The following is a 144,179-nucleotide window of genomic DNA, read 5'->3' as shown; positions in this document are numbered from 1 at the left end:
GTGAACTCAAAAATGTACGCCCTTAGAAAGCCTGAAGGCGGTGCTTGGTTTTCGGGGCCCCGTACGCGGCTAGGCTCCCAAAAAGTCCCACATATGTGGTATCCCCGTACTCAGGAGAAGCAGCAGAATTTATTTTGGGGTGTCATTTCACATACGCCCATAGCATGTGTGAGCAATATATCATTTAGTGACAACTTTGTGTAAAAAAAAAAAAAAAATTTTTTTTTTGTCATTATTCAATCGCTTGAGGCAAAAAAATAAAATATTCAATGGGCTCAACATGCCTCTTATCAATTTCCTTAGGGGGTCTACTTTCCAAAATGGGGTCATTTGGGGGGGTTTTGTACTGCCCTGCCATTTTAGCACCTCAAGAAATGAGATAGGCAGTCGTAAACTAAAAGCTGCGTAAATTCCAGAAAACGTACCTTAGTTTGTAGATGTGACAACTTTTGCGCAAACCAATAAATATACAATTATTGACTTTTTTTTTACCAAAGACATGTGGCTGAATACATTTTGGCCTAAATGTATGACTAAAATTGAGTTTATTGGATTTTTCTAATAACAAAAAGTAGAAAATATCATTTTTTTTCAAAATTTGCGGTCTTTTTACGTTTATATCGCAAAAAATAAAAATCGCAGAGGCAATCAAATACCATCAAAAGAAAGCTCTATTTGTGGGAAGAAAAGGACGCAAATTTTGTTTGGGTACAACATTGCATGACCGCGCAATTACCAGTTAAAGCAGCGCAGTGCCAAAGTGTAAAAAGACCTCTGGTCATTTACCAGCAAAATGGTCCGGTCTGAAAGTGGTTAAAGGAGCCTCACACCATTTTTGTTTGATTGATCCCTCATTTAGGTTAAAAAGCCTGGGTTTCCCCTTTAGAAGTCTTGCCAGAATTAAAAACTCTTGCTTATCCTTTCATGTCATGTTTAAGTGGTACTCCATTGTACATACGTGTATATAGTATACTGTTTATTGCCAATTTGTCTTAACTAGTATTATTTGAAGAGGAATTCTTCTACTGAGCTAGGACTGTTATCCAAAACTCAGTTGACCTATTATATCCTCTGTGCAACAGGATCTTCTCTGAGTTATTCCAGTAAACGTTAATAGAATATAAACTCACCGAATTGTTTGACTTATTACTTTAAGGTGGTAAAGATGTCTGAACCTAGAGTGTCAGGTGGGTTGGAATGTTCCGGTCATGGTGGTGCAGATGAGCAAGTAAATCCAAGCAGTCCCCAAGGGGGCTGTGCTACACAAACATTTCCTGTAATACATGCATATAAAGCAGTACATTGTATTTTTTCAAGTAATTCCAGTCATGGCTGAGAAACATTTCCTGTAATAAAGCAGTATTAAACAAAGCCCTCCAGCGGCACACTTTCACGGCTGTAGAGGCTTTCATCTTCACCTGGTCTTCCTCCTGGATTCACGCAGTGCAGCTGCTTGACTGGCCAAGCCACGATTTCGGCCGTGGCACACAGCTCTGAGCCTAGGTTCAGACTAGTGTGATGCAGGAACCAGTGCGATTACAGTGGCGGTTCCCACATCGCTTCTCTACTGCAGACAGTTCACATTGCCCTCTGCAAACCGCTGTGGGTGTCAATACATTGTTAATAACACCCCCAGAACGGTTCACAGATTGCAGTGTGAACTGTGAATTTGTACAGGAATCAGATCGCATAGGTGAGAACATCCATGTGATCCGATTCCATTGTTGGGGGAAAACAAGTCCCTGCACCTTTTTCTGTGTGAATCCAATGCAAGTTCAGCCATACAACTGTATGGCTGAACTCGCATTGCTCAGACATTGCATGTAATCAGCACCTTCGGTGCAGGTGCGAATCACATGCAATGTCTGAGATTGCACTAGTCTGAACCTAGCTTCAGAGAGCATCGCCAATGACATCACCAGCTGTTAAGGAGACACAGAATATCTCCTTAATGGTGAACATTTAGGAGATATTAATTTTACCTACAGGTAAGCTTTATTAAAAGCTTACCTGTAAGTGAAAATAAATAAAAAGGAGTTTACTACTACCTTAAATACACACAAAATTTTATATTGTACTTTATTTCAGGCGATTCAATTCATGGCTGTGGAAGACAAAAGTCTTTATGTTTTCGGCAAAATCTGCTTGCAAGGCATTTTTTATTAACCACCTCAATACTGGGTACTTTCACCCCTTCCTTCCCAGACCAATTTTCAGCTTTCAGTGCTCTCGCACTTTAAATGATAAGTCTTGCTACACTTTATCCAAATAAAATTGTTATCATTTTGTTCACACAAATAAAGCTTTCTTTTGGTGGTATTTTATTCACCACTGGGTTTTTTTTTTATTTTTTGCGATATAAGCGAAAAAAAATAGCAAAAATTTTGAAAATAAATAAATTCTTCCCGTTTTAAAAGAAATCCAATAAAATCTAATGTCGTCATAAATTTAGGCCAGAATGTATTCTGCTACATGTCTTTGGTAAAGCAAAATCCCGATAAGTGTATGATAATTGGTTTGTGTGAAAGTTATAGAGTCTACAAGCTATGCTACATATCATTGAAAATTGATCAATCCTGATGTAATGACAGCTCTCATTTATTTTATTTTTTTTGCAAACGTTTTTATTAGGGTATTTGAGCAAGTACAAAATATAAATACGCAGAGAGGGTAAAAGGTACATTCAAGAACCAAGATGTGATTGTACAAGAATACAACTCTCAATGTGTTTTCAAACATGAAAAAAATAAAAAATAAATAACCAAATACAAAATGAAGAAATTTATAATTAAAGTAACAGCTTTGCGTCTGCAAGATTAAGACCATTGGTGAGTTATGTTCAAAGCAAAAAGTTCTATATGCCGGAACATTATACCTGGTAAGCCGACCAATTAATCCATTTGCAGTCAAAAATGTGCATGAAATCCATGAGAGCCTGTCTCATTTCTTGAGGCCCTAAAATGTCAGGACAGTACAGATACCCCCGAAAATGACCCCTTTTTGTAAAGATGACAGTTCAAGGTATTTAGTAAGTGGCATAATGAGATTTTTGAAGTTACAATTTTTTACCCACAATAGTTTGGAGAATGAAGAATTTTTTAATTTATTTTCTTCCACAAAATTGTCATATTAATAAGTTATTTCTCACACATGGCTCCTCCCAAAAGGGCTCTTATTTTATAAGAGATACATTGATGATATTGTGTTATTGTGGGAGAGCTCTAAAGATAGTTTAGATTAAAGTGGATTTAAACCCAATGTCACCCTTTCTAAACTACTGCCATAGGGGTTTTCTAGAAGGATATACATGCCTCCTGCATATATCCCTACCTGTCAAATATCTCCCCTCTGTCTGTATGAGAACCAAAAAACTGCAGATTCTGTGGGTGGGTCTGTTTGGAGCTCGGTGCGTGGAGTCATGATGCCCACCTCTACACTCCCCTTGTAAATATGCATTTTTCCTGTGTATTTCTTGCACTGAACTTCTGCTATGATCTCTAACATCCAGTGAAAAGACAGGAAAGTAACCACATGACTTCAGCATGCCAAATTATGCTGGGGCAGGGAACATCCAATCCTGGCAGAGCGGCAGAAGAAGGAGTGGGAGGGAATTAAATAATGCATGTCTCTTAGCCCTTGTACACACGGTCAGACATTCTGACAACCAAATCCGTTGGATTTTGTCCGAAACTGTTGCATACACACGGTCGGACAAAGTTGTCGGAAAATCCGATTGTACATAACGTGATGACGTTATTTCGTTACGACGGGAGTACGTTCAGGCTAGTAGCCAATAGCTTTGGTCTAGGAATTTGATCTGAGCATGCGTGGCACTTTGTCCGTCGGAGTAGGCTACACATGATCGGAGTATGTCCGATCGGAGCATTTTGTCGGAAAAGTTTACCGGCAAGTTGGAAAAGTTGGTCCGTCGGATATTCAGACGGAAACAGTCCGATGGAGACCACACACAGTCGGAATATCTGACAAAAAGGTCCGATAGGAAACATTCCGTCGGAATCTCCGACCGTGTGTACAAGGGCTTAGGCTAGTGCACAAGATATGTAAATCACCTGTCACTCACAGCAAGGGGGAGGATTTGACAAAGTTTTTCTCTGTTTATCAAGATTTATCTCACTGAACAATAAAAGGGGATTGCTCAGAGCTGGATTAACTCTTTGTGGCAAGACTGGGCTCAAATGATAGGAAATCTTATACTCTACATTATGACATCAAATGTTGGGTTTACATCCACTTTAATTTATAGGGCTGCTAAATACTAATGTATATGGTTTGAAAGTCAAAGCAGAATGCCACATAAAAACAGTTAACTATCTGGATTTGGTACTTAGAAATAAACAAAAAACAACAACTAAAATGTTTGATTTTTAAAGAAACAGATACATACCCATTTAGAGTTGCCATCACCCACAATGGCTTAGGGGGATATATCGAAAAGCCAGTTATATGCACAGATTTTAATACCGAATCAGACATTATCACAACTAGGTTTAGGGAAAAAGTATATAATCCCAAGGAACTAGAATGCTGCACAAATAAAGTATCTCCCATGGATAGAGACTCACTTTTAACCAATGCTCAACCAAGAAAATATAAGGGTGAATTAGCCTTCGTCACAGGTTTTCATAGACAGTATAAAGAGGTTGAAAATATTCAAACACTGGCCAATCCTCCTTAAGGATAAAGACCTTGGGTCCCTCCTCCCAACAAAACCTAAATATATTATTTATTCATATATAGGAGGGCTCTGGGCTTGAGAAATAAGATAGCACTAGATGCAAAGCTATTAAAAGAAAAAGTAAAAAGATAGACGGGTTTTATTCTGTAGTAAATCAACAACATAAAATGAAGTCCTTAATCACTTTTGATTCTGAATACGCGACATACGTGTTGGAATGCCCCTGCCCTAAGCAATATGTGGGCAGAACCACACTTAAAGTGGTTGTAAACCCTTACAAACCACTTTGACCTACAGGTAAGCCTAGATAAAGGCTTACCTGTAGGTCCAAGAAATATCTCCTAAACCTACATGTTTAGGAGATATTTACAAAAAGACAGGCACCACTGTCTACGGCGCATGTGCCGTAGACTGCAGCGCTCAGGCGTACTGAGCATGCCGCAGATCACGGCAATATGCCGCTCGTGTCGGCTCCCGTGCACATGCGCGGGAGTGACGTCATTGCGGCTCTGGTGAATCACAGCGCCGGAGCAGCGAGACCCGGAAGTCACTCCGGGATAGAGCTAGTATGCTATGCTCGATATGCCTTTGCCTTGCAGGTTGCATTTAAAAAAAGAAAAAAGTGCCTTTACTTCCTCTTTAAACCAAGTAACAGGATCAATGATCACATTACTAATATTATCAAAGGATTCACCAAACAGCATATCAAAAAACATTTTAGAATATTTCACAATAGAGACCCAAGGTTGTTAAACTTCTATGGGATAGACAAGTTATCCAAACATTGGAGAGGCACGCATCTCAAACAAGCGGTCTCCAAGAATGAAACTCAGTGGTTATACCTACTGGGTACTATGCAACCAGCTGGTATGAACATTGAGTTGGATTTAAACAGTTTTTTTGACTCATGAGTAAAATCAATATCTGTCAATTATAGGACAATTTTCCATAAACCAAAAAACCCTTTTCCTTATTCCTCACTTTTATTTTTTCATTTCAAATTTGGATATTATTTTTGGGGTTTGAGTGATTGGTCTGTGCACATTAATTGGCCCCATATTATAACATTCAAAATATATATATTTTTTTATTAATATTTTTGTATGAATTTTTATCAGAATTATTGTACTAATAATATTGTATCTGCCCTAATTCTCATCTCTGGTTAAGTAAAGCAGTATATATTGTCAGTTTTGTATGCACAAATATTCTTGTGTCTGCTGAATTCACAAGTTTGGGCATTGGTGGGGGGGAATCGCCTGCTGCTGTAATAGCGAGTAAGGCATAATATATTGCAATCAATGGAGAGCCAGGTAATCACATTGCCATAGCTGAGGGTGGAGATGCGAAGCTCCACCAATCATTGCCACTTCCTAGCCATATAGAGCGTGCATGCTCAGTGATTGGCACGCTTCCTGACAATGTATTAATTATGAAATATATACATCGAGGTGCTTTCGGTGACGTCACTTCCGGATCTCAGCTACCGGTTTCTCATCGCGAGTGGAATGCATGCCAGCACAGGACGTGAGACCAGCGGCAAGAGGTTTCCTCATACAGTTTGGAAGGCTATCTTCAGTGCTAGGTTAGGCACCCACAAATGTAAGCAGACACATTTTATGTACATGCAGTTTACATAAAAATAAAATGCAGTATTGCGCTATGTAGGGTCCTTTGTCTTTCCACATGGGAACATTGGTGTAGAGGAGGTCCTACTACTGAAGATCCATCTGATAACCTAGGGTATCCAATTCAAGGCTTTCCTAAAAGCACATTAGACCTTTTTTTAATTAAAAAGGTCACAACCATCTGGTGAGCAGTTCTTAATTCGGAGAATATTGAGTGGTCCCCAAGACAAACGGTGAAGGAATTCCTTTTTGTTTTGGGTTTGGGTCTATCAATCAAGATACAGCGTTAAATATCATGGACGTTATATAGTTTCATCAAATTTTATTAATGAACTTTTGATCTTTTTTTTTTTTTACTACTTCTAGGCTTACTTTAATCCTTGTTGCAAAGTTTATTTGTTGCACTTTTATGCACATGTCCACTTTGATTCCATGTCATAAGGTTATATAAGGGTTTTATCAGTTTTTCACTCCCTATCACCTCTCTTTTATTCAATTGCACAGTGATTTGTTCAATGTTTTGGGGAGCAGCTTTTTGTAGTAATTTATTATTGTGTGGCGCAAGGATCCCCTTTCTTTCAGTGTTTGTAACTTTTAATTTTTTTCCACAAGTTTTTGGAAAATGTGGAAACAAAATGAAAATGTAATTTTTTTACATGAAGGTGTCCATTTATAAAAATATACTTCTAACACACAGCATGTACATAGCAAAAATTATGCCCCAAAATACATTCTGCTACTCCTCCTGAGTTTGGCGATACCACATATGTGATACACTTACCCCGCCTGACTACAAACAGAGGCCCAACATGCAGGGAGCGCAATCAGGCTAAAGGCATAAATTACACATTTAATTTCCTATCACATTTTTGAAGGCCCTGGAGCACCAGGACAGTGGAATTATATGTGTGCAGATGATCATGGACAGATGTGCGCAGATGATTATGGACAGATGTGCGCATGTGCTCACAGACAGATGTTTACTGGGACAAATGTGGGACAGATATGTGACAGGTGTTGGTGTTTTTCACTGTTTGGGGACACTAGCTGGTGATCAGTGTATAAAAAGCTGTAAAAAAAAAAAAAACACACACTGATCCTCAGCCTGCAGATCTGCTCTCCTTCTCCTCGCTGACCTGTGTAAAGAGAAGCAGAGGCAATCGCCTGGCAACAGCTCTCAGTTTACACTACACGACAGCTGTGATTGGACAAAGCCATTGTGTGTTTAAGAGAACCAATCACAGAGCCCTCAGGCACATCGGGACCACGCCGCTGCGTGGGCACGCGGTCGAGCATTCCTGATTTTTGTGGCATCTCCCCAGGCTGTGTTTACATCACATGATGGCTGTGATTGGACAAAATCATCATGTGATCAGGAGGGCAAATCACAGAGCCCTGCCGATTCGAGATGCAGCATGTCCTGTTGACACGCGTGCATCAGGATTGCGCAGTTGCGTGGGCGCACGACCACACAATCCCACTTCTTCTGAAGGACGTTCAGGAACGTAAAACCTGTAAAACCTGTATTGCAGGCCTTCCCTGCTGCTGCTCCAGTCTGTGTAGGCACCCACCTTGAATATTACCTCTATAAGAGGTATGACTAGTTCCGCTCCGCTCAAGTGATTTGGGGGTGATCCAGTTCAATGCAGAGGGATTCTCAACCAGTTTGGGCTATATTTTGAGATGCTGCCCCAGGCATTCCCCACCGACAGAAGCAAAGTAGGCTTCATGATTTCTTTGCTTTCTGATAGAGCCTTGGCCTGGGCAAACCCTCTATGGGAGATGCAAAGACCCATTGTCCTGAGTTTGTGGCTTCCTTTAAAAGAGTATTTGACGTTCCCACACGCTCCACTTCTGCAGCCAGAGTAAGCCCTTGTACACACGATCAGTGATTCCGACGGAATGTGTCCGATCGGAGCGTTTTGTCGGATATTCCGACTGTGTGTGGTCTGCATCGGACTGTTTCAGTCGGAATATCCGTCGGACCAAATTTTTCAACTTGCTGGAAATATTTTCAGACAAAATGCTCCGATCGGACATACTCCGATCATGTGTAGAGAATTCCGATTGGACAAAGTGCCACGCATGCTCAGATCAAATTCCTACATCAAAGCTATTGGCTACTAGCCTGAACGTAGTCCCATCGTAATGAAATTACGTCATCACGTTCTGAAAGATCGGATTTTCCGACAACTTTGTCCGACCGTGTGTATGCAACAGTTTCAGACAAGATCCGTCGGACAAAATCCAACGGCAAAAATCAGACGGATTTAGTTGTCGGAATCTCCGACCGTGTCTATAAGGGCTAAGAGAATTGTTGCCAATTACACCACTGAATTCTGTACTCTGGCAGCAGAGGTCACTTGTAACAATGACGCCCTCGTGGCTGCTTTTTCTCATGGTCTCTCAGATGACATCAAAGATGAGATAACAGCTTGAGACATACCTACAGATCTGGAGAAGATGATCACATTTGCAATGCTCATTGACTCCAGACTCAGAGAGAGACGTTCCTTTAACCACATAAGCCCCGGACCATTTTGCTGGGCAAAGACCATACAACTTTTTCGATTCGGCGCTGCGTCACTTTACCTGACAATTATGCGGTCGTGCGATGTGGCTCCCAAACCAAATTGATGCCCTTTTTTCCCCACAAATAGATTTTTTTTGGGAAAAACAAAACAAAAAAAACGCAATAAGCAATTATTGATTGGTTTGCGCAAAAGTTGTAGCGTTTACAAAATAGGGGATAGTTTTATGCCATTTTTATAATTTTTTTTTTTTACTATGAATGGCGGCGATCAGTGATTTTTATTGGGACTGCAACATTATGGCAGACACATCGGACATTTTTTACATTTTTGTTAAGTGTGTCCTAGTGGCGTGTTGCTAACTGTGCGGGGCGTGGCTGTGTTTTACACATCACCGATCTCTGCTCCAATCACAGGGAGCAGAGATCAGTGTCACTGTTGCTAGGCAGAACAGGGAGATGCTTGTTTACTTCAGCTTCTCCCCGTTCTTCCTCCCCGTGAGACGATTGCGGGTATCCCCGCGGCGATCGAGTCCGCAGGACCCGCGATTGGACTCACGAAGGTCCCGACCGGCGTGCACGTGATGGCACAGCAGCAATGTTAAAGGAACATACCTGTAAGCCTATTTGCCTGTCCATGCCATTCTGCCGACGTACATCGGCGTAAGCCGGTCGGGAAGTGGTTAAGGAGCACTTGCAGAAGCCTCCTGGACATTTGGCTCTGCAGTGCCACCCTTGCCTCCCTCGCCTCCCATGCCCGGGACAGAGTCTGCCAGTGAAGTAGAACCCATGCAGTTGGGCTTCACACATCTCTCTGCGGAGGAGAGGGCCTTTAGGAGGAGGGAGAGATTGTACCTTTATTGTAGCCAGGCAGGTCACACCTTTTGAAGTCTTTTCCTACTTATCTGGGAAACGCTTGCTCCTGAGGTAGGGGACAGACCTTAGGTGGCGTTGTTACGTTCCCAGTTATCCTGAAGGAGAAGCCTCTAGTTCCGGTTACCCTTTCTTGGTCTGAGTCATCCATCGATACACAGGCTCTAATCAACTCTGGGGCTGCAGGCCAGTTCATAGATAGTGCCTTTGTGTCTAGGCACTCAATTCCATTGCAGCTTTGTGCTACTCCACTTGCCATTGAGACTAATGATGGGAGACCTCTACAGCTTGCCCATGTGACTCATGAGACGGCTCCATTGACCATGGCCGTAGGGGCTCATCACCATGAGATAATCCAATTTCAAGTCATTTCCTCACCTCGTTACCCAGTGGTTATTGGTTATCCTTGGTTACAGAGGCACAGCCCCTCTTTTGATTGGCTTTGTGCTGAAGTTCTTTCCTGGTCGCCACAATGCAGTAAAACATGTTTTCAAAAGGTGGCTAGAGGTCTTGTGCACCTCTTCACTCGCCTCCTTGCCAGAGGAGTAACGCAATTTTAGCAATGCCTTTGACAAATGTCAGGCCAGTAGTTTGCCTACACACCAGTGGAATGATTGTTCAGTTTATTTTCAACCTGGTGCCATGCCCCCTCGTGGCCAGGTGTATCCTTTTGTCTGTCTCTGAGGATAAAGCCATGGAAGACTATGTTCGACCCTGCACTTTCGAGGGTTCGTCCTCAAATCCTCATCTCCTGCTGGTTTCTTCCTTGTGAAAAAGAAGAGGGGTGAACTGAGACCTTATATTGATTATACAGGTCTCAATCTCATCATGATTAAGAACGCTTATCCAATTCCATTGATTATGGAATTATTTGTCCGCCTCAAGGGAGCAACGGTTTTCACAAAGCTCAATCTAAGAGGAGCATACAATCTCGTGAGGATCAAGAAGGGCGACGAATGGAAAACTGCATTTAATACCAGGACAGGACATTACCAATACCTTGTAATGCAGTTTGGTCTTTGCAACGTTTCTGCAGTTTTTCAGGAATAAATTCAAGATGTCCTCCGAGATATGTTGCAGCAATGTGTAGTGGTTTATCTTGATCTTGATCTTATCTTGATGATATTCTCATATATTCTAAATCCCTAGAGAGCCCCTACCCAGATGTCTCCCGTGTACTACAGAGGCTAAGAGATAATAGCCTGTATTGTAAGTTGGAGAAGTGCACGTTCCATTGTGAACAGGTTACATGCTGGGTTATGCAATTTTGGTTTTTCAACGGACCCAGAGAAACTATCTGCAGTTCTACAGTGGCCTTGACCCATACGTCTGTTCGCTACAACATTTTCTTGGCTTTGCAAATTATCAGAAATTAATTTGTAAATTCTCGTCTCTGGTCAAACCCCTGACTGATATGACCGGAAAGGACAGTACCCCACAGAATTGATCTCCGGATTCCATTAAAGCAGTGGTTCATAACCTTCTAGTGCCGTGACTCCTTGATAAAATTTCCCAAGCTGTGGGGGCCCCTAACATTAAAATTATTTTCGTAGAGTGGGTTGTCAGCACCCACAGCAAGACAAGTAATTTGCGCCCCTAACTCGCAGACATGTAGTGCCCCTGAGTCCTTTTAATGGCAACTATAATCACAGGTAGTGTTACACACTGTGTCTCTGGCTTCACTGTGTCTCCAACTTTGTGGTGTCTCATAGCAGTGACACCTATGCTGAAATCAGGAGATCCAATATATTCATCTGCTGACCCAGCCCATAGATCAGTTGGTACTTCCTTAGCTTCCTTTACCAGACCAAGCTGACTAGTAAAAGTAGCAGTAAGATGAGTGAGGCAATTTAACACTGACAGGGGTACTTACAATGATTAGCTTTAATTTAATTATGTAAAATCTTTATCCCAAAAGGAAAAAAAAACTTGTTGTAACTGCTTAAAAAAAGGCAACTGGATAATTTATTATTTAAAGTGATTGTGAAGGTCAATTTTTTTTTTTTTTTTTTAAACAAACATGTCTATACTTTCCTTCTCTGTGCAATGGATTTGCACAGGGTGGCCAGGAACCTACTTTTTTCGGGTCCCCCGCCAACACTCTTGGCACTCCTGGCCCCTCACTCCCTCTGTCTACTGCCCCCATGGGAAGCCATTTCCAATGGGGGAACTGGTGCATGCTGACATCTGAGCCATGCTACTCCGTCCATCGTCACAGACAGCAGGACTCGGCCACACCTCCCTGCTCCCTCGTCACTGGCTTTGATTGACAACATTGGGAGCCAATGGCTCCCGGTGCCCCAGCAAAGCCAGCGAGACCAGGAACTGAGGGGGGAGAAGAGTTGCAGACAAACAAAGGCTCGGGTAAGTAAAGGGGGGTGCTGACACCCAAACTTTTTTTCCCTTATGCAAGGAATGCATTAACCCTTCCCGGCCGCCTCACACAGATATACTGTGGCAGAAGGGCACGTACAGGCAGATTAATGTACCTGTACGTTGCCCTATAAGAGGAGGCTTGTGGCCCTGCGCCGCCGGCGATGTCCTCAGGCATACCCGCGATCGTCTCATGGTGAAGAAGAACGGGGAGATGCTGATGTAAACGATCTCCATACCACTGTTCCAAAGTTTACTTTCTCTGTCTTACTCAGCTAATGTGACCTCAGTGCTAACTGAGGAGCTGGGGAGGAACAAACAAGGATGCTGTACAGGTGCCCGACCTCCTCATCAACCAATAATGTCATTGGTTAAGCTGCTGACAGATTGAAGGTTGTAATGGTGCACAATGGAAATCGGTGGCTTTGTGTAAATAAAAAGGTTTCATCCACCTGCTGGCTTATATTTTATTTTCGGGCAATTTTTAGGCAGAAATCTGAAGGCACCCTGGTTGAAAAAGGCTATTCTATACTACTATATACAGTTTTTCACAATGCACTTTACATCTAGCTGTTGTACCTAATTATTCCCCTATCATCTAACAAGACAGCAAAGGAGAAAAGGGTTCCACACACCTAAACCGGTACGGTTTTCTTCTTTTCTAGCTTTCCTTTTTTCAGCTGGCCGTCCCACTTATCCTTCAGCCATCAGTCACCGCTTATACAGGACCCTCAATCCCTTTGGTTAAGTTCGCAGGCTTCACAAAAAACAAATAAAAAAATATTGCATTCCTATGAGGATTTCTTTGAATAGTTTCAGCCCCGCACACTCATGCTCTCAAGGACCATAGCCAGAGAAGAAAGGGGCTCCTCAGGAGAGCGCAGCCACAGGCACTGCTCCCATTCCAAAAGAAAAATTAAAATGCCTCCTCTTCTCCTGAGCAATATCAGCACCTTAATAAAAAGATCTGCTGGGCCTGTGGTGCAGTTCCTATGCCCAAACAAGTGTGCAAAGGCTGCCTGGAAGAATTTGCAGGGGACAAAGAGCAGGAGACCGCCCAAGTCTCATCCTTGCTGGAAAAGGCGGTGTGAGACTCCATCTCAGAGATCACTTCCGTTATTCTGGTCAGACAACCTGTTAGTGACACTAGTCAGGAAGCCCTGCAGGAGGATCAGCCAGGGACTTCAGTAGGTAGTGCTCCTCCATTCAGTGATGTTTCACATCCGGCAGAGGACAGCAGCTCCTCTTCATAGCGTGATCCAGAGCAACTTGTATTTAGCTTTTCCTTGGTAGATCCATATTTTAAAACGATTAAGCAGGCCATTGCATGGGAGGACGAGGATGCTCCCAAAAAGGCAAAATCCTATTTTCCTGTTCTCCAAAAGTGCCAACCCTTATTTCTTTTCATGGAGGAAATTAAGGATGACATGAGACAGAAATGGCAGAAGACTGAGCAAAGATTCTCATTTAATAGACTGCACAAGTTATTTCCCCTACAAGAGGCAAATATGGCCTCACTTGACTCCCTCCGGCTGTGGATGCAGCAGTGGGCCAGTTAGTCAAAAGACACGCTCCCAATGAAAGATTCAGCCTCATTAGGGACGCAATAAATAGGCTCTCTTCAGGTCCAGATTTATTCTTCTATCAAGCTGCTGGAGCAGCCTGTCCAGCTGTAGCCCTCACCTCGTTGGCTAGTGCCCTGAAGGTCTGGACCCAGAACAGAGTCAGCAGTGAAAGAACGGGTACCTAAAGCAGCTATTGTTCGGGCTCTAGAGCAGTGGCTCTCAACTCATGTCCTCAGGACCCACTAACAGGCCAGATTTTAAGTATTACTTTAGGGAGATGCAGACTAGAATATTGCAATCACTGAGCAGCAAATTATATCAGCTGTGTTGTTTTTTAGTTATCTTGCAAACCTGGACTGTTAGTGGGTCCTGAGGACAGAAGTTAAGAACCACTGCTCTAGAGCAGTGGTTCTGAACTCCAGTCCTCAAGTACCCCCAACAGGTCATGTTTTTAGGCTTTCCATTATTTTGCACCAGATATTTGATTAGTTTCACTGCCTTCGTAATTACCACAGCCGTTTCATCTGAGGGTAATCCTGAAAACATGACTCATTGATGTACTTGAGGACTGTAGTTGAGAAACGCTGCTCTAGAGGAACTGAACGTGTCATCATTTTTCATTGAGGAGGCAGCGATTGACACAATCAAGTGTTTTGCCAGAGCTGCATTTAGTCACGGCTAAGAGGGCTATATCATTAAAGCCTTGGGTGGCAGACGCATCTTCAAAACAAAATTGGTATCCCCGAATACTTGATGGGGTGAACTCCGTCCCCGGGCGTGGTGGGGGCACCCTGTAGCTCAAGTCATAAAACTGTTTTAAGGAAACAGGCTATGGTGACAAGCCCAACACGGGTGTTCCACCGCATAATAGTTTTAGTAATATCCCTGGGATTTAAAACGCATAAAGGAAGATATCAAATAAATTTTCATCCAGCCTCAGCGAATGAGGTGGTGGACTATCTGTGATTGTAAATCATGTTACTTGTTATACAAAAACTATAGACTTAAATTCAATGCCATGATCTTTACTTTGTATTGTTGAAAACTTGAATAAAAATCATTGAAAACAAAACAAAATTGGTGCAAGATAGCATTTGATGGGAAGTTCCTATTTGGCAGTAAGATGGAGATGGCCATCTCAAGAGTGTTAGAGGGCAGGTCTGGTCTGCTTCCACAAGACAGGTAGCAGGAGGTCAAAATATTTTCCCAGCAGATTTCTTTCCTCCAGGTCCAGGGAGCCCAAAACTAGTAGGCAAGCCAGAGACTCAGGTGACAGATAGATAGATTAGGTGACAGATAGAAGGTTACTCAGGTAACCACCTTCAGGGCGCACAAGTAAAAAACCATCAATGTTGTGCAGGAGCCTCGCAAGTCTCTTTGATGGTTTGTAGCATCAGATATTCGCAGTAGGGTCCAGGTTGGCACATTTTGCAGCAGAAAATTGAACAGACCTATGGGTGAAGTAAATGGTAAGCAAAGGCTATTTCTGGCAGTTTCGCAGCACCCCTCCTCCGAATCATTTCTTCCCCACCAAGATCCAGAAGGCAGGTGTTCGGATACAATATATACACACACTCCAAACCCAGCAGGCCGTGGTACAAGTTCCATCTCCAGAAAGATGCACAGAGTTTTATTCCAACCTGTTCATGGTCTGGAAGAAGGATGGAGGCTGGCATCCAGTAATAGACCTGAAAAGGCTAAACCAATTTATCCTTCTGGAAAAATTCAAAATAGAGTCCATCCACACAATCATTCAAGCAGTGCAATCGGGCAACTGGATCCTTTCATCGGATCTGTAAGTTCCCTACCTTCATGTCCCAATCTTGCCCTGTTTTCAGGGGTATCTGAGGTTTGCGGTTGGTCACACCCATCTGCAGTTCACCAGCCTTCCCTTCTCTCTCTATGCACATCTCCAAGGACATACACAAAAGGTCCTCCTGTTAGCCAGGGACTGTGACACAGATTCGTATCCATACCTTAATTTGGTTGGATCATCAACTTCAAGAAGAGCCAACTTGCTCCTACCTAGCAGTTGGTATACCTGGGGGCACTTTTCAACACTGCCAACGCTTCTGTCTCAACTCCGCTAGCAAAGGCGTTGATTTTTATAAAAGTGATCTGTCAGTGTCCCAGCCTGTTGGGCACCATGTCTTCTTGCATTCCAATGCTCCCTTGGGCACATGCAGCAGTTCCAGCTAGGGTTTCTAGCATAGTGGGGAAAGCAGAACCTAGCACAACTATTAACAGTGTCACTCAGTATGAAGAGGAGCCTGCAAGATTGAGGGCAAGCCAGTCACTATGCAGTTGCACAACAGGACAGCAGTTGCCTACAGTGCCTTGCGAAAGTATTCAGCCCCCTTGAACTTTTCAACCTTTTGTCACATTTTAGGCTTCAAACATAAAGATATAAAATTTTAATTTTTTGTGAAGAATCACCAACAAGTGGGACACAATTGTGAAGTGGAACGAAATCTATTGGATAATTTAAACTTTTTTAGCAAATAAAAAACTGAAAAGTGGTGCGTGCAAAATTATTCGGCCCCTTTACTTTCAGTGTAGCAAACTCACTCCAGAAGTTCAGCGAGGATCTCTGAATGATCCAATGTTGTCCTAAATGACTGATGGTGATAAATAGAATCCACCTGTGTGTAATCAAGTCTCTGTATAAATGCACCTGCTCTGTGATAGTCTCAGGATTCTGTTGAAAGCGCAGAGAGCATCATGAAGACCAAGGAACACACCAGGCAGGTCCGTAATACTGTTGTGGAGAAGTTTAAAGCCGGATTTGGATACAAAAAGATTTCCCAAGCTTTAAACATCCCAAGGAGCACTGTGCAAGCGATCATTTTGAAATGGAAGGCGTATCAGACCACTGCAAATCTACCAAGACCTGGCCGTCCCTCTAAACTTTCAGCTCAGACAAGGAGAAGACTGATCAGAGATGCAGCCAAGAGGCCCATTATCACTCTGGATGAACTGCAGAGAACTACAGCTGAGGTGGGAGAGTCTGTCCATAGGACAACAATCAGTCGTACACTGCACAAATCTGGCCTTTATGGAAGAGTGGCAAGAAGAAAGCCATTTCTCAAAGATATCCATAAAAAGTCTCGTCTAAAGTTTGCCACAAGCCACCTGGGAGACACACCAAACATGTGGAAGAAGGTGCTCTGGTCAGATGAAACCAAAATCGAACTTTTTGCCCACAATGCAAAACGATATGTTTGGTGTAAAAGCAACACAGCTCATCACCCTCAACACACCATCCCCACTGTCAAACATGGTGGTGGCAGCATCATGGTTTGGGCCTGCTTTTCTTCAGCAGGGACAGGGAAGATGGTTAAAATTGAGGGGAAGATGGATGCAGCCAAATACAGGACCATTATGGATGAAAACCTGTTGTAGTCTGCAAAAGACCTGAAACTGGGACGGAGATTTATCTTCCAACAAGACAATGATCCCAAACATACAGCAAAATCTACAAAGGAATGGTTCACAAATAAACGTATCCAGGTGTTAGAATGGCCAAGTCAAAGTCCAGACCTGAATCCAATCGAGAATCTGTGGAAAGAGCTGAAAACTGCTGTTCACAAACGCTCTCCATCCAACCTCACTGAGCTCGAGCTGTTTTGCAAGTAAGAATGGGCAAGAATTTCAGTCTCTCGATGTGCAAAACTGATAGAGACATACCCCAAGCGACTTGCAGCTGTAATCGCAGCAAAAGGTGGCCCTACAAAGTATTAACGCAAGGGGGCCGAATAATTTTGCACGCCCCACTTTTCATTTTTTTATTAGTTAAAAAAGTTTCAAAAATCCAATAGATTTCGTTCCACTTCACAATTGTGTCCCACTTGTTGGTGATTCTTCACAAAAAATAAAAATTTTATATCTTTATGTTTGAAGCCTGAAATGTGGCAAAAGGTTGAAAAGTTCAAGGGGGCCGAATACTTTCGCAAGGCACTGTATATACACAACACCAGGTGGGAACCCACAGCAGCATCTTACTAAATGAGGTGGACACTATTATGGCCTGGGCAGGAGGTCACGTTCAAGTTTGAGGGCAGTTTATCTCCCTGGGAGATTGACCATGTAGGCAGACTGTCTCTCTCGAAACGTTTCCAAAATCATGAGTGGGCTTTACACCCTCGAGTCTTTTCCCAACTTCCCATCCCCCAGCAATTGCAAACTCCAGAGGACAGGGATGCTCTAGTTGTACCTTGGAATTGTGCCCTAGCCTACACCTTTCACCCAACATCTCTAATGAGATTCTTGAAAGAGAACATAATGGTAATAGCGATCCTTCAATTTTGGCCACGGAGGCCCTGGCGGTCCACTTTTTTTTCTTTTTTAATTCAGCATTAAATTGTATTTAAAGCGGATCTTCAGTAATTTTTTAATCTTTCCATCTATTAAATCCTCTGCCCTTGTTTTAACTTTAATTTGGATAGTAAAACATTTTTTTCTGGCAGTAAATACCTTATACAGCCCACTTCCTGTTTCTTGTCTGGAAAAAAGCCTAGGCTTATGACATCATGCACCGCTCTCTCACTCGTGAGAGCTTGGCAGGAAGGGAGGGGAAATGAGTCATAAGAAGGCCAATGAGAGCTGCAGATGTGCCTTTGTGTGCAGGGGAAATCCAGGAAGTGAACAGGCAGCAGCTTCAGCTGCCCACAGTTAAAATGATTGCAGCCAGACTCAGTAGATGGAGATTTCTGCAGCATATTTGGCAAGTACAGAATCGCAGTATATATAGATCAACATGCAAAGTGGTTGGAGGGAAGCTTTCTTCTTGCTGTCTAGCTGCCGTCATTATACTGCGGCAGGTTGGCACGGCTGAACGAATCGGCATAGGTGTACGTTGGCTGCTTTAGGAGCTATAGGCAACGTGACGCAGGAGCAAATGCGCATAGCCGTGATGCCTGCTGGTGACCCGTGATCGCTTCTCAGAGAGCCAGAGCAGGGATCTGTTAATGTAAACAGACAGATCCCCGTTCTGTTAGGGAAGTAGAAAGATCTGCTGTTCCTAGTGATCAGGAACAGTGAACTCTCTACTCCCAGTCATTCCCATCCCCTTACGGTTAGAAACACCTCCCTAGGGAACGCTTAACCCCTTGATCACCCCCTAGTGTTAACACCTTCCCTGCCAGTGACATTTATACAGTAATCAGTGGCTATTTTTAGCTCTGATCGCTGTATAAATGTCAATGGTCCCAAAAAAAGTGTCAAAAGTGTCCGTTTTGTCCACCGCAATGTTGCAGTCCCGCAAAACATTGTTGATCACCACCATTACTAGTAAAAAAAAAAAATAATAATTCATAAAAATGTCATAAATATATCCCCTGTTTTGTAGACGCTATAACTTTTGTGCAAACCAGTCAATATACGTTTTTTTTATTTTTTTTTGCCAAAAATATATAGAATACATATTGGCTTAAACTAATGAAGAAATTTGTTTTTGTTTTCATTTTTTGAGGATATTTATTTTAGCAAAAAGTAGTATTGTGTTTTTTTTTTTAAATAGTCACTATTTTTTGTTTATAGGGCCAAAGATAAAAACTGCAGGAGGTTATCAAATACTACCAAAAGAAAGCTCTATTTGTGGGGGGGGGGGGGGGAAGGACATCTATTTTGTTTGGGTACAACGTTGCTCCACTGCGCAATTTTAAGATGAAGCGATGCAGTGTGGTATCGCAAAAAATGTCCTGGTCAGGAAGTGGGTAAATTCTTCTGGGACTGAAGCGGTTAAAGTGACAAACATTTGCATTTGGTGCAAAATAACATTTTCTATAAGACTGCAAAGTTGCAAAACATTAAAAATTTCAAAAGTGTCCACAATTTTTGCCACCACTGTACATAGTCTCCATGTTGGCGAATATCAAAGTTTACAGCTAGGATCGCACTTTACAGAGGGGACTTGCAGGGCAGTGCCGCTTCCACTTTACACAAAAATTTTTTTGAGTTTATTTTTTATTTTTTTTGCTAGCTAGCTGTGTGCCGAGCAGTGTTAATTTTGGCAGCAAATTTAATTTTAGTCTTAGCCTTAGGACTAAAATGGCATTTTAGTCTTAGTCCCATTTTAGTTTTCTGCAATTGTTTTAGTTTTAGTCATATTTATGCAAAAGGATTTAGGTAGATGAGGTATGATCAAAGGATAAACTGGTACCACATCCCAAATTGTGATTTTCTAAAGATGCGGGAAAGATGTAAACAGGGGACTGGAGGGTAACCAACCCCCGGGACTTTTTAGACGGTACCCAATATTATAACAAAGAGTAAAATCAATATAATTTTATTGAAAATACAAATAAAAACATTTCCGGAAAAAGGAATTATATGAGAATAATCAAGTCCTTCGATACAAAAGACTGACATAGAGTTTATACAAAAATGTACATGTTACCAAAATTTGCACAATATATATGCTGCATTTTTTTCTACTACATGTTTCGCTCTTCTGAGCTTCCTCAGGATAAAGCAGCTTGTACAGTTGCACAGAGAAACCCGTGGGTCTTTTTTGTTCGTGCTTATTCAAAAAGTTATATAAAATCAGAATGTTGATTGAGTGGAGAAAATCACAGTGTAAAAAACTGTGTGCAAGTGGAGGCGCCCCTGAGGAGCCACAGTGTTCCCCGGCAGTCTGAAAGACGTTGGAAGAGGTAAATCTATGTTGAGCCAATTATTTAGATGTAGAAAACACCAAGTTCCAAAAGTGGCCCACGTATTGTCAGAAAGTATTGTACATATTGCAGCCCATGCAGAAGACGTTTGCCTAAAGGGACAAATACTGTTGAACTTCCAAAAGTCCAAACACCATCATAGGTCCTTCTCCCTCAATTGCCTTTAGTCATATTTAGTCGACTATATCTCCAGTACAGGGATGTCCAAACTTTTTTCAAAGAGGGCCAGATTTGATGAACTGAACATGCGCGAGGGCCGACCATTTTGCCTGACATTCTTTGAACCATTAAAATTCGGTCTAAGTGTGTCCATCCGAGCACTAATACACTTCCCCACAAGAATTATCTTGATTTGTGGCTGTGTGTGGTGAATAGATGAGCTCAAGTGTATTATTTGGATACACCATATTTATTGACGTATAACACGCACCTTCACTTTAAGAAAACTTCAGGAAAAAAAAACTTAACATTTTAAATAAAGAACTGTGAAGCAAAACAAGGATCAGTGTCTATCTGCAGACCCACAATTGCTAGGAATGCAGCGCTCACCATTGCTAGGAATGCAGCGGCCACCATTGCCAGGGATGCACCCACCATTGCCAGGGAATTCACCCACCATTGCCGGGAATTCACTCACCATTGCCGGGAATTCACTCACCATTGCAGGGAATGCTGCCACCATTGCCAGGAATGCAGCCACCATTGCCAGGGATTCACCCACCATTGCCAGGGATTCACTCACCATTGCCGGGAATGCAGCCACCATTACCGGGAATGCAGCCACCATTGCCAGGAATGCAGCCACCATTGCCAGGAATGCAGCCACCATTGCCAGAGAATTCACTCACCATTGCCGGGAATGCAGCCACCATTGCCGGGAATGCAGCCACCATTGCCAGGGATTCACCCGCCATTGCCAGGGATTCACTCACCATTGCCGGGAATGCAGCCACCATTGCCGGGAATGCAGCCACCATTGCCAGGAATGCAGCCACCATTGCCAGGAATGCAGCCACCATTGCCGGGAATGCAGCCACCATTGCCGGGAATGCAGCCACCATTGCCGGGAATGCAGCCACCATTGCCGGGAATGCAGCCACCATTGCCAGGAATGCACCCACCATTGCCAGGAATGCACCCACCATTGCCAGGGATTCACCCGCCATTGCCAGGGATTCACTCACCATTGCCGGGAATGCAGCCACCATTGCCAGGAATGCAGGCACCATTGCCAGGAATGCACCCACCATTGATAGGAATGCACCCACCATTGCCAGGAATGCACCCACCATTGCCAGGGATTCACCCGCCAATGCCAGGAATTCACTCACCATTGCCGGGAATGCTGCCACCAATGCCGGGAATGCTGCCACCATTGCCGGGAATGCTGCCACCATTGCCAGGAATGCATCCACCAATGCCAGAAATGCAGCCACCATTGCTAGCAATGCAGCCACCATTGCCAGGAATTTCACCCACCATTGCCAGGAATTTCACCCACCATTGCCAGGAATGCAGCCACCATTGCCAGGAATTTCACCCACCATTGCCAGGAATTTCACCCACCATTGCCAGGAATGCAGCCACCATTGCTAGTAATTCACTCACCATTGCCAGGAATGCAGTTCCACAATTGCAATTGCCAGGAATGCAGCCACCATTACCATCAGTGCAGCCATGGAGGGCAGGACGAGCTCCAAAGACATCTTACAGGAGAATCTCCTGTTTACACAATGGCCTCTTTAAGAGAAAGTCCCGCCTCCTTTGATGGACAGCACAGTCGTCCAATGGCAGAGACGGGACTTCCTATTACAGCTGCCGTGTAAACAGGAAGTTCTCCTCCTGTGTGCACGGCACTCGTCCCGCCTCCTCCCTCCGAGGCAGCTGGACTATACATCTTTTGTGGCCCCGGCGCTGGGAGATCGCCGGGGGCCACAAAAGATATATATGCTTAAACAACCAGGCGGGCCGTTCAAAACCGGACCGCGGGCCGCAATTGGCCCGCGGGCCGGACTTTGGACATGCCTGCTCCAGTACATTTTAGTCGACTAAAATCTCCAGTACATTTTAGTCAACTAAAACTCATTTTAGCCGTCTTAAGTCGAATAGGTTTAATTAAATTGTAATGCATTAGTTAACATTTCTTTACAATTTCCAAACTCATATACTGCTGGAGTATAAAATCTCATATTATTATATAAAGGTATTGAGGTATGAACATGCAGGCCAGTGTTAATTTTTTAGTCAAATTTCAATTTAGTTTCAGTCTTAGTCTTTTGACTAAAATGCCATTTTAATTTTAGTCCCATTTTAGTCATCTCAATTGTTTTAGTTTTAGTCGACTAAAAATAGTATTCATAAAATGGTTTAGGGTCCTTTCACACGGGGCGGATCAGTTCTGATCCGCCCCGTGGATGTCCGTTTGCTCAGCGGGGATCACTCCGCCGATCCCCGCTGAGCAGGGAGATGACAGGTCTGTCTCCGCACACTGTGCAGGGACGGACCTGTCACAGCGCCGCTCTCCCCTATGGGAGATCGGATGACGACGGACCGCAGTGCCCGTCGTCATCCGATCCGATCCGCAGACGGATGGAAAAATAGCTTTTTCCTCCGTCACACTTTTTCGGATCGGAGCGGGTCGGATGTCAGCGGACATGTCACCGCTGACATCCGACGCTCCATAGACCTCTATGGAGCACCCGTTCAGGTCCGCCTGAAAAACTGACAGGCGGGCCTGAACGGGACGTTAGTGTGAAAGGGGCCTTAGTCATTTTGGTCAACGAAATTAACACTGGTGTTGAGAAAGCTTTTTGTTAGAGAAGAAGGTTCAGCTTAAACTAATTTCACTCCCATAAAAAATACCAACAAACTATTAAAAGCCATCTTAGATATCCTATGGATTGGGAAAGAACAGTCCATGACAGAATGCATACTTTTAGGGCCTGAAGTGTCAGAAGGGGAGTACATTTTATCAGATCATAAAAAGTAATCTTAGCTGAATTGGGCTGACCTGGAGAAACGTAAAAAAAAACTTTCCAGATAGCCTTAAGCCTAGCCCACACCACTAACAGCTAAGGTCAAAGCCGCTGTACTAACAATCCGATGTTAGTACAGCAATCTACCCCGCTGCGCTATTGTGTTCTTTTGTGTAGAGCGGAAAACCTGCTCTAGCTACTATGTGTGTCTCAAGCTGTAGCTCTTTGGCTACAACAATTTTGTTCATCCTTGTAATTAGGAACACATTTTGGAATCCTTACCCATTTTGCCAAAATCAGTTCCTTGCAGATGTTTTGAGAGAATCTGTACAATTTTCTGCTTGTACAACAATATTAAATAAACCGCGGCCAAAAGAGTGCTCTAGTTCAAAACATGGTTGCGGGTATAGCATTAAAGTACAGACTGTGTGGGATACTGCTACAGATCTGTACTAGAGATAGTTCTAGACAGGTCGGCAAACCAAAAAGTGTTCTTTGACCCTAACAAGTTACAGATGAATAATCATTTTCACACTCAATGTTTAAAAAAAAAAAAAAAAAAAGCAAGAAACACGTAAGGGTAGGGGGGGGTAAGGGAATTACAGTTTAAATTTTCCCTCAAAATTTCAATGACTGAGGGCATTTTTTCCACAATAGATGAATGGCCATTTTCCACAATGGCCATTCATCCACAACTTAAAACAGTCAGGGTATCAGTTTTTAAGCAAAATTCTCATTGGTTCGGAAACCCTTAAAAACAAGGTATTAAGATGCATATGATTCTGGATCAATATTACCATTTAATGTGAACAAATATATTCTAAATATATAAACTCGCGCTAATGGTGTAACATATGACAATAAAAAGAAAATAAGGTGCAGCTGCTGTACACAAGTTGCTTTTCACTTGACAAAATACAATAAGATATATAGTACAGCGCTAGCAAACACAACATAAATGAATATAATAATAAATAATAAAAAGTGAATGTCCATATAAAGTGATTGATGTGCTCCAATTAAAAAAAGTGCAAAGTGCTCCAGAACTTTCAAGGTGTGCCAAAACCCCCCCTCCTCACCGGATAGAATGGACCCCCAGCTTTGCAGTCTAGGAGTCGCTTCAGGCTCATCAATGGTGGCCAGGGATGGCAGCCATTACAGAGTAGATCTACAAGGTAGATCTCCCTTGTTATGGATACTCAACCAAAATAGGGGTACCCAAAATGAAAGGAAGGGACTATAGTGAAGTACTGTTTTGGCAAAGAATTTATTGCATATAAAAATTGAAGACTTACAAGAAGCAAGATAAAATCAGGCATAAAAATCAGGAAGCTGTGAGTACAAACATGTTGTTCAAGGCGTGCGTTCCACCGATAACTGGAAGCGACATCAGAACTAGGATCCAGAAATTATATCTACACATTTCACCCTCCCACAGGGCATCATCAAGGACCTCATTTTTGGTTAGCCAAGCCATCTTTAAATATAGAGTGGGAGACACCTCCCTCCTCATGCACCAATCCAATTTCTATTGTGGCTATTTTGTTGGTAGGACAAAAATGTCACCTCCATGGTCAGAGCAATAGCCATGGACGGAACTTGACTGCCATATTATTGGTTGGATAAAATCTGGTAGAATTACTATAAAACTGCAAAATTTATGTCAATCCATGTTCTATCGCAATAGAACAGGGGTGCCCAACCAATGGCCTGGGGGCCACATGTGGCCCGTGACCTCCTGCTCTGTGATGGAATAGAATACTGTTATTGATAGTAAGTTTATCACTAAAATCACAGTGTATATATGGGCATATCTGCTCTGCAGTGGTTACTGGACTGCTTTCAAACTGATCCGCAGGTGCAGAGCAGTGCACCTGGGGGTTGCCTGCACCCGTGGGCTGCTATGCACCCGCTCCGCTCATTGTGGCCCGAGACCAGTTACCAAGTCGATTAGGTGGCCCTCACTCTTCAAAAGGTTGGGCACTCCTGCAATATAACATGAAACAAATACCTCTACAAAAAATTCATAAGTCTAAAAATGACATGTTAATAATAAATCATAAAAATATTCAATTACTAAAGTGAACAAAAAAAACTAACAATGAAAATGTAAAAGATAAAAACATAAATAAAAATAAGAATATTAAGACAAGAAAAAAAAAATTTAAAATAGAAATAGAAATGAAAATGAAAAATGAGATTAAAAAAAATAAAAATAAAAAAAAAAATGAAAGAAAAAAGAATGAAGAGAAATAACATAAAAATAAAAAAAATAAGTGAATAAAGAACTAAATACATGAAGAAGAAAAAAAAATATATATATATATATATATATATATATATAATGAATAATACATAAAAAGTATATCAAAAATAAACCTAAGAAAAAAAATATAGTAAACACCATAAGTTCAATATTGAGAACAATAAAATGTTTTTCTCATTCGTTCATTGACGGACACAGCTCCTTTAATTCTTGACCTTAGGGTTATCATGCCACCTAAAGGAGAGGACTAGGCAGAACATGTACCACATGTAAAAACAGCAAGACTGCACAGCACCGCCCAAGGGGGCGGTCCCTCTGGCTGTAACCCCCTCACCCCGCTTCCTGCAGCTCAGTTTTTTTCTGCCTAGTGTAGGAGAAGGACTTGGCTCCCTGAGGGGACCATTGGTCCTGGGATATTTTAAATTTTTTCTAAAATTTTTGATCCTGTGATCGACAATTAACAGCCAGCTGGGAGATAGGCTGGATAATATAGATCCTTGTAGTCTACCCAGCCTGGCCATCGAGCGTGAGAAGACCCTAGCTACGCACTGGGTCGGCCATGACATGCCCCTTCTGCTCCAGGGGCAGCCGGTGAGCTATATGCTCCGGGCACACATATGACTGGGCTACTGCTGTCCGTGTCACAGTGTGCCGTGGCCAACAGCCACCCCGTACTGCTCAGGTGATGGGTCTGTGGTGGAATGCGTGCAGCAATCCTGACAGGAAGGGTAAGTACTGCTCTCCCTGCCTTGGCAGGATAAAGCAACTGGGCATTCCCCGGGAGGTCGACTAGGGGGTCTCTCACTCTCCCTTTCCTCTCTCCGTATCCCTCATTCCCTCCTCCCCCTGCTGGGGCCGCTGTGTGACTGGGCATAAGGTGCGGTGTATGTACCTAGTCCAGGGGTCCTCCGGGGGGGCTTTGGCGGGGGCTGCGCTGTCTGTTAGGGTCCGTTTTTACTTTTCTGTCCCTTTTTTCTTCGCTATGAGGTGCCTGAGAAAAAACTTACCTCAGGAAAGGCCGCAACCATTTTCCTGAAGCCGCTCAGTCTGTGAGCAGCTAGGAGAGTGAGATTTGTGTACCTTGCCTTAAGTCTCTAAGTTGTGGCAGGCGAGTGAGGGTCAGCATGGCATCAGAAGCTGGCACTTCTTCCCCAGACATCCTTGCTATTGCAACCAGCTCACCTGCAAAATATGCGGTGCCTATGAATGCTTTGTTGCCATTCCTGGAAACCTTTGTTGCCAGGGTGGAAGCGGCATGTGGGCGCAAGGGGTGTAAAAATGCCCCCTGCCCCCCATTTTCTGGGGAGAGCTCTGATTCAGACTCGGGTCCTGCGATGACTGGTGGCCCCTGTTCTGACGTGTCAGAGGATGCGGACCAGGACAGTTCAGACAGTGAAAATGACTCTGTGTCCCGGTTAGCGCAGAAAAGAGCTCTAGTAGGAGCACTTATCACTGTGGTGCTTGATACCCTGAAGATACAGGATGCAGCAGGAACCTCTGCTGAGGTAGCGGCCCCTTTTGGGTCCCGTAAACCAGCCTGCATGCCTAAGGTGTTTCCATATTTGACTTATTTTGATAAGCTCATCTACAAGGAATGGGGACGTCCACAGCGGACCATGCATCTAAAAAAGCACTGGCGGATTTGCCTTTCCAAGGTAAGAGGCTTTTTGGAGCTTTGCTGGATGACATTAAAAATGTTACCGGTGGGAAGAGCACATTGCTCCCAAAGTCCAGAAAGGGTAAGGAGCCACGCCGTAGACAATGGCCCTCTTTTTGTACTCAAAAACTGCTTTTTTGCCCGCCCGGGTCGGCAAGTAAACGTTCCCAGTCCAACAAGGCTCCTGCTGAAGGACAAAAGCGTCCCTGGTTTTGCAAGCCAAACAAGTCTGCAAGCAAAAATGTTACCGTGTGAAGGTTTGCCCCCGTCCGACTCTCGGTGGGGGGGTTGCCTTTGGGAGTTTGCAGCTCGGTGGACCTCTCTACTGCCCGACCAATGGGTCTGTGAACTGGTTTCATCGGGATACAAGATAGAGTTTCTTTCTTGTCCACCAAACAGATTTTTTTATCCTCCAACCTACTTCCGGCTCGTTGGGAAGCCCTGTTTGGGGCAGTACAGGCCTCCTACTGCATGGGGTTATAGTACCTGTACCGACGCTGGAAAGGTTTCAGGGATTCTACCCCAGTCTGTTGTCCCCAAAAAGGAAGGGGTAAGTCCAATCCTGGACTTGGAAGCCCTCAACAGCTTTGTGAAAGTGCAAAGGTTCAGGATGGAATCAGTTCGCTCTGTGGTCGCTGCACTCCATCAGGGGGACTATCTTGAGTCCCTGGATATCCAGGACGCGTACTTACATGTACCTATATGCCTCAGGCATCAGAGGTTTCTGCGATTTACAGTCGTGGAAGAGCACTACCAGTTTGTGGCTCTCCCTTTTGGCCTGGTGTCAGCACCCCGAGTCTTTACCAAAGTGTTAGCTCCAATTCTGGCACTGTTAAGGCAACGTGGGATCGCAATCGTGGGTTACCTAAATGACCTCCTTCTGAGAGCAGCTTCCACCTCAGAATTAAGGGAGGATGTTGCGATCACCATGCAGACTCTCCGGGAGTTTGGGATACTTCATTCTGCTTTACCGTCGCTGGTTTTAACGGCCTGGCTTTTGAAAACCAGGTACTAAGGGGCCGAGGTCTGTCGGACTTTCCACTATGCTGAGGGCACGGATGTCATCCTCTCAGAGGATTTACCATTGTGGAAGGCTTACATCTTCATGTGTGAGGAAATGGGGTGGCGTCTGAGCACACTCAGTTTCCAGGATCCTGCTATTTTTTTACAGCGAGGAGTGGATCAGAAACTTGCCTTAAGCACCATCAAGGGACAAATAATCAGCCTTGGCTGTCTTTTTCCAACATCCATTGGCGACTCACTCATTGGTGAGTAATTTTGTTCAAGGGGCTCAAAACGTAGTCCCACCAGTTCGACCACCGCTACCTCTGTGGGATCTGAATCTGGTGCTATTGGCGCTTCAGAAACCGCCGTTTGAGAACATTAGGGAGATTCCCTTGTTAGCTCTTTCTCAGAAAGTGGTCATTCTAGTGGCTATTACATCTGCCAGGAGGGTTTCGGAGTTGGCAGCCTTGTCACCTTCGGATGCTTGCTTTGGCCGCAAGGTTTTGCAGGCGGCTGTGTAAGGTTGCAATTTACACTTTCTTTAAGTTACAAGTTTGCTGTAAACGCATCTTTTGATGCATAAGTTGACCGCTGGTTTTGATAGCGGCCGGTTAAGATGGCAACTCCTCTGTTGAGGTTTTCCTTTTGTTGTAGGCAAAGTTATGTTTTGCTGTTTCCACCTCTCTTTTTTTGACACTGCTTGGGGACATCCCTAAGGTCACGAATTAAAGGAGCTGTGTTCGTCAATGAATGAAAGAGAAAATTGGATTTTTGTACTCCCCGCAAAATCCTTTCTCTGAAGTTCACTGACGGACACAGCACCCACCCCTCCTATTTCTGTTTGTACTGCTTTTTGACAAACTGAGCTGCAGGAAGCAGGGTGAGGGGTTATAGCCAGAGGGACCGCCCCCTGGGCAGTGCTATGTAGTCTTGCTGTTTTTACATGTGTTATATGTTCTGCCTAGTCCTCCCCTGAAGGTGGCATGATAACACTAAGATCAAGAATTAAAGGAGCTGTGCCCATCAATGAACTTCAGAGAAAAGGATTTTACGGCGAGTACAAAAATCCAATTTTTATCCAATTGGTAAACATTTTAAGTCCAATTCGATGTTTAACCCCAATGGACTCATCGTTCTGAGCTGATAGATCCACTGGGTTTCAGTGCAAAAAATGGCCTTCTTTAGGTTACCACCTCTCCAATGACCTTCAATTTTGTCTATGCCACAAAAAGTCAAGCAACTAGGATCTTTTCCATGGAAGAAGCTAAAGTGGTTAGACAAGCTGTGATGCTTGAAACCCTTCTTTATCCTATTTACATGTTCACAGAGTCTCACTCCCAATGATCTGGTGGTCCTGCCCATATACTGAAGTCCACAGGGATAGGACAGGAGATACGTGACGGGTGTGGTGCCACACATGATGAACTTCCTGATTTTAATGGACTCACAAGAGGAGTGGGCCGTGAAATGGATGGTGTTCCTCACCCTGTGTTTGGAAGTCCTACACATTACACACCTCCCACAGCTAAAAAAAAGCCCACTTGGTCGTAAAAGGTGCATGTTTTCTTGGGGGGGGGGGGGGGGATCAATAACATTGGGTGCTAGTTTTAAACAGAGTAGGGGGTTTAGTATAAATAAACTGTGGTATACTTGGTAATGTTTTCACTATCAGTATCCTTTAGCAGTAAATGCCAATGTCTGCAAATGATTTTTTCTACTTGTTTGTATTAGCGAGTAAAGCCAGTCATGAAATCGCCTCGGTTATTGGTGGAACTCATGCCTTGAACAGCGTGTTTGTACTCACAGCTTCTGGATTTTTATGCCTGATTTTATCTTGCTTCTTGTAAGTATTCAATTTTTATGCGCAATAAATTCTTTGTCAAAACGGTACATCACTATAGTCTTTTCCTTTCATTTTGGGTACCCTTATTTTGGTTGAGTATCCATAACAAGGGAAATCTACCTGATGATCTGATGTTAAAGTCGGCATCCCTGGCCACCATTAATAAACCTGAATCGACCCCCAGAGTGCAAAGCTGGGGGTCCATTCTATCCAGTGAGTGGGGACACAGGAGGGTGCGTATTTTGGCACACTTTGAAAGTTATGGAGTACTTTGCATTTTTTTGAATTGGAGCACATCAGTCACTTTATATGGACATTCACTTTTTATTTTACTCATTTATGTTCTGTTTGCTGGCGCTGTAGTATATATCTTATTGTATTTTGTCAAGGGAATAGCACCTTGTGTACAGCAGCTGCACTTGATATCTTATTTCTTTTTATTGTCATGTTTTTTATACCTTTGGCGCAAGTTTATATATTTAGAATATATTTGTGCACATTTTTTCTCATTTGAGTGCACTCAGCATCTATGGAAATATTTAATTTTGTCACGAATAGAGTGATCACCGCTGATAAAAAAAATTTTTAAGCACCAATAGCAGCTCAGATCTGATTGATTTTAAGGTCCTCAAAAATGCTTTAGATAAACAAATCAGAACCTGATGGGATGTGTTCACCCTGACTAAATATATCAAGGATGGTATCACCCCCAAGAGATTAAGATGGGACTTAGCTCCTAATGATGGTATGATTAGTAATGAATTAGAGGAAGAATTTTTTTTCTTCTTTTAAACTTACTGAAAGGAGGAACTTTTGATTTCATGGAAAGAAAAGAAACTTAAAACATTAGAAGCTAATATTAATGCCGTGAGAGCTAAACTAGTACCCTTGGAAGGATAGACAGAATTTAAAAGAAAAGATGAAATATTTACAGGATTTTGTTGGAAAAGTTGATATAGAAACGCAAAAGAAAAAATGAAAAAATATGTGGACGGATACTAATGATTATAAAGACAATAAGGTATACAAATGGCAGGATGCCCTGGTAACTGAAGAGGTTACTTCTCTGACTTGGGTAGAGGACAGAGACCCCATCCCAATCCCACCTTATCCCCAATGGACCAAGACCACAATTATCCCAGCAGGGTAATTATAATGGTAGGCCCTAGGGTGAATCCAACATACATACAGTATAATAATAGGTATGAACCCCTACATCAGGATCATTATGGTGACAACACAGGTTGGGGTAGTCCAAGGTGGGCCCCACACCAATTCAGAGGAGGTCCACCCTTCAGAGCACAGAGAGAACACCCTGGTACTAATTATAGAGGAGATTTTCAGAAAAGGAGTTATGGGGGCACCCCACAGAGCGGGAGGGGAGCTCCTTATCCCAGAGGGAGAGGCCAACTTCCCCAGGCAAACAGAGAGGGGATTGGAGACCCTGGTATCCCATGGCACCCCCAGAATGTATGGAGGAGAGCCAGGCACAGAAATTCTAGAGGCTGTAGAGGAATTAACAGAAAAAAGAAAGAGACCTAATGCAGGGCATCTTTAACCCAAGTGACGCCACCTTTATGATAGACTAATTAAAAGTTTTAGAATTGGGCCTTAAACATGCCCCCAAATAAAGGTCTTAATAAATTTGATATCTTTATCGATTTTCAAACATTTATGAGGAAAATAAACATTAAGAAACATTTTAGTGGGGGGCGTGTCCAAGATGGCGTTGTGAGCAGTCGCATTCTCCACAAGCTCCGCTGGCTTTCTTCCAGTTACCTGCTTCCATGGCACAAATCTTTCTGATCTTCCGCCTAGGAACAACTGGATGCGGCGGCGGACCCCTCGCACACAGTCCGGTAAGGGAAAGAGGATAAAATTCCCCCCGAAGGCGGAGGAATCACTGACACCCCCCGGCCTGCACGTGGAGACATGCGCCAAATGCAGCTCACACATGGCCTCTCAGACTCTCCCTGTGGAACCCCCTAACTCCAGGCCACCCTGGCTGGAAGAGGTAATGGCGGCTATAGCTACGTGTCAAGCGTCACTCACCGCCAAGATAAAGGAGGTACAACTTGATGTAGGCCTCTTACGCCAGGACATTGACAAACTCCGCTCCAGAGTTAAGGAAACGGAGCAACGGATAGGGCTGGTGGAAGACGAGTATTTGGCGTCCCTCCTCACCCTCCACACTAAAGTGAAGACCCTGGAATTTAGAGTGGAAGACGCCAAAAACAGAAACAGGAGGAATAACCTCCGGATCATTAACTTCCCGGAGGGAGCTGAAGGAGGGGACCTGATGGCCTTTGTTGAATCCATGCTTCTCCCCCCACTACACTGCAGAGAGGGCGCATCGGGTCCCGCCGAAGCCAGGCCCCCCGGGAGGCCCCTCCCGAGGCCCTTCATCCTTCGCTTGCTCAACTTCCGCGACAGAGATGAGGTCCTCCGTGCTTCCAGGTTGCAGGGGGATCCCCGCTACCAAAATGCTAAATTAATGATCTTCCCAGACTATTCTGTTGAGACCCAAAGGCTACGAAAATCTTTCAACAAGGTCAAGGGGGCACTCAGGGCCCACAACATTAAGTACAGTGTGCTGTTCCTGGGCCGGCTTAGAGTCCAAGATGGAGAAACATCACGATTCTTCCACACACCTAAGGAAGCCTCCGCCTGGCTGGACTCTCTGCCACCACACCGCTAAATACACAAACTGTGAGTATATCACCTAATGTTTGACTGGGGGACACCCCGCTCGCAGCGGGTTGGACTAGTTCTGTTGATATGATGCCTTCCTCTCCCCTACTGCAGCAATATTCCCCCCTGAGGTACCTTCCTCCTTGGAGCACTTCTGGCACTGGACGTGACAATAGCCCTGGGAATGGTCTGCACTGCCACACCAAGCCCTTGGCCCATCTCCGGACACCCAGTTGGGCTGTGACATGCATTCTTTGCTGCAAGTTCTTTTTTATTTCCCTCGAGGAGGGATTAATCATATACTTTTTGTTTCATGGTTGTAACACAAGCTTTTTGCCTCTGATGAGATCAGGAGATCAACTTAACACTCATCCCTCCATTTGTTTTATACCCAACAAGCTAGGCGCTTTGCTTATGCATGCCTGATGGATGATACTATTACTGCACTGGGGCTTGTGGTCATTCTGTCATGTTGACTGGACCTCCGTATATACCACAGGCCCCACGAGCCCCTAGGACCCAGCGGAGGAGAACATGGTGGGGAGCTGACGCGCTCAATTGGATACCCCCCTTTGCAGCCAGTGTGCTGATTTGGGACTGGGGAATGGAAGATCGTCCCAGTTTTGGGGGACTGAGTAGGGTGGGGGGAGGGGTTCATTGCCCCTTGTGGGCTGTTCTGATTATGTTTATTTTTTTTTCTTTACTTTCAAGTTTAGATGTTTTATTGAGTATTTGCTGTATAGATCACTCTGTGAACTTGCCCTACCTGAGGTGCAGGGGTTCGCAAATGGCCCGCCTGGGGCCCAAGCATCAAGTCCAGCAAGGTCGTACCTACTCCATCCTAAATTTGCCATACAACTTAGCCAGTATGTCGTCCCTTAACATCATCTCCTGGAACACCAGGGGCCTCAACTCTCAGGTTAAGAGGTCACTGGTCTTCCAATTTAAAAGCATAATCCCCACATCTGTATACTCCAAGAAACCCACTTAGTGGTAAGTAGGACTCTGGCACTTAAAAAACCTTGTGTAGGTAGCCAGTATCATTTCACCTTCGCCAGAGGTGTGAGTATCCTAGTCAATAAAGGCCCATACACACGATCTGACTTTTTGACAACAAACATGCAAATTAGCTGTTTTGAGGCAACATCCGACCAAGTGTACGCTCCATCGGACAAACTTTTTCGGTTTTCATCAGACTTTTGTTGGCTGTGAGAATGGACAAACTTTTTGACAACATGAGTCCGATGGAGCAAAGTCCGATCGTGTGTACACAAAACCATCAGACTTTTGTACAAACACGCATGCTCAGAACCAATGCAAAAGATCAGACAACAATACAGAAGTTGACCAAAGGGTGGCGCTGGAGTAATTGAACGTCCTCTTTTGAAGGGTTGTCGGTACGTTGAAATGTCACTACGTTTGTGTTTGTTGCCTAAAAATTCTGATCGTGTGTATGCAATACAAACTTACGGCCAATGCCCTTTGTACAAAAGTCCACGGGAAAGTTTGTACAAAGTCCGATCGTGTGTATGAGGCTTTTGAACAAAGTTACAGCTAAATTGGCGGAGTTTGCCTATGCCCACATGATACTGCTGGGTGATTTCAATATGGCCCCTGAACTGGGTATTGACAGACTGGCGGGTGTGGGCCCCACTTGCCCTGGGTTGAAAGCTTGGGCTAAAACTTATGGCCTGACTGACGTCTGGAGGTGGATACACCCTGTGGCGTGGGCCTACACTTGTCACTCTGCATCACATGGTTCCTTTTCTCGTATAGATTTAATTTATGCCTCACAATCAGTCTTGTCCAGGGTTGGAGACGTCAGGATACTCCCTAGAGGGATATCAGATCATACCCCCCTGTTGGTGACCAGAGTTCCTCGGCCAGGCTTTGGATTTCGGCCCAGGACATAGACTCCCAGTTTAATAAGGTGATGGAGGGCTACTGGGCAGACAACCAGGGTCATGCAACGCCCATGGAAGTATGGGACGCATTTAAGGCATTTACAAGGGGACAATACCAATCCATTATAGCTAGGAGAGAAGCGATCTGCCTTGAATAAGGCGGAAACTGTAGCTACCACTCAGGAAGTACTCTACATCAGGACACGGGACCCCCAGCAATACATCACACTACAAACCCTGACCAGAGAGATTCTTTTTCTTCGCACTTCCCTGACTCAAAAAAAGTTACTTGCACAATCCAAATGCATATTTGAACAGGGGGAGAGGTAAGGCAAACTTCTTGCTTGGCTCTCCAGGGAGCAATCAGGGGGGACCAGTGTTTCTCATATCCTTAGCTCTAGTGGGGACCTCCTTTATACGCAGGAAGAAATCAATTTGTCACCTATTACCAAACACTTTACACATCATAGGTGTAATTTAGAGATGACAAATTGACAACCTACCTGCACGAGGTGGACGTTCCTGTACTGACTGACACGTATAGGGAGAGATTTGACAGGCCCATTACCCTGGAGGAGACACTTAGGGCACTTAAATCTATGCAGCCGGGCAAGACTCCTGGACCTGACGGGATACCTGTAGAGCTATATAAACAATACCCGGACGTACTGGCCACTAGACTCCACAAAATGCTGATGGCGGCGGAAGACAAACATCCACTCCCGCACTCTATGAGGGAAGCAGTCATAATTGTAATCCTGAAACCGAGTAAAGATCCGTCTTTGTGCCCCTCCTATAGACCAAGCTCGTTGCTAAATGTTGACGCTAAATATTGTCAAATAGGCTAAATACAGTGATTACTGAGCTAGTGCACCCCAACCAAACGGGATTTATGCCCGGTAGAGGCGCTGATATAAATCTCAAGAGACTGTTTACCCACATGGCCAGAGCGGCACCGGAGGGCGAAGGACTGGTGGCCTCCTTAGATGCCGAAAAGGCCTTTGATTTCGTTGAGTGGAGATACCTCTGGGCCGTTCTGGCTAAATTTGGGTTTGGTCCAAAATTAATTGCGTGGTTAAGCTGCTGTACACCGCTCCCCAGGCTAGGGTTTATACCAATGCCTGTCTCTCAGAACCATTCCCACTGACTCAGAGCACGAGACAGGAATGCACCCTGTCTCCAGGCCTGTTCGCCCTAGCCATAGAACCTTTGGCTGCCCTCATTAGAGCGGATCCCAAGGTGCAGGGGATACAAGTTGGGACTATTCACAAAAAAATTTCCCTAGATGCTGACGACACCCCTACTCAGCCGATTCGTCCTCATCCCTTCGGAGGGTTCTGGCCCTAATTAATCACTTCAGCAAATTTTCAGGAATTCGTATCAACTGGGATAAGTCTGAATTGTTTTCACTCCATCCCTCTACACCCAAACCTAACTCCCAGACGCAGCTTAAATGGGTGGAGGAAATTAAATACCCTGGGATAAAAATTACTGCAGACTTGAGAGACTATGGGCCCAAAATATCCAACCCCTTGGCGCTCTCTGCCCCGACACCAGTAGGAAGGGTTAACCTACTGAAAATGGTCTTCCTGCCCAAGTTTCTGTATTTCTTCAGGAACACCCCAATACACATTCCAAGAGCCTTCCTCAGGAGACTGGAGGGGCAGCTGGACTCCTTTGTCTAGGCTGGGAGGCCTCCTAGAATAGCGAAGCAGATACTACACCTCTCCCTCTCCAGCGGTGGTTTGGTACTCCCTAATTTTCAAATGTATTACTGGTCAGCCATCCTGGTCACCGTACAGTGGTGGTTCTCCCAGCCCAGACAGAACCCAGCAGTCACACTGGAGGCATCTGTGCTAGGGTCGTATGCCACATTCAGGGGCGGACAGGCTGATCTCGCTGTTAAAACCCCTATAAAAGCTTGGCAGGAAGCTAGGGTGATAGATGCAAAACCCTTCCACATATCCCCCCACACACCCTTATGTGGAAATCCTCTCCTGACTCATCTTAACTCCTTGCCAGACCCCTCAGTATGGGCTGGCAAGAGGATAACGACTCTTAAACACATAGTTAGGGAGGGAGACCTCATGTCCTTCCAGGACATGAAATCCCTATACTCGATACCGGCAAAGTGTACATTCCGATACTGGCTGATCCGACACGCCTTTAAGGTCCAATTTGTAGAGAAAGTTACATTAGAGTCAGACTCAGTGGAGCGACTTTTGACTTCTAGCACAATTGGACGACCTCTGACAGTAGCTTGTGATAACAAGCTGACCCGATCCCAGGACAAATGGAAAACTGATATACACATTCTAGATGATAAGTCGGAGGAGTGTGTCTCCACATACATCCCGTCACTGATAGCGGCAAGAGACAGATTCAAAAAATTCTTACACAGGGCCCACTTCACCCCACAAAGACTAGACCGGATATTTCCGCAAAGAGACCCTCTCTGCCCCAGATGTAGGCAAGAAGTTGGCTCCTTCTGGTACCTGGTCTGGTGATGCCCCAAGATTCAACCCTACTGTAAACAAATAGCTGATATCTTGAGCGATGTGTCTGGAATTCAAGTCCCACCGGACCCCCTGACCCTTATCCTGAGTCATCTGGAGGAGGTTCAGGGAGACAGATAGATATACCAAGCTGCTCTTGACATTCTCCCTGTTCTATGCCAGAAGAGAAATTCTCCTTCAATGGAAGGCAATGGACCCACCCAAGAATCCTGGGCTCTTTCTATAAACACGTTGCTACCCCTTTACAGGCTTACCTATGAAAGCAGACAATGCCCTGCAAAGTTCGATAAAGTGAGGTCGGGGTGGATTGATGCCAACAGTTGAGTATACTTGGAGAATTCGGGAATTACTCCCAGAATTGCACTGACGGCATCGACTTTACAACCCCCATCTGGCTTACCCTTCAATTATCCAAATTTGAAAATTAGGTACACAACATGTAAACTAACACGCTTAATGTCAACCCTGGCTGATGATAGAGAATGACCAGCTCTGTAACTGTGGGAATTGGATGTACGAATGTAGAATTGTAGAAATGTGTTGAACTTTAATGCGACTACTGTACATGTTTGAAGAGACTTCTATCCAAGTGATTTTGTAAACCTGTTTTGTCTTTCAATAAAACATCTGTTAAAAAAAAAAAAAAAAAAGAAACATTTTAGTAAGGTAATACATCAAACAGGGCAGGAAGTTCCCTAGTATGATCACACTAATTTAAGAAATAATTTGGTGTTTAATCCAAGAAATCCAAATAATAATTTTCCTGAGGTTTTTAAAACTTTAGTGCAACAAAATTTAGATAATTTACAAATTAAACTGAGTAGACAGAAAATGAAAGAGAGGGGCATTAAATCTTCAGAAAAAATCTGAGTTATTAGATGGGCCGATAAAGGAGGGGGATTGGTTATTCTCAATAAATCGGACTATTTAGCAGAATTAAACAGACTTGTCAATGATGCTGAAACATATGATAAATTGAAAGGTAATCCTACTAATACATTTAAAGCTAAGTTGAGACATCTGGTCATAAATGCTCAAGATGAAGGTATTGTCACCAAAAAGGAAGCCAGATATCTTGTGCCCGATGCTCCGAGGGTGCCAGTTATCTATCATTTACCCAAGGTCCATAAGAACCCATGCATACCCCCGGGTAGACCCATTGTGAGTGGGGTGGAATCCTTGTTTGCCAGAATGGGTGAATATTTGGACCGGTTCTTACAGCCTTTGGCACAGAATTGTCCAGCTTACCTAAAAGATAGCAAAAATCTTATGTAATTATTGCAGCAGGTAGAGGTCAATGAGGGATACCTATTGGCCAGTATTGATGTTAATTCTTTATATACCAATATTCAACAGCAACATGCCATTGAAGCGGTTATGTGGACCCTGAATAGCACTAAAGTGAAGAACAAAGAAAGATGTTCTGGTGCATGCTTTAGATCTGGCTATGACTTTTTTTGGCATGATAAGCACCGTTTTAGGTAAAAGAAAGTGGTAGCCATGGGGGCTAAGTATGCGCCCTCGGTGTTTAACCTATTTATGAGCCACTGGGAGAAGGATGCCATTTTTAGTGGAGATATACCCCAGTTTAAATTATACACATGATATATAGGTATTAGTATCATCTGGGCAGGCACACAGGATTCATTGTTACAGTTTTAGGAAACAATTGGTGACTATAGATATGGAATTTGCTTTACAGCAATATTTGACCATCAAAGTATTAATTTTCTAGATCTAGTAATTTTTAAGGATGATTATCAACTGTCCACCAAAACCTACTTGTAGGAAGTGGACAGAAATGTTTATATTCCATTGGGCAGCTGCCATCATCGAAGATGGCTAAGTGCAATTCCTAAAAGCAAATCCATGAGAGTCGAGCGCAATTGTGTTCGAATAGAAGATTTTGATACACAGGCTAGGGTTTTATTCATTAGATTTATAAAAAAAAAAAGGCTATACCTCCAAAGAGCTTAATAAAACTGTCGATGTTAAGAAATTTGAACAGCGAAAAAAAATATGGCCTGATATAGTATAATATAATTAAAGGTTTGGGACGTGTGTCGGGGGGGGGGGGGGGGGGTATTGGGCCTTTTCGGGTGCCTGCTCCGACCTCCCTTTCCCCCCTTGGTCTTTTTCCTTGGGGGGGTGGGACGGGGGGGCGGTTCAGAATTCCACCCTAAGGGGTGAGGTACACATCTAGGAAGGGTTTTTTTCTTGATACCCTGGATGGTGTACAAAGGCCTAAGCGTGGCCGGGGGGGGAATAAAATTATCCTACAGCCTGGAACCTCGAGAATAGGTTCTCCCAACTTGGGTTTGATTAAATCAGCGGCGGATCCAGGGGCGGCAACGGGGCAATTGCCCCCTCCGAGAATATGGCCAGCGGGTGCCAGCTCGACCAGTTCCTCGGGTGCCAGCGCGGCCGGTTCCGCGGGTGACTGCTCTGAGTGATCAGGTGAGGGGGGGCAGCTGGGCGGCTTAGGAGGGCTGCTGGCCAATCAGGAAGCCAGCGGGCAGGGGAGCAGGGAGATGACATCATCTCTCACTGCCCTGCATCCCTCCAGTTCTGCCCTCACTGTGCGGGAAGCTGTGTGAAGCAGAGAGATTACATCATCTCTCTGCTGCCTATCTTCACTCTGGACTCAACAAAAGAACACCTTAGCAGAAAAGTGACACAGTAGGTGACAATCCGCAATGTGTGGCAGGCTATGTGGCAAGTGACAATCAGCAATGTGTGGCAGGTGACGTGGCAAGTGACAATCCGCAATGTGTGGCAGGCTACGTGGCAAGTGACAATCAGCAATGTGTGGCAGGTGACGTGGCAAGTGGCAATACGCAATGTGTGGCAGGTGACGTGGCAAGTAACAATCCGCATTTGGTGACAAGTGACGTGGCAAGTGACAATCTGCATTTGGTGGCAGGCGACATGGCGAAAGACACCTTTAGGGCTCCCATTGATTCTGCATTATGGTGAGTTGAACCATTGAATTTTATATTACAATGTATTAATAGAAATAATGTGCTTCAATTATCCTGACACCATAACAGCCATGGTGCCGTAATGATTGAAGTGCCAATACCAGCCATTTCCCATATAAATTGCCCCCCAAATAAACATATTTTATAGAAGTGCCCCTCCCAAGACTAGACTCTGGATCCGCCCCTGGATTAAATGGGAAAGATAATAGAGTGCTTTGTTTTTAAAGTATGTCCACAGTTAACTGCTTGATGTATAACGTTAGAGGCCTAAATATATTAGCAAAATGGTTTAAAGTATTGAAAGAGATGGAACAGTATGATGCTGGGATTGTTTTTTTGCAGGAAACTCACCTATCCTATGAAAGCAAGATTAGATTATATTCCTTGAGGTACCCGGAATGGTACTATGGTGATTCAATGTCATGTAAATAAAAGGGGGTGGCTATTGGTATAGGAAGGGAGGTTCACTTTACTCTGGAGGACAGGGTCTGGGATCCGGAGGGAAGGTTCCTCTTCCTAAAGGTAAAGTTATGGGGGATAAAGTATACGCTAGTTAAAATATATAGCCCTAATAGAGGTCCAACGATTTTTTTTAAGTAAACTCTTAAAAAACTATGGGAGTTTAAGAGTGGGCTGGTGATCATCGCTAGAGATTTAAAATTTTGTATGAACTCGACAGTACGTTCCATGCACAGGGGATAGGGAAAATACAGCTGAGAACAATAAAGGATCAGCTGCATCAGTTCCAGCTGATTGATGTTTGGAGAACGCAGCACCCAAAGAGACAGGATTTTACGTATTTTTCCCCTGTGCATGGGACATACACCAGGATCGATTACTGGTTGGTGGAACATAGGGCACTGGATTGTGTGATATACACAAACATAGAAATTAGAACATTGTCAGATCATGCTCCAGTGATAATGAAAATCAAGGTTCCGGGGCTGCGGAAACCATCTTTCTCCTGGAAACTGAATAAGGAATTATTAGATGAAGAGGGGGAAGAAATAATAAGACAGGAGTTGGAGCTATTTTTCCCCATTAATGAAACTGGAGATACTGCAGAGATTACTATTTGGGAGGCCCATAAGGCCTATATTAGAGGAATGTATATCTCATTAGGAGCAAAGAGAAAGAAAGAAACAACAAGAGTAGATTATTAAGGGAGGAAATTTACAGATTGGAACAATCCCATAAAGAAGAATATAGCAAGACAGGAAGACAAGAATTAAACCTACAGCATAAATTAATAACTAAAAGAGAGGAGTTAAAGGAATTAATGGAAAAAGAAATGAGGATGACATATAACAGGATCACGAAACAGAGATATCAATGGGGGAATAAAAACAGTAAGTGCTTATCTAGGATACAGAGGAAAAAAGATCTATAAACTACTGTATATTGAGAAAATACTAAATAGGAATGGGGAGCCGGTATATAAAACTAAGGATATAGCAGGAGTTTTCAGGGAATATTATATTATGAGCAGTTATATTCAGTAAAGGGTGCATGGACAGGACAACAAGAGATTAATAGGAAAGAAAAAAATAAATAATATATACTTCAAGCAAAAGTCCCCAGATTATCAGAGGAGTTAGTGCAGGAATTGGAGAATCCAATAACAGTACAAGAAGTAGATCAGGTAATAAAAGGAGGCCATGGGAGGGAAGAGTCCTGGGCCTGACGGCTTCATTTTTGAATATTTTAAAAAATTCTGAGAAATATTAGCCACAAAACTCAGGGCTTATTATAATGGGCTGGGAACTAAATTTGGATTGAGCAAGGAAGCATCGACAGCTAAAATTACTACTGTTTTGAAAGAAGAAAAAGAATACAATTTGTTCAAATTATAGACCGATTTCATTATTAAACATAGATACTAAGCTGTTTGCTAAAGTGTTGGCCACCAGGATAAAAAAGTTGATGTCGAGCCTAGTTCCCCCAGATCAAGTGGGATTCATGGTGGGGAGAGAAGGTAAAGATAACTGAGTAAGAACGATATTACTACTCCAGAAAATGCGTGAGAGTGGAATCCCCAGTCTACTCTTATCGACTGATGCTGAAAAGGCTTTCGACTGAGTAGACTGGGGATTCATGATGGGTACTCTGGCAGGAACGGGTTTCAGCCCCAGAATCATGAGTTGGATAGAAGAACTCTATAGCAGCCTAATGGCAGCTGTAAGAGTTAATGGAATACTATCCACCCCTTTTGGATGTACAATGGGACCAGACAGGGGTGTCCGTTGTCTCCTTTATTATTTGTGTTGGCATTGGAAACACTCTTGGAGACAATAAGAAGAAACCTCGATATGGGGGGGTAGGAGTCGGGGAAGAGACACACAAGTTGGCAGCATTTGCGGGTGATGTGCTGTTCTATGTCTCCAACCCCCAAATCTCCATGTCAAATTTGGTAAAGGTTATTAAGAAATATGGGGAGCTGTCCAATTTCAAAATTAACCCTGGTAAATCTGAAATATTACATGTAAAATGTCAATCAAAAAGAAGCAGAGTATCCAGAAGGAATTTCCCTTCCTCTGGAAGACGGAAATTAAGTATTTAGGGATAAAATTGACATCATCAATAGAAAAAAAATCTACCATGCTAATTATATCCCTTTCCTGGAAGCGTTAAAAGAAGAAATAAGGAGGATCATAATTAAAACCCTATCCTGGATGGGAAGGATAAAAGCTTTAAAAATTATTATACTGTCCAAAATATTGTATAAATTCCAGATGATCCCGATTTATATCCCCCCAGCATACTTTAGAATTATTAAGAATTTAACCACAAAATGCATCTGGCAGAATAAGAAACCAAGAATACCTTTAAGGATCCTGCAGCAGGAAAAAGAGCAGGGAGGACTAAGTGTACCAGACTTTAAAAAATATTACGAAGCAGTAGCATTAACACGGGTAGTAGAATGGACAAAATTAGAGAGTAAAAAAAAGATGGGTAGAAATAGAGCAAAGAATGGCAGGCACAAACTTGGGGAAGAATATCTGGACACCACCACAATATAGATCATTGGGAGGTACAACACTCACAAAGAATGGGTTTAGAGTTTGGGAGGGGGTACACAAATACAATAAGTGGAAATAGAACTCCCCATTAATATATATAAAAGAAAAATGATCTCGTTCCACCAGGAAAAAGCACTTTGGAAGGGAAGGGGATAAAAAAAAGAAAATATCCAACTGAGACATAATAAAAGGGGGGAAAATTAAAACATTAGAAACACTAAAGAAAAAGATTTGATAGACTTAAAATTAATGGCGGTACCTCCAGCTTAGACATTTTGCTCAGCATTACCTCGACCACTGAGAGATGGAGAAAAACTGACAGCATTTGAGCTGATGTGAGAGGAAATCCGCTCGGTCAGTGATCTCACATATATACAAGATACTGAGAGGGGAGGGTGAGTTGGAGGTGCCAACATATTAAAAAATGGGAAAAAGAAATAGGCCCACGAGGTGAGAAACAGAATTTAGAGAATATGTTAAAGTTGGTACATAGGTCTACAATAAATATTAGGATGATGGAAACAAATTTCAAATGCTTAGCAAGGGTGGTATAGGACTCCTGATATAGTAGCAAAATACCAAATAGGCCAATCTGGGGGAATGTTGGAGAGGCTGTGGACAATTGGTGAACATGGTACACATATGGTGGAATTGCTCAAAGATTAAAAACTACTGGAGAGAAATAATAAGATACATAAAGGTAATAACTAAAGTCCAGATACCCGAGAATCCTTGGACCTGCCTTTTCCATGGTATAGACACTCCAATAAAAGAATATAGAAACTCCCTCATAATTAATTTGCTGAATGCAGCCAAAAGCCTGATCCCGAAAAAGTGGAGGGAAGTAGAAGCCCCTAAAGTAAGGCTAGGAAAAATAGAGGAGATATACAGAATGGAAGGACTTAGAGTAGATGAAGAGGGTGGAAGTAGGGTATCCCAGAGGAAGTGGGAGAGATGGAAGACATTTAAGTTAACAAAGAAATATAGTGAGGTATACGGGATTTAGGAGGGGGAGGGGCTCCCCTCTGTCCCGCCCACACATATTGTGGTGTGGGTGAGAGGCCCGGCAGGGGATGATTTGGGGGGAGGGAGGAAAGGGCAAAAAATTGGAAGTATGTATAGTAAAGAATCAGGATGGTAGGTCTGATGCGGACGAGGGATCGGATGGGGTGAGAAAGAATTTTTCCTAAGGACATCTGCTATTTATTAAATATGTGATATTATTGTTTCCTTTTTATGGCCTGTTTGTAATAAAATATTCTGAAAAATGAAATAAAGAAAGAATATATAAAAAAAAAAAAAAAAAAAAAAGAAGAAATATGAACAGCAAGGATCTGTTTAAGGAGAAACAAGCCAGTGAGAGGAACTTTGGAGTCGCTTTCATGACAGGCTTTATTTGCGATTGATCCCTCCAAGAAAATATGCACCTTTTTGGACTTCTAAACACAGGGTAAGGAAGACCACACATTTCATGGCCCACACCTCTGGCGAGTTCTTTAAAAAATCAGGAAGTTCATCACATGTGGCACCACACATGTCACATATCTCCTGTCCTGTCCATGTGGACTCCAGTACTTGGGCAGGACCACCAGACCGTTGGGAGTGAGACTCCGTGAACATGGAAATAGGATAAAGGGTTTCAAGCATCACAGCTTGTCTAACCACTATAGACTCCTTCATGGAAAAGATCCTAGTTGCTTGACTTTTTGTGGCATAGACAAAATTAAAAGGTCATTGAAGAGGTGGTAACCTCAAGAGGGCCATTTCTCGCAATGAAACACAGTGGATCCATCAGCTCAGAACGATGAGTCCATTGGGGTTAAACATCGAATTGGACTTAAATTGTTTTTTTATCCAATTGATAAACATTTTATTGTTCTCAATATTAAGCTTATTGTGTTTATTATATTTTTTCTATTATATGTTTATTTTTGACATTCATTTAATTATATTTTTATGTAGTATTCATTATATTTTGTCTTTATTCAAGTATTTAGTTCTTTAATCACTTATATAGTTTTATTTTTCTCTTATTTGCATTTTAATATATATATATATATATATATATATATATATATATATATATATATATATATATATATACACACACACACACATACACATATATATGTATATATATATATATATATATATATATATATATATATATATATATATATATATATATACATATATACACACACACATCCGCAACATCTCCAGAATTCGAACCCTTCCTGACTAATGACACCACAAAGCAACTCGTTCTCTCCTTGATTATTTCCCGCCTTGACTACTGCAACTCTCTCCTTAATGGCCTACCCTCCCTTCAGTCTATTATGAATGCTGCTGCTAGACTAATACACCTCACTAATCGTTCCATGACTGCTGCCCCTCTCTGCCAATCCCTTCACTGGCTTCCCCTACCCCACCGTGTAAAATTAAAAATGCTAACCATAACATACAAAGCCATCCACAACATCGCCCCCATCTACATCACCAACCTCATCGGCAGATATCGCCCAAATGTAAAGCGATGTGTAAACTGTTGGTGCTATATAAATCGTGAATAATAATAATAATACATATTATATATATATATATACACACCATATTTTTTGCTCCATAAGACGCACCTGACCATAAGATGCACCTAGGTTTTAGAGGTTGAAAACAAGAAAAAAAAATATTCTGAACCAAATGGTGTACTAAAATATTTTCCAGTGCCCATGAAATGCAGTGACCATTATCATAGAAAATGCAGAGTGACCATTACCATGGAAAGTATTGGCAGGGTATTGCAGAGTATTGGCAGGGCATGGATGGCTGTGACTGCACTTGTCACAGAGCAGCACTGTGGGCACTACAGATGCAGCCCACAGCGCTGCTGCCATCCGATCTCTCCCCTCTGTGTACAGATCTCTACACAGAGGGGAGAGAGGAACCGGCGTCATCATGACGCCGGTTTGTTTATAAGCGATCGCTCCATCATTTGACAGAGCGAGCAGATTGCAAACGGCCAGGGGGGACCAAGATGGCCCCCGCTCCGGAGCTAGGCCGAAGCCGCGGTGGTGCCAATCGTATATTTGCACCATAAGATGCAGGTACATTTTCCCCCATATTTCTGGAGGAAAAAAAGTGCGTCTTATGGTCCGAAAAATACATATACATATATACACATACACACACATACTTTTATTTTTTTCATTCACTTTAGTTATTTGAATATTTTTATGATTTATTATTGAGGCTGGGTTCACACTGCAGCGGTTTATGAGAACGGATGTGATTCGCACCGCACTGCAGTGCAAATCACATCCGATCTCTGTGCGATGTGAGTTCAGCCATACAGATAGTATGGCTGAATTCGCATCGCACACGGCACAAACTCGCACATGACTCTTTTTTTGGTCCACAGCAGAATCGGATCGCATGGGTGTTCACACCATGCGATCCGATTCCTGTCCGAGTTTGCAGATTGCACTGCGATATGCAAACCGATCTGGGGGTGTCATTAACGTTTCACTGACACTCCCAGCAGTTCGCATAGGGCAGCGTGAACTGCCGCCGGGAGGTATGTGATGCAATGTGAACCTAGCCTAAAATGTAATTTTTAGAATTATGAAATTTTTGTAGAGGTATTCGTTTCATGTTCTATTACGATAGAACCTGGATTGTTGTCAATTTCGCAGTTTTATAGTAAATATAACAAATTTTATCTAACTAAAAGATTGGAGGTCAAGTTTTGTCCATGGCTATTGCGCTGACCATGGAGGCGACATTTTTGTCCTGCCAACAAAACGGCCGCAATAGAAATTTGATTGGTGCATGAGAAGGGAGGTGTCCCCCCCCTCTGTATTTAAAGCTTAGCTAACCGGAAATTAGGTCCTTGATGACGCCCTGTGGGAGGGTGAAACTCGTAGACATAATTTCCGGTTCTTAGTTCTTCTGACATCACTTCTATTTAACAGTGGAATGAACGGTGTTCTTGCTTCTTGTAAGTATTAAATTTTTATGCGCAATAAATTTGCCAAAACGCCACTATAGTCCCTTCCTTTCATTTTGGTTGAGTATCCATAACAAGGGAAATCTACCTGATGATCTGATGTTAAAGCCGCCATCCCTGGCCACCATTAATAAGCCTGAAGCAACCCCTAGACTGCAAAGATGGGGGTCCATTCTATCCGATGAGTGGAGACACAGGAGGGGGTGTTTTGGCACACATTGAAAGTTCTGGAGCACCTTGCACTTTTTTGGATTGGAGTGCATCAGTCACTTTATATGGATAATAATTTATTATATTCATTTATGTTGCGTTTGCTGGCGCTGTAGTATATATCTTATACTATTAAGATTTACTCTTTCCCAATGTGTATATGGCCACTACAGACCTCAAGGATTCTTATTTCCATATTTGAATAGCAGTTTGTGTCCCTGTATTTCTGCCTCTAATTGGTCCCAGAGATTTTCACTTACCTGTCTGAGACACCATGAGGTTGGAGTGGTCGCCTGCTAGAGAACCTGTAACTTAATCAACTACAAAATATATATACGCCTCATGAGACCCCAACGCAGACAGTAATCTTTCTTTCTGAGGACATAGTAGACTCTTTAGCTCTCAGCATGTTTCTCTAGCAGCCGGCCTTGCTGTTTTTTTTTTTTTTTTTGGTACAAAAGACCCCCAGAGTACTTTCTGCCATCAGTCTGGGAAGGGAGCCAGAAATCTTTGGGAGGTGACAGTTCAAGCTAAAAATCACTACGTTGGTGGTTGTAGACTGAGACTTTCTCTGGGAAGTACCTTTGGAATGAACTAAATCCAACATGGATAATCAGATGTCAGCGCCTGGGCATCACACTAAAATCTATGCTAGTAGTTGAGGTTATATTATGGCACAAAAGAATCTCATATCAATATCAGCAGAGCAGCTTAAAACGAAACGCTAAAAACGCCATAGAAAATTTCCTTAATAGAAAGAACTGAAGCACTCAGTTAAACATTAGACATGATTACAGTCAGATTGGGAGTCCGGAATGTGGACCTATTCAAAAAGCACCCATAAACTGGAAAATTTCTTCTGTTGGAAAATGACAGAGACTGGCATTGGAATAATTTGCATATGTATGGTTTTTACTCGTGGGTTAGGAGATTCCTCTATTTCAATTAGTCCAGAGAATGACCAAAAGTACTTGATTTGAGACTTTGTACAGACAGATTCTGCCATTCTCAACTAATCTTCTACAGAAGGGCCCTGCAGTACATCCCTAAGTGCAGGCCCTGCCTTAGAACATGCTCTTTGAAAGGGAAATAAGGAAACAAAAAGAGCAGTCAGAAAGTCATAACTACTTGGTTAGCCAGCAGGAAAGAAGTCAATCTGGCAAGTTATGGAATAATTTGAAGATATTCCTCCTTGCTGTAGGAAAATGGGTGACATAATCGTGGATATCAGAAATGTGTGGCGCTAAGGGTAATTATTACCGTAACATTACTGGTTTCAATGCTGGAATGACTTCCAATTATGTGAGTGCATAGTGATTTAATATATTGGATTTTTAGTACTACACTATGGTGGTTTTCCAGCTGTAAAGTTAGCGTATGGACCTTGTAAAGAGAAATATAACTCTTTTGGTTGGAGTGAGACACAGTGGGGACAACAACTATTTGATACACTGCAAATTTTGCAGGTTTTCCTACTTACAAAGCATCTAGAGATCTAATTTTTATCATGGGTACTGTTCAACTGTGAGAGACGGAATCTTAAAAAATAAAATAAAAAAATAATCCAGAAAAATCACGATTTTTAAATAAATTTATTTGCAGTTTATTGCATGACATAAGTATTTGATCAACTACCGGCCAGTAAGAATTTCGGCACTAACAGACCTCTTATTTCTTCTTTAACCACTTCAAAACAGGGCACTTTCACCCCCTTCCTTCCCAGCCCAATTTTCAGCTTTCATCGCTCTAGTGCTTTCAATGACAATTGCGCGGTCATGCTACACTTTACCCAAATGAAATTTTTATCATTTTGTTCGCACAAATAGAGCTTTATTTTCGTGGTATTTATTCACGACTCCGTTTTTTATTTTTTGCGATATAAGCGCAAAAAAAGTGGAAATTTGGGGAAAAAAAAAAAACGATATTTTCTTTTTTCCATTTTAAAAGAAATCCAATAAAATCAAATTTTTTCAAATTTAAGCCAAAATGTATTCTGCTACATGTTTTTGGTAAAAAAGAATTCCGTTAAGTGTATAATAATTGGCTTGTGTGATCACGGACATATGTACGCAAATGATCATGTATATGTGTGTGCAGATAATCATTGGGACATGTGATCTTAGTGGGACATATGTGGGGGATCCTGCGCGATCCCGCTCCTTCTGAAGGACGTTCCTGAACGTCCTATCAGAAGTAGACGGCTCCCATCCGGCCGTATATGTGCATTGGGCGGGTGGGAAGTGGTTAACCACCTCAATAAAGTGCACTTATAGCCCTTCCTTACTAGATCAAATTTTCAGCTTTCAGCGGGCACAGTTTGAATGACAATTACTCAGTCATGCAACACTGTACCCATATGAAACTTGCATCCATTTTTTCCACACAAAATAGAGCTTTCTTTTAGTGGTGTTTAATCACTAGTGGGTTTTTTATTTTTTGTGCTATAAATAAAATAAAACGTAAATTTCGTGAAAAAAAAAATCATTTTTCTTTGTTTCGGTCATAAAATTTTTGCTAATTAGTCATTTTTCTTCATAAATTTTGGCCAAAATTTATACTGTTACATATCTTTGGTAAAAATAACCCAAAATTGGTATATTATTTTGTCTTTGTGAAAGTTATAGTGTCTACAAACTATGGTGCCAATCACTAAAAATGTATCTGATCAGGCCTTCAGTACATCAGGTGTATCTCATTTCTTGAGACACTAACAAGTCAGGAAAATACAAATACCCCTTTTTAGAAAGTAGACATTCTAAGGTATTAAGTAGGTAGCATGGTGAGTTTTTTTTAAGTTGTCATTTTTTCCCACAATTCTTTGCAAAATTAAGATTTTTTTTTTCATTTTTTTACAAAATTGTCATATTATCAGGTTATTTCTCACACACAGCATATGCACACAACAAATTACACCCCAAAATACATTCTGCTACTCTTCCCGAGTATGGCGATACTACATGTGAGACTTTTACACAGCCTGGCCACATACAGAGCACCAACATTGAAGTGGCACTTTCAGACGTTCTACGAGCAAAAATTACACATCTCATTTCACAACCACCTTACACTTTTGAAGGCCCTGGAGTACCAGGACAATGGAATTGTCCACAAATGGCCCCATTTTGGAAAGCAAACACCCCAATGTATAATCTATGAGGCATAATGAGTCTTTTGAAAGGTTCATTTTTTTCCAGAAGTTTTTGGAAAATGTGGAAAAAAAAAATGAAAAAGCTTTTTTTTTTTTTTTTACACAAAGTTGTCAATTTATAAGATATTTCTAACACATAGCATGTATATAGCAAAAATTGCACCCCAAAACACATTCTGCTATCCCTCCCGAGTATGGCGATACCACATGTGTAGGACTTTAACACAGCCTGGTCACATAGAGAGGCCGAACATTGAAGTAGTACCTTCAGGCGTTCTAGGAGCATAAATGACATCTCATTTCATTCCTACCCATCACAGTTTTGAAGGTCCTGGAGGACCAGGACAGTGGAATTACCCACAGAATGACCCCATTTTGGAAAGAAAACACCCCAATGTATATTCTATGAGGCATGGGCTGCAAATAGGTACTCTGATGGGCTGCAGATAAGTACTTGGGTACTCTGAAGGGCAGCGACAGGTACTCGGGTACTCTGACAGGTACTCATATGGACTACGACAGGTACTCAGATGGACTGACAGCTACTCAGGTACTCAGATGAACTGTGACAGGTATTCAGGTACTCAGATGAACTGTGACAGATACTCGGATGGACTGTGAGTGATGGGTGGTGACAGATCCTCTTTATTGGGGGGGGTCAATCCATGTGATTGGTGTACAGTGTAAGCGGTAACAAAATAGCACCGCAATCTCCTTACCGGGGTTTACTGACATTTAGTGATCGGCTGTGAAACGATCACAGCCGATCACGTGGGTAAACAGCAGGCCAATGGCTGTTTACCAGCGTCGGCGACGAGCAGTGTTCCTGGGAACACACAGTCACCGTTGCACACGCACTGTGATCGGCCGTGACTTTATCACGGCCGATCACGTGGTAAACAGCCATATCCAATGGCTGTTCACCCCCCTCAGTGGCAAGCGGTGTCTCCGTCACCGAAGGAACAGGGATGCGCGCATTCCCTGTTTAAATGGGAGGGCGTCGTATGATGGCCTCCCACCACAAGAGCCGCGCCGCCTGGCCGTCATTTGCCAGCAGGCGGTCGGCAAGCAGTTAAGAAGCCCTCCTGTTCTCTATTCATTACCTGTATTAACTGCATCTGCTTGCACTCGTTACTTGTATAAAAGACACCTGTCCACACACTCAAACAGACTCCAACCTCACCACAATGGCCAAGACCAGAGAGTTGTGCAAGGACATCAGGGATAAAATTGTAGACCTGCACAAGGCTACAGGACAATAGGCAAGCTTGGTGAGAAAGCAAATGTTGGTGCAATTATTCAAAAATGGATGACAGAATCTCCCTCAGTCTGGGGCTCCGTGCAAGATGTCACCTCGTGGGGCAACAATCTTCATGAGGAAGGTGAGGGATCAGCTCAGAACTATATGGCAGGACCTGGTCAATGACCTGAAGAGAGCTGGGATCAGTCTTAAAGAAAACCATTAGTAACAAACTATGCCATCATGGATTAAAATCCTGCAGTGTGCGCAAGGTCCTCCTGCTCAAGCCAGCGCATGTCCAGGCCCATCTGAAGTTTGCCAATCACCATCTGGATGATCCAGATGGAGGAATGGGAGAAGGTCATATGGTCTGATGAGACAAAAATAGAGCTTTTTGGTCTAAATTACACTTGCATTGCTTGGAGGAAAAAGCATAAGTACAACCCCAACCGTGAAGCATGGAGGGGGGAAACATCCTCCTTCGGGGCTGTTTTTCTGGAAAGGGGACAGGAAGACTGCACCGTATTGAGGAGAGGATGGATGGAGCCATGTAACAAAATCTTGGCCAACAACCTCCTTCCCTCAGTAAGAGCATTGAAGATGGATCATAGCTGGGTCTTTCAGCATGACAATGACCCAAAACACACAGCCAGGGCAATTAAGGAGTGGCTCCGTAAGAAGCCTCTCAAGGTCCTGAAGTAGCCTAGCCAATCTCCAGACCTGAAACCAATAAAACATCTTTAGAGGGAGCTGAAAGTCTGTATTGCCTAGTGACAGCCCCGAAACCTGCAGGATCTGGAGAAGGTCTGTATAGAGGAGTGGACCAAAATCCCTGCTGCAGTGTGTGCAAACCTGGGCAAGAACTACTGGAATCGTATGATCTCTAATTGCAAACAAAGGGTTCTGTACCAAATATTAAGTTCTGCTTTTCTGATGTATCAAATACTTATGTCATGCACTAAAATGCAAATCAACTACTTAAAAAATCTTAGCAATGTGAATTTTCTGGATTTTTGTTTTAGATTCCATCTCTCACAGTAAAAATTACCGCTACATACTTTGTAAGGAGGAAAAGCTGCAAAATCAGCAGTGTATCAAATAGACTGCCCACTGTAGTTACATCTGTTGAAGAGACCTGAAGTTTGCGGATGACCCTCAGACTTAGAACTATGTGCATGTGACCTGTATTACATACAGTATATAGGTCCCATGCTTAAAGTGAGGGCATATTCACAACAGAGGTAGAACATGTTTGCTTGCAGCACTTGTTGTGTGATCACAAAACTGGACATTATTTTTACATGATTGTGAAGGACTTCTAATACTGTAGTAGTTATACTTTTTTAATGTATCACTGTTCTTTTAAGTAGCACTGTTGTTGGTGTTAAATAGTGTAACACTAATATCAGTATATTTTGTATAAGCATATTTTGAAGAAGTGCAACAAAAGTATTATAAAAGGCATCTTAGTTTGATGTAGGAACACACAGTGGTTGTAAGCGGCTTGTTTGTGTTATTTTGAGAACAGGTATTTGTAGATAATTTTTTCTCTGGCAGTGCAGGAGTTATTATTTGTACAACCAATATTGCACACTAAAAACCAACCAAAAACTCTGCACAACAGGTTAGTTTCAACCTTATTCAATGACAACATTTTTAGGTGCAGTAACTAATAGCAACCAATCAGAATTCCATCTGCTGAAGTGAAGTCACTGCAAGATGAAGAAAAGAAAAAAAAGTGTGGGATGACAAATAAAACAAACATACACACCCACTAAATGGCTGCAGCATTGGCCTGATGCTGCAGTTGTCCTGCGCCAGCTCAACCCCGAGAAAAAGATCAAAGACCGCTTATCACTCATATTCGCTCTGTCATTTGCAGGATCCCTGCAGAGCCTATACTGGCCCGTGTCGTAAGCCAAATTGTAGCCAGCTGTCGGCTGAATCTGGGTTGGCCATACATCTCAAAGTCTAATTGGTTGCTATAGATTACTACTTAAGAATTAGATCTCTTTATGAATCAGTCTGCATATTTCACATGGTTCTGTCAAGTTGTTTAATAAACACACAAAGTTGTATGTTTTTTTTTCCTTTTTAGTACTGTAAGATGGTAAACTTATAAACTATATTAGCAAAAATATTGTGACACCTGCCTTCTCACACACACAAACTTTAATGGCATCCCAGTCTTCGTCCGTAGGGTTGAATAAGATTATGGAGTGTATCCATGGGAATGTTTGACCATTCTTACAGAAGTGCATTTGTATGCTCAGGCACTGGACGAGAAGGCCTGGCTCGCAGTCTCTGCCCTAAATCATCCCAGGGGGAGTGTGCAACTTTATCTCTCCACACCATTTTCTGAGCGCTCAGGCAAGCTTTATACATTTCTGGACTTTGAATGGATGTAGAGAAGAGAATATTGCAGATAAAGCGATGAAACTTATGGAAGAGGATTGGTTTAATCTCCGTAGCATCTGAGGACAGTCACGTCAGTGGGTATATTTAAGGGTCTACAACTACTTTAATGGTTCGGTTTTCATACTTTTTTTTTTTGAAGGTATGTTGCCATCACATCGCAATTATTTGTTGACTCTTACAGCTTCTACTTCCTTTGGGAACAGTATATTTGCTTACTGCTGATGTTCTGAATGTTACAATGATAACGTTAACTAAAATATATTAAACCTAAACTCAGCCTGGAAGAAATGTATGCATTATATAAAAAAAATTTACAATCATACACGTTAACTGTGTATGATGCAAAGTATCCCAACTGAGGACATAACTGCCATTCACTTGATCTGTATTAAAATAATAAATTAAATATGGTAGAAAAAGAAGCCGGCACCCATGGGTATTATTTACTCTTAAATACCCAGATCCTGTGTCCTGGAAATCAACATCTAACATGCCATGGCATGGTTGAAACAGATACCGCTGTTCAATAAGTGGACCAAGGTTATATCCAAAGCTACAAGGGAAGTGTTCCAGTGGCCATATTCCTAAGGTCATCAAACCGTTCTCTTTAGATTGATGTCAATGATGTTCATTAGGAGAATACAGGGTTTGATGGATAAGTTCACGGACAGCAGAAGTATCACTTGCATCTGAAACATAAAACCACATTATTAAACTGTATTTGAATCCAATATTCTTCTGGTCATGGCATCCTTTTGTACATATTTTTCAACTTATTTATTTATTTAGGAGCATATTGTTAATTTAATGTATACTTAGTAAAGTACCACATTGTCTTAGCAACAGCACTAAAGCAAAACTTCTTTGATAAAGTTAAACGAGACTGGGAAGGGGGCATAATCGGCATCAGATACCACCTTCTTAATGTCTGTCCTGCTGTGCACCCACTTTCCGGCCGAAGTCCAGGAAAATATAAACATTAATGCAGCTCTGTATTTATTATTAAATAATTGAAAGTTATTACATGGATTTATTTTAGGTGGGACCAGACTCAAAGTGAACAATTTCTAGGAAGATTTTGAGTGAGATACAGTGATGTCACTACTGTGCTGCTCTCTCTTCGCCTTGGAGGCATTGACATAAGGAACCCAAACCCTGCTTCTACCAATATGGCTGCCTCCAAATAGAGATACAGCGCAGGACAAGGTATGGGAAGTTAGTAAATGGGAAAGGTCAGCTACAGAGAGCCTGCAGGTAATTATGCTGACTATTCATTTGCCCTCAGGCTACCATTTTTTTGGCAAAATTTAGTTCCATATTAAATACAAGTAGTTCCACTTCCCGACCGGTGCAAAACGATGTAAATCAGCAGAATGGCACGGACAGGCAAATTGGCATACAGGTACGTCCATTTGCAATTTCCGCCGTGCCATCGCGTGCGCGCCGGTTGGGACCCCTGTGAGTTCGGTCGTGAGTCCCATGGACTCAATCGCTGCAGGGATACCCGCGATCGTCTCACGGGGAGGCTGGACGGGGAGATGTGGAAGTAAACAGCATCTCCCCGTTCTGCCTAGCAACAAGTGACACTAATCTCTGCTCCCTGTGATTGGAGCAGAGATCAGTGTTCACTAACACACAGCCCCCCACAGGTGGTAACAAGCCCCTAGGACACACTTAATCCCTACACTGCCACCCCCCCCCCTCCCCGGGTTAACGCTTAACCCCTTCACTGCCAGTGTAATTTACACAGGAATCAGTGCATTTGTATAGCACCGATTGCTGTATAAACGACAATGGTCCCAAAAATGTGTCAAAAATGTCTGATGTGTCCGCCGTAATGTTGCAGTCAAAATAAAAATTGCTGATCGCCGCCATTACTAGTAAAAAAAAAAAAAAATTAATTAATAAAAAGGCCATAAAACTATACCCTATTTTGTAAACGCTTTAAAGTTTGCGCAAACCAAATCAATCAATCATTTATTGCGTTTTTTTTTTTTACCAAAAATATGTAAAAGAATACTTATCGGCCTAAACTGAGGAAAAATAAATGTTTTTTTATATATTTTTGGGGGATATTTGTTATAGCAGAAAGTAAAAAATAATGCGTTTTTTTCAAAACTGTCGCTCTTTTTTGTTTATAGTGCAAAAAATAAAAAATAAACGCAGGGGTGATCAAATACCACCAAAAGAAAGCTATATTTGTGGGGAAAAAAGGACGTCAATCTTGTTTGGGAGCCACATTGCACGACCGCGCAATTCTCAGTTAACGCGACGCAGTGCCGAATCGCAAAAAGTGGTCTGGTCTTAAGCCAGCAAAATGGTCCGGTCTGAAAGTGGTTAAATACCTAAATATAACTTGGTAGTCTCTTGTAGTCATAATGTAGCGCTAACAACACTATATTCGTGTCGTAAGATAAAGTGAATATGACGTAAAAAAATATTAGTGACTAAATACCCAAATTATTATTATTATACAGGATTTATATAGCACCAACAGTTTGCGCAGCGCTTTACAATATGAGGACAGACAGTACACTTACAATACAAATCAATAAGGAGGGACCAGAGGGCCCTGCTCTTTAGAGCTTACAATCTATAAAGAAGAAGTCCAAGAATTGTCCATCAAAATAATAGAAGGACCCGCCACATAAACCACTCAGCCTCCAGGTGGGTAACTTCATTAGATGTATGGACTTCTTTAATTTGATAGTATCAGAAGAAGAATATAGGTGGATACTCTTACCAGAGTTGGTGGATCTGCGTGTCATCAACACCAGATCATATGGGCATATAAGGCTCTTAGTGAAGAGAAGACTGAACTGGATCCTGGATAATCCTCCAACATTTCAGGCCACACGATGATGTCCTCAGAAAACCTCTGGATGGTGAAACCCAAGACAGGAAGGAGGTACCAATAGGGGATGTGCCACCCAAAAGGTGGTTGTTAATCGCCGGGAGCAGGTGGTATGCAAGACCAAAAACACACACAGGCTCCAAATGGTATAGATTGAGAGTTAAAAAATGGCCATTTATTTCCATAAAGAAAACAAGATCAGGTCTGGTGTCACCGGTAACACACCTCCATCCCTGTAATATGCAAAAAAAAAAAAAAAAAAGAGACTTTCGCCCTGGGACTTTTTTTGTTATTATTTCCATAAAAAGCGATCCAAACTAATAAAATAAAAGTGATCACAAAATTTGTCAAAAAGCAATATGGGGAGCAAAGAGACCAGGCCCTACACGTTTAGTCTAAATGGACTTCAACCGGTAGAATTCCATTTGGACAAAACGCTTAGGGCCTGGTCTCTTTGCTCCCCATGTTGCTTTAACAAATTTTGTGATCACTTTTATTTTATTAGTTTGGATCGCTTTTTATGGAAATAAATAGCCATTTTTTTATCTCTCGATCTATACCATTTGGAGCCTGTTTGTGCTTTTTGTCTTACATGCCACCTGCTCCCAGCGATTAACAACCACCTTTGGGTGGCACATCCCCTGTTGGTACCTCCTTCCTGTCTTGGGTTTCACCATCCAGAGCCTTACATGCCCATATGATCTGGTGTTGATGACACGCAGATCCACCGACTCTGGTAAGAGTATCCATCTATATTATTCTTCTGATACTATCAAATTAAAGAAGTCCATATATCTGCTGAACTTACCCCCCTGGAGGCTGAGTGGTTTATGTGGCGGGTCCTTCTATTATTTTGATGGACAATTCTTGGACTTATTCTTTATATGTGCATTTAGTCACTAATCATTTTTTTACTTCATAGTCACTTTATCTTATGACACGAATATAGGGTTTTGTGTTATTAGCGCTACATTTTCACTAACCGTCTTTATATGAATATTTGTCAAACTCGTACGTAGCAGCCTTCTTGTTTTTATTTTTTCACAGATTAGCGCAGTATTATTCTCTTTTCTTGTAGTCATAGTATAGGAGAGCCAAGACACAAAGAGGGAAAAGCAGCGCAATGAGTGCTGTCCAGGACATGCATGTGTAGTAGAGAAGGGAAAGAGGAAAAAAAAATAAAAAAAATAAAAAAAAAATAAAACAGGCTTCCTGCATTGCCAGACATTGCTGTGTGGCAGAGCTATGCGAGACATAGGCCTGGATTGACAGGAAAAAAACAAAACAAAAAACCCACAAACAATGGGAAGGGGAAAGCCTCAATTATATATATTTAGTTTTATTTATTTTTGTGTGTTTAGCCGTTTGCCTTGAGTTCAGCTTTTTTATTACTCTGTTCTCAACAGGGGGCACATCTACTAGTAGACCAAAGGCACATTAAAGAGGGATTCCACCTACAAAAAAAATATTAAAAGCCAGCAGCTATAAATACTACAGCTGCTGACTTAATAAATGGACACTCACCTGTCCCGGGTTCCAGCGATGCCGGCAGCCGAGGCCGATCGATCGCTCGGCTCTCGGCTGCTGCCGCCACCATTCTAGATGAGGGAATCAGGAAGTGAAGTGAATCGGCTTCACTTCCCGGTTCCCTACTGCGCATGCGCGAGTCGCGCAGCGCAATAGGAATTGTCCGCGCTGCCTCTGAGACCTGTGTGTGTCCCAGCAGACAGCGCGACAGGACAGGAAATGGCGTAGACTCCCATGGGAGTCTATGCCCGGAAGTGGGTGTAAATACCTGTCTTTGACAGGTATCTCCACCCCCCCTCCCCCCTGAAAGGTGCCAATTGTGACACCGGAGGGGGGGGGAGGGTTCCAATCAGCGGAAGTTCCACTTTAGGGTGGAACCCCGCTTTAAGTACAACTTTACCCATTTATCTAGAAGATTAAAGCAGGAAACACTTACCCACATGCAATTCTTTAAGAACTGAAGCAAATTCATAATTGTCTTCCAAAACACGCGAGATATTGGAAGATTCTATTCTCTCCAGCATCACGGACCAATATACATAGATTTTTTGGTTAAAACCCACATAAACCAGGCAGGGGCTATTCTGACCTCCCCTGCACGCATACAGTCCTGGAAAAAAAAAAAAAAAAGCATGGAAGCATAAATCACATAAAAATATGGAATGAAAAATCTGCACAGACTTATCATACCATATACAGACTGTCAATTACCAGCACAGAAGGCGCTAACGTTCTCCTCAACCTGGAACCGCAGTACAGTGCGATTGTGATCAATAATATAGGTTTGTCCATCCCAAGCACAAGCAACAACTTCCTCTTGGCCATTTCCCTACAAAAAAGAAAAAAAGAATAATCACACACTCTGAGCACCAATGGACACAGGTCATATTATCCTTTTAAAATCGGAAGAAAAATAAGAAAACAAAAAACACTTTGGGACGAACGGTATATCCCAGCAGTGTGTACAAGAAGCCTTGCTGCATGTGTGTATAATATATATATATATATATATATATATATATATATATATATATATATATATATATATATATATATATATATATATATATATATATATATATATATATACACACACACACACACACACACATATCCGGTTCCCGACCAGCGCACATCGATGTACGTCGGCAGAATGGCACGGGCAGGCATAGTGACGTACAGGTACGTCCAACCTTTAATGCCGCGCCGCCAGCGGCGCACTCGCGTGCTGGTCGGGACCCCCGTTAGTCCGGTCGCGGGAACTCGCAAACTCGATCGCCGCGGGCATACCTGCGATCGTCTCACAGGGCGGCTGAACGAGGAAATGCCGTTGTAAACAGCATTTCCCCGTTCTGCCTAGCAACTAGTGACGCTGATCTCTGCTCCATGTGATTGGAGCAGAGATCAGTGTTCACTAAATAAAAGCCCAGCCCCCCACAGTTATTAACACACCCCTAAGAACACTTAACCCCTACACTGCCACCCACTGGTTAACCCCTTCACTGCCAGTGTCATTTACACAGGAATCACTGCATTTATATAGCAGTGATTGCTGTATAAGTGACAAAGGTCCCAAAAATGTATCAAAAATGTTCAATGTGTCCGCCATAATGTCGCAGTCACAATAACTAGTCACCAGTCGCAGTCATCATTACTAGTAAAAAAATCGGAGTTACGTACCGGTAACATCCTTTTCCGGGAGTCTTTCAGGACAGCCACCTTTGAGAGACACTGGCTCCTCCCCTCTTAGGAAACACCGCCTTCAATTTCACAATTTAAGCCTCCTCCTCTATCCGTCCCTCAGTTCTTCCAGAGTACCTCCGGCCAACTAGGGAGACACAAGAACACGTCAAAACAAACAATCAAACTTTTAATCTTACCTGACGGTCTCATGTGATGAGTTCCCGAAGATCTCCAAAAACCTGGGTGGGAACCGGTGCTGTCCTGAAAGACTCCCGGAAAAGGATGTTACCGGTACGCAAGTTTTTCCCAAGTTCGTCTTTCAGGACAGCCACCTTTGAGAGGATAAGCGAGTACCTTGTCTTAGGGTGGGACCACTGCTTGCAGCACTTTATCACCAAAGGCTTGGTCTTTGGCTGACAGAAGATGCAATCTATAGTGCTTCACGAACGTAGAAAAACTGAACCACGTTGCGGCTCTACAGATCTGTTCAGGAGACGCACCAGCCCACTTTGCCTGCGAAGTTGCCACTGCCCTGGTTGAGTGTGCTCTAATTCCAACTGGAGGCTCTAACACCCCAACCACGTAAGTCTGCCCAATGGCTGACCTTAACCATCTGGCTATCGTACGTCTAAAGGCTTTGGAACCCTTCCTAGCCCCTGAAAATAACACTAAAAGTGAATCAGACTTCCTGAACTGACTTGTGCAATCTAAATAATGAAGGACACATCTTCTAACGTCCAATTTATTAAGATGTGTTCCTGTTCTCTCACTGGCTTTGAATGAAAAATAGGCAGCATAATCTCTTGGACTCTCTGAGGATTAGAGGCTACCTTAGGTAAAAAGGCCAGATCTGTCTTAAAAACTGAATGGTCCGGAAAAGGAGTGCCCTAACAGAAAGGGCTTCGAGTTTACTCACTTTCCTTGCCGTAGTGATCGCCACAAAAAAAACAAACACAGTTTTGAGAGTGATCAACCATAACGAGCAAGATTCCAATGGCTCAAAAGGTTCTTTTGTGAGAACCTGTAAGGCTACAAGGCTGTGCACATTGAAGGAGTTCTCTGAGCACCAGCTATTGAACCGCCTCCATACCTTCAAGAAAATGGTCTGAGTTTCTATTTACCTGCAATTCAGAAGAGTGGCTACTAAACAGTCTGAGACCCCTTTGCCCTTCGGCAATTCCTCCTCAGTAGCCAAGCTGCAAGGATCCACCTGGGGACAGCAGATTGGACCCTGGGAAAGGAGACACTCCTAGACCGGGAAAACCCGGGGGGGTTCCACAGACAGGCCCTTCAGAATGGAGAACCACGGCCTCCTGGGCCAATGAGGTGCGATTAGAAAAAGGTAGTAATCTCCACCTGAAACTTCCTTGACCCTGCAGGAATCAGAACGTGTGGGGGGGGGGGGGGGGGGAAGCATAGCACCTAGAGAAACCCTAACTCTGTGCTTTAGTGCGTCTGCTCCCGACCTCCCATCTCCCCTGTTCATGGAACAGGAGATGGCTTCTTTTGAGTTTTCCCTTGAGGCAAAAGAGGTCTATCGAAGGAATCCCCCACCTTTGGGTGATCTTTTCGAAAAACCTCCTGCTTGAGAACCTGGTTGCTTTCTTCCCGTGTTCTCCTGCTGAGGAAATCTAATACCAGAATTTGCTCTCCTTTCAAACGGATCACTGGAAGGACAGGAATTTAACATTCGGCCCATCTGAGGATGGCTTTCGCTAGGGCCCATAAGGATCTGCTCCAGGAGCCCCCGTCTTGTTGACGTAAGCCACTGCCAAGGGATTGTCTCCATGACTCTTACATGAAGTCTCCAGAGCACTCTCTGAAAGGTCCTGAGAACCAGATCTACTGCTCTCAACTCCCTCCAATTTGAGGATCTCTTATACTCCTTCCTCTCCCAAGTACCCTGTACCAAACGGGAGTCTAGGTGTGTACCCCAACCTAAGCCGTTCGTATCGGTTGTAACCACCCTGGATATTGGCAAAATCCATTCTAGGCCTTGTGACAAACGTGCTCCCTTTCCCAAAGGGACCTCTTTACCTGAGTTGGAACCAAAACCAAAGAGTCCCAAGACCCCTGACTGTGGTCCCAAACCTTCAAGATGAATAGTTTGCAGAGGACGGTAACGTGACCCCGTCCACTGAACTGCTGGGAGCGTGGATGTCAGAAAGCTCAACCTGCCCTTCCTCATTGAGTTCTGACGGTTGCCCTGGAGAAACAACAGTGCTTTGTCTACCTTCTGGATTTTCTCCAAGGAGGGAAGACCTTTGTTCTGTTGAGCCCAGCACCTACCCCAGGAAGGTGACCCCTTGGGAAGGAATTTAAGTTGGGTTTCTCTAGGTTCAGAGGCCAACCCAGGCTCACTAACAGGTCTTTTGTTACCTGTGGATCCTAAATCAACTGCGCCAGAGAAGGGACAAAACAGGAGAAGATCGTCAAGATACACGATCACCGAGGCTCCCCTGAGACGCAGGAAAGCCAGAACCTCTACCATCACTTTGGTGAAGATACGAGGGGGAAGGGGATAGCCCAAAAGGCAAGTGCTTTGAACTGAAGGTGTAGCACCCCTACAGAGGTTATCACTGCCAGCCTGAGAAAACGCTGGTGGCTCTCTGCGATGGGAATATGCAGGTATGCATCCTTATAATCGATGCCCTGAAACAGTTTTGGTGGAAGAGGTGCCCTCACCCAGTGACCAAAACCAACCAAAGCCTTCTGTAGGTGACTAAGACACACAGACGCTTCAGGTTCAGGATGAGCCTGAACTTTTCCGAAGGCTTGTGAACCACAAAAATGTGAGAATAGAAGCCTTGCCTGTCTATCCTGCTGGGACCTGTATTACCACCTCCTGTTCCTCTAACTCCTGGAGAGGAAAGAAGGGCACATTTTGGCAGCTCAGTGACAAGGAGTCTCAAAAGGGGGGAGCTCTGAAAACTCCAAACGGTAACCTCCTCTGATGATCCCCAACACAAACTGATTGGAGGTGATCATCTCCCACCGGGGGAGGAAGGCCCTTTTTTTTTATTTTTTTCTCTGCTCCCCATATTTCCTCTTAAGGGAAAAGGCCTTTTTCTTATCAGCCGTGCGATCTAGCACTGCTTCAAGACCTGGCCCAAACAGCAGGTCTCCTGTAAAAAGGATTCCACAGAGCTTTGCTTTGGACGCCTTGTCCCCCTGCCATGTCTTCAGCCTTAAGGCCCTCCAGGCTGAGTTGGTCAGAGCCGAAGACCTTGCATACATTCGCCTGGATTGAGCCGAAGCATCCGCAGTGTATGCTAACTCCTTAAGCAGCATGGGAAAGGAGGATAGAAAAGTCTCCTCTGCCGTCATTGCTTCATGCATTAATCTGGATAAGCCAACACTTGATATTACAAGCCAACACTTGATATTACGAGCCACCACTGTGGCTGCTATGGCAGGCTTAAAGATTTTCTTGAGAAATCCCATGCATCCTTCAGAAGTGAATCCATCCTTCAAACCATAGGGTCTGAAAGTATCCCCATGTCCCCAAGGACAGGTCAGTATGCCTGCACATCTGAAAAAAGGCAGCATCTAACCTGGGAGATTTTATTCCAGACAAGAGCTTCCTCTTCCGCCCAAGGAAACCTTTGTTTTAATGCACCAGAAAAGAAAGGTTTTCTTTCGGGACCCTGCCATTCCTGATGGCATCGATCAAGACGTCATGAATCGGGAACACGCGCTTCCCCCAGGCCCTAGTACATCTGATCGTGGGGTGACAATGCCTTCTTTTTCTCTTGTATACCTAAAGTGGTATGAATAGCTCCCAAGAGGTTATCCACTTCATCCAGGGGAAGTTTATACCGTGAGGTTCTTTTGGGTTCCCCATCCAAGCCCTCACCATCAGATTCCCCTTGGGAGTCTGAGACGGCACTGTCAAATTCTTCCTCAACTTCCTCTCTGGAACCCTCTAGATTCTCCCTTAACCTGCAGGAGGAACATCCATCGGGTTAGGTGGAACACTCTGCTGTGCTGGTGAAAGAGTGCTCTGGAGCTGAGGCCACTGGAACCTTCACAGAAACCACCAGATCTGCACCCTGTTCTGCTGCCTGCTCCCTGATGGCGCCCAAACAGGGACCTGAACCCTGGACCCTCAGGTAAAAGGTCTGATGCTCTACCGACTGAGCTATCCGGGGCTTCAATACACTCCTTACAAAGTGCCTTGAACCAGGAATTCCCCAAAGAGGCTCTATATGAAGGACACTCCTTCCTAGAACCAAGGGGGGACTTGCTCATGTCTTTCTGAGACATAGAAATAAAAGAGAGGGCAGCATAAAATTTAAAAGGAAAAGAAACACCAGCACTACTTAAGAGGACCACCGGGAGTGCCCCCCCCTAGGATCAATCTCCACCTGGATCCCAGACGCACTGCCCTTCCCCCCCCGACCACCTAGGGGGAAAAAACACCAGTGGAGCTACTGGTTATAAAGTAAGGGAACACCTCCCCAGGGTTTTCCTTACCTTTGAGTGGCTGGTGCCGTTAACTCCAGGAGCTCCTGAAGCCACTGCTTCGGACATTCTCCTGTTGAGGAAGAGTGGCACGAACATGCCTCCAACAGCTGCCTGTACAACTTAGAAAGAGGCTGCACCAGCCGAACGCTTGGTCCTCCTTCCGACCGCGTCCGGAACCGGAAGACGCGGGTCCAACGAAGATGTCCGCCCCCACCAGAACTGACGTCACCCGTCATCTGGTCCGGCCTCCAGCTCCAAGCCGACTGCAAACACAGGGGGACCTAGGACGTCCTGTTGCAGCGCCCCACTGGGCGAAACGAAGGGATGGACCTCCCTAAAACTTCCTGCTTTCCCCAAGCGAAGTTTAGAGTGCGTGTAAAAAAGGTCAGTACAAGAGTTCAGCTCCCCAGCCGACCGGACTGCCTATCCCGTTGAAGCACCCTCCTGGGCGAACGAACGGATGACCCTCTAAAAACGTCCTGCGTTCCTCAAGCGAAGTTTAGAGTGTATGGTCAGTACGAAAATTCAGCTCCCCAGCTGACCGGACTGCCGAAAGTAGACTGATAGACGATCGGACTGCCGAGTGGGGCCAGAGCTCTGCTCGGATAGCTTCAGTTTCGCCAACTGATTCAGCTAAGGTTCCTTAGCGGTGTCTCCCCACCGGAGGAAACACCATAACTGAGGGACGGAGAGAGGAGGAGGCTTAAATTGTGAAATTGAAGGCGGTGTTTCCTAAGAGGGGAGGAGCCAGTGTCTCTCAAAGGTGGCTGTCCTGAAAGACGAACTTGGGAAAAATTATTAATAAAAATGCCATAAAACTATCCCCTATTTTGTAAACGCTATAACTTTTGCACAAACCAATCAATCGTTTATTGCGATTTTTTTTTTTTTACCAAAAATGTGTAGAAGAATACGTATTGGCCTAAACTGAGGGGGAAAAAAATGTTTTTTTATATATTTTTGGGGGATATTATAGCAAAAAGTATCTATTTTTGTTTATAGCGCAAAAAATAAAAACCGCAGGGGTGATCAAATAACACCAAAAGAAAGCTCTATTTGTGGGGGAAAAAAAAAACAAAAAAAAAACAAAAACGTAAATTTTGTTTGGGAGCCACGTTGCATGACCGCGCAATTGTCATTAAAAGCAACGCAGTGCCGAATCGCAAAAAGTGGTCTGGTCTTTGAACAGCAAAATGGTCCGGGGCTGAAGTGGGGATAGAGATATTATATATTACATACATACACACACACACACATCATGCCTTTATTTTACTGTGTACAATTATCTGTTACATTTCACAATGCTACATCTATGCAGTAAAGATATCATGTGCCAATTCTTCTAAATAAAAGAATTAAAAAAACAAAAACACTTAACACCCTTCACAACAGTTCCCACCAATGCTGCTATTTAAAAAAAAAAAAAAAAAAAAAAAAAAAAATCTTTAAAAGATTTTTAAAGACAAAGTAGCTAACAGGATAAAGAGCACATAGGAGAAGTTGTGGTGCCATCACCTTACCGTAACATCTAGTTTCTCCAGAGCAAATAACTGGTGATCAACCTGAACTGACCACAAAAGCCTATCAGAACCCTGCATGAGTTTCAAAGTGCCTGAAAAAGAGATACAAAAATATATAAAAGGCGTAAGCACACAATGCACGTACATTTACTACTATATAACAAGTAAAAATAGTAGTTGGCTTTAGATATACAGTGGATATAAAAAGTCTACACACCCCGGTTAAAATATCAGGTTTCTTTGACATATAAACTATACAACTCAAATAAAAAACAAACTGAAATCTTTTAGGTGGACGGAAGTAAAAAAAAAAGAACTAAAATAATGTGGTTGCATAAGTGTGCAAACCCCTAAAACTGATACTCTGTTGAAGCACCTTTTGATTTTATTACAGAACTCAGTACTTTTGGGTGAGTCTATCAGTATGGCACACCTTGACTTGGCAATATTTTCCCACTCTTTGCAAAAACAGATTGCAAGGGCATTTCCTGTACACATCCCTCTTCAGATTGCCCCACGGATTTTCAATCGGATTGAAGTCTGGGCAATTCCAGAACGTTAACATTCTTCTGGTGAAACCATTCCTTTGTTGATTTGGATGTATGCTTGAGACTTCATACTGAAAGATCAAGTTCATCTTCATGTTAAGCTTTCTAGCAGAAGCCTGAAGATTTTGTTCCACTATTGACTGGTATTTGGAACTGTGCACAATTCCCTCTACCTTGACTAAGACCCCTGTTCCAAGAAAAACAGCTCCAAAGCATGATGCTGCCACCGCCATGCTTCACTGTGGGTATGGTGTTCTTTTTGGTGACGTGGAGTGTTTTTGCTCCAAACATATCTTTTTGAATTATGGCTAAAAGGTTCAACCTTGGTTTCATCAGACCAGAACACATTTTCCCCACATGCTTTTGGGAGACTTTAGATGTGTTTTTCCAAATTTAGCCAGGCTTGGATGTTTTTCTTGGAAAAAAAAAAAAAAAAGAAATAAATGGCTTTCATCTTGCCACTCTACCCCATAGCCCAGACATGAAAAATAAGGGAGATTGTTGCCACATGTACCACACACCCAGTACATGCCAGATATTCCTGCAGCTCCTTTAATGTTCCTGTAGGCCTCTTGGCAGCCTCGCTGACCATTTTTCTTCTCATCTTTTTATCAATTTTGGAGGGACATCCAGTTCTTAGTAATATCACTGTTGTGCCATATTTTCTCCACTTGATGACTGTATTTACTGTGTTCCCTGGTATATATATAATGCCTTGGAAATTCTTTTATACCCTTCCCCTGACTGACACCTTTTAACAATGAGATCCCTCTGATGCTTTGGAATCTCACTACGGACCACGGCTTCTGCTGTAGGATGAAACTAAGAAAATGTCAGGAAAGACCTACTAGAACAACTGAACTTTATTTGGGGTTAATCAGAGGCACTTTAAATGATGGCAGGTGTGTACTGACTCCTATTTAACACGAGTTTAAATGCGATTGCCTAATATTGAACAAAGCTACATCCCCAATTATAAGAGGGTGTGCACACATGCAATCACATTATTTTAGCTTATTAGTTATACCCTTCCTCCCCCCCACTAAAAGATTTCAGTTTGTTGTTCAACCGAGTTGTACAGTTTATAGGTCACACTAAAGGTGGTAAGTTATGAAATGTATCTATTTTTCATCTTTTTACATCACAGAAACCCGACATTTTAACAGGGGTGTGTGTACACTTTATTTCCACTGTATATATGTGATAAATATACTTGAAACATAAATCAGTGAAAACTCAATATTTTAATGTTTATTACCTTTACTACTGAGTTTTCATGGATTTATATTTGAAGCATATTTAGCACATAGGTTATATTTTTTATGCACTGCACATTTGAGTTTATCAATAGTTGTAATTTTGTCGGTGAATCACAAATTTGTGCAAACTTGCTATGTTTTGACATACTTTATACATGGCTTTAGATATAATTTTACACTTTCTATAAAACAAAGTGCAAAAGCACAATTGTTAATTGTTTAAAGTCTATTTATTCTACTAATGTTTGAGCACTTTTCCATTGTTTCACTAGTGCTTTGCATAGTCCACAAAATTGATTCATTAGATCTTAGTGAGGAGAAAAACCGCAGTGTGTAATACATTTTCTGGCCCTCATGTTTCACTGCAGGTTTGTGCACCAAAAGATGCAATTTAAAAAGTTTGTTGCGATTGGAAAGGTTTGTGTTTTTTTTCTGTTTTTTTTACTGATATGTTTCTTACTAAGCGTTTTTTTTTTTTTCCAATAACCACCCTATGCATATTTTCACACATTTCTCCAAAACTATTCATGGCACATTACATTTGAAATCAGCATTGTGCTAAACCTATGTAATTTTTGACATGTGTGTAGTAGGCGCATCTACATTTAGAAGCTGCAGTAAAGCCAATTGTGCATACACAAATAGAACAAGGATTTATAAGAATAGCACAGGATTTCATATTAAAGTGGTATTAAAAAAAAAAAAAAACACACAACACACAACAGGAGAGACTGGGAGCAGCAAGAGACTATGGCAGTCAAGTCCTGTGAGGAAGGAGCAGGGAACTAAGCCAAGCCACACGGTGTGTGTGTGTGTGTGTGTGTGTGTGTGTGTGTGTGTATGTGTGTATGTATGGACGTACACAGCCAATCTCTGGAGTGCAACCACACAAGTGTTTTCCGATCACATGGCTTGTTGAGGGGGCACTCGGAGAAGAGTAGGAGCGGAGAGCGCCAACAAGGGACTGAAAAGCAGGGGGTAAGCCACCACTCTATGCAATATGTTTGCACCGAACAGGCAAGTATAACATCTTAATTTGAAAAAATGCATTAATATCCCTTTGGGTTTAGATGCTTGTAACAAGCTCACACAGCAAGGGTGCAAGGCTTGCGGCACAGACTCAATTAAGGAGCATCTCCCTTCGGAGGGATTTAAGCCATTCTTCAAGTGTGGCAGGTTAATTTCATTGCAAACTCTGAAATTTAAAGAGATTCCAGCTACTGGTCTGTAGAAACCTTAAAAAAAAAAAAAAAAAAAAAAAAGTTAAGAACACCCTCCATCTGTCTAATATTTTTCTTGTTAAAGTGGATCTCTGGTAGATTCACAGTTGGTATAGACCACAGTTCTATACATTTTTAACCGAAAAGAAAAAAGTTCCAACTCTCTTAGGTGGGGTCCAGGACCCTTCAGGGTGCTTCCAGTCCACCTGGACTATACAGGATGCCAGAAATGGGTCCTGGATGGGAAATTTTTCCTCACTATTTGTGTTGTGATCCCTTTAAGGGAGAGTTCAAGAGAGGTTTTGTGTATTCAGGGGTTCACAGCCATGGAGGGCAAGTAGTTCTGGGTTAGTCCAGTTTGAAAAAGGACCGTTTTAAAGTTCTTTCAGGATTGGCATGTCCTCATTTAGGACCCAAAAATCAATGGTTCAGAAAGACAGAGTGGGGAAAAAGCATCTAAAGCCCGATGACAAGGACTTTGGTTCCAAAAAGGTTAACCCACCTAAAAAAGGAAAAAATGAAAAGCAGCAGGAAACAATCAGCACATATCTATGAAGTGGAGAAGAGTAGGCAGGAAACAGGCAGGAACCCCAAGCTCAAGGGAGGGGTCAAAATACTGGTAGTAAGCCATTTTGCTTAATCTTCATTATACCAGGACCTATGAATGTTTGCCTTTATTTTGCTGAAGAAAGATTTTTGTATTTGCTTGTTTTTGAGAGCCCAATAAAAAAAAAAAAAAAAAAAAAAAAAAAAAAAAAAAAACCTTTACTTTTCAAGCAGCTGGTTGGTGACAATTGGTGTTCAGAGGTGGGCAACACAGCCATACAAGCCATTCTCAGCACAAACTGAAAATGAAAGGACCATTTTTAGATATCCTGGGTCAGAGCGGCACAAGCGTTGCAAACCTCTGAAGGCAGCATGAAGGAGGTAGTCAAAGCCATGGCACAAGCTACAGTGGCCCAGTAGCAGGCCTCCGTGGAACCAAACTGCTGCCATGAGGAAGCCCAGATACTCCAAGACTAGACCATGTGGTTACTGTTACAAGCTCAGCAGACTCGGGCAGAGAGAAGCACACTGTGCAGATATGTTGTCCTGTAACAGTAATGCAACTGGACACAAAGTGTGAGGCAAGGACTCAGGTACTCTCAGACCCAAGCAGCTGATGCTGATAGGGGACAGGCAGCCAGAGGTGATCAGGGCGTTTTAGGTGGGGAGTGGGCTCAGGCCAGAGACTGCAATTCTATGTGGTACTTGTAAAGAAGCAGCAATGACTTAACAGTGCTCTGTCACAATGGCAGAATACAAAACAAATACGCAGCACACCAAACCCAGATGATGACATCAGCTCTCAGTCCCTCAGACTTAACCATTCCCACAGTGAAACCATTGGAATTGGGAAATTTTAAAGGTGCCTAGTTATGTAAAAGTGAGATAACTCCCAGTGTTTCAGACCGAATGGCCTTAAAGAGTGAGTCTTCAGAGAAACGATCAGGCACAGACAATGCTACAGCTCTGGACCTGTAAAGCGCACAGTGGATAACTTTTCCTAGTACATGCAGCGTGGAAGACACCCCAATACAGAGCCTAATATCAAAGGGCAACATTACAGGTTAGCCATGAATGTCCAGTCGGGTCCACGTACCGCACTGCGAAGTCAGGCTTGGTAAAGGCCAATCAGGATAGTGCTATGTAAAGACCGCTCAAGTAGCAATGCAACGGGAAATCATGATTAAAGTCAATGGGAGAAAAAAAAAGTTTAGCCAAGACCGGTTTAGTCCTCCTCATTAGGGCTGAAGAAAAGCATCTATCTACATCTATCCTACTAGGGCACCAGTAAAATTAACTTTTAGACTGGGTAAATAATGCTAGGTAGGATAAGAGATTATGCAGGCGCTGGCCAACAATTTATTAGTCATTATCTAATTCTACTGTAGATGGCAGGATATGTATTATATATAGCCCTGATCTAATACAAATTAGCATTAGAAAATATCAATATATATATACTCACCATCCAATGTGCAGAGTGCAAACAAACCAGCTTCATTGTTCCCCACACCCGGTCCTAAACAGAAGACATTTCTGAATTAAACATCACATAAAATGACAAATACGGAGTGTTAAGTCACTGTGGCCAATACAATTTGCACGTGGCACCAGGTCAGGTCCCTTTTCTTTTGATCACTTACTAAACATACTGTATGTTTGAATGTTCTACTCCTTCCCTCTATGATGAATCGCATTACATCAAGCCAAGCTGAGAGTAGGCTAGAGACATATTATTCTCCATGCCAAAGGCAACCTAGATGCAAAAGATGAGAGATGTAGTGCAATGCCATACTGGGTGGTCAGGTAAACCTTCAAAGACAAAAAAAAAAAAAAATGATGATGATAACTACTGGAAAGCGATCATCAAAATCAGCATAGATACAGACACACAAAAGTAGAAAAATCTAAGACAAGAAATTGAAAACCACTAGACCAAAAGACTGAACCACCAGTCCAGCATGACAACTAATGAACAGAAGCACTGACCATCACTACGATCAGGGGCTGATTACTTGATCCATGGACTGTCAAACAACACTACAGCCAAAGAGCAGCCGCCACAAATCAGAAATGACCAGAGATACAGCCACTTAAAAAAAAGTACCACACTACAGAGAAACTGAACTCTGGAAGCTCTGTTTCGTGGGACACGAAAATTTGCTCGACACAGATGCGAAAAACAAACGATTTGATTATCAAGACAAATTTTGTTGGTTTCTCAACTCGTCTATGGCCTGCTTTAGATGGTAAAGGACTGGTCACCAGAGTTGCCTGTGACCTCCCAGAAGCCAATTTTTCCCCCATGCCAGGTTCTGCACTGTGCATCTGTGTGGTGGGCAGCAGCCATCTTGGTAGAGCCATCTTGGCAGCACAGCTGTGACATCACCAAATGTCCTGGGTCTAGTAGTGAGAGGCAGCTATGAGGCAGCAAGTACAGAATTGCCTAAATACCAGAATGCACACTGCAATTTTCAGTAAGAAATCAAAAAGGAAACTTTCAGAGTACTACCTAGTCACAACTAACATTTCACATTTTTCATTTAAATAGCAAATCTTAACTAAATTTTGGTGTTAAAGTCCACTTTAACATCATCACAACTAAAGAATGACCACCCTGCATTAAAGCACCATAGCGAAGACGTGACTGCCACTGTAATAATTGCCACAAGATCCACATGGGGACCATCACAATAATACCAATAGAGCCAAGCTGGGCCCATCTGTAGGTTAGGTTGCAAATTTAGACTTTGCCATTTTCTAAAACAAAAATGACCTTTGCTTTCAGGTTCAGAGTTGGATCCTGAATGTAGGACAAATCTGTAAATATATTTTACACATAATAGGAATTCAAGGGGGATGTACCAGGAAGACATTGTAAAATACTGTCGAAATTATTATGACATATGTAACAGAGTGGTGCCCACTACATAATGAAATCACTTGCATTGAAAACAGAAGAAAAGTTGCAACTAAGAAATGTATAGTCTCATCACCTATAAAAGCATATTCAGTTGCCTTTTTTTGACCAGGATATGCCCGGGAAAGGCTCTCCAAGAGCCCAGTGAATTGGAATTATGTACACAATGCTTGAGTAATGTGTTCAGTTACTAAAGTTAATGAAAAGTAAATCATTTTACAAATAAACAACGTTTGATGTGCAGTACATGCCATTTCACAAAAAGAAATTTTTCACACAACCCTGCACTATTTATTTGCGCCTTGACATTTTGGGTGACATAATTCCTACCTGTTAAAATTTGATTACTAAAAGTGTACTGGCACAGATGGAAACAAGGAGAGGTGCATTCTGTTGGGTGAGGAAAGAGGTTCATTCTCAGTGCTGCGGTCACAGCAGACAACTATCAATCTGGAGGGAGGGGAGTGTTAGAAGAACTAGCAGATTTAGATACACTAATTGAGGCCAACCTCAAGCTGACACTGCAATTACCGTATTTATCGACGTATAACACGCACTTTTTTCCCCCTTAAAATCAGGGGAAAATCGTGGGTGCGTGTTATACGCCGATCCTCCGCGATTTTTGGGCTCTGGCCCGAGAGCAGCCGAAAGCCACTGAGGGGACAACGATGCACAAGGCTGCAATGACAGACAGGCTGCAATGACAGACAGGCTGCATGACAAGGCTGCAAATTACACTGACAAGGCTTCAGATGGACACTGATGAGGCTGCATTGATGGGCATTTAAATGTAAGTTTTTTTTCCTTAAATTTCCCTCCTAAACTTGGGGTGCGTGTTATACGCCAATACGGTACATAAGCAATTAAAGCATCAGTTATTTTTCCTTTTTGGATAAAGGTTTTACAGGATTAAATAAAAATTCATCCAATTCCAAGCGAGCAGGACTGGTTGGGGAAGGTGGGGGAGATAATGGAAGCAGAGAGTTGGCTGGCCACATGTAGGGACACCAGGGAGAAATTTGAGCACACATGGGGACCTTGGAAGACCCATGTCCAGACCGCAACTGTGGTTACATCCAGTTTAGATGTCGCGCTTCTTGCCCTAGCAGACCCTGAATTTGGGAGACTTGTCCAGGCGAACCTTCCTCCTCCGAACACATCTTCTGCTGGTGAGTTGAACACTAAATCCGGTGAGACATGATGCTTACACTCTGTCTCCCCTTTACTTCTATACATACTCTAATGGAAGATGTTTGGGTTTGTTGACTTAATATGTTCTTCCCACTACACTATGCGGTGGGAGCCACTTGTAAAGCTTTAACTGCGGCAGGGGGGCACCCCACCCTCCTCTGGTATGGGGGAGGGACCTGCTCATGTGGATCGAATGTCTGGAGCGGGAGGGGTGGTGCCCTGGGTTTGTTGAATGGAAGTGACTCTCTACCACCATGTATGCATACATGTAACTTGACTAGGTTGTATGTATCCCCCCATGGAATACCCCCCCTTTTTTTTCCCCTTTTTTCCCCTATGTATGTTGATTTTTTGTGTTGTTTCTCTTTCTTTTTGTTCAATTTTGAAAATGACAATAAAATACAAATTATAAAAAAAATAAAAAAAAATAAAAACATTCATCCTTGTAAGCAACCCTGTCATTGGTAAATTATTTGTCTCAAATTTCTGTTACATTTGCAGGACAGCTTGTTCACTGATGTGCACGGATGAGACTGCCCTGTAGCTGTCATTTTGCTATAGCGCAGTTGGCAAGTGGGTAATACCGCTTTAAACAGACTTCTTAACTTGGCGATTGTTTTGCGTCCAATTTGGGATGCAAAAGCAGTTACAAATTTAGTGTAAAATTGCTCCTTGTTGCCATTTGTATGCAGCATGTCGCAAATATATCTTAGCAGTTGAGGAAGATTGCTGCAAATAGAGTAAAAATCCTTTGCATTTTTTTTTTTACCTGATTTTTAGCGGCTGCAATAAACAGGTTGCAAACACTGATAAAGGTCCCCAATTTGTCATCGTGATCACTTTACCCAGAACTTTTCTTTCTACGTCAGGCCTCAAAAATCAAAGGTAATATTTTATTTTGAATGGCAACTATATTATTAATGACACCAGGTTGAGTATTGTTTAAATTCAAGGAAAAGCTACAAGCTATACATACCCACCCTGCTTGATGCTGCCAATGAGGTGTGTAGAAACATTTTTATTGTGGATCCGGCCAGATGTTTGGTGAAGGATTACATCTCTTGAAGAAACTTCCCTAAGGACAGAGAAAAAAACTGCATGGTTTGAAAAATTACATGGGAAGGAGAAAAGGATTTCACAGCTGAAAGATCAGTTATTGATCAGATAATTCTTCATAAGTTTGGGCCAATTTATATTCTGCTACATATTTTTGTTAATTAACCACTGGGCACTTAAACCCCCTTCCTAACCAGACCAATTTTTAGCTTTCGGTGCTCTCACATTTTGAATTACAATTACTCAGTCATGCAACACTGTACCCATATGAAATTTTCGTCCTTTTGTTCACACAAATGGAGCTCTTTTTAGGTGGCATTTTATCACCTCTGGGTTTATTTTCTGTGCTATAAATGAAAAAAATAAAAAAAAAAATAAAAAAAAAGACAGAAAATTTGGTAAAAAAATGAATTTTTCTTCATTTCTATTATAAAATTTTGCAAATAAGTAATTTTTCTTCATAAATGTTGGCCAAAGTTTATACTGCTACATATGTTTGGTAAAAAAAAAACAAATTAGCGGATATTAGTCTGTGTGAAAGTTATAGAGTCTAAAGCTATGGTGCCAATAACTGAAAATTGATCACATCTGATCACACCTGATGTAAGGAGGCCTATCATTTCTTGAGACCCTAACAACCCAGGAGAGTACAAATACCCACAAAATGACCCCTTTTTGGAAAGTAGACATTCCAAGGTAATTAGTAAGAGGCATTGTGAGTTTTTTTAAGTTATTTTTTCCCACAACTCTTTGCAAATTTTTATTTTTATTCACACCAAATTGTCATTATAAACAGGTTATTTCGCTCACATGTCATGTACATTCCACAAATGACTAGGGGTGCAACGGATCAAAAAACTCACGGATTGGATCGTTCCTCTAATCAGAGTCGTGGATCAGCAAATAATTTGCAAAAACCTGTGAAAATTCCACCACTATATAGTCCGCACTGTAATATCCACAATCTCCCCCACTGTAATAGAAATCTATCCCACTGTAATATCCACGTCATCTCCCCCACTGTAATATTGGCTGAGTATAGCTGGGTATGGCTGACCATGGCTGGGTATGGCAGGGTATTGGCAGAGTATGGAGGGATGCCTGAGCATGGATGGATGTGACTGCAATTGTCACAGAGCAGCACTGTGGGTACTACAGATCCAGCCCACAGTGCTGCTGCCATCCGATCTCTCCCCTCCACTGTACAGATCAGTACACAAGGGAGAGAGGAACCGGCGTCATGACATGACGCTGGTTTGTTAACAAGTGATCGCTCCGTCATTTGACGGAGCGATGACATTGTAAACAGTCACTGGGTGTACCAAGATGGCCGTTGCTCTGGAGCTAGGCCGAAGCCGCGGCCTTTCCTAAGGCCAAGGCAGTAGAGCGCTCCGTGGATCACGAGGTTTGACGATCCAAACAGGCTGACCAGTTCGGATCATGGATCTGTGATGATCCGTTGCACCCCTACAAATAACACCCCAAAATATATTCTGCTACTCCTCCTGAGTATGGTGATACCACGTGTGGGACTTTTACATAGCCTGGCCACATACAGAGCCCCAACATTGAAGTAGGACATTCAGGCGTACTAGGAGCATAAATTACATATCTAAATTCTCAACCATCTATCACATTTTTGAAGGCCCTGGAGCACCAGGACAATGGAAACGCCTACAAAGTGACCCCATTTTGGAAAGCAAACATCCCAACGTATAATCTATGAGGCATGATGAGTCAAAATGAAAACGCATTTTTTATTTTTATTTTTTAAACACAAAGTTGTCCATTTCTAATATATTTCCATCACATAGCAAAAATGACACCGCAAAACATATTCTGCTACTCCTCCTGAGTATGGCGATACAACGTGTGAGAATTTTACAAATCCTGGCCACATACAGAGGCCCAACATTCAAGTAGCACATTTAGGCGTTCTAGGAGCATAAATTACACATCTAATTTCCTTTCAATCTATCACATTTTTGAAGGCCCTTCATATTTCTAACACATAGCATGAACACACCAAGAATTACACCCTAAAATACATTCTGCTGAGCAAAGGGTAGACAAAAGATTACCTGCGGAGAGCCCTAATCCAGGCAGCAGGCAAGGACATGGTCAGCGACAGTGAATGGAATTTTCCAGGCAGCAGGCAGGAATATTGTCCATAGTCAGTACAGGAAGGGATACCGTCCATATACAGTCCAGAGACATTGCCAGCAGTGCCAAAATATTTGGTCCTGGTAGTAAGCAGGGACACAGTCCAAGTAGCAGGCCAGGAAAGACTTGGGACAGGGTAGAGGCTTCTCCCTCCCAAATCTCTTTGAAGCCTCTGAGTCTCCAGACCCTAAATCTGGGAATGAGAAAAACTAAAAAAAAATTAGATTTCTTCATCCAGAAAACATTTCTGGAGCCCCTCGCATATGTGAGACCCCTGTGTTCCCACTAGCATAGCAGGGTAAATGATCAGTCCAAGAGCCAGGCAAAAAAGTGGTCAAACAGGCCAGGGTCAGTTCCAGAGCAGGCAGAGGTAGGTACAATTTAGCGTTCGGCAGAAGCTTGGTCGTATAACAGGCCAGGGTCAATTCCAGACAAGGCAGAGGTATGTACAGTTCAGTGCAGTGGCATAAAGGGGAGTGGAGGACAATGACCGGAAATGAGAATTACGTTTACCATACTTCCCTAATAATGTAGAGAAGTATGGCAACGGTAACATTCACCTATAAGGGGCCTGGTTGGGAAAGAGATTGGGGACAAATACCTGGTGTCTCTTCCATTTGCTCTTCTGGAGCACACCCGGCATTTCTTCTGATGTCTGTGGCCTGTTTCACGGGGGGTGGGGGCTCATTTTATCATGAAAGTGGCATTCGTTGAGTCTGCTCACGTAATCAGAGTGATTATTTTCTGGTGGGCTTTCAGGGTACCAAAGGGCAGAGATTACTTGTTCCTGGTAGTGCAGATAGGATACGGGGGTCTAAGTAGATCTTTGGTAAATAACATACGTGTTATACATGGCCAAACTGAAAATATAAATGGACAATTTTTTATACCAATGATGGGATTTTCTCGTGGGAAGGTAGGGTTCAATCATCTGATAATTGAAGTCCACTCCTCCCATAAACAAATTATAAATCGTAGATAAAAAGCTGGTTTCTGGACTGTGCCATTTCTTATGGAGACTTCCACGTAGGTGCCATTATAAAATGGTCGTGCGCATGTGGACGTTTCGTTTGTCCCTCCACTTGACAACCAATATCTCCTGGTTCCACAAAGACACCATCTACCCTCATTGTAGCCTTTCGTTGACCAGTTTTTGTGGGAAGCCCTTTCCATTGGCTGTTACGGTACCACATGCTGGGTGTCCCTCCAGTGAAGATCGCGGAAGAGGGGCAAACTTGTATAAAAATTATCCACATAAAAAAAATAAGTGGTGCCCTTTTCCAAGGAGTGGATAAACAATCTCCCAGACAACTTTGCCGCTGGCTCCAATATACTCTGGACATTCAGGGAGATGCAGTTGGGAGTCCTTCCCTTCGTACGCCTGGAAGGCGTAAATGTACTCTGTGGCTCGGTTGCAAAGTTTGTAAATTTTAACCCCATATTGGCGGGCCCTTTTGCTGGGGATAAACTTTTTGATGCCAAGCCTGCCTGTGAATTTTACAAGGGACTCATCCACGGAGATATTCTGGTTGGGGGTATATAACCGGGGAAGTTTTTCTGAGAAATAATTTAGGAGTGGCCGAATTTTTAATAATTTGTCAAAAGCTGGGTCATTTCAGGAAGGGCACTGGGTGTTGTCATTGTAGAGCAAGAAGCGCAAAATCATAAAGTAGCTTGATCTTGGCATAATCGCTTAGATGAGTGGCATGTGGTGGATGGGGTTGGTTGACCAATATGAATACATTTCGTTTTTTTTTTGCGAGTCCCATAGTAAAAGTTAGGCCTAAGAAAATTTTGAATTCCTCTATGGTAAGTCTCTCCACTCATAGGGATGGGCCTAACTAGAGCCAGGGTAGCTTACTATGTACTGCTGTGCATAGAGGTTGCACTGGGCCACAATAGACGATAGTAAGTCTTCTGTGAAAATCACATGAAAAAAAATCAAGCATGACAAAATCATCGGTGTTCACCTGGACACCTGGCTGGGCAGTAAAAAGGGGGATATTTGCTGCTCCGGATGACACCCTACTGGTGCCTGGCTTTTGCTGCAGTGGCACTACGCTCGAGGTGGACGGCACTGCTCTCGAGGTGGACGGCATTGTCACTGTGCTGCTGGTAGTAGGCTGCTGCTCCACGCCAGAATGCCTTTTCACGGGCACACGTTCCTCTTCTGATTCTGTATAAGACCCGCTGCTTGTCACGGGTTCATAGGCCAAATTTGAATCGGACTGAGACTCAGAGAGCTCCCCGTTCTCATCCGTCATGCTTAGACGCTGGTAGGCCTCCTCAGTCGTAAAAATTGTTTTTGCCATACTGGTGGCTGGTGAGGATGATGTGGCACAGATGAGCACAGGTGGCACTGGTGTGGCTCTGGTGGGCACAGAGGCGGCAATTATGTGGCACTGCAGTGGTGCAGATAAGCACTGATGGGCACAGGTGTGCACTGTAGTGGCACTGGTGGCACAGATGACACTGTTGGGCACCAATTTATCTGAAAAACGTAGTCCAATGATGGAGCGATCACCAATGTAAACAATGCTGGGTCATCAGGAGTGGTAAAAGGCCACTGTCATTGGCCCTTTACTGCAATCCGTGTTGCGCCGGTCCCGTGAACCTGGCAAACATGGATGTTCCCGTGTTCGTGGCCCTGGGGGGAGGGGCTCTCTGGGAGGATGTCACTGTACACCCTCCCAGAGTTATCCAACTGCCCTGTAGTCATTTAGCTATGGGTCAGTTGGGAACTGGTTAATAAAAAAATAATATATATATATTTTTTAAACAAAACGTATATCGATTGATTTGAGCAAAAGTTATAGCATCTACAAACTATGGGATCAATTTATGGACTAATTCTTTTTATTGTTTTCACTAGTAATGGTAGCGATCAGCAATTTTAAGCGGGACTGCGACATTGCGACGAACAAATCTTACACCAAGTGACACTTTTTGGGGACCAGTGCCAAATACACAACACACACACACACACACACACACACACACACACACACGTGACAAAATGTACTGAAACGCTCAACTGAAGCGTTTCCATGCATTTCTTTGGGAGAGAAAAAAAAAGAAAAAAAAAAAAAAAAAAAAAAAAAAAAAAAATAGCACCAAATCTTTCCTTTTCAAACTCCAAAAAAAGCCCCAGAGCTTTTTTTGGGCTTCAGGCATGGAGATGTGAACCAACTCCATAGAGAATAATTGATTTTTTGGCACATCATGGCAAAGAACTCTAGGCTACAAAAAGATTTCCAAGACCCTAAAACTGAGCTTCGGATATATATATATTATATCTATATATATATATATATATATATATATATATATATATATATATATCTATCTATATATATACACACACACACACAATCATATGTTTATTGCAAAAACATTTTGAAAAATATGTAGAAGAATATAATGTGTGTGTTTATGTATGTTATATATATATATTTATTAATTACATACATAAACACACACACATTATATTCTTCTACATATTTTTGAAAATGTTTTTGCAATAAACATGAGAAAATTATATATATATATATATATATATATATATATATATATATATATATATATATATATATATATATATATATATATATATATATATATATATCCACCTAAACTGGAGGAGGAAATTTTTTTTTCAATTCTTATTATAGCAAAAAAGTTTTTTTTTTTTTTTTCAAAATTGTCTAAAAAAAAAAAAAAATAATAATAATTCGGAGAGGTGATCAAATACCAAAAGAAGCTTTATTTGTGGGGGGGGGGGAAAGGATGTCAGTTTTGTTTGGGTACAGCATCGCGACCACGCAATTGTCAGTTAAACTGGCGCAGTACCATATCGCTAAAAGTGGCCTGGTCATTAAGGGGGCAAATCCTTCCAGGGCTGAAGTAGTTAACAGGTTCCGCTTGAGCGCTTGCGCTCAGCGTCATAAATAGACATACGAGTGCTGCAGAGGTTGAAGGGGTGGGGGTCAGCCTGTCAGTGCTCAGACCATATGCCGCACACGGCATCAAATTGGTCTGCATGGCTGCTGTCCTAGAAGGAAGACTCTTCTAAAGATGATTTACAAGAAAGCCTGTAAACAGTTTGCTGAAGGCAAGCAGACTAAGGACATGGATTACTGGAACCATGTTCTGTGGTCTGATGAGACCAAGATAAACTTATTTGGTTCAGGTGTGTGTGTGTGTGTGTGTGTGTGTGTGTGTGTGTGTGTGTGTGTGTGTGTGTGTGTGTGTGTGTGTGTGTGTGTGTGTGTGTGTGTCCAGGTAAGGAGAACAAAGACAAGTGTGTCTTGCCTACAGTCAAGCATGGTGGTGGGATTGTCATGGTCTGGGGCTGCATAAGTGCCGACACTGGAGAGCTACAGTTCATTGAGAGAACCATAAATGTCAACATGTACTGTGACACACTGAAGCAGAGCATGATCCCCTCCCTTCAGAAACTGGGCCGCAGGGCAGTATTCCAACTTAACGGCCCCAAACCCACCTCCAAGACAACCACTGCCTTGCCAAAGAAGCTGAGGGTAAAGCTGATAGACTGGCCAAGCATGTCTCCAGACCTAAATCCTATTGAGCCTCTGTGGGGCATCCTCAAATGGAAGGTGGAGGAGCACAAGGTCTATAACTTCCACCTGCTCTGTTATGTCGTCATGGATGAGTGGAAGAGGAACTGTGAAGTTCTGGTGAACTCCATGCCCAAGATGGTAAAAGCAGTGCTGGAAAATAATGGTGGCCACACAAAATATTGACACTTTGGGCACAATTTGGACATGTTCACTTAGGGGTGTACTCACTTTTGTTGCCAGTGGTTTAAACATTAATGGCTGTGTGTTGAGTCATTTTGAAGGGACAGCAAATTTACACTGTTATACAAGCTGTACACTCCCTACATTGTAGCAAAGTGTCATTTCTTAAGTGTTGTCACGTGAAAAGATATAATAAAATATTTACAAAAATGTGAGAAGTGTATTCACATTTTGCGAGATACTGTGTGTCAAGTTTATCAGGAAGAACCCATACACACGAGGCAGTTACAATGCATGACATTAAATTACGCACATTACAGTACATGTTTGAGCTGTTGAACTTTTACTCATTACTGCTCCAACGGGTCAAACCATGGTAGTTTATTTTCAAATTTGTAGCCCCGGTACAGACTGAATGTGGCTTTCAAATCGCGTTACTTCAGCCAGTCAATGCAACTTCATGCACAGATGTCAATACAAGTCGTACATGAAAATCGCCAAAAATAGCGCAAGAACCTTTTCAATGCCGGTACAATTCTCGCACCCATTTGAACAGTTCCATAGACAGAAATAGGGTGCAACTTGTCATGCGACTTTGATCTATAAATTGCATGACAGGTCGTACCAGAGTGAACAGGGGCTAATAGTCATTTAGTAAAGACTACAAAATTGTTTACTAGTGCTTACTCCTCACCTTGCTTCAGCTGCTGTCCTCTCAGATACCAGGCTAGTCTCATCACTCCACGTACACCTCAAAACTGCATATCCACAACCTGGCTGGGACACCATTAGTTCTGGAGTACCCTCCGCTCCAGGGTTCACAGAAAGACTGTCCACCTATAAAGCAATAAACATTTTGTAAGGCACACAATATCCAGAATCTTATCTCTAGTCCCAGGGAACAGATATAGCATTGAAAAGGTCTACAAACTGTAAACATTTGAAAAAAAGAAATAAAAAGTTTATGGACTTTTGTACAAAAGATTTATGCAGGACAATTGGGGGGGGGGGGGAGAAGGAGAAGAGAAGGAGAAGAGAAGGAGAAGAGAAGGAGAAGAGAAGGAGAAGAGAAGGAGAAGGAGAAGAGAAGGAGAAGAAGGAGAAGAGAAGGAGAAGAAGGAGAAGAGAAATAGAAGGAGAGAAGGAGAAGGAGAGAAAATTAAAGCCATATGAATTGATAACCATTATGATAACGTTGTATATAGCCAGACAACATAAGAAAAAGGGTTAGACTACCAATATATGGAGTACCAGACAAACTAGGAGGTGCAAGTTGAAGAGGATTGTAACCATCTATCCCAGATTTTATTAAACTGGTCCGAGCAAACCATTAGCGTAAATCACCTTTTTTGTCGAGTAAGGCGTTATTGATTTCAGCAAGCCAGGCAGCTAGTGTAAGGGCAGCCACTAGGATCCAATTCCAGGCTATCAGCTTTCTCACTGCAAATAATGTTTAATGGAGGAATTGGAGTGTATATTTTTCTCTTCTGGTATTGGGAAATAGGCCCAGAAGGCATTTCTTGGGATCCAACGATACTGGTGAGCCCATTTTGTTGTGTAGGAACTGAACGACCTGTGACCAGTATGCCCGAATCCGAGGACACTGCCATAGGAGGCGGTCAAAGGTTTCGACAGAGATCAGACACCTGGGGCACATAGAGCTGTGGGAGGAGCAGAATTTAGCCATTCGTTGCGGGGTCAGGTATGCTCTGTGTGTATTATAGGATTTGTGCAAGTCTGTCAGACAATTTGCAGGACAACAGCTTGGGAGTTTCTAGCACCTCACGCCAATTCTCATCCTCCAACACCATCTACCCACCTCCGCTTAAAGAGGAAGTAAACGCTACCACTCTGATGCTTCTTTTCATTTAGTCCATTATAATAAGTAATTATCAAACTATAGCCACTGTAATCCAGCCCAAATCGCATATTACTTACTTTTTAAAGAAACTTTAAAAAAAAACTTTTTCCCAGGGGTTAGGCAGCGCCATCTTAAGTATTGTTTTCTAAATCCAAAGTGGAGCGTATTTCCACCCTTACATTGAGCATACATTGAGCACTTCCTGTACTTTTCACCAAGCCTCCTTCTCAATCCAACGTTTCTATGGCAACCCTGCTTGCCTGTTCATAGCCGACTTGTTTTATTTCATAGTATTTACTTGTGTTGATTACCTAGTGTTTGCTTCAGCTGATAAGACTGCAGTAATGCTGTCCCATGCCCTGCTTTACACTGCATGTGATGTCACATGGGGTGTAGGAGGAAGCTCTGAGCGATTATGAAGTCTCCTGGGATATCAGTGTTGTGCCGTAGGAAGTCCTGATAACAGATAGATAAGCACATAGACTGTGCCGTAAATCATGGGAGATCTGGGCATGCTCAGTGACGTCATTCTAAAGAACAAAAAGGATAACAATACTAAGCAAGTAAGGAGATAGCTACAAGCAGTGTTCATTAGGGGTTTTTTTATGCTGATTTACATGGGTCAAAGTTGTGGGGGAGAGTTCACAACCACTTTAATAGAATATGCTAGCTTAGTTACAGCTGGAATGGTGAGCATATTATAAAAAACCGATATGAGCTGAGGTGGTTCATCGCTATATAGCACATCTAGTGACGATAGAACAGGATAAGTACCCATAAACTGAGTGTGGAGTGCGTGTCGCACCTGAAAAGAAGCAAAAGCATAATAATTTGGAAGGTTGAATTCTGCTTTCAACTGATCCAATCTCTCCATTGTAAAGAACATGTGACAATAGGTATATACCCCGACGTATCCAAATGGTGGGGTCAGATACCTGAAAGAGCTCTGGGACAAGTTTACTGTACCACAAGGGGGTATTGCCATGGAACACAGAACAATACATCTTGGACATCACCAGATCCCAGACCCTTTTGTGCTGAAAAGAGTCCAGAATGGATATACCATAGAGCCCCTCAGAATGCACAAGACATAATGGGTGTGGGAGTTGCGAGTCTGCTGGGCTACATACCAGGGCTAAATATCTGTGTGCTTGTCTGACTTATTTATGTGGGATAAGTGGGAAAGCTGTGCTGGTAGGTAGTAGGACCCAAAATCTGGGATTGTAAGGCCCCCCCCCCCCCACCCCCAATGTAGCTGGACACTGTAGAGCCTTCCAGGAGAGTTTGTGCTTAAAAATGGAACACATATTGGAGAATGCCACAGCACATATAAGTTTTTAGGCAACAGCATCACCTAAATTAGGCCTATGCGCCCCATCACCCCCACCGACAACCTTGCCCAGGTTTGGATTTAATGAGCGGAATTAAAGGCTGCACATTTAGAAAGAAGAGGTCAGCCGTCGACCGGAAATCTGTATTCCCAAGTATAAGGGCGTTTACTCTTAGTAGGGGCAAACTGACCTGTTCCCTTGATGGGGGGGGGGGTAATTTACATCCATAGGAAGGATCTGGGATGATAATCTGCAAGGCCGTCTAGAGGGAGGGGCCAGAGTCCAAGAGATAAAGTATGTCGTCGGTGTGTAGTCCCACCCTCTCCTTTACTGAGCCTGATGTCAGCCTATGAATACCCGGGTGTGCCCTGAGTGCTACCACCAAGGGTTCCACTGCCAGTGCCTATAGCAGGGGTGAGATGGGGCACCCCTGTCGCATCCCCCGTGAAAGTGGGAAGGCACCAGAGGTCCAACTATTAGCCACCACCCTGGCCTGAGGAGCATTATAAAGGATATTGAGTCATTTGACAAAGTTGGGGGTCAAACCCGAAGTGGCAGAGACACAGCCACAAGTACTGCCACTCACCCAAGTCAAAGGCCTTGGCTGTTTCAAGGGAGACAATTACTCTAGATCCCATTTGGTGATGGGAAGCCTGAATATTCATAAAGAGGCATCTAGTAGGCATTTAGTATTAAAGGCTGTGTTTTTCGCTGGCATGAAGCCCGTTTGATCAGGGTGAATAAGGGAAAGAATGACTGAGGCATAGGGCTAACATTTTGGCTAATATATTAATGTCAGTTTGCAACAGTGAGATAGACTTATATAATTGGGGTAGGTGGGGGTCCTTGCCTGGCTTACGGTTGAGAACTATGATGTCTTCACGCATAGATTCGGGAAGGGTAATGGCCTGGAATATCACTTGATAAAGAGTGACGAGTCTAGGGATTAGGGTATCTGAGAAGTAGGCATAAAATTCAATCGGTAGCCCATCAGAGTCGGGAGCCTTAGGTTTCGCAAAATGTGAAAGGGCAAGCTTAATGCCGTCCGTTGAAAGCGGGGCCTTCATATCCGCCTGTTCATTAGTCAATTTAGGGAGCGTGAGGCCACCAAGAAGGTTTTCCAGGTCCTGTGGAGGACAGTTAACCTTAGATTTACTTCTTGGAAAAAAAAATAGAAATAAATCAGCAAAAGTCCTGACATTCAAGGCGGGGGTCCATGACACCCACCGGATCAGACCGTAGGGTAATAAGCACCAGAGGTCTGGAGTCCAGATGCGCCAAATAGGCAAGCAGTTTAACTGGATGTTGACCCTGTTCAAAGATGCTTTGTTTACTAAAGAACAGCTTGTGCTGAGCTCGCTCCTGGCACAGCTGGTCAACCACCCTACTTTAAAGCTTTAACTGTGCCAGTAAGGCGGGCGAGGTGATGTCACATAACTATCCTCCAGTTCAGTCAACTGAGCAGTAGCTTGAATATAGGTCAACTTAATAGTCTCTTCTAAACCTGGAGATGTATTCGGTAAGGAGCATTCTAGCGTGTATTTTAAATGCTTACCATACGATCAGTGGGGAGGACGTATCAGCATTATGAAAGAAGAACCCCAATTCCATGGCTAGTCTATCCGTGTCAGGGAGAATGGTCAACCAGAAGGGGTTTAGCCTCCAGTTCTGTGAAAGGGGGGGGTTGCTGTATGGTGTCAGCTCAACCCAGTAGGGGGAATGGTCTGAAGATATTCGGCGGCCAAACCTAGTGTTTTGGGGATTAGGGTACTGGAGAGCCATGTGAGAACTATTCGGGACATGGTGTAGTGGGAGCTAGAAAAGCAGGGAGTAGGCTTGTCGCTTAGGATATAGGCATCGCCAGGTGTCCACCAAGTCAAAAGCTCATCATTAACCACTTGCCGCCCGCCCTATAGGGAATTGACGGCAGCAAAGTGGTTTCATAATCCTAACCGGACGTCATATGACGTGATTAGGATTATGAGCCGCTGCGCACCCCCGGGGGCGCGCATCGCGGCGATCGTTGTTGCGGGGTGTCAGTCTGACACCCGGCAACTACGATCTCGGTAAAGAGTCTCCGACGGAGACTCTTTACCATGTGATCAGCCGTGTCCAATCACGGCTGATCACAGTGTAAATGGGAAGAGCCGGTGTTCGGCTTTCCCTCACTCGCGTCTGTCAGACGCGAGTAGAGGAGAGCCGATCGGCTGCTCCTCTGACAGGGGGGGTCTGTGCTGATCGATTATCAGCACAGCCCCCCCGAGGATGCCCACACTGGACCACCAGGGACACCACTAGACCACCAGGGAAAAGGTAATAAAATCCATAATCCTCCCTAGACCACCAGGGATGCCAGTCAGCACAATGGGTGCCAATCAGTGCCCATAATGGATGCCAATCAGTGCCCACAATGGGCATCACTGATTGGCATGCATTATTGTTTGGCACTGATTGGCATCCATTACTATAACACCGATGCCGCCTATGAGTGCCCACCTGTGCCGCCTATGAGTGCCCACCTGTGCCGCCTATGAGTGCCCACCTGTGCCGCCTATCCATGCCCACCTGTGCCGCCCATCCATGCCCACCTGTGCCGCCCATCCATGCCCACCTGTGCCGCCCATCCGTGCCAGCTATCAGTGCCAATTTGTGCCACCTATCAGTGTCCGTCCGTGTTGCCCATCCGTGTCACCCATCCGTGCCGCCCATCAGTGCCACTTCATTGGTGCCCATCAGTGCCACCTTATCAGTGCCCATCAGTGTAGCCCCATCAGTGCCCATCAGTGAAGGAGAAAACGTACTTATTTACAAAGTTTTGAAACTGAAACAAAAAAAAATTTTTTTTTTCAAAATTTTCGGTATTTTTTTATTTGTAGCGCAAAAAATAAAAACCGTAGAGGTGATCAAATACCACCAAAAGAAAGCTCTATTTGTGGGAAAAAAAATGATAAAAATTTCATTTGGGTACAGTGTAGCATGACCGCGCAATTGTCATTCAAAGTGCGACAGCGCTGAAAGCTCAAAATTGGTCTGGGCAGGAAGGTGTTTAAGTGCCCTGTATTGAAGTGGTTAAGCAGCTGAACCTGGTATCCCGATCCTGCATAGGAGGCTGTGAACCCTGGCCCATACAATCCAGAAAGGGACTGACCAGCATATTGAAAACTTGAAAACTCCCAACCATATTGCCAGTATAGTAAGGCGTTTAGCCATGAAAGAGAATCCCTCACTAAGAATGGTGAAGTCGAAGTGGGGGTGACATATCAGGTCGGGATCAACAGGGGGATTACCCGCTATCTTAACGTGCAAGAATACATATCTACCCATGTTAGAAATTTCAACCTAGCCATAGACAAATCATAATGCAAGATGTGGGCCGGGTGGCCATGTGTACCCATATAGAGGACAGATACGGTAATATAACTATGAGAGTGCACCAGTTAGTCAATGCAGTAGTAGATTGCTGCATAAGTATGACCATAATTATGCTGCTAACAGAATAGACACCAACGATAGCAAAAACAAATAATAAAAAAAAAATAAAAAAATAAAAAAGGGAAGAAGAACACCCTAACCCTCCCAGCTCTACACATACCAACTCGGGCAAGTATAAGCCACAATAAAAAAAACCCTGCTTGCTAAAATACCATGGTAAACACTAGTGTGGTACCCAAAACAGGCAGGCCACCATCAGCAACATACTTAAAACCATGGAGTGTGGAAATAGTAATAAAGTGATTCTTTTAATCGATCTTCCGAGGGGGGGGGGGTCTCGAAGGCCATCCTGCTTCTGTTGGAGTGGGGGGGTGGAGAGCATCCTCCAAGTGTCAGCTGTGTGAGTCCCAAGATGGCGGCTCATCATCTGTCGCTTGTGCAGCTGACAAGAGCGAGATCCTGGAAGAAATCGCTGCCTGCAAAACCTCCCTCACCACCAGAATAGAGGAGGTGAAGATTGATATATCTTTGCTCTGGCAGCAACTGAGAGACAGTAGGGGAATCAAAGCAATGCCGCTTGGAGGATGCCCCCCCACCACCTTGCAAGAGTCGTCAGATCAAGCGAGTCGCCTCACTGCCCACCTCCAACAGAAGCAGGATGACCTTTCAGCTCAAACAGCTTCAGGCCACGCTCCCTTCTCCACACTTCTTTGTGCCAACTCCTTCACAGATCATGACACAAGTCCATCCAGTTCAACCTGTGTATGTGCCTGTGATTTGTATTCTTCAAAAATTATCATAGCTCTGTATATTCTGAGGAAGGCAAATAAAAAAAGAGCGCTCAACCATTTCCCGGGGAGGCAGTCCCACATTGTAACATCTCTAAAAGAACCATTCAACAATTTAGGGTTAAACCTCCATTCTTTTCATCACAAATCATGGCCATGTGTTCTCTTAAGGGTCATTAGAGTAAACAGTTTATTACCATTACTGGAGTAACCTTTTATATGTTTTTACTTTGTAATCATATCCCCTAACTGCCTCTTTTCCACAGTGATAAAACTCAACTGTAATCGATCCTCATAGCAGGAGGTTCTCCATTCCACTGTCACTGAACGTTTTCTACTTAAAACACCTTTCCTGGAGGATTGGTGATCAAAACTCAAAAGCACATTCAAGATAAGGCAAAGCCAGTGTTTTGTAAAGGGGTGGAAGGATTAATCTCTGGAATGCACACTCTTTTTAATGCATGATAGTATTGTGCTAGCTTTGTTAGCTGCAGCTTGGCATTTCATGCTATGGGCTGTGATCTACAAGCAACTACAGATTCTTTCCCATCACTGCTTCTCCCCGATGAGCCCCTAGTCATGTGCGAGTTGCCATACACATTTTGGTACCCAACTTTAGATTTCTCAATATTAAACCATAATCTGCCAATGCTACATCCTGTGATGAAATTAGTTTTCCTGCATAATTTGGTATCATTAGCAAACACTGAAATTGAGCTCAATTCCATCTTCTATATATCAGAGGTCTCTAGATTTTCCAAACAAAAGGGTCAGTTGTCCTCCAAACATCAGGGGGACCGGATTGTGGTCAGTGGGGGTAGAAAATGTACCAGGCCCAGCATTATTCAAAACATGGCCTCGGGGTTAGTGGTCAGTAGGAAGAGGAGCAGTGCCCAGTCATTGTTATACATGGGAGGAATAGTGTTTTACATCACTGGAAGGAATAGTGCCCCAAGGCATGGATAAATGCTAGCAAAGGGCCACAGTTTGAAGACCCCTGCTCTATAACAATAAAAGCAACTGAACAGCATTGGCCCCAAGACAGAACCCTGGGGCACACCACTCACAACTTAAGACCAGAGAAGCAGTCATTTATCACTACTCTGGACCTCTCTTTTAGACAACCAGCTTCCAATCTAGGTACATAGAATTTCATCAAATCCAGCAGACCTTATTTTATAGATTAAAATGTTTCAGAGTCTGCACAGGCAGACCTCCCTCTCACACGTGTCAGCTCCATCAAACACCTTGGTGTGTCAATTACATGCTCCCCTGTGGACTATGTTAAATTAAATCTGGACCCTTTATTTCCAGTCTTAAAATCCAAAACCCAGGTCTGGGCAAGGCTCCCCCTGGGTGTCATGGGACATATTAATTTAATTAAAATGGTACTCTTGCCCAAGCTTCTCTACGTACTTTGGCATGCCCCAGAGTATCTACCATAACATATCTAAAAGCCTAGAATCTATCCCCGGATTTTAACCTATACTATCTTGCTGCGCAGCTGTCACATCAACAAAGAAGACAGTTAACTTGGTCTGATATGCTCCCCCCACTCTCGCAAGATTACGCACCCTTTCCAACTCCTATTTTGAGACCTACGCGACCCCTCCACTCTAGGTGGACGTGGGCAGGGCCACCATCAGGGGGGTACAACCATTACAACTGTAATGGTCCCGTCTGGCCCAGAAGAAGGCAGGACGGGTGAAGGGGATCTGTGCTATGCATTACAGAAACAATTTCAGAGCTTCTGCTATTGTTGTGTCACTGAGCTCAGAAAAGTTCTTTACTGGCACCTCTGGCTACTATGTGTATGTGCACCCCTTGTGTGATTTGTGCTGAGCTTCTCAGCACCACGTCAGCTTTGTGAAAACGGGCTGGTACTAGGGGCTGTGAGGGAAAGGGAGGGGGGCTGTTTGTGTACAGGGAGGGACCAGAGCCTCATGCATTTACAGGTTTATGTATGTGAGAACAGTGGTGGCTGGTACTCAAAAAAAATTTTTGGGGGGGGGGGGGGGTCTCAAAAAAATTTTTGAAAAAAAAAAACAAAAAACCCACACACACAAAACGCACGCAGCCACTGTGCCCATCAAAACGCAGCCAGTGTGACCCCTGACCGCTCGCTGTCTGCCCGGCACTTGCCCTGTCTTGGTGGGGCGGCGAGTGAGGGCGATGAGTGGGGTCCTTCATGCGTTTCCTGCCGTCCTCATCTCCTGTCCTTTCCTCCTGATAGGCACCCAATAGCGGCGCCTGTCATTTCAGCCAGCCGCTGTAATTCAGGCGCCTGAATAGGGGGTGGCAGCGACAGCCATAGATAGATTCATGCAATGCATGAATACATCCATTGGGCATAGAGGGGGTGGCTGGCGAGAGGGGGCCATATATACAGGTGTGTCTGTGTTTGGGGAGGGGCGCTGATATATATCACGGATTGTTGAGGGGGGGCTGAGTGGGTACAGGAGAGGTGGCTGGTGTGCGGGTTTGGTAGGATGGCCCATGGGCAAGCCCTGGGGAATGTTTGTGGTCAGGTTTTTTTTTGGGGGGGGGGGGGGACAGGCATAAAGCTGTGTAGGGGGCCCAAAAATTTCTGATGGCTGCCCTGGTCGTGGGGGTCTATTTCACCACTGTAGGATATGGGGTCTGGCATAGCATAAGCTTCAAATTCCACCAGTGAATGTTTCTTCCCCTCTATGGGATAATCCTTGCCTATACCCGATTAAGAGTTATGGGTTTCCAAAGGAGTTGTTTACCTCTCAAAAGTATACTGCAATAGTGGTCTCAAGACACGTCTACTCCCGACCAGCAACAATGATATATTTTAGATGTAATAATGGGGTCAGTCTTAAAAACAAACAAAAAAAAAAAAATAACAATTATCTCTACGTTTTAGAATTGGCTGCTGTTGTAACACTAGCATACCAGTTGAAAAAAACTTTGGGAGGCAGACTTATGGGAGCTGGAAGACAGAATGGGAAGGTGTGCTTGAATCTTGCAAGTTGGTCTTCCCTAAGCTCTCAGACTGTCTAACACAGCCATATATACTGCATAGATCCTATCTGACCCCCCTCATCTGGCCAGGTACCATGCAAACTACAGCCCTCTTTGTCCCTGTTGTGGGAACTCTAATGGCTCCTTTAATCACTTGAATATTAACTGTATTAACACACAATGGCACTATGGATATTGTATAAGTAAACCTGTGCCACATCCAGTATGAATTTAGAGGAGGGGGAAAAAATAAAAATAAATAAATAAATAAATAAAAAAAAAGGGGGCTTGGACTTTAGTCACGACCAACCAAGATATACAAAACTATATATTTTTAATTAATTAAATAAACATAGAAAAACATTTCTTTGCATATTAAAATCCACATTAATAGGTCAAATACAGATTAGATTTACAAATACATGGAATCCGACAGATATAGATATCATAGCATTGTTGCAATGGCTCAAGGAGTACAGCTATTGCAGTGAACTGATGCAGACTTGAACTCAGCCGCTAATGTAATGAACACCAAATGCATGTAGTAACATAGAACGCTGAAACAATGCATATAAATTTGCAGTTTACGGGAGGGACGAGCAAATGTTATACACGTTGTCTCAGCATTCCACGTTACTACACGCATTTGGTGTTCAATACAGTGGCGGCTGGTGTGTTCAAGGGGCTCTCTGGGACAAGGTATTGTTAGACAACAGGACATGAATGCCTGCTTTGGTCTCTGAGGCTTTATAACTGCAGTGATGGTATTCTTCTCCTCTTTTTTTCCTGGTACCCCAGATTACTCAGCAGTATATTTGGTTTTCTGCTATCAGGCCATCATAGTTAAACTGTTTTTGCCCCCCCCGGTTGTGGGACATTCAGAAAGTTTTCAACGTCTTGCTATCTGCTTTGATGCGTTATATATTTCCATACTTTAAAATTATCTTGACGGGACTACCTACACCTCAACAGCCGCCCTGTATTTTGCTTTCCCTTCTTGGCCTGTTTTTAGCTGCGAGCTTATACTCCATACATTACATTGCAAGTAATACTTTTCTATGAAATTGGGTTATTATGCCTTTCTATGCGTTTCTTTCACAGTGTAGTTATCATACACGTTATTATTGGCCCACTCTTTGCCACCCTTTTTCAAACACCCCTTTTTTCTTTGCCCCTTCCTCTCCCCCTTTCTTTGTGCCCTTTCCTGATTAGCCTTCTCTCTCCCCCCCCCCCCCAGCCCCATTTTCCAAATGTAATACACATTGCATAATACTCAGTGGACAATTTGTCCATATTTTATCTATACACCTGGTGGTATATATATTATTAGGTACCATATTTTGTACGCCCCCATAGTTAACAGGTTTGCTGGTCTTACCTCCGTGGCTGCCCTTTGTACTGACTACCCCTGGGTTATGTGAAACAGTTTTTATTATTTTCTATTATTGATTATATTATGATTAATATATCTACACATCTTTATCTATCATTTTCTTATTTCCACATTTGTTCGTCTTCCTGGCGCTCCTGAAGAAGCGCAAGGTCCGTAACATGTAGAGCCAAGTTCAAATCTGCATTACTTCACTGTAATATAGCCGTACTCCTGGATCCATTACAACAATGCTACAGTATGTATATCTGTCAGATTCCATGTAGTTGTAAATGGATTATATACAGTTGTAAATCTAATCAGTATATGACCCATTACTATGGATTTTAATATTCAAAAATCTTTTTCTATGTTTATTTAATACAATGGCGGCTGCTTCCGCTGGAATAAGTTTTAATATACCCGTTCATATATTTCTATATTCAATAAAAACTTTTGGTTGTGCCTAAAAAGTCCAAGCCCATTTCTTCCCCAAAAATATTTCTCTAAATCCTTTTATCAATTGTTATGGTTACTGGTCCCAGTTGGTAACATTTTTACACGATCAGATGGGCTCCCCTCTCACACTATGCCAGTAACAGTGCCTGCTGGGCCCATTTCCTGATCCAGACAAATTCCTTCACATCTTTCTGCATAAATGTCCATTTACCAAAAAGACTGCTGATTGCATGGAAATGGCTGAGGGCACTACTCCCAAGAGGAGGAGGGAGGAGGAGGAAGGAGGAGGAGGAAGAAGGAGGAGGAAGGAGGAGGAGGAAGAAGAAGAAGGAGGAGGAAGGAGGAGGAAGGAGGAGGAAGGAGGGAGGAGATTATTAATTAGCTGGTCTGCCAATTAGTCGTCCTGCACACAGAATGTATTTGTTTACATACCCGGAAATACAGTGCAGCACGCATACAGTTCAATACACAGTCCATTCATGTCAGTAAGTGCCTGAGAGCTTGTTAATGTGTGAGGAGCAATGCCTCATGGGACATGTAGTCCTGGCCAGAAGGAAGAGATTTAAAATCTGTGTAAACACACAGATCCACGTCCTGTCAGGGTAGAGGAGCCGGATCATGTGTTCTTAGTATATAGGAACACCACTCGATCTCCTCCCCAAGTCAGTCCTCTCACCCCAGTTAGAATCACACCCTAGGTAACACATTTAACCCCTTGTTCGCCCCCTATGGTTAACTCCTTCCCTGCCATTGACATTAATACAGTTATCAGTGTATTTTTATAGCACTGATCACTGTACAAATGTAACTGGTCCCAAAATAGTGTCAAGTGTGTCCGATCTGTCCACCGCAATGTCACAGTAACACAATTTTGGATATTGGGATAGTTAAGTAAAAAAAATTGTGTTTTTTTTCAAACTTGTTGCTCTTCTTTTGTTTATAGCACAAATAAAAAACAGGTGATCAAATACCACCAAAAGAAAGCTCTATTTGTGAGGAAAAAATGATAAAGATTTCATTTGGTTACAGTGTTACATGACAGCGCAATTGTCATTCAAAATGTTACAGCGCTGAAAACTGAAAATTGGCCTGGGCAGGAAGGGGGTGAAAATGCCCTTTATTGAAATGGTTCATATAAAAGATTTATATCCCTCCAATAGCCTTCATATATATAGCTTTATTTCTGACTAAAAGTTAAAATACCCTGTATATCCTACTTCTGGGAGCTATAGATATATCTGCGAGAGATCTAATTTTTTTTCCCCGTTTCACAGAATAAAATTATCCCCTTATAGTATAGTGATTATCTGCTATTTTTGTACTATAAAGGCCTAATTTTTGTTTAACCCCACCATGACAGGCGATACAAAAAGCAAGCTGCTGCTAAAAGTCTTAGCGACAGCAGGTGCTGGTAGCTCGTATCCAGCTACCTGCCTATGACAAGGGAGTCTGCCATGCATATTACCGTATATACTCGAGTATAAGCCGAGATTTTCAGCCTCTTTTTTGAGGCTGAAAGTGCCCCCCTCGGCTTATACTCGAGTCATCGCCGTCTGCCTGCCCGATCAGCGTGTCGAGCAGACAGACGGCGGCCATTCTACTATTCAAAAGCCGCGCCTCCCTGTCTGCGATAGGCGGAACACTCAATTTCCCAGCAGTCAGTGTTCCGCCTATCACGGACATCCGCTCATTCTCATACTACGGACGAGGATGAGAGAATGTCCGTGATAGGGGGAACACTGACTGCTGGGAAATTGAGTGTTCTGCCTATCACAGACAGGGAGGCGCGGCTTTTGAACAGAGGAATGGCCGCCGTCTGTCAGACGAGGAGAGCATGGCACACAGAGGCTGCAGATCGGCACAGGTAGGCAGGGACGGACGGGACACAGGGACGGACGGGACACAGGAATGGACACAGGGATGTCTCACCCTCGGCTTATACACGAGTCAATAGGTTTCCCAGTTTTTTTGTGGTAAATTGTGGGCCTCGGCCTATACTCGAGTATATACGGTATATTACAGTCCTGTCTGAAAATTTGCAAAACATTCATTATACAGAACCAAACAGCTTACGGAGCGCTTTACAAAAAAAAAAATAAAAAAATAAAAAAAAAATAAAAAAATAAAAAAAACACAACACACTCACATGTTTCAGGTCTTTAATTTTTATTTCTTTAAATAAAAAAAATTTGATCTCAGAGTTTGATGATGTGTACAAGATTCAGCCTCTAAAAGTAGTATATCTATATCTTCTGTTATTCTCAAAGTGGATTAGTTATTTTGTTCCCTAACCATATAACTAGTTATAGCAATTATATTTACCACTGCATATAGATATTCAAAAACAAACAGTCTTTTTTTGACCATTACATACACCAAACTTTTTTAGAAGTTTTTAATCAATTAAATTGAAACAAACTAATCGATTATGAAACTCTTTAGACGCAGCCCTGATTCTGAGGTACAGAATCAAATGCAATAGCAAAATCTAGATAGATAAACTACGTCCACTGGAACTCCACCATCGAATTTCATATTTATCCTCATAGAACAACCTGCATCGAAGATGTATGGAGGAAAACATTTGTTGGACTCTCCTTAAAATACTAATTCCCTGGCTGTCATGTGAATCCACTGGCTTTACTGACTAAACAAGTTTGTAAATCTGAAGTGATAAACACTCTGACTTTCTATTTACTTACTTCAAGTCAGTATCTCAAATCACTGAAGCATTTGACAGCCAGGTAACCAGTATTTACAGAAGGTGAGCAACAGCAGCTCCTGTATTTCTAGAAGAACGGGTTTACGCTAAAGCTTACTGTTCATATTAGAATACTTGTAAAATCTCCTTTAGATTTACTTAAATTATGTAGTGTACCTATCTAAACTATTTCATCACTCTCTATGTAATTAGGCAAGCCCTTGCACTACATAGTTGCTGATAGATCTCAAGGGGATTATACAGCTAGACTAACATGTGGTGAGCCTAAAAAAGGCGACTGCAATATTCGGAAGGCAAGATTCCATACAGTACCCGAAATAGCAGCCATTAACTTCTGTTTGACAACCAGACTAACATTTACATGTTTCTAAAGCTTACCTGTCCCTCAAGAAGCCATTTTTTCAAAGGTACAAGCTGACCATAGGACAGATCAGCATCTGGGGGACACTCCCAGCGAAAAGCCCGTACAACACGGTCAGTGTAACCCAAAACTAGCTCATATCGGCCATCTCCATCTAAACAAGAAAATTGAACATAAGATATAGGGAACTACTGAACCCTCAAAACATAGTCATATAGCATATTGGCAGAACTGCAAACATAAAGTTAGGAAAAGAATATTGGCTTTATGCTTTGATAGAGCAGTATCCACTGTTAAACAGCTATAAGCTGGCTTGATGGACAGCTCTAAATATGAGACGTCACTTCAAAACACAATCTTTATGAAAGAATCAAAATATTCACTACATTTGCGCCCAGGTTACCTTCAATAACGCTCCATTAGCCAGCTTTAAAGGGGTTGTAAAGGCAAAAGGTTTTATCTTAATGCAGTCTATGCATTAAGATAAAGAAATCTGTGTGTAGCAGCCGCCCTCCAGCACCCCCTAATAATTACTGGAGCCCCATTTCTCTCCAACGATGTCCTTGAGTGCCTTGGCAGTCCGAGATGCTCCTCCTGATTGGCTGAGAACCAGCAGTGCCGGCACTGGCTCCCACTGCTGTTAATCAAAATCAGCCATAAATTTAGGAGAGAGAGGGGGCAGAGCTCCTTGTCTCAATGGACACAGGGAGCTGCGACTCAGCTCGAGTGCCCCCATAGCAAGCCGTTTGCTGTGGGGCACTCGGCAGGAAGGAGGGGCCAGGAGCACAGAAGGGGAGACGAGAAGAGGAGGATCCAGGGCTGCGCTGTGCAAACCAACTGCTACAGAGCAGTTAAGTATAACATTTTTTTTTTTCCTCTAAAAATAACAAACGAGACTTTATAAGGTAATGAAATTTAAACAACTGGCTAGTCCAGTTCCAAGGTCACTAGATTACTGGACAAAGGGGAGTGGGGTGGGCTGGTGCAATACAGCGATTAAAAATTCAAATACTAAGCACTTAGGCTGTGCTCCCTGTACGCACCTTGTACTGTAAGCTCCTTTATTTCATTTTAAAATAATAAAATGTAAAGACAGTTAAAACGGTCAGGTCCTACAAATACAGTTGTGGATCAATAGAGCAAAAGGTATAGCATTTCAGTCAGTCTGCTTTTACCTATGTCACTTATCAAAACAAGCTTTGTATTGGCAGGCAGATGCTGAGTGTAGTTGGCTTTCATTTCCTCTCCCATAAAGTCCCATGTAGTATCCAGTTTGGAGCTTAAGTCAAACAGATGAAACCATCCCTCGGCGCTGACTGCAACCACAAGATTCTTAAAGAAAAAGTAATAAAGAATAGTAAAAGACCAAATCATTTTTTTTAAAAAGGTAAAGGGTAATGCAAATATAAAGCTCTACAAACAGATGTCACATTTGCTAGAAAGGTTTCTGAACTGTAGTTACTTTGATCAACCACCAGGGGGAACAATTCCAGTCTCACAAACAACTCCAAACCTTGATGCAAGAGAGACATTGTATTAATATGTACAAAGTGTGGTGTAATAGTTCTGCCATGATGCAAACCCAGGCGCTATCCCTGACTACCATGTGTTATTAAGATCTATTACACCAGACCTACTTGTTCAGCCTGGGAAAGAGTTTGTCTATGAGTTGTGCAGCGTTATGGCTGCTACATAGAGCTTTTATTGCTTTCTAATGTCCAAAGCTGCTGGTTGGATGTCTCTCTTGCATCAAGTTTTGGGGTTGTTTGAGACTTGACTTGTTCTCCCTGGTGGTTGTTCAAAGTAACTACAGTTCAGGAGTTGAAACTTTTCTAGCATATAGCATTACATGTCCAATAAACAGATTTTCTTTGGCATTATGCTCTTCCTATGACACACTGATATCCTATTGGCGGTAGTCCTGTAGCCAGGTGTACATGCATATTGACCTGAAGATTTATTCGGGTACCTTGCACAATAAACTATAAAGAAGAAGCCATAATCTAGAAAAAACCAAGTTAGACTTACCGGTAACTTGTTTTCCAGAAGTCTTTCAGGACAGCACCTGAGAGATAGCAACTCCTCCCTCCTCATTAGGAAACACCTTCTTCCTCCAGACTTTAAAGGGAGGCGCCTCCCTACCACACATCAGTTGTAGAAGAGAACCTCCGGCCCCGGCTGGAACACAAACATATACGTTAGTCACAGCGTAGCATAATACAATACCATAGGGCGGGATGTTGCTGTCCTGAAAGACTTCTGGAAAACAAGTTACCGGTAAGTCTAACTTGGTTTTTCCCAAGGCGTCTTTCAGGACAGCACCTGAGAGGATAACAGAGACTTACCCCTTAGGGCGGGACAACAGCTTGCAGGACCTTTCTGCCAAACGCCTGATCGCTGGCAGAAGTGAGGTCGTCTATAATGTTTCACAAATGTGTGAAAACTCGACCATGTCGCCGCTTTGCAGATCTGCTCAGGGGTGGCACCAGCTCTCTCTGCCCATGTAGACGCCAGAGCCCTGGTTGAGTGTGCACAAATTCCTGCTGGAGGGGATAATCCTGCCTGGGACTATGCCTCCGAGATAGCCAATTTCAGCCATCTAGCTAAAGTAACTTTAGAAGCTTGGAAACGCTTTTTTCTTCCTGAGAAAAGTACAAACAGCGAATCTGAACGTCTGAAGGAGTCCGTCCTTTCTAGATAACTCAGCAGAGTCCTCCTGACGTCCAATGTATGGAAAAAGAGTCTCCTTATTTCTTTTGGGGTTAACACAAAAGGTTGGAAGTACTATGTCCTGTATACGGTTCTGAACTGAAGCTACCTTCGGTAAGAATTTTGCATCTGTTCTAAGAATAACTGTCAGGAAAAATGGATAGATACGGTTCTTTAACTGACAGAGCATTTAGCTCACTGATCCTGCGTGCAGAGACAATGGCAATCAGAAAAACGGTCTTTAATGCGAGAAACCTAAGGGAAGCCTCCACAAGAGGCTCAAAAGGACCCTTTGTTAGAGACTGTAGGACTACCGACAAATCCCATCTAGGAAAAACCTTAATAGGAGCTGGCCTAGATCTTTTAAGGGCTCTAAAGAATCCGATCACCAGCGGATCTGAGGCCACAGATCTTTCTAAAAACACTGTCAGAGCTGCAACCTGCACTTTCAGGGTACTAACTGCTAGTCCCTTGTCTGCACCATCTTGTAAAAAACTCCAAGATGGAGACAAGGCTCCCTGGCACCTGGGCTGCTGAAAAACACCAAGTTTTATAACGCTTCCAAACCTTAGAATAAATGGCCCCTGTAACCCTTTTCCTACTTGCCAAAAGGGTAGAGATCAAACGGCTAGAAAACCCCTTGCTCCTAAGGAGCTGCTTTTCAGAAACCAGGCCGTGAGGACCAGGCTGGCCACTCCTGGATGGTTTACTGGGCCCTGCGACAACAGATCGTGCCTGAGGGGCAGCTGCCAACAAGGCTTGATTGTCAGACCTAGAACTGTCGAAAACCAGGCCCTTTTTGGCCAAAAGGGCGTGATTAGAATAACTGGCACCTTCTCCTTCTGAATTTTTCTTAAAATTAACAGGATTAACTGAAATGGGGGGGAAAGCATAGCAAAGACGAAATTCCCATGGATAAGCTAGCGCATCTGTGCCCAGCGAGCCATCGCGACTGTCCAGGGAAAAGAACTGGGGAACCTGGGCATTCACCCTTGAGGCGAACAGGTCCACCTCTGGAAAACCCCATTTCCCGGCAATCATTGCGAATACCTCCGGGTTTAGAGACCATTCTGCTTCCTGAATAGCGTTTCTGCTTAGGAAGTCCGCTAACCTGTTTAGATCCCCTTTTAGGTGGACTGCAGATAGGGATAACAAACGTTTTTCCGCCCACCGAAGAATCTCCATGGCCAGTACCTGAAGCGACCTGCTTCTTGTACCCCCGTCTGTTTAAATAAGCCACCGCCGTGGCATTGTCTGTTAGGACCTGGACGTGATGGGACTGAAGCTCCTGAACAAACAACTCCAGAGCCAAGGCAATCGCCTTGAGCTTCCTCCAGCTCGAGGACCTTATTGCCTCCTCTTTGGCCCAGGACCCGAGTGAAACGTGTTCCTAGATGGGCTCCCCACCCCCAGGAACTGGCGTCGGTTGTTAGTCTTTTCTCGACTGGAAAAGCCCAGACTAACCCTTCCGATAAGACATCCTGTCTTTTCCACCACCATAGGGACCTTTTTGCCTGGGTTGAAACTCTTACCTCTGCCTCTAGGGATGCCACTGTGTGATCCCAAGATTTTAGAAGGAAAGCCTGCAGACACCTGAAATGCATTCTTGCCCACTGGACTGCTGGCATTGTTGAAGTTAGAACCCCCAAAGCTGACATAACCTGTCTTACTGTCAGATTTTGGTTGGTCTGTAGTAAAGACACTGCACTGGAAATTCTGTCCTTCTTGTCTAAGGGAAGGAAGATTTTTTGATCCACCGAATTTATTAGATACCCTAAAAACCGAATCTCCTGAGATGGGTTTAGGAACGACTTTTGGAGGTTCAAAATCCACCCCAGCGCCTCCAGATGGCTGCGAGCCCTGCCTAGATTGATCTGCAATACCTCGCTGGATGGGGCGAAAAAAACAGCAGATCGTCTAGATAAGGAATAACTGCGATTCCCTGAAGTCGCAGCGGCGCTAAAGCTTCTGCCATTACTTTGGTAAAAAATTCGGGGAGATGACGACAGGCCGAAGGGTAAGGCCCTGAACTGGAGATGATGAACCACACCCCCCAACCTCACCGCCAGCCTGAGGAACTTTTGAGACTGGGGAGAGATCGGAACATGTGGGTATGCATCTTTTAAATCCACTGACCCCATAAAACATCCTGGCGTCAGATTTCTGACTGAAAAAATTGAGTCCATCTTGAACTTCCTGTACCTTATGGACTCGTTTAACGGTTTCAGGTTGAGAATCAACCGAAATTTTCCTGTCGGTTTGCTTACTAGGAAAACATGGGAGTAAAACCACTCCTGCTGTTCTTGCAGGGGCCCCTGAACTACTACGCCCTGTTGCATCAGTTCCTCTAGAGAGGACTCCATGGCCAGGGCCCTTACCAAGTCCCACGGGGTGTTGGTAATCAGGAACCTTTTTGGGGGGTTGTTGGCAAACTTGAGTGAGTAACCCTGCGCGAGAGTAGTCAGAATAAACTGATTTGAAGTTATCCCTGACCACTGCGGAAGAAATTCTTGTAGTCTTCCGCCCACCCGCAGAGACGAGTCATTGCGATTTTTCGGCCTGTGTAGGAGGACGGAAGAGAATTCCGCCTCTACCCTTCGGCTTCGGGGCGGACCAATTTTTCCTTCTCCCCCTGTCCTGATCCTGAGTTTTTTGAGGTCGAAAAAGACGTTTTGGTACCTGCTTTTTCTTTTTGACCGGGAAGAATCTCTTTTTATCGGCTGTCCTGTCAAGAATATTATCGAGGTCAGGGCCGAAGAGCAGGTCCCCTGAAAAGGGTAACCCACACAGCTTATTCTTTGATGCAGAGTCACCGGGCCAGGTTTTAAGCCATAAGGCATTAGTTAGAGCTGCTGACCTGGCTGATATCTTAATTGCCTCAGCTGAGGCATCTGCAACATAAGCCACTGCCGTAATCAGGGTAGGAAAAGAATCTAAGATTTCCTGTTTGGGGGAATCTGCAGCTATATGTGACTTTAACTGGTTAATCCAGTATTCTAAATTTCTGGCTACACACGTTGTGGCCATTGCTGGTTTTAAATTGCTCATAACTGATTGCCATGATCTCTTGAGCAAAAGATCCATGCGTTTGTCCATCGGATCTTTCAAAACTCCCATGTCCTCAAAGGACAGATCTGCGGACCTTGAAACCTGGGAGAAGGCGGCATCCAGTCTGGGCACCTTGTTCCACACTGCTGCAGGGTCCTCCTCAAAAGGAAAACGCCTTTTGTGGGCTTTGGAGAAAAAGGGCTTTTTCTCTGGATCCTGCCATTCTTTCCTAATGGCCTCAGAGATGACCGGATGAACTGGGAACGTTCGGCCTTTAGGCTCATCCAACCCAGCATACATGCGGTCATGGAGTGATAATTCCTTTTTCTCCTCACTTAAACCAAGTGTAGCATGAATGGCTTTAAGGAGCCCATCAACCTCTTCAAGGGACAGTTTGAATTTAGAGGGGGCTACCTCAGAATCCTCCAACTCCTCTTCCGAATCCTTAACGGAAAGAGCAGTGGACTGCTTTTCCCTATCTGAAGGGTCTTCAGGCAGAGATTCCAATACCAGGATTGAGAGAGACCCCTGGGAAGACTCTGAAGTGGAAGGCTGACTAACAGCCGGGTTTGCTAGTGAGTCACGAAAATTCTGAATCGTGGCGTATAGCTCCTTCTTTACAGAGGCCACCAGATCCTCACATACAGAGGCTGATTCCTCTTTAACTAAAGAAGTAATGCAGGGACTGCATAGGGTTTTCTTCCAATTTTCTCCCAGCTTGGCCCTGCAAGAAGGACATCTTTTCTTTGGGTCAGAGCTCTTAGCCTATGAGAAAAAAAGACAAAAAAAAAGAGAAAAAAAAACAGGGAACCCTTAGTGAGACCCAGTCTCAGCCTTGATAGGGATCACCACACAGGTGCACTGAGAAGAAACCAGTCAGCTTCTAGTGCCCAGACAGGCCCCTTGCCACCAGGGGGGAAAGAAAAGAAAGAGAGCGAGACCAAGCGCCAGGAAATAAAAGAAGGCAGACTTTAACCGCTGCTTCTTACCTGGGCTTTGCTGGTGCCTGTGCCTGTCCCCACCGCTGCAGACGCTGAATCTTCCATTACAGGTGTGCAGAAATCCACTTGTGGCTACACGCCGCCTCCGGACTCCAATAATGCAGCTGCACCGGACCAGAAGCGGAAAAAGGCACCAGCTCCTGTCCTCCCTCCTCCCCCCTGCGTCCACACTGGAAACGACGTTTCAGCCGACCCGATGACCCGCTCTGTTACTTCCGGCACGACCGCCGAAAAAAATATGGCGGCGGCACACACGCGCGCCGCCACGCCTACGAACGTGCGGGCCACCGAATCTTCAGCTCTCTCCGAGCACAAGAGGGGAAGAGGAGCCCGCTTGCTACCGCTGCCGAGGCCTGGATAGGTCGGGAGGACAGCGGGTCTCTAAAGGAGGAAAAAAAGGGAAAGAAGCCTTGTCCCTCAGGAACACCTAAGAGAAACTGACTCCCTCCCAGAAGATGTTCCCTCCGGGCCGGAGGAAACACAATAACTGATGTGTGGTAGGGAGGCGCCTCCCTTTAAAGTCTGGAGGAAGAAGGTGTTTCCTAACGAGGAGGGAGGAGTCGCTATCTCTCAGGTGCTGTCCTGAAAGACGCCTTGGGAAAACATGTTGAGCAAATATCGCTGTACAGTACATTTTGACAGAATTTGATTTTTCATCTTTGTGAAAACTTTATAGAAGATTGTAATTTTTTTTCATGTATGGAATAAAATGTATTATATTTTATACTATGCTGCTATAGTGCATTATCTTGATCGGGCACCTTAAAAGTCTCCGTTCCCTATTTTTCTGTGTCATTTTTATTGCGGATTTCTACCTTTTCTGCTCTAAAGAAAAAAAGCTGTTGTTTTCTATTGTGTCTTGGATACTGATCCTGAATGGAAGAGACTTTCATTAGTGATCAGCTGATGCACTTGCAGTATCTGAGGAAAATGACAGGGTCTGTATCCCTTTAGACGCAATTTCCTATTGGGAGTAGCTCAAAAATAACATTTTTTGTTGCAGAGGATGCCTAAAATCTGACTTGTACTTACTTCTGGGAAATCAGTGAGCCAATCACACAAGCAGGAAATGACATACTTGGGGGTGTACAGAACATCTGTAGGTTGTGATATTGCATTGAATTTTACAGAAAAAAAAATAAAAACATGCTGCAGATTGGAAAGAAAATATAATTTTTAATAACATTACAATATAGTAGTGTCACAAAAAAAAATCATTGGCTTAATGTATGGAAGCCATTAGATAATTATGCCACTCAAGTAATTAGCATTTTTAGAAGACAACTTCAGCCTACATATTTACAAAGTACAGGTTTTCTTGACCAAACTGTATAGATGTTTACCACTGCCTTCATGTAGTAGTGTCATCATTGGTGAACATTACCTTTGATACTAGATTCATAGACAGAAGAGTTGAATTAAATTCGGACGAAAAAATCCAAACAAACTGACATGTAAAAAGAATCAAGAGACTGTCAACTAGGGAAACCTGCTCTAGGCAAGATGGGCAAACACCTACAGGTGTTTACCTGCAGCATCCTCCCAAGTGTGCCTAGGATATCGAATCTTAAACAGTTTTGCCAGGAAAGACATTAACATTTTTTGAAAATACAGAACTCATTTCTGCCTCCTGCCATTCCTACTGATGAGCAAGGCGGATTATCATCCTGTATAGGGGCAGCAAGCTCTGACACTACCGAAAACTGTCCAAGATTAGCTTCTTAGAATGGCTCAGCATTCCACCAAGACAAGAGAATTTAGGGGGCTTCGTGAGCCGAGAAGAAACATGTTGATAGGAGTGGCAGAGGGATGAGCACACCACTGTGCCGATTCTCTTAACTGTCCAGTAATAAGACAGGGCAAGTACAGAATGAGCTGGGCTCAGAGGAACTGGACTGAATAATGCTGGCTACCAGACTAAAATCATCTTTACAGCAGAAAAAGTACTGGTTCTGGATTTAAAGCTGAACTTTAGACAGAAAATTAAGTCCTGCTAGAGAACTTCAGGGTGACCCTTTCTGCAGGCATAGCTATGTAAAATAAAAAAATAAAAAAAAGTGCCAATACTATTTAAAATCCAGCAATACACTGTCTCACCCTGCTTTGCACATGGACAGTTGCTATTTTTAGGCACTGCCAAAGTTGTAGAGGATGGCTTTAAAGCAGAATTAGACCCTCCTATTCTTTACAGGCAAGGAAGCTGCTTCTGTTTGATCTGCAACACCTATAGTGCGGCACATGTGAACAGTTATGACACCAGCCATTGAATGGTTCCACAGTTTGGTTGAGGACACAAGCAAATGTGACAGAAATCCCGGAATATAACTTTTTTTTTTTTTTTTTTTTTTTTAAACATTAGGGGCTCGTTCACACCATACCTGCATGAAAACTGATGGTGAAAACTGTGCAGTTTTCACTTTCAGACATCAGTTTTCATGCACGTTTCAGTCAGTTTTTACGCAGGTTGACATCAATTTTCATGCGTGTCAGTTATGTGTCCTATTGACACCAATGTTGATGTGACGTCAGTATTTTCCCATGCAGAAAACTGCATACAAATTGCAGGTTCCTGCATGTTATGGTGTTAACAGGGCACATGGAGAACAATTGTTTTTTTGTGCCCTTGCAGAACGCGTTCAGAAAAAAATGATGTTTCTGCACCATGGTGTGAACTAGGCCTAAATCGATGGGTTTAGTGCCACTTTATGGATTTACTGCTGTTAAGGGGCTCTAGGATTTAGGAAAATGGCAGCCTCTGGCAAGAAGAAACAGGACCAATGCTGGAGGCAATTTACAGCGCACACACTCATTTTGGTAGCATAATTAGGTATGGGTGTTCCTTGCTAAAGAACGTGATTATTTATAAAGTTGTTATGGGTAAAGTTCTGCTTCAAGCGGAACATCAAAGTTGATTTTAAATTTTAAAGCGGAGGGCCGGTTATAAAAAAAAAAAAAAGTCAGCAGCTGCAAACACTGCAGCTGCTGACTTAATAAACATACTCACCTGTCCAGGGCGCCCGCGATGTCGGGCCGCCCGAGGCCGACCCGTCCCTCGGGTCCCGGCGCCGCCATCCCTTGTAAGGGAAACAGGCAGCGGAGCCTTACGGCTTCACTGCCCGTTTCCTACTGCGCATGCGCGAGTCCCGCAGCTACTGCGCATGCGCGAGTCCCGCAGCGCTTTCTGAATGGGACGCGCTGTGTTCTGGAACACACAGTTCCCAGAACACAGCGCGACTCATTACCCAGAAGACGCCACGACGAAGAGAGAAGACAGAAGATCTCCGCGGAGGAGGAAGAGGAAGATTAGGATAAAGTGCCTAGCAACAGGCATTTCTGGTAAGTAAAACCAAAAAAATTTTTTCCTTTTTTTTTTTTTAGATTTTTTGTAATTTTTAACATTTTTTTGTTTTTCAGGGTGGCCCTCCCCTTTAACTGACTTCTAATGTGTATTTTGATATTTTTGCTGGCGTTCTACTGACAAAAAAAACAAACACACACACACACACACACACTCCTCTTTACTCTTACCTTTCCTTTGTTGCAAACATCTCCTACACCAACACAGGTGAGCTGAAATATAAACCAGGCAAAGAGTTTTAAATTTGAAAGAATGAGAAAAAGTAGACCAACACACGTAAGAGCTATCGGAATCAATTCCAGGAATTACTACATGTAGTCATGTTTCCTTAAAGAGGAACTGCAGTCTGCTCACATAATCTGTAATAAAAACATCTTTGCCATTCTGTAGCTTCCCTCCAACCACTTTGCATATTATTTTATAAATACTGTGATTCTGTACTTGCCAAATATGCTGCAGAAATCTCCTTCCACAGAGTCTGGCTGTATCCATTTTAACTGTGGGCAGCTGAAGCTGCTGCCTGTTCACTTCCTGGATTTACACAGAGGCATACCTCCAGCTCTGCAGCTATCATTGGCCCTCTTATAACTCATCCCCCTCCCTTCCTAGCAAACTCATGAGAGTGAGAACTGTGCGTGATGTCATAAGCCTAGGCTTTTTTACCAGACAAAGAACAGGAAGTGGGTTTTATAAGCTATTTACTGGCAGAAAAAAAAAAAAAAAAAAAAAGGTTTTACTATCCAAAAGTTAAAACAACAAAGGCAGAAGATTTAATATATGAAAAATGAAAAAAAAATTACTGAAGTACCGCTTTAATTTATGACTACAGTGAAGGCAAAACTTTTTCTTTAGTTTTGGATAGAGTGGAGAGGGATTAGAACAACTGTCAGTTTTTATTGCTGTCTGTTCCCCCGTTTGGACAAATTTCTCACTCTCCATTTGTCCTGTTTCTCGTGATCAGTGAAAGTAAAAGAACATTCCAAATTTTGGGTTGTCCGCAGAAAAGTAATAGAAGAGAAATCTTCTAATGGCAACACTGTTTCTGGTGACCTATGTAATTGTAATATGTAATTTTCAAGGATTTCCGCTCACTTCCTGTTACACCTTTGGGACAAGAAGTGAAGGGAAATCTTCCCAATGGGGCACAAATGGCAACACAAAAACTGACAGGGGTGATAATCCTTCCTTACTCTATCCAAAATGGAAAAAAATAAATTAATAAATAAATAAAATAAAAAAATTAAGATTTTAACCACCTCCCACTCACTGTATAGGGAAGTGACTGCAGCGGGGTGGTTCTATTGTTCTGGGAAATCTTCCCAGTCTTGTCGTGCATGCGCGCCCATGGGGGCAGTGACAGCGCAGTGATCATCAGTGCAGTGTGCGCAGGACACACCGCATCCCCAATCTCGGTAAAGAGTCAGTGACGCGGCTCTTTACCCATTTGATCAGTAATGTCCAATCACAGCTAATCACATGTAAACAAGGAAATGCCAGTTAATGGCTTTCTTCTCCTCACACTGACAGGGTGTGAGGTGAGGAGAGCAGATCGGCGGCATTTCCTCACAGGGGAAACCTTCAGTGCCCAATGATGCCAGTCAGTGTGCAGTGTTGTCAGTGATGCCTATCAGTGCTGGCTTTCATTTCCCAAAAGTGCCTCATTAGTGAAGAAGAAAAATGACTCATTTACAAAATTTTCTAGTGTTTCTAAAACTCCCCCCCCCCCCCAAACATTTATGGTCTTTTTTCAGCAAAAAAAAAAAAAAAAAAACACCAAAAGAAAGCTCTGTCTTGCACGGCCGCGCAATTGTCATTGAAAGTCCAACAGTGCCGAAAGCTGAAAATTGGCATGGGCAGGAAGGGGGTAAAAGTGCCCAGTATTGAAGCAGTTAAAGTAGAACTAAAGGTAAACTTTTTTCCATTTTGGATAAGAAAAAAAAAAAAGAAAAAAGAAGAAAAAGAAAACCCAGTGATGATCAAATACCACCAAAAGAAAGCTATTTGTGGGTGGATAAAAATTTCAGTTGTGTACAGGTGTTGCATGACTGCGCAATTGTCATTCAAAATGCGACAGCGCTGAAAGCTGGACTGGGCAGGAAGGGAGGTATAAGTGCCCTGTTTTGAAGTGGTTGAGACTAGACAGTTCAAATACCAATTATACAACACAAGTCTGATTATCCAGGACTAACGGAACGTTCTAAATAGTCAGAAGGTATTCGGTACCATAGGTTTGCGCAACTTATTGCATTAGGGTGTGCACCCCAAAGCTCAAATACACACACACACAAGAGATATATATATATATCAGGGGTTGACAAATTTGCTTGGAATCTAGGAGCCAGCTTAAAAAGTTAGGAGCCAGGTCCGTGACGGCGATCCGGACCTGTCCCTGGCCTGACATGGAGACGAGTGAGGGGAAGATAGCAGCGCCGTCGCCGCCCCCCCCCGTCTCCAAGTCATTGCCCATAGCTCTTAGAGGGACATTTTTTTTTTTTTTTTTTTCAAATGACAATTTTTTTTTCAATTGCATTTTAGTGTAAATATGAGATCCGAGGTCTCTCTGACCCCAGATCTCATATTTAAGAGGACCTGTCATGCTTTTTCTATTACAAGGGATTTTTACATTCCTTGTAATAAGAATAAAAGTGACACAACATTTTTTTTAAAAGAACAATGGAAAAAAAAAAAAAGTTAAAATAAGCAGAAAAAATAATAATTTTTAAACGCGCCCTGTCCTGCCCGCATATAAAATCGGTGTTCGAACCACACATAGGAGGTAGCGCCGTGATCGGTAGAGCAAGAGCAATAATTCTAGCCCCAGACCTCCTCTGTAACTCAAAACGTGCAACCTGTAGATTTTTTTTAAAGTTCGCCTATGGAGATTTTAAAGGGTAAAAGTTTGTCGCCATTCCATGAGCGGGTGCAATTTTGAAGCGTGACATGTTGGGTATCAATTTACTTGGCGTAACATTATCTTTCACAATATAAAAAAAAATTGGGCTAACTTTACTGTTGTCTTATTTTTTTATTAACTAAATTATTTTCCCCAACAAAAGTGCGCTTGTAAGGCCGCTGCACAAATACGGTGTGACAGACAGTATTGCAACAACCACCATTTTATTCTCTAGGGTGTTAGAATAAAAAATATATATAATGTTTAGGGGGTTCTAAATAAAGGGAAGAAGATGCAGGTAATATAAAACAGGCAGAGGAAACTTTGCAGAGGAAATTAGCATTGCTGGTTTGTCATACCAACAACGACCACAAGAGGGCGCCAGATTCCATAAGGAATCATAGGACCGCAGAAGGCCTCAAAGCCGCGGCCTAAATTTTCGGCCGCCGGCGGAACGGCCCGACGCGATCACGCTGGGGGGGTCCACAGAGACAGGATACCCCCAGCTGTGCTGCCCCAGGCGCGAGGTCGCTATTTCTAGTCGCCAATGCGACCTGGCGACCGGGTTTTGTCGAGCCCTGATATATATGTTCAGGGAACCAGTTAGATCACAGGCTTTTCAGTCACAAAGAGGTTTATTAAACTTAAATAGCCTCACAGGAGCAAAACAAGAGAAAGAGATCTCAGTCTCAAGACTTGCAGAGTCCAGAACTACTATAGCAGTTTAAACAGTCTGGGTTTCCTGCAGGTAACTTCCCCTGCCAGGAGGCTTCCAAGCAGGACACTGCCGTTCACTTTTGTCACTGCACACAAAACCACCATCCAGCCTCCTCCACACTCACCTACAACTTCCTGTCTTGTTATAAACCCACTTCCTCTGACCACAGTCCAAACAGAGGAGAAGTATAGCGTCCTTCCAGGACCCAGCCATGGCGTGTTTTGTGTGTGTGTGTATATATTTTACACACACTATATACTGTCAACAGTAACAGTGCTTAGCGGCAGGCCTTTTACCTTCAGTAGTTTATTGTAAATAGTAGTGTGGTGATAACCCATTATACTAAAACCCCCCCACCATGGACAGCGTGCCTGGCTGCTGACTTCATCTCCTCATCCCCGCACTAATAGGCGGCACTGATTGGCATCATTGATGTCCACCGATAGGCCACACTGATTGACAGCGTTGGTGGGCACTAACTGGCAGCACTGACTGGCACTACTGATTATCAGCACTAATGGGCCCTGACTGGCAGCATTAACGGGCATTGACAGAGGAGAGGGGGAGTTTCACATGCAGCAGATAATGAGGCATGCAAGAGCCGCTCAGTGTGTGAAACTGTCATGTAATGTAACTGCTTACTGGAAGAAAGACCAGCTGTCACAGCTCAGCCGCGATGTTGGGGATGTGCGGGACCAAGCAGGTATCAAACACCAGCCAATGATTGGGTTGCTTGAGAAAAGGGACGGAGACACAAATGTAGCAGCCCTCCCACGCCCCATCCCTTTGGCTGGTGTTTGATAGCCGTTTGGCCCTGCCTACCCCCAACATCACCGATGAGTTGGTCTCTTTCCTTGCTTTCTGCAAGAAATGATATTAGCTGACAGTTTAACAGATTAAGTGGCTCTTAGGAGCCCCATAATCTGCTGCACGTGAAACTTCTTCACAGGCAGAGCGGGCTATACACTCCTTGGATGCATTTGTGAGCAGATCTCAGGAGACAACATGCAGTGATTAGGGTGTGCCCAGGCACACCTCGTGCGCACGCCTACGGTGGCCACATTCAGCATGTTTTGTGTATTGATTCACCAGGAAGAGGGGGAAAACAATGAGTATAACGGTGATGCTTATAAAAGATTTAAAGACTTTGTATACAAAGGAAACTCCCTGCAATCTGGGAACCCCTGCAGGAGAGGTCCCTGTGTGAGAAGAGGATGTCAGCTAAAGATACCCGGGGGTAATAGAAATAAAAAAGTATACTCAAAAATCTGATGGAACATTGTAACCACTTGAGACCCGCGCTACAGCCGAATGACAGCTACAGCGCGGATCTCCTTTGCCGGGACTACGTCTCTGTGATCGGCAAGTCTATGAGACTCGCCTTATCACCGATCAGAGCAAGGGGTCGATCCCGACCCCTTATCACGTGATCAGCTGTCAGCCAATGACAGCTGATCATGTGATATAATGGAGCCGGTAATCGGCTATTATTCCTCCTCGCGCTGACAGCGCAAGGAGAAAACAAAAGAGCCGACCACCGGCGGCCGAGATCGGGACATCAGTCCCGATCACGGCCAGCCCTGCCAGTGCCCACCTGCCCCCTCATCACTAAAGATGATTAAAAAATAAGTGCCCCCTGTCAGTGCCCACAGTGCCACCCAACAGTGCCACCCAGCAGTGCCCACAATCTGCCTCAACAAAGGTGCTGCACCCCAGTGCCACATATCCGTGCCCATCAGTGTCATCTACCAGTGCCCATCAGTGCCGCCCAGCAGTGCCACCTATCAGTGGTACCTATCAGTGCCCCTTAGTGCCACCCATCCGTGCCATCTTATCTGTGCCCATCGGTGCCGCCTTAACTATGCCTATCAGTGCCCATCGGTGCCACCTTAACTATGCCTATCAGTGCCCACCAGCGCAGCCTATCAGTGCCCACCAGCGCAGCCTATCAGTGCCCACCAGCGCAGCCTATCAGTGCCGCCTCATCAGCGCACTTCAATGAAGGAAAATTACCCGTTTGCAAAATTTTATAACAAACTATTAAACATGATTTTTTTTTTTTGCATCTTTTTTTGTTTGTTTAGCAAAAAATAAAACTCCCAGCTGTAATTAAATACCACCAAAAGAAAGCTCTATTTGTGGGAAAAAAATGATAAAAATTTCATTTGGGTACAGTGTTGTATGGCTGCGCAATTGTCATTCAAAGTGCATCAGCGCTGAAAGCTGAAAATTGGTCTGGGACTGAGGGGGGTTTAAGTGCCCAGTAAGCAAGTGGTTAAACACTAGACAGTTCACTTGTAAACTCATCATCCCAGTTTTGGATCATTTACAGGGACAAACCTGGTAAACCCACAGCCTATGGCCAGCAATGGAAGTCCAAGTAGAAGTGGGGGGGGGGGGTCTCACCATGCCAGTACAGCAGCGGGTAATCCATGGTTTGCTCTCATCATTCTTGTATACATGCAACTTCCCGCTGGTGTCTCCCAGGATCAGTTCATTCAGCTAGAAGGAGAGATTGAAAGGGGCGTGGTGAGTACATAAGTCATGTGACCAGTCACCTTCCTGTACACCCTATCCCCGGTTACCGAATCATTGTCCGCGTCCCCGAGGCACAGCGCATGCGGGAAGAGCGAGCCACTGAACTCCAGCACTGCCCGCTGGACGTAGCTGAGAGAGCGCATAGCCGTCCTGCTCCGTATTACTGGCTGTACATCACTACCAGCACAACAACACAAAGCGGTCAGGTTAACAGATAGTTCCCAGCCACTAGAAGTGCCCGGAAGTGATGTCAGTGGGTGGAGCGTACACTGTGCGAACTGAGAGCCCGGTGTTTCGTCAGATTAGGCGACCCGTCAGAATGTGTAACGGAAGTGACGTTCCGTCGCCGCCATCTTTCTACACCCCGCACTCCTCTATAATAAGGATACACTGCATAGCTCCCAACTGTCTCTGATTTTGAGTGACTGTCCCTCATTTGGAACACTGTGCCTCATTCCTCCTAATTTGTCCCTCATTTTGGTCTTATATATATAGTTGTATATAAAATGCACTATTTCGCTTTCAAAAAGTGCTTCCCAGTGCTAATCCTTTCTTCCAATTTCTAAATTGCTGCATTTGTAAATTCCAAAGGCCAACATGAAGGAATAGTAGTGATAAAAAAAAGCACTTGTGGGTTTAATCAATCATTTTTTTTTTTTTGTACAATTCTCCTTTAAGGGGGCGCAGCAGGGGTGTGTGTCCTATGCCCGAGTACTGTTGCTAATAGGTGTCCCTCAATCCCATATCAGAACATTGGAAGGTATGACACTGAGAAGGGGGAAGCGGACATCTTGTTACACCCACCGGAGTTTTACATTTTACACTTATGTTTAACAGTAAAGTGAGTTTCTATAGTGAAATTTTACTATATAAATTCACTTTACTGTTAAAAATAAGTGTAAAATGCATAACTCCGGTGGGTGTAAAAAGATGTCCACTTTCCCCCTTCTCACTGCATCCTTATTGTGGAGGAGTGCGGGGTGTAGCAAGATGGCGGTGACAGAACGTCACTTCCATTACAAATTCTGACGGTGACGGGTCGCCAAATCTGATGAAACACTGGGAAAATATAGAAGGAAGGCTTCTGATGAAATATGCACATTGCTGTTTCAGAATGGTTGTGAGGGAGGGGGTCTTGTAACCACATTGCCCACTTATCACACCCTCAAAGGCAACCAATGTTACTGTAGCCATCTTTTGGGTGGGTGTCAGGAAATTTGGGCTTCACTAAACCTGCAGGTAATTGGTAGTGACACCCCAGGATTAGAAGACATGTGTGAGGGCCTTTCATACACTGATGGTTTTTGCTGTAATTTTACCTTTCTAAAATAACATTGAAAACTGCAGCACCCCATTGAAATAAATGCAAAATGCACCACGGTTGCATTTATTTGTGCACTTTTTGAGTCCATGTTTAACCACTTGCCGCCCGCCCTATAGGCAATTGACGGTGGCAAAGTGGTTTCATAATCCCGATCGGACGTCATATGACGTGATCAGGATTATGAGCCGCTGCGCGCCCCCCCGGGGGCGCACATCGCGGCGATCGTTGTTGCTGGGTGTCAGTCTGACACCCGGCAACTACGATCTCGGTAAAGAGTCTCCGACGGAGACTCTTTACCACGTGATCAGCCGTGTCCAATCACGGCTGATCACAGTGTAAATAGGAAGAGCCGGTGATTGGCTTTTCCTCACTCTCGTCTGTCAGACGCGAGTAGAGGAGAGCCGATCGGCTGCTCCTCTGACAGGGGGGGGTCTGTGCTGATCGATTATCAGCACAGCCCCCCCCCCCCGAGGATGCCCACACTGGACCACCAGGGACGCCACCAGACCACCAGGGATGCTAAGCAAAAGGTAATCCTCCCTAGACCACCAGGGATGCCAGTCAGCACAATGGATGCCAATCAGTGCCCATAATGGATGCCAATCAGTGCCCACAATGGGCATCACTGATTGGCATGCATTATTGTTTGGCACTGATTGGCATCCATTAGTACAGTATAACACCAATGCTGCCTATGAGTGCCCACCTGTGCCGCCTATGAGTGCCCACCTGTGCCGCCTATCAGTGCCCACCTGTGCCGCCTATCAGTGCCCACCCATGCCCATCTGTGCCGCCTATCCATGCCCATCTGTGCCCCTATCCATGCCCATCTGAGCCGCCTATCCATGCCCATCTGTGCCGCCCATCCATGCCAATCCGTGCCAGCTATCAGTGCCAATTTGTGCCACCTATCAGTGTCCATCCGTGTCGCCCATCCGTGCCGCCTATCAGTGCCGCCTATCAGTGTCCATCAATGCCACCTCATCAGTGCCACTTCACTGGTGCCACATCATTGGTGCCCATCAGTGCCGCCTTATCAGTGCCCATCAGTGTAGCCCCATCAGTGCCCATCAGTGAAGGAGAAAACGTACTTATTTACAAAGTTTTGAAACTGAACATTTTTTTTTTCAAAATTTTCGGTATTTTTTTATTTGTAGCGCAAAAAATAAAAACCGTAGAGGTGATCAAATACCACCAAAAGAAAGCTCTATTTGTGGGAAAAAAATGATAAAAATTTCATTTGGGTACAGTGTAGCATGACCGCGCAATTGTCATTCAAAGTGCGACAGTGCTGAAAGCTCAAAATTGGTCTGGGCAGGAAGGTGTTTAAGTGCCCGGTATTGAAGTGGTTAACAAGTACATGCTGCAGGTCAGGCAACCAGAAAACAAGCTAGAAACACAGATGCGTTTTTGATGCATTTTTCTTCCTTTAGAGCACTGTGAAGGCAGCCTAATGTCGTGTACACACGGCTGGACTTTTCAACAGCAAAGGTCCAACGGAACAAATTTGTCTGAAAATTCGACCGCGTGTGGACTTCATCGGACCTTTGATGTCGAAAAATCAGACGGGCTTTAGATTTAGAACATGTTTCTGATGGACTCGAGTCCCGTCAAAAAATCCATTCGTCTGTATGCTAGTCCGATGGAAGAAAACCAATGCTAGGGCAGCTATTGGCTATGAACTTCCTTATTCTAGTCTGGTCATATGTCATCACGGTCGAATCCATTGGACTTTGGTGTGACTGTGTGTGGCCAAGTCCGTTAGTTCGGAAAGTCCGTTGGAACTCCGCTGAAAGTCCATCCAGATGACCACCGAACCTAGTCTACCGGAAAGTCCGGCCGTTTGTACATGGCATTTAGGTGCCCATACACTAGGAAAAAAATCGTTTGAAAAACTATCATTTGGACTGTTCATTTGTTTATCATCCAGTTAATGGGCACAAATGAAAAAAAATCAGTTGTGATGTTTTTGAGCCAAAAAAAAAAAAGAAGGCAAAGTTTGGAAAACTTCTGTCAAACAGATGATAAATTTGATAGGTTAATGTGTTTCTCACCTGAACAGTTTGCACTAGGCATATGTGACAAAACAAATGAAAAACATAAATTTACAGTATGTCCATTGAAGGATTTATCGATCAATATTTGGTCAGTACATGATGGCAAAATTTCGACAGGTGTATGGCTAGCATGAGCCTTAGAAGCATTCACTTGTACAGGCCAATTATCTGCCCCTGGGGCAAGTATACAGTATGCGTGGGTGGTGAATGACCCAACTGCAGGTGAATGGCTCCTACAGGTGACAGCTTCTTTATGAGCTGGCATAGGTGGGTTGAGCATGCTCGTCACTGACTAGGAGGACCAGAACCTTCTTTCAAGCTGGGTTCACATTATTGTGAATTGGATGCAGCTTACATCGCATCCAATTTCCAGAACATTTGAAAACGTTATTTTCAATGGGTATGGTTCACATATGTGCCTTGCATCCGCATTGCACAAAGATCGTGTGCGTTTTCTAGGCAATACCGTGCAAATTGCAGGCACATAATCTTCAGTGGGAATGCATCTGAGACACAGATGTGTTCAGTTCTGAACAGGAACGCTCTCCCCCTCCTCCTACACTTCCCCCCTCTCCCAGTTCAGCTGATGGAGAGGAACCGCTAAATTAATCATTTTTATCTTCGCACAGAAAACAGAGCTGCATTTTCCACCGGACTAAAGGGTAACTCCACTTTCATGCGGAAAAATAATAATAATAATATAGCGTATAGTATTGCAACACAAGTCATATTGTAATTGAATGTTATTAAAAATTACCTTTCTTTTCAATCTGCAGTGCTGTCATTTTCTGAAAATGCAATACAATATGGCTACCTGGAGTAGCGTGTTGTCTTGCTAGGATGGCCAGGAAGAACTGACAACACTCCCCCCCCCAACAACTACTATAGTCCTCCCTCAGTACAGACCCCCTCCACTAAGTACAGATCCCCCTTCCTCGGTATACACTCCTCTCCCTCAGTACAGACCCCCCCTCCATCAGTATAGTCCTCCCCCTCAGTACAGATCCCCCTCCCTCATTACAGACCCCCCTCTCTTAGTATAAACCCCCTACTAAGTACAGCCCCCCTCCACTATGTACAGACCCCTCTCCCGCAGTATAGACCCCCCACTAAGTACAGTCCCCCCTCATGTAGTATAGACCCCTCTCCATTAGTATAGACCTCCCCCTCAGTACAGACCCCTCCTCCCTCAGTACAGACACCCCTTCAGTGCAGACCCCCTCTATCAGTATAGATGCCCCTCAGTGCAGTCCCCCCCATCAGTATAGACACCCCCTTAGTGCAGACCTCCCACCTTAGTGCAAACCCCCCTCCATCAGTATGGCACCCCATCAGTGCAGACCCCCCCTCCATCAGTATAGACACCCCCTCAATGCAGACTCCCCTCCATCAGTATAGACACCCCCTCAGTGCAGACTCCCCTCCTGTAGTATAGACCCCCCCCCTCAGTACAGACCCCTCCTCCCTTAGTACAGAAACCCCCTCAGTGCAGACCCCCCTCTATCAGTATAAACACCCCTCAGTGCAAAACCTGCATCAGTATAGACACCCCTTTAGTGCCAACCCCGCCTTAGTGCAAACCCCCCTCTATCAGTATTGACACCCCCTTAATGCAGACTCCCCTCCATCAGTATAGACCCCCCCTCAGTGCAGACCCCCCTCTATCAGTATTGACACCCCCTCAGTGCAGACCCCCCTCCATCAGTATAAACCCCCCTCATTGCAGACCCCCCTCCATCAGTATAGACACCCCCTCAATGCAGACCCCCCTCCATCAGTATAGACACCCCCTCAGTGCAGACCTCCTTCCATCAGTATAGACACCCCCTCAGTGCAGACCCCCCTCCATCAGTATAGACACTCCCTCAGTGCAGACTCCCCTCCAGTGTGAAAGTAGCCTAAAGAACACACGCCAGGGGTGGACTGACAACTGATGGGGCCCCCGGGCAATAGAAGATTATGGGGCCCCCAGGCAATCAGACATTATGGGGCCACACAGTATACACACGCCAGGGGTGGACTGACAACTCATGGGGCCCCCGGGCAATAGAAGATTATGGGGCCCTCAGGCAATCAGACATTATGGGGTCACACAGTATACACAAACACAGTATACATTCACACAGTATATACAGACATGTTTCTATTGGCTGAGAAGGTACTGGAGAGATGGGGCAGCTATAATCTAAGGATTTTAAGAGCAAAAGGATGTTGGTAAGGGACATTTCAGAGACAGATGTAAAAAAAAAAAAACACAGATTTTTACATACTGTCCCTGGTTTTACTGAGGCTGGCAACCTTGATGGGGCCCCCTAGTGGCACAGGGCCCTTGGGCAGTGCCCGAGTGGCCCAATGGTCAGTCCGCCCCTGACACAAGCATTCGTTATTTATCACCTGGCAGTAGGCAGTTAGTATTTTAGTAATCTACAGAATAACGAGGGGAATTCTGGCCAGTACGTTAAAAGAATACAATGAATCAGCGTGGACATGTGCTGAGCTCAGGAATGAAAATAAATTGTAACATTTCACAAGAGAGATATCGTTCTGTGCTTGTCTGTCTGTCATAGTTTCATATTTCTATGTGCATTTATTTATAGAACTATCTTCCTCTGGTGCAGAGGTAGCATGTAAAAAAAAAAACAACACCGAAAATAATAATAAATTTAACCACTTCCATTCTGCACACTTTGAATGACAATTACTCAGTCATGTAACACTGTACCCAAATAAATTTTTTGTCCCTTTTTGCCACAAATAGAGCTTTCTTTTGGTGGTATTTGATCCCCTCTGTGTTTTTATTTTTTGCGCTATAAATGAAAAAAGACAGAAAATTTGGAAAAAAAAACAAAATTTTCTTTGTTTCTGTGATAAAATTATGCAAATTATTAGTTTTTCTTCATAAATTTTGGCCACAATTTATACTGCTACATATCTTTGGTAAAAATAACCCAAATTATTGGATATTATTTGGTCTTTGTGAAAGTTAGAGAGTCTACAAGCTGTGGTGCGAATCATACAAAATTGATCACATCTGATGTACTGGTGGCCTATCTCAATTCTTGTGACCCGAACAAGTCAGGAAAGTACAAATACTCCCCAAATTACCCCTTTTTTGAAAGTAGACATTCCAAGGTATTTAGTAAGAGGCATGGTAAGGTTTTTGATGTTGTAATTTTTTCCCACAATTCTTTGCAAAATGAAGATATTTTTTTTTCCACAAAATTGTCATTGTAATAGGTTATTTCTCTCACATGGCATGTGTATACCACAAATAATGCCCCCAAAATACATTCTGCTACTCCTCCTGAGTATTACGATACCACATGTGTGGGACTTCTTCACAGCCTGGACACTTAGAGAAGGCCAACATGCAGGGAGCGCCATCACGTGTTCTAGGAGCATAAATTACACATCTAACTTGTTGACTACCTATTACACTTTTGAAGGCCCTGGAGCACCAGGACAATGACACGTGGCACTGATGACAGATGGCACGTATACGTGGCACTGATGACACGTGACACTGATGTGGCTCTGATGACAGATGTCACTAATATGGGGCACTATTCCTCCCACTGACACCAATGATGGGGCACCAATCCTCCCCCTGACATCAATGATGGGGCACTATTCCCCCCCCCCCCCTATTGAGATGGGGAACTGTTTACTCCCACTGGCAGCAGGACATTCTCTTCTCCCACTGGCCACAGTCTGGCCCCCAAAGTTTGAAGGATAGTAAACTGGCCCTTTGTTACAAAAGTTTGGAGACCCCTGTGATAGACCAACACAAAGTGGCACATAATTGTGAAGTCGAAAGGAAATGATAAAGGAGTTTCACATTTTTTTACAAATAAATATGTGAAAAGTGTGGCATGCATTGGTATTCAGCTCCCTTTACTCTGATGCCCCTAAAATCTAGTGGAACCAATTGCCTTCAGAAGTCATCTAATTAGTAAATAGAGTCCACCTGTGTGTATTTTTAATCTCAGTATAAATACAGCTGTTCTGTGAAGCCCTCAGAGGTTTGTTAGAGAACCTTTGTGAACAAACAGCATCATAGAGGCCAAGGAACACACCAGACAGGTCAGGGATAAACTTGTTGAGAAGTTTAAAGCAGGGTTAGGTTATAAAAAAAAATCTCCCAAGCTTTGAACATCTTAAGGAGCACTGTTCAATCAATCATCTGAAAATAAGCCATTGTTGAAAGAAAGCCATAAGAAGCCCCGTTTGCAGTTTGTGAGAAGCCATGTGGGGGACACAGCAAACATGGGGAAGAAGGTGCTCTGGTCAGATGAGACCAAAATTGAACTTTTTGGCCTAAAAGGAAAACTAACACTGCAATGACTGCACATCACCCTGAACATACCATCTCCACCATGAAACATGGTGGTGGCAGCATCATGTTGTGGGGAGGCTTTTATTCAGCAGGGACAGGGAAACTGGTCAGAGTTGATGAGAAGATGGATGGAGCCAAATAAAGGGCAAGCTTAAGAATCGTACACACAGTATGATTGTTGGTTGACCACGCTTCTTATTTTTGTCAAAAGGCGTGTGCCAGGATCTTGTCTTGCATACTAATGATACGCAAATTGTCTTTTGAGAAACACGAACGTAGTGACGTACTATGAGAGAATAAAGAGGAAATTCATTTCTCAAGCACCACCTTTTGAGCCCCTTCTGCTAATTTCGTGTTAGTAAAAGTCTGGTGAGCGTTGATTCGTGATTTTCAGATCGTAGAAAACAAAACCCTTTTAAAATACTGAAAAAAACATACAAATGCTGCTCTGTAATTAACTTCTCACTCAGTGCCTCAGTAGTGTAATGTAAACAATATAGCAATACTAGCAGCAACTAGCAACTTTTAAAATACGTTTGGCATAACTACATGCAAAGCAGCTTCATTATTATCCCATTAAAGAAGATTAAAATTTTTACATTTCATCAATTGCCACATCACAAATGTTAACTCTAGATTACGAACTTTAGTTTATAAGAGTGAACTCTTTCCAGTCGTTCCTTGATTCCGTGCATGCGTGTTTGTACTTTTGACTTTTGTGTGACAGACTTGTGTACTGACCATCAGACATAGAGCCGCCGTTTACCAAAAATTGACTTGCCTTTCATCCAACATTTGTTGTCTGAAAATTGGAAAACAATTGTCTAAAGGAGCATACCAATTGTAAGAATTTTGGACAACAGCCTGTCAAACCTGTTATGCCCCATATACATGATCGTTTTTTCCGACAACAAATGTTGGATGTGAGCTTGTTGGTGGAAAGTCCGACCATGTGTATGCTCCATCGGAAATTTGTTGTCGGACTTTCCGCCAACAAATGTTGGCTAGCAGGTTCTTAAATTTTCTGGCAACAAAACTTTGTTGTCAGAATTTCCAATCGTGTGTACACAAGTCCGTCGCACAAAAGTTCACACATGCTCGAAATCAACCATAAGGAGTCGCACTAGCTATTGAATTTCCTTTTTCTCAGCTCGTCATATGTCTTGTACATCACCATGTAATTGCTGGTCAACATTTGTTTGACCATGCATATACAAGACATGTTTGAGCTAACAACCTTCGAACAAAAAACCATGGTTTTGTTGGCGGAAAGTCCGATCGTGTGTATGGGGCATTAGAGTATGCAAAACACTTGAGACTGGGATGGCGGTTCACCTTCCAGCAGGACAACAACACTAAACATACAGCCAGGGTTACAATGGAATGGCTTAGATTAAAGCATATTCATGTGTTAGCCCTTGTACACACGGTCGGACATTCTGACCACAAAATCCGCCTGATAAATTCCGACGGATTTAGTCCGGAAAGTGGTGTTGCATCCACATGGTCGGACAAAGTTGTCTGAATTTCCGGTCGACAAGAACGCGGTGACGTAAACCACGTACGACAGGACTAGAAAAGGGAAGTTCAGCACCACGTGCGGCACTCTTTGGGCTCCTTCTGGTGATCTCGTGTTTATCGCGTGTTAGTAGAAGTTTGGTAAGAGACAATTCCCACTTTTCAGATTTGTGCTTCAGATCGTTACTGCTCTTCAGTTTTTTCGCTTGTCTGTGCATATCTGATTATCAGCGTGTGTAGTCATTTCACATTTGTTGGTCATTGCGGACTGTATCTTGGTATATAGCTTTGGTTTGCAGTGCTTATTGTTCGCTCATTTCTGGTTTTCAGTTTGTTCTTTCAGGCCTTGCTGTTTATCGGTGCTTTCTGTTGTCTGTTCTGACCAGCCGACTGTTTTAAGCCATGTTTAATGTACGTACTCATCGTAGAGTTTGTGCTGTGCAGGGGCTTGGTGTTGGGCTTTTAGCTTTGACACAAGCCCAGTCCATAAACAGGGCGAGGAGGAGTTTGTGGACCAAGAATTGGTTGCTCCAGCGTGAAAGGCACATGCCTTTGCTTTGTGAGATCCGGGAGAATAATCCTGATGATTTCAGGAATTATCTCCGGATGACGGACCCTGTTTTTCACCGTCTGCTGGCTTTGCTGTTCCCCTTATATCAGCAGGCAGGATACCTACATGCGGCTAGCCATCACTCCGGAGCAGAGGCTCATTGCCACATTGCGGTACTTGGCGACAGGGAGAGGTCTTCAGGACCTTAAGTTCTCCACAGGCATCTCCCCCCCAGGCTCTGGGAATCATTATTCCAAAGACCTGTTCTGCCATCATACAGATCCTGCAGAAGGACTATATTAAAGTAAGTTTTCTCCTTTAACATCACATTCTATGTATTTAATGTTTGCTAATGTATTGTATTTCTTTCCTCATTCCCTAATTACCATGATTGCAATATGCTGTAATTGATATGCTGTGCCCCTTTGTCCTCATGCATGCTGGAAGCTTTTAAAGTTCCTTTTTTATCCTTCATGCATATTTGCCTTCACTAACTTCCCCAGCATGCTCTTCTGGGCCCATAAGCCTAGTAACTTAGCAATGTATTTTGTCAGCTCCATAGTATTGCTTCCCCCTAAACATCCCCTAAAATGTGTACAAATGTTATGTGTGTGCTTAAATTCATGCAGAGTGCCAGAGGTTTTTTTTGGTGGGCCAAACTCATTAGGAACCCCTCTCCCCCCAACTGCTAGGTCAGCTGATAGCAATCCTCTATCTGCTGACTTTGCCAAACCCAATACACACTATACCTACCTCTTTTTTGGTCAGATTTAGGGATGAATTCACCAAAGCATGTAGTGCAAGGCCCCGCCTCAATACTTTCAAATGCTACAGTTTAAAGTTTTTTTTCTCCTATTATTATCTTGATAGGTAATATCAGAATGTCAAAATGTGCTTCCATTTGTTCCTTTTTTTTGTATTATGACACGTCTTACCTGTCCAGTGGGCTGCCAATAGTGTAAGTAAGGAGGGGCTGGCCAAAGTATCACACATTATTTATGCATTCAGCTCTCAATGAAGTGGAGAGGGTTTCCTGTCCAAAACCCCCCCCCCATATTTTTTGCAATGGGCCATCAGATGGGGGGGGGGGGGGGTGAGGAATCTGATAAGGGGACCTTATACCTTTGGCTTTAAATACTCATTTCCAAAAATATTATACTGATCTTGGGCAAAAATGTTTGTGTCTAATCTGCTCACAATGTTGATGTGCAAAATGACAATTTTTTTTTTCTTGTTTGACTCCACAGTTTCCTTCAACGCCACAGGAATGGCAGACTGTGGCCTCCCACTTTGCCAGCCATTGGGACTTTCCCAATTGTGGAGGTGCAATTGATGGGAAACACGTCCGCATCGTCCCACCCCCCAACTCTGGGTCCTACTATTATAATTACAAGGGATATAATAGTATCGTGATGTTGGTGGTGGTGTCAGCGACATATGACTTCCTGTATGTGGACGTGGGGAAAATGGCCTTATGTCGGATGGTGGAGTGTTCACGCGTAAGGAGTTCTACTGGCGTCTCCAGAGTGGCAGTCTGGGCTTGCCACCTCCAGAGGAGAATGTGGAAGGACTCCCCTTCATTTTCGTCGTGGATGAGGCGTTTGCTCTGGCAAACCATCTGATTCAGCCTTTCCCGATGAGGACCCTCACCCCGGACCAGATGATCTTTAATTTGCGGCTGGCCATAGCCAGAAGAGTAGTGGAGAACACTTTCAGGATAATGGCCATCCGGTTCCGCCTATTTTTGACTCCAATCCACATGGCGGAATATAAACTCAATCATATTGTGCTTCTATGCTGCATTCTGCACAGTTTTTTGAAAAACACTCAGCAAACTATGTGGCCTCAGTTGGGCCTGATGCAGACTTACCGGAAAATGTCCACCTGACGGCCCTTGAAGCTGATCATCCTGGCTTGCCCCTCCCAAAGCGCCCACAAGGTCAGATCAAGATATGTGGAGTACTTTGTGGGTAGGGGGGCCATTGATATGCTAGACAATGTCTGAGAGGCATTTTCTTAATACATTTTTCTTTCAAACTCCAATAATCTTTGTTTTCATTTACTGATTGGCTTTGTTTTAGGTGTCTCCTAGGTTTTATTTGGGGTTTTTTGGGGCCTTTTTCTACAACAGTGCAAACCCAATTTCAGAGCGAGATGAGGTGACAGTCTCTTCTTCAGATAATCTTATTATGTTGTGGGTCTGCTACACACACCTTGTTTTTGTTGTTAACGTATGTAGTGCATTACTGACAAAAATAGTGCTCATTTTCAGCACCATAGCAGAAATATGTGGGGTCATGAAAATGGCGTGATTGGGGAAATTTAAACATCACTGTGGGTGTTATTTACTAAAGGCAAATCCACTATGCACTACAAGTGCACTGCAAAAGTGCACCTGAAACTGCACTTGGAGTGCAAAGTGGATTTGCTTTTAGTAAATAACACACATTGTCACAGAAAACAACAACTTTACTACAAATACTGCTTTTGCACATTGAAAAAGGAAGCCACAAATTGTTGATAATTTAACTTTTTACTCAAAGCACATTCACATGTGCGTTTAGAGAAGGGTTTTACAACAAACAAACATATTTGGTGTATATAAAACATTATTTTTGGTAATATCTAACTTGGTGTTTTTGTGTAAACAGGCATGTATCAAAGCATAACATACAGAACACAGGAACTTACAAAGTTCAACTTTGAAAAGTGAAGACAATATCAGACATGAGTATGTACAAACTGTGCTGATATTGCCTTCATCAGATGGGGTGTCTCCCCTGAAAAAGCCAAATTTGGAAGATGCACACAAATTGTGAATCAAAAAGTGGCCATTTTCCTCCTGATCCCATGCCTAATGTCAACCTGTACTATCTCCCATCATGGGGTATAAATGTATGTGTTTTGGGGGTGCAACCTCTTCAGCTCAGCGACTTTAGTAGCAAGGAAGGGGTTGCACCCACAAAACACGTACATTGATCCCCCATGATGGGAGATAGTACATGTTGACACACTGTGTGCATCTTCCAAATTTGGCTTTTCGAAAAATATGAAAGTGTTTTAGAAAAATTTAAATGGATGCTATCTAGTTTTGGGTGTTTCAGACTCTCTCTAAAACATCAATGATGTTCTTCATTTTTTGCTGAACGTCATTGATGTTTTTCTGGATATTCTCTAAATCGCAATTGCACCCCATTAGTTCCCCAATGAGGATCTGGGCACTTTCACTGGTAAAATGTGATTCTTCTTCCACAACATCCACATCACCTAAAAAAAAAACCCCCAAAAAAACCAAAGTGTATTATAAATATGCAGGCATACATTGATTATCTTACCAGAAGCTGTGGTCTCAGACACTCCCCTGTTGTGGTGCCAATTTCACCAATCTCTACAATCTCTCCCTCCTCCTCCTCTGCTTCTGGTTTTGGTATTTCCCCTTCTTTGGGAGGTGTGGGGTCCCTGGTGTCCTCAGACGTCCCGAGTCTTCTCTCCCCTATGAGAATGTAAAAAGGGAATACTTAGCACACAGATATTTGAAGGCAGAAATAGGAATATGAAACATTGTTTGGAAGTGTCATACAATTGTGTTTTTTGGCAGAGTTCAAAGATGAAAACTTTATTTTTGACACTTTCTAAAGCTGGAATACTTACCTGTTGTGTGAACAAATGTAGTCAAGTGCAACTTGCCAAAACATTGTGTTTGGAGTGGGCTAACGAACAATGTTTATTACGAACGTTTAAATCCATGAACATGAAAGTGACCATTTTAAACTGTACAACATTAAATCAAAGCACATGGAGCAGTATGCAAGCAATAATAATAATATGAACACACGACAACTGCTTTTTTGAAGAACTCGCTTGATCCTTCTGTACTGATCGTGCTCCCTCAGTTTCAGGTCTGACCAGCATTTTCTCAGTTGATCCTTGGATCGTTGTACCCCAAAATTCTTCTGAAGACTCTTCACAACTTTAGTCATGATCTTGGCCTTTCTGACATTTGGGTTTGGGTAAGGTCCATACTTCCCATCATAGTCGTTCCTCTTCAATATGTCCAACATCTCTCCAAAAGACATATTTGAGGCCTTAAATCTTCTCCTCTGGGATCGGGATGTTTCAGGCTCTGGGCTTTCCTCGTCCTCCTCCTCATTAGTGTAATTCTGATCATGCCCCTGCTGTGTCTCCGCCATGTGCTCTCCCCACTGCGCCGAAAGAGAAGGGGCGGGGAATAGACTAGAAAGAACGTCAGGGGTGGGCGTAGTTTCATGCATGCACACTGTATATAAAACGCAACAGGCGTGTGTCATATGTATGATCTGTGAGCAGAGGGAGAAGCCGATTGTTCAAACGAAGGTACAATTTTAACTTGGTACATCACTAGCCTATACTGCTTCTAGATTGAGGCCTATATTGGGACAAGATTAGAAGAGTTTAGCCTGACATTAGGGTTTGTCTTGTGTCTTGCAGATAATATGGATGGGTTTAATGACCACAGCTTTCTCCCCCTGTTCATCGACAAGTACAGGGAGCTGCCCTGTCTGTGGCAAGCTACATATCCCCACTACAGCAACAAATTAAAGAGGCAGGCAGAGATGGAGAAACTGCTGGAGTTTGTGAAGCCGGTGGTCCCCAGGGCAGACATCACCTATTTAAAAAATAAAATTGGTGGCCTGAGGAGTACATATCCCAGGGAGCGGAAGAAGGTGCTGAAGTCCATGCAAACTGGAACAGCAACAGATGAAGTTTATGTCCCCAAGCTGTGGTACTATGGCTGTGGTACTATGAGAGGATGCATTTTCTGTCAGACCAAGCTGAGGTCAGGGAATCCCTCTCTACTCTTCCTTCCACGCTTCCTTCTATGCTTCATTCCACCCCTGCTGAGTCTTCCGAAGGCCAACCTGGGCCTAAAGGCTTATCTGTAGGTACAATTAAAAAGGAAGACTTTACTTCGTCTTTAACGCTTATCCAGTCAGGAGAAAAGTGTTCAGAAGAGCCTCACCCAAGCTGTATATTCAACTATTTGGAGCTGGTGCCACCCTCTTTACTAAGGTAAACTGCCAGTGAAGCTGGTTCTCTACTATGCATGCTCAAAGTGCACTGTGCTTTGTGAATAGGCCGCAGTCTTCTGGGACCTGTGAAGTGTCCCCGAAGGCTGCGGGGGGAGGAAGGCTGCACTGAACCAGAAGTGGGAATGGGTACCTGTCAAAACCAGGTACCCGCTTCCCCAAAAGGTGCCAAATGTGGCAGTGGAGGGGGGGGGGGGGGTGACAGACAAACGGTGCTTCCCCTTTTGGGTGGAGCTCCACTTTAATAGGGAACAGTTATTTTTTTGGATGCCATGAGTTGGGAACCAGTGCAGCAGCCATCAGGTGCGAATGAAGCTTTAGGCTGGGTTCACACTATTGCGGCAGTGTGAACTCAGCCTTATGGCCCATACACATGATCTAAATATCATATGAAAAATACCACTTTTGAAGCGACCGTATGATAGTGGGATCGTTAGAACAGAGGTTTTTTTTTTTTTCTCGCACGATACCAGATCGGACAATTTTGGTTTAATCAGTACTGTTGTCAATCAAAAATACAATATATTACAACACATGACATTACTTCCAATTTTTTATTCTGTTGTACAAACAGTGATGGCCCATCCATTAGGGGCGAATGGGTGCTGCGCCCCCCTATCCATGCGTCCAGGCCCTTAATCTACATGCAGGGCGCTGGACACATGGATTCCAATTTTTTTTTCTTTTTTTTAAGCACGTGATTAGAGCCAGAGACTCTAATAGGCGTAAAAAAACGGTGGGCGCAAAGCACTGCGTCCCGAGGCCGCCCAGTTGTGTAACAATAGTGAATTAATATTTGCTATTGTAACACTGATCCTCCTCTCGGGCCAGTCAGGAAGCAGGTCTTGAGACCCATCACCTGATTGTCTGAAAGCACAGGCGATCCTATTGGACGTCTAAGAGGAGGAGGGAGGAGATGCACGGCGGAAGCCATCGTTATGCAGAGCAGGAGGAGACCCGAAGCGAGCTGATGCCATAGGAGCGCTGCCCGCCTGCAACCTAGATGGGGTGCAGGGCTGAATGACTCACTGGCCGCGGAGGGGGGAGGGTGCGGATTATCCGACCGGCAGCATGGAGAGGTTGTTTGCCGCCACCCCCCCAAAAAAATAAAAATAAACACCAGCCGCCACTCTGTATGAGAATTTTTGTAACTTTAGTAAACTCTCCAAGTTTGATTTGTGACTAGCATCATGCAAGAAAAAAAAAAAAAAAAAGACGATCGGAAAACGTTATTTTGCAAATAACCACAAGGTGGCCCTGCACACAGAGCTGAATGAGTTCACCCTAGGAACCTTTATTCCATAAAGTGGTGTAAGTGCCGGTTCACACTAGTGCGATGCGAGAACCCTGCGAATCAACTGCGGGTTCCCGCATCGCACTCAACACGCACAGCAGTTCACACTGCCATATGTGAACTGCTGGGGAGTGTCATTATATGTTAACGACACCCCCATTTCAGCTCGCATATCGCACTGCGAACTGACAGTTCGGACATGAATCCGATCGCATATGTGTGAACACACATGCAATCTGATTCTGGTCCGAACAGAAAAAAGGGTCCTGTGCGTGTTTGGACCGAATGCGGTGCGATATCAGCCATACTATCTGTATGGCTGACATCGCACCCGCACTGACATCGCATGTAAGGTGAACAGCAGTGAGCTGCGAATTACATGCGATGTCTGGCATCACGCTAGTGTGAACCGGCACTCAGACAACAAGGCAATAATTGTGGCTGCTTTTAGACCCCTTTCACACTGGGGTGGTTTTCAGGCTCTTTGGAGCTGTAAATAGCCTCTGCTAAGCGCCTGAAAACCGCCTCCTATTCATTCAAGTGTGACTTTTCACACGAGGCGGTGCTCTTGCGGGACATTCCAAAAAGTCCTACAAGCAACATCTTTTGGGTGGGTTGGGAGCGATGTAGTAAGACCCCTTTAACACTGAGGCAGTTTTCAGGCGTTTTAGCACTAGAAACAATGCCTGTAAAGTGCCTGAAAACTGCCTCCCATGCCACCCGAATGTGAAAGCCCAAGTGCTTTTGCTTTCACACTGGGGCAGTGCGCTTGTGGGACGTTAGAGCATACACCACTCCTAAAATGCCCCTGCCCATTGCAATGAATGGGCAGCGCTTCCAAAGCGCCTGAAGAGCGCTACCACACAGGTGTTTTTAACCCCTTCTTTGGCCGCTAGCGGGGGTTAAAAGCGTCCTGCTAGCGGCCGAAAAGTGACGCTTAAACAGTGGGAAGACCCCTTTCACACTGGGGCCGCGTTCGCAGTAAAGTGCTGCTCGTATTAGCACCGCTTTTTAAGCATCGCGTTTCGGCTGCTAGCAGGAGGGGTTAAAGCCTCCTATGCTGCATCGCTTTGGAATCGCTTTTCAGCTGCAATCATTGCAATGAGAGGGGGTTTTGGGAGTGCTCAATACAGCACTTCCAACTCGCCCCCAAAGATGCTGCTCCTCGCTAAAACGAGCGGCGCTTTACCGTGAACGCGTCTCCAGTGTGGAAGCACCCTTAAACAGCGGTAAGACCCCTTTCAGGCCCCAGTGTGAAAGGGGTCTTAATGAAAATAAACTATCCAGCACATTGCACAAAGACCCAATCTAGCTGACAACTCTTCCCAGCTCACTCCTATGTGTCACATCATTGGCCAACCTATGATCATCATTACATTATATGTCAGCTATTGGTTTTAACTTCGAGCAAAATGACATAAAAGTCTTCCTGGTACTCATTATACCGCAACCACATTAGAGAGTAATTCATCAGAGGTCCCTGTGTACTACAGATGAACCGGCTGCAGCTCCTTGCACACAGAGACAGAGCAGTGTAGCGACAGCAGCGCTCCCTGCAGGCCGCCCAGTGCACAGCAGCTCACCCAGGTCTACGTTACGTCACTCCCCAGTCATTGTTTGCACAGGTGAGGGAGGAGAGAGGTGTGGGAGACTGGGAGTGTAGACATGACACAGGGAGTGCACTTCTACACACATTCAGCACGTAGCTGGAGGAGCTGCTTCCATCGGGACGATTGCTGCTACATGATGTTACCCTCTGTGGTTAGAAGGTGGCTGAACAGACCAAAGGTAGGAAAGACTCAGCTGTCTATTGTGAGCCATGCTGTATCATCCTGACACATGTGACTCCACATGCAGCATTTGTACACGTGTGTGTTCATGGATGATACTTGTGTGTGGAACAGAGGTGTAGGATTGTCCATTATCATCTATAATAGATCTGACATGGTAGGAGTTAACCAGGAGTTACTACTCATCACCTGCTGAACCTGTTGAAGGAATGTGAAGTGGTGTGTCCAATGCACCCATCCCATCTATAGAATAGCATGACTCCTTCCACTCTTCTTTGTTCCAGACATGAGTAGGGTGGGAAATGCCTGTTGGGAGATGGATCTCCTGATCCCAGGTCTCTCTGTTTAACTCTGAAAGCGAAACCTTCTTTGTGTTAAAAAAAAAAAAATATATATATATATAATTATTTTTGCCTTATGGCTTTCCAATGTAAAGAATATAAGGTCCTAACATGTGTTGGTAATTCTGCACGGGATTACCTACTCTTTATATAAACACAGCCAGGAGAAAGATGAAGGCTTTTTGCCTCGCGTTTGCGTGCATTTGAACACGTTGTTCTGAAAATAAAAGGAGTGCATGCCGTACCTTTTTTCAGTGCAGCCCAAATGCAACGCGACATGCTTGTAGGGAACTATATATATATATTTTTTTTTTGGTTGCCATGAGTTGGAAATGTGCTCATCTGGTGGGAATCACCCCCCTCCCCCCCCCCGAAAGGAACATATTACATCTGTAGCAGCAGATCAATGCAAATAAAAATAAAATGTAATTGCAGTAGATAAGATTAAGGCTGGGTTCACACTGATGCAGTTTTCCCAATTCGGATGACAGGAGAGAGTGACCAGATCTCAATCAAAGTGATTCACACATCTCTGGGGTGGCTGTGGAGTAAGGATGAGCGGTCCAATCGCAGAGCCCGCCAGGAAGCGATGCGCTAATCGCAGGCAGTAAGACATTGCCCCAATGCGCGGCTGCAGAGATCGGGCAATATCTCACTGCCTGTGATTAGCGCAGCGCTACGCCAACTTCCAGGCGTGCTCTGCACGTGGACCATGCAAACACGCCGGACCTCATCCCTACTGTGGAGGACATTGCACAGGGGTGCTGTGCGTCCTCTGGTCCATCTTCTGTGAGCCGCTCCACACAACAGTGTCAACTTTCCCAACGTTTTCACCCCAGAAGAACCCTTCAAATACTTTTCAGTTTTCCAGGAACTGAAGTTCTCGGTGAAAGCTGCAACCACATGCACTGTGGATCAGTTGCCTGTTTTTTACCCCTACAAGTGTAAATAAACTCTAAAGTCCCATACACACTATTAGTTTTTATGATGGGTTTTTCCTTCAGATTTACCAAAACCATGTAGTGCAAGGGCCTGCCTGATTGCTTACAAATTGAAACTCCTAAGGTTTGATTTCATATTATATGGTTTTGGTAAATCTGAAGGAAAAACTGATTGTGTGTGTGTGGGGCTTTTGGATTCATTCACACTTGACTATGTAGAATGACGGGCAGAATCACGATTCCAAATCATGTTGCGATCGCTGCACAACCTGCGTTTAGGTGCCGTTATGCCTTAATGGCACCTCAAACAGGATGCTATTCTTGCATGGCAAACCATTAAGTTTGTCACCTGAAAAGGAGCAGGAGCTAACTTTTGAGCGACAATAGTGTGTAGGGTAGCATATTCATGTGAATAGGCTGGCCCCATGAGAGTCTCAAAACCATGTGCAAATTCCACAAGAGAAATGGCAACACTTGTTCCCGCTACGTGAAAATGTGAATTGGGCCTAAAGCCAGCTGTACAAGTGAAAAAAAGATTTATCTACGGGCTGCCAAATCGTGGCTCTGATTTTGGGACCAGGAAATATGCAAGCACCATCAGATGGGAGGTCAATCAGCCACAGCTCAAGGAACCTCTAGTGCAATGATGACGAGCCTTGGCACCCCAGATGTTTCGGAACTACATTCCCCATGATGCTCAACTGCACTGCATTGTAGTTCCAAAACATCTGGGGTGCCAAGGTTCACCAACACTACTCTAGTGACTTGTCTGTAAAGGGCCATACACACAGGCTGAATTTTGAGCGGCATCGGCTGGTTCAATAGAAACTGACCATCGTTCGACCTGTGTGTACGTCAGCTGGTCTGATAGATGCCAACTGTTCAACTGGCTTCTGTCACAGGGGCTTGATTGAAAAAGTTCTGCCAATCGACACCTGATAAGCCATTGGCTGAGCACTGTCTGGTGTATTCTGGCAGGGGCAGTCCCCCTGTCAGAACACAATAGCTTAGCGGGGGAGATCGCTGTACTAACTTTGAATAGTTAGTACAGCGGATCCTGCGCTCTAAAGGGTTGGTCAGTTAGCTCGTTTTTTTAAAGGGGGCTTTAGAGTGGTAATCTTACGTCCAATGTAAGAGGTAATCTTCCTCTCGCTGAACGTACATTGTAACGGGCATCTCTCCCACTGACTATAAGTGGACCCTTCACTGATTACCAATGTAATTTTATGATTATAACTGCAAAATAATTTATAATACAGAGCACTGGTTTCTTAAAGACCCACCTTGGATGTCATATATTCCACTTTTTTTCTTTTTATTTATTCTCATAGCTGCAACTTACTGGTCTTACTATGTACTGTGAGCCATAGGTACAGTTTTTTTCAGGAGTGGACCTGAAAATTAATTTAAGGGTTTCACTGGGGTACAAAAGGTTGAGAAAGACTGATCTAGTGAGTCTCTGATGTGGAATATGCAGTATGTGGGTTCACTGGCTACCTACAAGTTAAAGGTTTACCAGGTAGTAAAGTCAGCCCTGGAGCCTGCGCTTTTTAAAATCAATTTAGCGCTGGCAATTCCCCTTTTTATACCTGTCCTCCAGTTTCACTTGAAAAAAACTGAGCCTTCTGCCCGTCTCTAATAAAGAAAATATATTTTTGTAATTTGGTATGCATTGCTGTTGGATAGTTCCCTTCACTTCCTGTCTTGTAAAATGTCAGCAGGACAGGAAGTGAGGGGAAATCTCCCTGACAGAGCCCTAGAAGACAGTAACAACCTGACAGAGGTTCAAACCCTCCCCCATTCCACCCAATACAAAACAGCTGGAAAGTTGACCTTTGATTGCTATAGTTTATTACACATTGCCATTACTTTACATCAGGGCCCGCAGAGCCCTCTGATGTGGCCCACGACCTCCTGCTCTGGGATGGCTGGTTGGCAAACTCGGACCATCAGTGCTGTGAATGAAGGTGGTGGTAGGGGATGCAAGTGGCTGCGAAGCAGAGAGGCATAAGGCACTGCTTCCTGTGAAGCGCCGACACCTGTCACAGGTGGAGTGATACCTAATGCACTGTCTGCGACAGCAACAGTTGGCGATACCTGAACGGAAGACTGTTTGTTTATATAGTTAAGTTTATTACTAAAATCACAATGTATATCAGGGCATATCTGTTCTTCAGTGCTTACTGAGCTGCTTTCAAACTGATTTGCAGGTGCAGCGCAGTGCACCTGCGGGTTACCTGCACTGAGCCATAGACTTCTGTTCTTTCCTGCCGGTTTGGTGCACTTTCAGAAAGTGCACTCCACCTGCAGGATATAATAGAAGCCTATGGCAAAGCCCAGCTAAGCGTCAGTAAAGCCATAAGTGCGCTGCGCAGGGGTAAACCCCAGCGCTTCAGCTTGAAAGCAGCCTTAGACCCCTTTCACACAATCGTTCTGACCCAATTAGACCCTCTATTCACCTCTATGGAGTGGGACATGTAAACTAACTACTATCTGTTTACACCCGCCTACCAGAGTCTGCTCATTGTGGCCCGCGACCGGTTATCAAGTCACTTAAGTGGCCCTCGCTCTACAAAAGGTTGGGCACCCCTGCTTGACATTATATTTAATAAATTAAAAGAGAAGTATGGGAATGGCTTTTGTTATCATACTTGCCTAGCTGGATGCAGCATTGGTCCGATGCTGCATCTGTCCCCTGCCGGCTCTAGGATTAAGAACCCAGGGATCAAACACTGGCAATTGCTTGTTTCTCACAGCTCTGTGAGTAGAGAGCTGGTGACTGTCAGTCTGCCACCTTTGCTCACTGGAGCGCTGGGCTGTGTAGGGGGCAGGAGCAGCCAACTCGCTGGGAGGCTGAACCAGATGCCGGTCTGGGCATGTGGGCCGATCCCAACCATATGGTCGCAATCTTTTCCAACCTGGACCTGCTCTGTGACGTTGCTCGACAGGTGTCTTGTGATTCTGTTTGTGGGATATTTCTGCGACTCATCGCTACAATCGCGGCAAAGTTGTGTTGCGTTTGTGGACCATTCAAGGTAAGGGGGATCGTAAGGGTGTCCTGCGATTTGTGTAATTTATGGTTCCTGATGCCAAACTGAATGCCATGGTGCAAACGGAGCCTAAGGCTTTATTCACACAGCTGTAAAAAAACGCATTTACAAGTGTGTGTTTTTATTTTTATTTTTTATTACAGATCTAAAACCACTGCATTGTTTTCAATGGAGGCATTCACGCAGGTGCGCAAACAGCTGCTTTCAGATCTGTAAGGCCTCCTTCACATGGGACGGATCCCTGATGATTCGCCCCGTGAACATTCACTTGCTCTGCAGGGATTGTTCCGTCAATCCCCACTGAGCATGAAGATGACAGGTCTGTCTCTGCACACTGTACAGGGACGGACCTGTCAGAGCGCCGCTCTCCCCTATGGGCGATCGGATGACGACGGACTGCAGAGTCTGTCGCCACCCGATCCGATGGCGGATGGAAAAGTAGGTTTGATTATGGGGTGGGGGGGGGGTGCGGGGGAGACTCTTCTAAATGCAAATGCAGCATGTAAACGTGGCAAAACTGATGTTTTTAAACATAGGTTACTATCTGTAAAGTTAAATCATTCAGGGGAGGTTGTAAAACATCCCATGTACACTAAGCCTAGGAACTACATATCGCATGTTACCTTGCTGTCTGTAATCAATGATTTCTATAGTGACTCTGCCTCCTGGAACTCTGTCTCTCAGCACCTCTGTAGTTCAGAAGGCAGGCTCTGTGAAATGTGTGACAAAGCAGTGCCTACTCACAGGGCATATTGATTACATGTCACAGAATTCCGTTTCGATATGTTTATTGGTTTTGAAAATAAACACGAGAATACAAAGGCAAGCTTGTAAATCGCCCACGCAGGGGCTAGATCATGTCGCAGAATTCAAGGGAGTGAATGTGTGGAGACCTTCACAAAGTAAGTTCACTAAGGCCCCTTTCACACTGGGGCAGTTTTCAGGCGCTACAGCGCTAAAAATAGCGCCTGTGTAGCGCTACACCTCCCCAGTGTGAAAGGGGCCTAACTTCAAGATTTGCCTCAATTACTCTAGTAGGCTAGAAATAATTCAAATACAATTTAGAATAGAATATATGATTTTTCCATTTCAACCATAGATTTGTGCAATTATATTTGTATGGATTGCAGTGCAGGATTTTTTAAAATTTGGTGCTAATAGAAGAATAATAAATGAAAGGAAATCGTAAAGTACCCAGGAGCTGGAACGTGTCAGTGTCGGTTTTAATCAAATGTGAAAATATTTAGTATGCCGTTACAACAAGTATGCACGGGTGATGCATAGGATGATACAAGCATTAGCCAATAGGCATATGTCGCAATACAAACCTCGCAAAGGACATCATGACATGTTAATTACACTGAAAAAAAGTAAAATGTCTTATACGTTCATCTTTCATGCTAAAGGAAGCTAAGCAGACAACTATGATTTTTTCCTCTACAGGGAAATAAAAAAAAATTCCCTCAGACCCGGGATTCAAATATTTTCATGCTAATCTTTTTATAACTATTGATTAGCTGTAATAATGCCTCAAATCCTCTGATAGGAGGTTTGAACAGGTAATGGGAACCTGTGGCAAGAAAAACATGGAGGCTGCCAGCAGTGCCTGGGCAAGATCATCCAGGGCAAAGATGTCAAAAGGCACCCCTCCACAAAATATATTAGCAAATTGTGTGTCCGCAAAGATCCCCTCCTTTCCCTCAAATACTTTGAGCAGTTTGAGAAGAGTTCAGAGACGCTCTGTACAATACCATTGCACAGAACAGGTGAGTATACTATGTTTATTATTTTAATTAAAAAATAAATTGCCTTTAGTAACCCTTTAACATTTGATGTCCAGGTTTACTTTCACTTTAAATAGTTTGGGTCAAGCTGGCCCAAACAGTTTCCTTCACTAACGTGTGCCTGCTGAGCATGCTGTAGAAATGGTTTTTTTTTTTTTTTTTTTTTTTTCCAAATATACATTTTATTAAAGCTTTGGGAGGGCAAAGCCCAAAAATGACATTGATACCATACAGTCATGAACAATCCAATATGTCCAGTAGGTAAAATATCTAACGATAAAAGCTGCACAGGGAAGCGTAATGAATTCACACAGGTGAAAATAACTGGTATGTCTAGTATAATTGTCTGCCAGAACATGAAACTGGTAGCTATATTTAGTGATATTAGAATGATACAGTAGGCAGCTATTTTTAAATACAGTGCCTTGCTAAAGTATTTACCCCCCACTGGCTTTTTTAACTAACTATTTTGTTACATTACAGCCTTTAGTAAAGTTTTTTTAAATCTGAATTCTATGTGATGGATCATAACACAACAGTCTAAATTGGTGAAGAAAAATATATACATAACTATTTTTCAGAAATAAAAAAAATAATTGGCATGTGCGTATGTATTCACCCCCTTTGTTATGAAGCCCATAAAAAGCTCTGGTGCAACCAACTACCTTCAGAAGTCACATAATTAGTGAAATGATGTCCACTTGTGTGCAATCTAAGCCCGCGTACACACGGTCGGAGATTTTGCCAACCAAATCCGTCGGATTTAGTCCGACGGATTGTGTCCGAAACTGTTGCATACACACGGTCGGGCCAAGTTGGCGAAAAATACGATCTTTCAGAACGTGATGACATAATTTCGTTACGATGGGACTACATTCAGGCTAGTAGCCAATAGCTTTGATGTAGGAATTTGATCTGAGCATGCGTGGCACTTGGTCCGATGAAAATGCTCTACACATGATCGGATTAGGTCCGTCCGGCCCAGTTGGTCGGGAAATATTTCCAACATGTTGGAAAATTGGGTAGGACGGAGATTTGGACAGAATCAGTCCGATGCATACCACACATAGTCGGATTATCTGACGACACGGTCCGATAAGACTCATTCCGACAGATTCTCCGACCGTGTGTACAAGGGCTAAAGGTCACATGATCTGTTATTACATATACACACCTTTTTGAAAGGCCCCAGAGGCTGCAACACCTAAGCTAGAGGCACCACTAACTAAACACTGTCATGAAGACCAAGGAGTTCTCCAAACAAGTAAGGGACAATGTTGTGAAGTACAAGTCAGGGTTGGGATATATATATATATATATATATATATATATATATATTTAAAAAAAATAAATCCAAATCTTTGATCCCTAGGAGCACCATTAAATCTATCATAACCAAATGGAAAGATAATGGCGCAACAGCAAACCTGCCAAGAGACAGTCGCTCACGGACTGGGCAAGGAGGGCATTAGAGGCAGCACAGAGACCTAAGGTAACCCTGGAAGAGCTGCAGAGTTCCACAGCAGAGACTGGAGTATCTGTACATATGATGACAATAAGCAGTAAGCTCCATAGAGTTGGGATTTATGGCAGAGAGACCAGAAGAAAGACATTACTTTCAGCAAAATGCCATGTTTTTGAGTTTGCAATAAGGCATGTGGGAGACTCCAAAAATGTATGAAGGAAGGTGCTTTGGCCGGATGAGACTAAAATGTAACTTTTTGGCCATCAAAGAAAATGCTTTGTCTGTCGCAAACCCATCACATCACCCAAAGAACATCTTCCCCACAGTAAAGCATGATGGGGGGCATCATCCTGCTGTGGGGATGTTGCTCAGCAGTCGGGACTGGGAAACTGGTCGGAGTTGTGGGAAAGATAGATGGTGCTAAATACAGGATTATTCTTGAGCAAAACCTGTACCACTCTGTGTGTGATTTGAGGCTAGGAACCCAAACAATGCTAAAGCAACATTTGAGTGGTTTAAAGTGATTGTAAGGGCTTGTTAAAAAATTAATAAATAACAAACATATCATGCCTCCACTGTGTAGTTTGGCACAGAGTGGCCCCGAACCTGCTCTTCTGGAGTCCCTCGGTGGCTCTCGCAGCTCCTCCCCACTTCAGATAACTCCCTGGTAGAAGTGCTGTCTGGTACCTTGCGGGCACATGCCCAAGTCCAGCATTTGGCCTCCATAGAGGCCAAAATGCAGGGGAGGGGGTGCCCCCCCCCCAGCGCCCACGTCATTGGATTTGGTTGACAGCAGCAGGAGCCAATGTCTGCGCTGCTATCAATCTATCCTATCAAGAGCCGAAAACCCCGGGCAGAGAGACTGCGCGTCCCCACCGGGTCAAGTTCCAGGGCTCATGTAAGTAAAACGGGGGGGAGGGGGGGCCAGGTGTTTTTTCACCTTAAGGTGAAAAAAAACACGTAGGTTTACAACCCCCTTTAAGGGGAAACTCTCACATTAGGCCATTCTCACATAAAAATGTGTTGGAATGGCCTAGTCAAAGCCCAGACCTCAATCCAATAGAAAATCTGTGGTTAGACCTAAAGATTGCTGTTCACAAGTGCAAACCATCCAACTTGAAGGAACTGGAGCAGTTTTACAAGGAGGAATGGGTAAAAATCCCAGTGGTAAGATGTGGCAAGCTCACAGAGACTTATCTAAAGTGACTTGGAGCTGTGATAGCTGCAGAAGGTGGCTCTACAAAGTAATGACTTTAGGGGGGTGAATAGTTATGCACATTGACTTGACTTTTTCTGGGGTTGTTTTTTTTTTCCTATTTGTTTGCTTCACAATAAAAAAAAAAAAAAATGTTCTGTAAATTAAATGATGCAAATCCTCAAACAATCCATGTTAATTCCAGGTTGTGAGGCAACAAAACATGAAAAATGCCAAGGGGTGAAAATTTTTTGCAAGACACTAACTATACAAATAGGAAAGAGAAATGAGCATAAAAGTGAGATAAAAATGGAAGAGGCGAGTTGGGGAACAGAGAATGGAGGGTGTGGGGGGGGAAAAAAGGGGAGTGAGATTCCTCCCCCCTTGACCAGTGCCCTCAATAGCAAACGGCTTGCTATGGGTGTGTGCTTGCTCCCAAATCCCGCTCTATGCGTCCATAAGACACAAAGAGCCACGTCTCTGCCCAGACCCCGCACTCTCCTCTTTTTGGAGAGAGAGACCCAGGACAGCCGAGGCACCAGTGCACACCCCTGGATAAAGAGGGAGCTCAGGTGAGTATTAGGGGGCTGTGTGGGAAGCAGCACATGGAAGGTTTTTCACCTTTTATGGGTAGAATGCATGAGGGTAAAAAAACCTTCAGCCTTTACAACCACTTTAAGCTAACCTTACATGGATTGAAATTTGGCCCGTTCAGCAGGGACCCAACAAATTTCACTTGATTAGTGCCGCCAGCTATATCCGGTGGTGGTGATCAGTGTGTTCTGATGAAAGGCAAGTCTCTCCACTGTCAGATATAGCTTAGTGGGAGGAATTCCCCCCATCCACAATGACCCTGTAAATGGGGGAATAGTGTTTTTAGATTTAGAGTTGCCATCTTTGACCCTGCAAACACTGCTTATCTTGAGTACACAGATTCTGTGTGCCAGCACTGATTACGTCAGTAGGACTCGCAATCAGTCACTGGCTAGTGGTGGCAGTTCTTGGTTGCCTGGTTACATTATCATACCTGGTTTGCATAGTTGCTTCATCAGGTTGGGAATATCTAACGAGTATAAAGAATGCTCCTTCCTGTTGAGAAGAGGAGAACATGTTAGAAGAAATGAGACCAGATAAATAGGCATTTGTTACTGCCCTATGCATACTCTCTATCTGTGCTTTCAGAGAAATCAGCTGCTAGCACCAGTGCAATATAATTAACATCCAATAAGACAAATGTTGAGCCTTCTTTTGGCTATTAAGCTTATAGACTGTTAACAAGCTGCATTTTCAAAAGGTGCAATCTATTTTATACATACTTTTCAACAAACTTACTGTTTCCATACAAACAGGTGGAACATATACCTTTTTTTTATAATGTTTCCATACACCTCTAATCTTCTCCTTCTCCTCCTTCTTTTTTTTTTTTTTAATACACGTTGAAGTAATGAACATACAACAAAACTAAGTTACAAACCAAACCAGAATTGTTAGTCCAACTAAAATTATTTTCAATTATCCCCACTTTCTTTCGCTTCAGGATTGTCAGGTGTCCAGTTCCCCTGGGCCAGCCTGGCCGCATTCAGTTTCTATTTGATGTGATACCATTATACGCTCTGAAGATTAGCTAATTAAAATGGGCAGATTTTTGTCGACACGGTCCCACTCCTTGTTTCTTGTTTTTCTTAAAGTTTATCGTAATGTTTTTGTTAACGATATCTCTACAAAATATGTACACAATATTTGATAGTAACATATATGCTGCTTAGTATCCCATATCACCATATATCGTGTGTCTAAGTCTGCTTTATCATTACATTGTAGATATGAATGACCTTTTTAGAGACACCCCCCCCCCCCCGCCCCAGTCCATTTAGGGGGTACCCTTTTGTTGTTTAGTTCTGTGTCTATTCCAGCTATTCCATTTTGATTGATGCTTGGGCCCTATGAACACCTGGCCCAAACTTTGAATCTTTTTGGTGGAACTTACTGAAGTTCTTTTAAAAAAAAAAAAAGGCATTCAAAGTAAACCTCTGCATTGTCCTTGCAGGTTTGGTGATATTCCATATCCTTCTTCAGCAGCGCATACGTGTTTTTTTTATTTTTTTCCCTCTTACTTACCTGCTAAATCTTTAGCCCCCATTTACGCTTGAGCACTTTCAGGAAATTTTGAAGTGTAATTTTTATTTTTTTTCCCCACGTGTCGATGCTCATTTTCTAAGCGTTTTTTCAAGCTTTGGCGTTTGGAAAGCAGTATTATCTGTGACATCATTTTGTGTCTGATTCCTGGCTTTTCTGTGTGGTGTTGGAGCTCCTAAATGTCCTCTTTGCCAATTTCGTCCCAGGCCCTCTGCCACTTGCCATAATGAGCATCGCTGGGGTCGTTGAGGTTCTTGGAAGTCCTCACCAGGCAGATAAGTCACCCAGTGTAGACACTCTTGAATCTTTCCTTTTGCTCACATGCCTGAATTTGCTAGAGACCAGTTCTCAGTAGCTAAATCACCCGTGTCATGCATTTTGAGGTACTCCCATTGAAGTCTATAATATGAGTCTTCTTGTTGAAGTTTGTTGCGCTTTGGGAAACCCATGCCACATCAATAAGGTGCTAATGGGGGCTCATACACTGGGAACAAGATACGTTTCTAGGTAAGTACAAACAAATGGCCACTGCCCCACCTATATCTGGCCTTCACAGCAAGGAGTACAATGAAGGGTGACGCATGTCAAACAAAACCAAAGAGAAATATCAGCTCCACTTGCCAACCAACCAAATTATCCAGTTAACGGTATGCATTAAAAACTGGTTTAGATTTCACACATTTGCAAATACACATGCAAGCTGCAGAGGAACTTCACAGCATCCCAGTATTATCTGCAGTCCTAACTCTGCAAATTTGAGAGCCTTCATAGTAAAATCACATGCACACTAATGGTTGGTAAGTCGGGCTGATCATTTTCTAATTTTCTTTTGGTTTTGTTTGTCCTGCATCACTCTTCTATGTGCTCCTTGCAGCAAAGGCCAGTTATTAAGTGAGGAGGCAGTTGCCATTTGTACTGGTGAGGGGACGCATTAGACACCTTTGCAGCTATATGCTGGGTGTCCAGTATGTCCTTGTGCCTTTTAAGGAGGGGTGGGCTTCCTCCTGGCTCACTCGCCCTCAATCTAGCCATTATTATGCATAGGTTTCTAAGTAAGTTCCCAGTCGTTCTAGTAAGATGTTATACAGGGTTCTGGGCTGGGCCAATCATCAAGCACCAGTTTTGTCACATGAGGATAGGAAGAGTGACCTATGCTACTCCATACATGGAAGTAGGCTAATTTTCTTCTCTTCTGATTGCTAAATGGAATCGCAGGGGTGCAATGGAAAGAGACTGCTGTTTTGCTTGTGTGCAGCAATCTGGATTTAGAAAAAAAAAAACACCGACCTCGAACGCAGGAGTCTCCAGACTTTCTAAATAAAGGGCAAGTTTACTGTTCTTCAGTATTTAGGAAGGCCAGACTGTGGCCAGTGGGAGTAGAATATGTCCCAGCATCAGTAGGAGTTATTGTTCCTCTTTGTTGGTATCGGGGTCAGGAAAAGTGTCCTATTGTTGGTATCAGTGGGAATAATAGTGTTCCATTGTTGATATCAACATCAATAGCACCCCATCATTGGTTTCAGTTGTGGATGGAATAGTGCCCCAAGGGCTGAATAGAGGCTACCAAAGGGCCACATCTGGCCCCTGGGCCATAGTTTGGAGACAACTGCTCTAATGCAATGCATTAATGTGGGGAGCTTAATGGATTATAAGAGTAACTCTTTTTCATGTTCTTTTTGCACGTTGTAACGTAGAACACCTACACAATAGTGTGACTGGGTCCTATAGCTGGTCATAATCTAAAATTCTTTAGATTTCCTCATCAATATTATACAGCATGGATGGAGAAATCTCCCCTAATAGTTATTTTCTGAAAGCCAGTT

General features: G+C 43.5%; 2 protein-coding genes across 4 annotated transcripts in view; one reads left to right on the top strand and one right to left on the bottom strand.

Annotated features, from left to right (window-relative positions):
• Nucleotides 1–53,843: 53,843 nt before the first annotated feature.
• ITFG2 (integrin alpha FG-GAP repeat containing 2) lies at nt 53,844–113,755 on the bottom strand. 3 transcript variants are annotated; one of them, XM_077472516.1, is made up of 12 exons: nt 113,557–113,755; nt 113,312–113,473; nt 107,531–107,572; nt 98,420–98,576; nt 97,262–97,398; nt 82,628–82,770; nt 74,935–75,029; nt 71,309–71,362; nt 66,271–66,362; nt 59,312–59,429; nt 59,037–59,210; nt 53,844–54,908 (listed from the first exon to the last, which is right to left on the bottom strand). In XM_077472516.1, the coding sequence occupies exons 1-12, from the start codon at nt 113,650–113,652 to the stop codon at nt 54,838–54,840; spliced, it is 1,341 nt and encodes a 446-aa protein (XP_077328642.1). In that variant the 5' UTR covers nt 113,653–113,755; the 3' UTR covers nt 53,844–54,837. The 3 variants fall into 3 exon arrangements, with proteins under 3 accessions (XP_077328642.1, XP_077328643.1, XP_077328644.1); XM_077472517.1 differs by having other exon boundaries at nt 113,378–113,473; XM_077472518.1 differs by lacking the exon at nt 53,844–54,908 and having other exon boundaries at nt 59,067–59,210; nt 59,291–59,429.
• A 17,535-nt stretch (nt 113,756–131,290) lies between these two features.
• Nucleotides 131,291–144,179, top strand: part of LOC143962984 (lateral signaling target protein 2 homolog) — an 89,476-nt gene continuing 76,587 nt past the window's right edge. Inside the window, exon 1 of the mRNA XM_077472514.1 lies at nt 131,291–131,442. Within this exon, the coding sequence (XP_077328640.1) occupies nt 131,320–131,442 (123 nt within the window). The 5' untranslated portion in view covers nt 131,291–131,319. The remainder of the gene's footprint in view (nt 131,443–144,179) is intronic.

Source organism: Lithobates pipiens, unplaced genomic scaffold (assembly GCF_037356315.1).
Source record: "Lithobates pipiens isolate NorthernLeopardFrog02 unplaced genomic scaffold, aLitPip1_a1.2 Scaffold_8, whole genome shotgun sequence".
Taxonomy (NCBI): Eukaryota; Metazoa; Chordata; class Amphibia; order Anura; family Ranidae; genus Lithobates; species Lithobates pipiens.
Note: the sequence above shows the minus strand (reverse complement) of the source record. Positions and strands in the feature narration are given on the sequence as shown.

Coding starts and splice junctions, on each gene's coding strand:
- ITFG2 (XM_077472516.1), bottom strand. CDS start 113,652: ATGCGCTCTCTCAGCTACGTCCAGCGGGCAGTGCTGGAGTTCAGTGGC. Junction 97,399..98,419: donor TGTTTTGATAAGTGACATAG/GTAAAAGCAGAC, acceptor TTTCTTGTTTAG/ATGGAGATGGCCGATATGAG. Junction 59,211..59,311: donor CGTTAGCGCCTTCTGTGCTG/GTAATTGACAGT, acceptor TTTTTTTTCCAG/GACTGTATGCGTGCAGGGGA.